This window comes from Pleurodeles waltl, chromosome 4_2, assembly GCF_031143425.1.
Source record: "Pleurodeles waltl isolate 20211129_DDA chromosome 4_2, aPleWal1.hap1.20221129, whole genome shotgun sequence".
NCBI lineage: Eukaryota > Metazoa > Chordata > Amphibia > Caudata > Salamandridae > Pleurodeles > Pleurodeles waltl.
This window is the reverse complement of record NC_090443.1, coordinates 692,331,343-692,475,521: the sequence shown is the minus strand read 5'-3', so window position 1 is coordinate 692,475,521 and position 144,179 is coordinate 692,331,343. Positions and strand designations below refer to the sequence as shown.

The window sequence follows — 144,179 nt, the reverse complement described above, 5'->3', positions numbered from 1 at the left end:
ATGCACAGGTTTGGTAGGTTTCCCTAGGTGCCGGCTGAGCTAGAGGCCAAAATCTACAGGTAGGCACTTCGCAAAAAAACACCTCTGTTTTTTTTCCAAAATTTAGGATGTGTCCACGTTGCGCTTTGGGGTGTTTCCTGTCGCCGGCGCTAGACCCTACCCACGCAAGTAGGTATCATTTTTATCGGGAGACTTGGGGGAACGCTGGGGTGGAAGGAACATTTGTAGCTCCTCTCAGATTCCAGAACTTTCTGCCACAGAAATGTGAGGGACATGTGTTTTTTTAGCCAAATTTTGAGGTTTGCAAAGGATTCTGGGTAACAGAACCTGGTCCGAGCCCCGCAAGTCACCCCTCCTTGGATTCCCCTAGGTCTCTAGTTTTCAGAAATGCACAGGTTTGGTAGGTTTCCCTAGGTACCGGCTGAGCTAGAGGCCAAAATCTACGGGTAGGCACTTCGCAAAAAACAACCTCTGTTTTTTTCCAAAATTTGGGATGTGTCCACGTTGCGCTTTGGGGTGTTTCCTGTCGCCGGCGCTAGGCCTACCCACGCAAGTGAGGTATCATTTTTATCGGGAGACTTGGGGGAACGCTGGGTGGAAGGAAATTCGTAGCTCCTCTCAGATTCCAGAACTTTCTGCCACAGAAATGTGAGGAACATGTGTTTTTTTAGCCACATTTTGAGGTTTGCAAAGGATTCTGGGTAACAGAACCTGGTCCGAGCCCCGCAAGTCACCCCTCCTTGGATTTCCCTAGGTCTCTAGTTTTCAGAAATGCACAGGTTTGGTAGGTTTGCCTAGGTGCCGGCTGAGCTAGAGGCCAAAATCTACAGGTAGGCACTTCGCAAAAAACACCTCTGTTTTTTTCCAAAATTTAGGATGTGTCCACGTTGCGCTTTGGGGTGTTTACTGTCACCGGCGCTAGGCCTACCCACGCAAGTGAGGTATCATTTTTATCGGGAGACTTGGGGGAACGCTGGGTGGAAGGAAATTTGTAGCTCCTCTCAGATTCCAGAACTTTCTGCCACAGAAATGTGAGGAACATGTGTTTTTTTAGCCAAATTTTGAGGTTTGCAAAGGATTCTGGGTAACAGAACCTGGTCCGAGCCCCACAAGTCACCCCTCCTTGGATTCCCCTAGGTCTCTAGTTTTCAGAAATGCACAGGTTTGGTAGGTTTCCCTAGGTGCCGGCTGAGCTAGAGGCCAAAATCTACAGGTAGGCACTTCGCAAAAAACACCTCTATTTTCTCCCAAAATTTAGGATGTGTCCACGTTGCGCTTTGGGGTGTTTCCTGTCGCCGGCGCTAGGCCTACCCACGCAAGTGAGGTATCATTTTTATCGGGAGACCTGGGGGAACGCTGGGTGGAAGGAAATTTGTAGCTCCTCTCAGATTCCAGAACTTTCTGCCACAGAAATGTGTGGAACATGTGTTTTTTTAGCCAAATTTTGAGGTTTGCAAAGGATTCTGGGTAACAGAACCTGGTCCGAGCCCCGCAAGTCACCCCTCCTTGGATTCCCCTAGGTCTCTAATTTTCAGAAATGCACAGGTTTGGTAGGTTTGCCTAGGTGCCGGCTGAGCTAGAGGCCAAAATCTACAGGTAGGCACTTCGCAAAAAACACCTCTGTTTTTTTCCAAAATTTAGGATGTGTCCACGTTGCGCTTTGGGGTGTTTCCTGTTGCAAGCGCTAGGCCTACCCACGCAAGTGAGGTATCATTTTTATCGGGAGACTTGGGGGAACGCTGGGTGGAAGGAAATTTGTAGCTCCTCTCAGATTCCAGAACTTTCTGCCACAGAAATATGAGGAACATGTGTTTTTTTAGCCACATTTTGAGGTTTGCAAAGGATTCTGGGTAACAGAACCTGGTCCGAGCCCCGCAAGTCACCCCTCCTTGGATTCCCCTAGGTCTCTAGTTTTCAGAAATGCACAGGTTTGGTAGGTTTCCCTAGGTGCCGGCTGAGCTAGAGGCCAAAGTCTACAGGTAGGCACTTTGCAAAAAACACCTTTGTTTTTTTCCAAAATTTAGGATGTGTCCACGTTGCGCTTTGGGGTGTTTCCTGTCGCCGGCGCTAGGCCTACCCACGCAAGTGAGGTATCATTTTTATCTGGAGACTTGGGGGAATGCTGGGTGGAAGGAAATTTGTAGCTCCTCCCAGATTCCAGAACTTTCTGCCACAGAAATGTGAGGAACATGTGTTTTTTTAGCCAAATTTTGAGGTTTGCAAAGGATTATGGGTAACAGAACCTGGTCCGAGCCCCGCATGTCACCCCTCCTTGGATTCCCCTAGGTCTCTAGTTTTCAGAAATGCACAGGTTTGGTAGGTTTCCCTAGGTGCCGGCTGAGCTAGAGGCCAAAATCTACAGGTAGGCACTTCGCAAAAAACACCTCTGTTTTTTTCCAAAATTTAGGATGTGTCCACGTTGCGCTTTGGGGTGTTTCCTGTCGCCGGCGCTAGACCTACCCACGCAAGTAGGTATCATTTTTATCGGGAGACTTGGGGGAACGCTGGGTGGAAGGAAATTTGTAGCTCCTCTCAGATTCCAGAACTTTCTGCCACAGAAATGTGAGGGACATGTGTTTTTTTAGCCAAATTTTGAGGTTTGCAAAGGATTCTGGGTAACAGAACCTGGTCCGAGCCCCGCAAGTCACCCCTCCTTGGATTTCCCTAGGTCTCTAGTTTTCAGAAATGCACAGGTTTGGTAGGTTTCCCTAGGTACCGGCTGAGCTAGAGGCCAAAATCTACGGGTAGGCACTTCGCAAAAAACACCTCTGTTTTTTTCCAAAATTTTGGATGTGTCCACGTTGCGCTTTGGGGTGTTTCCTGTCGCCGGCGCTAGGCCTACCCACGCAAGTGAGGTATCATTTTTATCGGGAGACTTGGGGGAACGCTGGGTGGAAGGAAATTCGTAGCTCCTCTCAGATTCCAGAACTTTCTGCCACAGAAATGTGAGGAACATGTGTTTTTTTAGCCACATTTTGAGGTTTGCAAAGGATTCTGGGTAACAGAACCTGGTCCGAGCCCCGCAAGTCACCCCTCCTTGGATTCCCCTAGGTCTCTAGTTTTCAGAAATGCACAGGTTTGGTAGGTTTGCCTAGGTGCCGGCTGAGCTAGAGGCCAAAATCTACAGGTAGGCACTTCGCAAAAAACACCTCTGTTTTTTTCCAAAATTTAGGATGTGTCCACGTTGCGCTTTGGGGTGTTTACTGTCACCGGCGCTAGGCCTACCCACGCAAGTGAGGTATCATTTTTATCGGGAGACTTGGGGGAACGCTGGGTGGAAGGAAATTTGTAGCTCCTCTCAGATTCCAGAACTTTCTGCCACAGAAATGTGAGGAACATGTGTTTTTTTAGCCAAATTTTGAGGTTTGCAAAGGATTCTGGGTAACAGAACCTGGTCCGAGCCCCGCAAGTCACCCCTCCTTGGATTCCCCTAGGTCTCTAGTTTTCAGAAATGCACAGGTTTGGTAGGTTTCCCTAGGTGCCGGCTGAGCTAGAGGCCAAAATCTACAGGTAGGCACTTCGCAAAAAACACCTCTGTTTTTTTCCAAAATTTAGGATGTGTCCACGTTGCGCTTTGGGGTGTTTCCTGTCGCCGGCGCTAGACCTACCCACGCAAGTAGGTATCATTTTTATCGGGAGCCTTGGGGGAACGCTGGGTGGAAGGAAATTTGTAGCTCCTCTCAGATTCCAGAACTTTCTGCCACAGAAATGTGAGGGACATGTGTTTTTTTAGCCAAATTTTGAGGTTTGCAAAGGATTCTGGGTAACAGAACCTGGTCCGAGCCCCGCAAGTCACCCCTCCTTGGATTCCCCTAGGTCTCTAGTTTTCAGAAATGCAAAGGTTTGGTAGGTTTCCCTAGGTACCGGCTGAGCTAGAGGCCAAAATCTACGGGTAGGCACTTCGCAAAAAACACCTCTGTTTTTTTCCAAAATTTTGGATGTGTCCACGTTGCGCTTTGGGGTGTTTCCTGTCGCCGGCGCTAGGCCTACCCACGCAAGTGAGGTATCATTTTTATCGGGAGACTTGGGGGAACGCTGGGTGGAAGGAAATTCGTAGCTCCTCTCAGATTCCAGAACTTTCTGCCACAGAAATGTGAGGAACATGTGTTTTTTTAGCCACATTTTGAGGTTTGCAAAGGATTCTGGGTAACAGAACCTGGTCCGAGCCCCGCAAGTCACCCCTCCTTGGATTTCCCTAGGTCTCTAGTTTTCAGAAATGCACAGGTTTGGTAGGTTTGCCTAGGTGCCGGCTGAGCTAGAGGCCAAAATCTACAGGTAGGCACTTCGCAAAAAACACCTCTGTTTTTTTCCAAAATTTAGGATGTGTCCACGTTGCGCTTTGGGGTGTTTACTGTCACCGGCGCTAGGCCTACCCACGCAAGTGAGGTATCATTTTTATCGGGAGACTTGGGGGAACGCTGGGTGGAAGGAAATTTGTAGCTCCTCTCAGATTCCAGAACTTTCTGCCACAGAAATGTGAGGAACATGTGTTTTTTTTAGCCAAATTTTGAGGTTTGCAAAGGATTCTGGGTAACAGAACCTGGTCCGAGCCCCACAAGTCACCCCTCCTTGGATTCCCCTAGGTCTCTAGTTTTCAGAAATGCACAGGTTTGGTAGGTTTCCCTAGGTGCCGGCTGAGCTAGAGGCCAAAATCTACAGGTAGGCACTTCGCAAGAAACACGTCTATTTTCTCCCAAAATTTAGGATGTGTCCACGTTGCGCTTTGGGGTGTTTCCTGTCGCCGGCGCTAGGCCTACCCACGCAAGTGAGGTATCATTTTTATCGGGAGACCTGGGGGAACGCTGGGTGGAAGGAAATTTGTAGCTCCTCTCAGATTCCAGAACTTTCTGCCACAGAAATGTGAGGAACATGTGTTTTTTTAGCCAAATTTTGAGGTTTGCAAAGGATTCTGGGTAACAGAACCTGGTCCGAGCCCCGCAAGTCACCCCTCCTTGGATTCCCCTAGGTCTCTAATTTTCAGAAATGCACAGGTTTGGTAGGTTTGCCTAGGTGCCGGCTGAGCTAGAGGCCAAAATCTACAGGTAGGCACTTCGCAAAAAACACCTCTGTTTTTTTCCAAAATTTAGGATGTGTCCACGTTGCGCTTTGGGGTGTTTCCTGTCGCAAGCGCTAGGCCTACCCACGCAAGTGAGGTATCATTTTTATCGGGAGACTTGGGGGAACGCTGGGTGGAAGGAAATTTGTAGCTCCTCTCAGATTCCAGAACTTTCTGCCACAGAAATATGAGGAACATGTGTTTTTTTAGCCACATTTTGAGGTTTGCAAAGGATTCTGGGTAACAGAACCTGGTCCGAGCCCCGCAAGTCACCCCTCCTTGGATTCCCCTAGGTCTCTAGTTTTCAGAAATGCACAGGTTTGGTAGGTTTCCCTAGGTGCCGGCTGAGCTAGAGGCCAAAGTCTACAGGTAGGCACTTTGCAAAAAACACCTTTGTTTTTTTCCAAAATTTAGGATGTGTCCACGTTGCGCTTTGGGGTGTTTCCTGTCGCCGGCGCTAGGCCTACCCACGCAAGTGAGGTATCATTTTTATCTGGAGACTTGGGGGAATGCTGGGTGGAAGGAAATTTGTAGCTCCTCCCAGATTCCAGAACTTTCTGCCACAGAAATGTGAGGAACATGTGTTTTTTTAGCCAAATTTTGAGGTTTGCAAAGGATTATGGGTAACAGAACCTGGTCCGAGCCCCGCATGTCACCCCTCCTTGGATTCCCCTAGGTCTCTAGTTTTCAGAAATGCACAGGTTTGGTAGGTTTCCCTAGGTGCCGGCTGAGCTAGAGGCCAAAATCTACAGGTAGGCACTTCGCAAAAAACACCTCTGTTTTTTTCCAAAATTTAGGATGTGTCCACGTTGCGCTTTGGGGTGTTTCCTGTCGCCGGCGCTAGACCTACCCACGCAAGTAGGTATCATTTTTATCGGGAGACTTGGGGGAACGCTGGGTGGAAGGAAATTTGTAGCTCCTCTCAGATTCCAGAACTTTCTGCCACAGAAATGTGAGGACATGTGTTTTTTTAGCCAAATTTTGAGGTTTGCAAAGGATTCTGGGTAACAGAACCTGGTCCGAGCCCCGCAAGTCACCCCTCCTTGGATTCCCCTAGGTCTCTAGTTTTCAGAAATGCACAGGTTTGGTAGGTTTCCCTAGGTACCGGCTGAGCTAGAGGCCAAAATCTACGGGTAGGCACTTCGCAAAAAACACCTCTGTTTTTTTCCAAAATTTTGGATGTGTCCACGTTGCGCTTTGGGGTGTTTCCTGTCGCCGGCGCTAGGCCTACCCACGCAAGTGAGGTATCATTTTTATCGGGAGACTTGGGGGAACGCTGGGTGGAAGGAAATTCGTAGCTCCTCTCAGATTCCAGAACTTTCTGCCACAGAAATGTGAGGAACATGTGTTTTTTTAGCCACATTTTGAGGTTTGCAAAGGATTCTGGGTAACAGAACCTGGTCCGAGCCCCGCAAGTCACCCCTCCTTGGATTCCCCTAGGTCTCTAGTTTTCAGAAATGCACAGGTTTGGTAGGTTTGCCTAGGTGCCGGCTGAGCTAGAGGCCAAAATCTACAGGTAGGCACTTCGCAAAAAACACCTCTGTTTTTTTCCAAAATTTAGGATGTGTCCACGTTGCGCTTTGGGGTGTTTACTGTCACCGGCGCTAGGCCTACCCACGCAAGTGAGGTATCATTTTTATCGGGAGACTTGGGGGAACGCTGGGTGGAAGGAAATTTGTAGCTCCTCTCAGATTCCAGAACTTTCTGCCACAGAAATGTGAGGAACATGTGTTTTTTTAGCCAAATTTTGAGGTTTGCAAAGGATTCTGGGTAACAGAACCTGGTCCGAGCCCCGCAAGTCACCCCTCCTTGGATTCCCCTAGGTCTCTGGTTTTCAGAAAAGCACAGGTTTGGTAGGTTTCCCTAGGTGCCGGCTGAGCTAGAGGCCAAAATCTACAGGTAGGCACTTCGCAAAAAACACCTCTATTTTCTCCCAAAATTTAGGATGTGTCCACGTTGCGCTTTGGGGTGTTTCCTGTCGCCGGCGCTAGGCCTACCCACGCAAGTGCGGTATCATATTTATCGGGAGACCTGGGGGAACGCTGGGTGGAAGGAAATTTGTAGCTCCTCTCAGATTCCAGAACTTTCTGCCACAGAAATGTGAGGAACATGTGTTTTTTTAGCCAAATTTTGAGGTTTGCAAAGGATTCTGGGTAACAGAACCTGGTCCGAGCCCCGCAAGTCACCCCTCCTTGGATTCCCCTAGGTCTCTAATTTTCAGAAATGCACAGGTTTGGTAGGTTTGCCTAGGTGCCGGCTGAGCTAGAGGCCAAAATCTACAGGTAGGCACTTCGCAAAAAACACCTCTGTTTTTTTCCAAAATTTAGGATGTGTCCACGTTGCGCTTTGGGGTGTTTCCTGTCGCCGGCGCTAGACCTACCCACGCAAGTAGGTATCATTTTTATCGGGAGACTTGGGGGAACGCTGGGTGGAAGGAAATTTGTAGCTCCTCTCAGATTCCAGAACTTTCTGCCACAGAAATGTGAGGGACATGTGTTTTTTTAGCCAAATTTTGAGGTTTGCAAAGGATTCTGGGTAACAGAACCTGGTCCTAGCCCCGCAAGTCACCCCTCCTTGGATTCCCCTAGGTCTCTAGTTTTCAGAAATGCACAGGTTTGGTAGGTTTCCCTAGGTACCGGCTGAGCAAAAGGCCAAAATCTACGGGTAGGCACTTCGCAAAAAACACCTCTGTTTTTTTCCAAAATTTTGGATGTGTCCACGTTGCGCTTTGGGGTGTTTCCTGTCGCCGGCGCTAGGCCTACCCACGCAAGTGAGGTATCATTTTTATCGGGAGACTTGGGGGAACGCTGGGTGGAAGGAAATTCGTAGCTCCTCTCAGATTCCAGAACTTTCTGCCACAGAAATGTGAGGAACATGTGTTTTTTTAGCCAAATTTTGAGGTTTGCAAAGGATTCTGGGTAACAGAACCTGGTCCGAGCCCCGCAAGTCACCCCTCCTTGGATTCCCCTAGGTCTCTAGTTTTCAGAAATGCACAGGTTTGGTAGGTTTCCCTAGGTGCCGGCTGAGTTAGAGGCCAAAATCTACGGGTAGGCACTTCGCAAAAAACACCTCTGTTTTTTTCCAAAATTTAGGATGTGTCCACGTTGCGCTTTGGGGTGTTTCCTGTCGCCGGCGCTAGGCCTACCCACGCAAGTGAGGTATCATTTTTATCGGGAGACTTGGGGGAACGCTGGGTGGAAGGAAATTTGTAGCTCCTCTCAGATTCCAGAACTTTCTGCCACAGAAATGTGAGGAACATGTGTTTTTTTAGCCAAATTTTGAGGTTTGCAAAGGATTCTGGGTAACAGAACCTGGTCCGAGCCCCGCAAGTCACCCCTCCTTGGATTCCCCTAGGTCTCTAGTTTTCAGAAAAGCACAGGTTTGGTAGGTTTCCCTAGGTGCCGGCTGAGCTAGAGGCCAAAATCTACAGGTAGGCACTTCGCAAAAAACACCTCTGTTTTCTCCCAAAATTTAGGATGTGTCCACGTTGCGCTTTGGGGTGTTTCCTGTCGCCGGCGCTAGGCCTACCCACGCAAGTGAGGTATCATTTTTATCGGGAGACTTGGGGGAACGCTGGGTGGAAGGAAATTTGTAGCTCCTCTCAGATTCCAGAACTTTCTGCCACAGAAATGTGAGGAACATGTGTTTTTTTAGCCAAATTTTGAGGTTTGCAAAGGATTCTGGGTAACAGAACCTGGTCCGAGCCCCGCAAGTCACCCCTCCTTGGATTCCCCTAGGTCTCTAGTTTTCAGAAATACACAGGTTTGGTAGGTTTCCCTAGGTGCCGGCTGAGCTAGATGCCAAAATCTACAGGTAGGCACTTCGCAAAAAACACCTCTGTTTTTTTCCAAAATTTAGGATGTGTCCACGTTGCACTTTGGGGTGTTTCCTGTCGCCGGCGCTAGGCCTACCCACGCAAGTGAGGTATAATTTTTATCGGGAGACTTGGGGGAACGCTGGGTGGAAGGAAATTTGTAGCTCCTCTCAGATTCCAGAACTTTCTGCCACAGAAATGTGAGGAACATGTGTTTTTTTAGCCAAATTTTGAGGTTTGCAAAGGATTCTGGGTAACAGAACCTGGTCTGAGCCCCGCAAGTCACCCCTCCTTGGATTCCCCTAGGTCTCTAGTTTTCAGAAATGCACAGGTTTGGTAGGTTTCCCTAGGTGCCGGCTGAGCTAGAGGCCAAAATCTACAGGTAGGCACTTCGCAAAAAACACCTCTGTTTTCTCCCAAAATTTTGGATGTGTCCACGTTGCGCTTTGGGGCGTTTCCTGTCGCGGGCGCTAGGCCTACCCACACAAGTGAGGTATCATTTTTATCGGGAGACTTGGGGGAACATAGATTAGCAAAACAAGTGCTATTGCCCCTTGTCTTTCTCTACATTTTTTCCTTCCAAATATAGGAGAGTGTGTAAAAAAGACATCTGTTTGAGAAATTCCCTATAATTCACATGCTTGTATGGTCACCCCGGAATTCAGAGATGTGCAAATAACCACTGCTCCTCATCACCTTATCTTGTGCCCTTTTTGGAAATGCAAAGGTTTTCTTGATAGCAATTTTTTACTCTTTATATTTCAGCAAATGAATTGCTGTATACCCGGTATAGAATGAAAACGCACTGCAGGGTGCAGCTCATTTATTGGCTCTGGGTTCCTCGGGTTCTTGATGAACCTACAAGCCCTATATATCGCCGCAACCAGAGGAGTCCAGCAGACGTAACAGTATATTGCTTTCCATAATCTGACATTGCAGGGAAAAGTTACAGAGTAAAACGTAGAGAAAAATTTATGTTTTTTTCACCTCAATTTCAATATTTTTCTTTTTCAGCTGTTATTTTCTGTAGGAAACTCTTGTAGGATCTACACAAATGACCCCTTGCTGAATTCAGAATTTTGTCTACTTTTCAGAAATGGTTAGGTTTCTGGGATCCAGCATTGGTTTCATGCCCATTCCTGTCACTGACTGGAAGGAGGCTGAAAGCACAAAAAATTGCAAAAATGGGGTATGCCCCAGTAAAATGCCAAAATTGTGTTGAAAAATTGGGTTTTCTGATTCAAGTCTGCCTGTTCCTGAAAGCTAAGAAGCTGCTGAGTTTAGCACTGCAAACCCTTTGTTGATGCCATTTTCAGGGGGAAATCCACAAGCCTTCTTCTGCAGCCACTTTTTCCAATTTTTTTGAAAAAAATGAAATTTTCACTGTATTTTGGCCAATTTCTTGGCCTCCTTCAAGGGAACCCACAAAGTCTGGGTACCTCTAGAATCCCTAGGATGTTGGAAAAAAAGGACGCAAATTTGGCTTGGTTAGCTTATGTGGACAAAAAGTTATGAGGGCCTAAGCGCGAACTGCCCCAAATAGGCAAAAAAAGGCCTGGCACAGGAGGGGGAAAAGGCCTGGCAGCGAAGGGGTTAATTTAAAAAATAATATATATATATATATATATATATATATATATATATATATATATATATATATATATATATATATATATATATGTCATATCAAATAGGCAATGCTTTATGTTTACTTTCATTATAACTTACATTTTGGAGCAAATTTATTTTTTTCTGTTTGGTTGCTTTGATTTTTTAGGTCTTCTGGTTTTCTCTGTAATTTTTGGTTTTGTTTTTGTTAGTGCATCTGTAGTTTCAACATAATAATAAATATATTTGATTAATTGATCATTTTAACTAGGAAAATTGTAATTAGTTTGTTTTAAGGTCATTGTTTACTTCAATTTAGTAATTTCCTGTAAGTTTTTGGGCTGCTTGTCTAGCATTTTCCTTCTTGGTTAGATGTAGGCACAAACATTGTGCAAGAAATTGGTTTCTTTTATAGTTGTTTGTCCCTAAAGTGTATTGTTGGTTATTTGTTTTTAGTGTTCTGATTGTTTTATTTGTATTTTTCACATTATGGGCCTCATTACGACCCTGGCGGCCGGCAGTAAGCTGGAGGTAACACCGCCGACAGGCTGGCAGTGTTCCGGCAGGTATTATGACTGTGGCGCATACCCCCGGACCCTCCAACCTATCGCCAGGCTTCTGCCTGGCTGTCATAATCCCCAGGGCAGCGGGGATTATGAGTCCCCAACCACCAGCCTGGTCATGGAAAGGCTGGCGGTAAGGGGGACTTGGGGTGTCCCTGGGGGCCCCTGCACTGCCCATGCACTTGGCATGGGCATTACAGGGGCCCCCAGGCATAGGGCAGTGAAATGCGCGACAAGTGCTACTACACCCGCTGCACATCAGCATTGGCGTCAGCTCTATTACGAGCCGGCAGCACTGTTGAAGTGACTTTTCCGCTGGGCCAGTGGACGGTAACACTGTTACCGTCCGCTGGGCCAGCGGAAAAGTCATAATAGGGAGCCAGGAATACCGCCACCACTGGCTCCTGCAGCCTCGGCTGTCTTTTTAAAAGACCGCTGAGGTTGTAATGATGGCCTATATGATAAATGCTAATTATTGCCTGTTTGCGAATTGCTATTTTTTAATTGGTGTGTTATTTTTCAAAAATATTAATTATATATCCACCTATCTTTATGCATATATATATATATATATATATATATATATATATATATATATATATATATATATATATATATATATATATATATATATATATGGCTATCTATGTAGATTTATTTATTTGTCAATGTTGTGTTATATCAGTATTTTTATGGTGAATAATTAGAAAGAGATTTGAATATTGATTTTGTGTATTTCCTTATTTGCAGACTGAATATTTGTTTTTCAATATTCTTATGCTCAATATGATTATATTCGATATAGTTTCACATGGCACATAAGGGCAATGTAAAGTCCATATGGTGTTCAGCAATGTTGTGGTTCTGATATTTTTATATATTCATAATTTTATTCTCGATATTCAGTAGTACAATTATACTGGACTTCACATTTCTTTTACGCCAGGACTAGCAGAAGGTGCCAGATGTGCAAATGATCCTCCAGGCAGCTATGGAAAACTCAGAAGTTATTAGCATACATCAATAAAGGGCTCTTACAGCCCTCTTCAGTGGCAATATACATGATAGAGAAGTTGTCAATTCTATTTAAATGTAAGGAAAATGTAGAACAATTTGAGGTTTGAACATAACAGATCTATGTACTGTGTTACATTTTGTAAAGAGCTATCACTAATTCTGAAACTGGCAAGTTCAAAGAAGGTGCACTGTCAGTCTGTAACTACTTTTCTTCAAACTATGGAAAATAGTTTGAGATTCACTGTACTATGTGGTTGGTGTCATTGCCACTTGAGAACAGTTCATCTGTAAACTGCATCATGGGCATAGACACATTATACATTTGTATGAAAGGTGGAACAACACTTTTGCTGGTTTGTGTATGACTGCAGCAGGTGGCATCACTCTTTAACTGACTTAAAAAGCTATGTGTGTAAACGCTATGCTCCATGAAAGTTGGTTGGTTTTCAAGCAGCCTACCCAGTTAAACTCAAGAGTGGAGCCGTGCTTAATCTGTATTGATGGTGTGAGTGTTTCCTTTAGGCCCTGTCCAGGTCAAGGCTAATCATCTTGACAGTGATGTCCAGTCAGGCAACTTCAATCAACAAGTTCTCACCCACTCATTGATTTAGATCATTGTGGCTTCTGGGCCTCTCCACCACCTTGCTTAAAGTGGTGTAGAAGGGCTGGGCTTCTCTGGCTGTGATGCTGCTCTAGTAATTTGCCTTGCAATGAAGCATCCTTGCCTTTAGTCTACCACATCCACTCTGTCTGCTTCAACCTGGAGTCACTGATCCCAGAAGCTCTCTAGCTGCCAGGCCTCCGAAGCTCAACTCTTGCAGTTCAGGTAGACATGCTTTAGTTAAAAGTGTTCACAATCTTTACAACAACTCCCCTATAGACATAAGTCCATTGCTTTATGGATGTTATTTGCACTCACTGTTGACATCATTCTTCACTTTCTTCAACACAGTGACAATCAGCAGTTGCTCAGTGGCAGATTAAGCAGATCTACTTTTCCATACTGCCAGTAGTTTACGCATATTGACAGACAGAGGTGAAAACTAGCAGTTCAGGAACTTAAAAAAGAAAGTGTGACCCAATGTTACACTGGTAGTTAAGGAGTTTGCAAAAGAGTGAGTGACCCAATGTTTACACTTAACTTTAGTTTTTTTAATAAAAGAGCAATGACCTTGTAGTTTCACTCAAGATGCATTTCTAATTGCCTGTACTCACAGGTCCCTCTGCGTTGCAAAATGTAAGTCACCCTGAGATTAAAATAAATGAGCACAAAAAGAAGTGTCTAAGGCAGTGCTTTACAAACCTTCTAGAACCACACCAACCTTTTAGTACAAGACATTGTTGTGAGCCAACTGGCTTTGATGGAGATAAGACCGGTGTTTTTGTAAAAGTAAATAAGGCATTGTGTGATAGTGCATTGTCATTTACAGACAGCACATATTCCATTGAAATGGTCAGTGAAGTTGACAGGATAAACTGTATTGCACACAAAAGATAATGTGTGCTTGATTTTTACTTTCCTAACTGCTGAATGTGGACAGTTAATTTACTGGTTTTTACATTTAGTTTCACATAATTCACTTTACTTTTTGTTCTCGAACTGCAAAGTGAGAGATCTTGTAAACACCCGTCCCCATGTTAAAAAATAGCAGCAGAAGACATTTCCTGATATTTGACCTCTGTCTTTGAACCTCAGCAAATGTGACAAGATAAGTTCAGAATTTAAAGGCATCCTTCTCTATTGCTTGAACTTTGCAACCCACCAAAAATCTACTCACGACCCACCAGTGCGTCGTAATTCACAGTCCGGAAAACACTGGACTAAGGCGAGTAGAATCTTGCTTTATTTCCCCAGGCAGCTTGAACATTTTAAAAAGACTTTAAAACCATGGGACAGATGTACAAAGGATTTAGCATTGGCAACTCAGATTTGGAAAAGCAAAAGGTTTGCAAATGCTAAAACCCATTTACTTATATATCAAATGCAGTTAGCAATTTGGAGAAGTTTTTCAAAATTGCTAAATGTGTTTAGTAATGGATCCCAATTTGGTATCTGGATGGGGCATGTTGTAGGCTTCTCTTCCAAATTTCAAATCGGTATCAAATGTACCAATATTTTGCGAGCGAAATCTGCTTGAAAACCATTGATATTTTACTGACCCCAAAGTTGGGGTGGTAGTTGATTCTCAAAAGCAAAAGGGTCTCTTTAAAAGCCCTTACCCAGGGAACGGGAAGGAGATGCGGGGTGGCGATACTTCTTTGTCGCTCACTATAGTTCCGGCTACTCAAAACATGGCACGACCCGGAAGGACACTACGTCCTCGCCAAACTCACGGTAGGATCCTCCACAATTTGCATAGGCTCCATATACGCCCCCACTGGCTCTAAACGCTCCTTCTTTCTTTCTCTCAATTGCCTACTAATGCAGATTGGCGCCTCACAATATATACCAGGAGGGAATTGGAACATTGTTCAAGACGCCATCGTGGACTGCTCAAGCGGTCTTTATACGAGCAACAACGCAGACCGAGCCCTATTACAAGATATCCTTTCAGACCACGGCCTACTAGACTGTTGGCGTCTTTCCCACCCCTCCGATAAGGAATACACCTTTGTTTCCTCCATGGGACTCAATCACGGCTAGACTACATCCTGATCAATCACCGGATGGTGCAATCGATTCGAATTTCAGAATTTCAGAAATTCTTACAGCCGCATTGTCAGATCACTCTCCGGTCTTACTAACCCTCGAACTCGGGATGATTACGCCCGGCCGCAAGCCTTGGCGCCTCTTAAGGCACACGTAGCCACATACCATAAGGACAATAAGGGCTCGGTGTCTTTGCCCCAGCTTCTCAGTGAGGCGGCGAAGGCAACTATTAGAGGGCAGCTAATGAGGGATGCAGCCACTTCCAATGCCCAAAGAAGTGATCAACAGAACACATTAGAAGATAGAATAGCCCACCTACCAGGGAATATACGAGAGCCCCACTCCACCCAACCACCGCCATCTAGAACAGGCCAAAATGGAGCTCAACTCCCTCTATACTTCACAAGCGGAATATGCATTACAAAGGTTGAAGTCCCGACACTATGAGCACCGGGAGAAAGTGGGTTGTCTGTTAGCAGCCCAACTCCGTCAACGAGAAGCCACATTAGCCATATCATCAATACGTACCAAAGATAACACACTTATTACACATCCCCAGGCAATTGCGAATGAATTTGGCCGGTACTACCAAGCCCTATATATCCCGGAAATGGCTGAGGACACTACTCGCATAGACTCCTTTTTACGGAGAGCACATCTACCCTGTCTCTCGGCTGAAGGCAGGGCACTATTAGAGGGCGACATTAGTAAAGTAGAGATACAACAGGCAATAGCTAACCTATCGTATCATAAAGCACCGGGAGAAGATGGGTTTACATCCGAATTCTATAAATGGACGGGAACCAATACTGTGGAAGCCGTATATGAGGCATTCAAAGGGGCTGACCAGAAGGGCTCTTTACAACCTCTTTCTAATAAAGCCTCCATCACAGTTTTACCTAAACCAGGTGAAGATCCACTTCTCAATGGAATCTACCGCCCCATTTCCCTTCTCAACAGGAATATCAAGATATTAGCGGCGATATTGGCCTCACGTCTCAAAAAAGTCTTTCCCTCCCTAATTCACCACACCCAAGTAGGCTTTGTACCGGCCGCTCCTCAAGGAATCACCTCTACACACTTTTTCATGCTATCTGGACAGCACTGGATGCGCGAGAGGAAGCCCTAGCCCTCTCATTGGATGCTGAAAAGGCATTTGAACGAATAGAATGGTGGTACCTCTTTGAAATCCTAAAACATTTCGGATTAGGGGATAGTTTCATCAATAGAGTGCGTCTACTATATGACTACCGACAGCCCAGGTAAACTGCAGAGGATTCCTCTCGGACACCTTCTCGATTCACAGAGGGACACGACAGGGCTGCCCGCTATCCCCCCTACTATTCCTACTAGCCGTAGAACCCTTAGCAGCGGTTATCTGTAGCTCCACTCTTATATCGGGAATCCCGATCCCAGGTGGAAATTCCGTCATCTACCTATTTGGCGGACGACATTCTACTCACCCTCGCGGACTTCTCCAACTCCCTCCCAGCCTTCAGAGAGATCCTAACGGAATTCGAACATCTTTCATGGTATCGGATTAATTGGGATAAAAGCGAAGCTCTACCACTATCCCCTGTCACAGTCAGCACTTCAGTACAAGGATTCCGGGTCAAATGGAATCAATCCCGTCTCTGTTACCTAGGCATTGACATAAACACAGGTTTGGATAAAATAGTGACGGATAAATTAGACCCACTACTCAGTGATGTGAAGCTAGATTTTGAGAAGTGGAACCAGTTGGGTCTCTCTATGTGGGGCAGAGTGCAAGCGGTGCGAATGGTGACCTTACCAAGATTTCTGTATGTCTTGGGCATGCTTCCCCTACAAATACCCCTATCTAACCTCCGGGAGATAGACCGCGGTATCCGCGCTTTCGCCTGGGGGTCCATACGCCCGCAACTACCCAAATCTATATTGTTAGCCCGACGTGAATGTGGAGGTCTAACCCTCCCTTCAGTTGAATACTATGCCTCCGCATTACACCTTTCACAACTGGTTTTCCTACTCCCGAATGCAAGAGATCCACCCCTCTTGGTAGAAGTAGAACAAACACTTACAGGCACCTCATATGGCCTCCAGATGCTCTATGATACAGGTCAGGTGGGCCAACGACCCACCAATCCCATGATTGGAGCCATGAGGAAAGTTTGGCGACAGGCGCACGATCCCTAAATATAGACCCTCATTTACATGACAGAGCCCCATTAAGGGGCAATAAGGGGTTTCAGATTGGGGGGAAGACTATTGTATGGAGGGACTGGCAGCAAAGAGGTATAGTGTGAGTAGATCAGCTCATATCAGGGGATAACTGGAAGACATTCAGATAACTTAAGGTAGAATTTGATCTTCCGGAACATTATTCATAGTGCTATCTTCAACTCCGACATTGTTTGACACAACGGCTAGGGCACTCCCCCCGACGACTCCCGCCCTCCCCAGTACTCCACTATTTGGAAACTTGGGGACAACTGAAGGGGCCGTATCTGGACTACAGGCACTGTTGAACCAGCACCTTTTTTCACTCCCCCTCCTGAATTCCCTTAAGAATTAATGGCAGACACCCTAGAGGATTGGGCTGACTTGATCGAGGCCAGAGACCGAGGAGCACGTGAGGCCCGCTTGAAATTCTGCCTCTTTAAGACCTTACATGATTGGTATTGGACCCCCCCAGAAACTGAGCACAGCAGGATTATTATCCCATGCTTCCTGCTGGAGATGCCCGCACACCCATTGCGATCTAATCTACATTCTAAACGATTGTCTGGCCATACAATCCTTCTGGCGGTCAGTGGGAAACACCCTTAGGGAAGTCCTGCCCCTACCGCTACTCCTCACCCTATCTATCCTGCTGCTGCACAATACTAGGGAGCTATATAATCTCTCCCGACCACAAGGTTGACTACTACACACAGCACTGGCCATGGCGAAATTATGTATCCTTAGACACTGGCTTGCTGCGACCGCTCCCTCCCATGAAGAATGGATTGCGGCAATGTACCTAGCGGCCTCCCATGAATGACTTATCTATGGCCTACAGGATAGAACAGAAGTGTTCCTACAGACCTGGTCACCCTTTCTCTCCGGATCACTGAACTAAGTCCTCCCCAGAGAAATCACAACCAACCTAGTTAGATGAAACATTACCCTTACACCACTGAATCATACACTGTCACTCCCTACCACCCCCATAACTTGCAGTAACATCCCTGAGATGTTGTTACACCTCTGAGTCCTATACCCACATCACTATATAAAGGTTTTTCCCAAGGCCTACCCTCTTCATATCAAAATCAGGACACTACTTCCCTCAACACTATGCTGGACCAAATCACTTTGCCCTCAACCTCTAATCCTTTCCCGGAGGTCATTCAGAGCTACCTTCTTTTCCTTAACACCAGACGCTCTCCTACAACATTCTTTTATATCCACCCTCCCCTCATTTGTTTTGTTCATCAAGGGGAGGATTATTCCCTATTCCGGAAGACAACCATCTACATGATTCCCTCCTGGAGATAAGGGACAGGGTAGTGAAGAGATCATCTGACTGTTATCAGACCAGGGTATATTAGTATAATGAGGTTGCACTGCAGTTATATCACAGAGCGAGTGGGTTCTTCCCTCATAGATCTGTTATAATAATATATGGTTGGAGACCCCGCTTGTATTACTTTACGGCAGTGGTTCCCAAACATTTTCGACCCAAAGCTCCCTTGATCTATTGGCCACTGGCTGCGGCTCCCCATTATGTTACTTTTTGCTGGCGGGTGGGGGATGTAAGTCTGGCCTAGGGAGTACATCCATTTTTCTCCCTGAAAAGAATTGGGATGACGCCAATGAAGGTATTGTAATTCTGTATATAACTGTAAAAAAAAAAAATTTAACAGTTGTTTAATTACATCATGCATAGGGTTTTTTAGTAAGGGGAAAGTTTTGGTTCACTGTAACCCTAGTAAAATGGGCAGGTCTCATTTTTTTGTAGTTATAATTTACTGAGCTGTCTGTATTGAAATATGAGCACCCCTGAGGTGTTAGTAAAGCAGCAATAATGCATAATTTGCTCCACAATTTTTTTCCATTGTCAACAGACATCCTCTGCAGGTATTCAATTCAAAGTCTATATTCCCAATAATTTACATTAATTTACAGTTGCCTAACGTTTTCCAACTATAGTTTGGATATGACTATCCAGTGCCCAGAACAAATTAATTTTTGTTTACACTCTAAAGAATCGCACTTTGTTTAAAACAATAATTAAACACTCTTGTAATGGCAATCTGGGGCCAAGTTTAATGTTTTGTTGCCCCTTATAAGCATATTTACTATTGTGCCATTTTGCTAAAAGCCAAAAAGCAGCATGCTACCTGCAGCTCTGAATAGTAAAACAAAGCTGAGTCACAATGGACAACGTAGGTTAGGAAGAAATTATTTAAACAAATGATGCCTGGGACTGCAACATTGGAAGTGAGTTAACTTCAAACCAAAATACTTGGTCACACAAGCCACACATTCCACACTGGCAGGCAGAAGGAGGGATTGGATGGGGGGAAGCTGTGTACCCTCCAACACGCTGCAAGGCTGTAGACAGTTTCTGAACATTAGTAGTTAACCTGAGGCATTCTATAAAGTACTTTCAGATAAATATACACATAAGGTAACTGTTTAAATAGTGTGAAATGTAGAATCACTTTAGTTGTGTTTAACCACCTGAGGGCGCTCAAGGACAAAATTAAAAAAGAGCTGCTACAACTGCGTAGTTTTATTTTGTCCGAACTGGCCCAAGGGCAATAAATAGCTCAGTGGTTCCCAAACTGTGTGCGGCGCCCCTGGCTAGTTTTGATGGCGCACCAGGGAGCCGCGGCACACAGATTGGGAACCACTACTTTACGGTAACCATCTCTCTACTATTAAACCAATACTGATGATAACAATTGAAAGCCAGGAATGTAAATATCTGCTCATGTTGTTTAGTAACTTAACATATGTGTATGTAATAGATCACAGAATTTATGTGTCAAATAAGCCAAGAGGAGCTAAGATCAAGATTACGATTGGTATAAAGTTTTCTTTGTATACTGTGTAAAGTTGTGAAAACAATAAAAAAGAGCAACACACAAAAAAAAAACCTTACCCTTAGTGAGTGTACAAAAAAAGTTTATTAAAGAAGTGGCAGTGGTCCATAGTACTACTGTCTCCTCTTAAACAAACGAAAAAGAAGAAAGAAGCTTTCCTTTTTAAACACAGTTCCAAGTAGTTTAAGAAAAACCGTATGCCTTAAAAAAAATGTTGCGTTATAAAGTAGCAATCACAGACTTGGTGGTCTGCTGTCGCAGCAGGCCACCATCCCTTCCTTTTATGGCCATTAATCCCATTGGTGTTCCCATTAATGTTCATGAGGTAGAACGAATTGCAACCTGCTACAGTTCAATATTTCGTGAAACAACCTATTAGCATCTAGGTCAGTTTGCAAGTTCGTAAAGTACTGAATTGGTTGCAAAAATACTGCACATTCTTAGTGTGGAGCTGATGCACAACATGTCTGTGATTCTTTTTTTCCATCTACAGCGCATGTATTAACTCAAAACAAATCTCCAATTTAATGCATATGCTACAGCCAAATCACAAAGAGGCAATTACAACCCTTGCTTTCAATCTTGGTTGTCTGGAGCCCATGAATTTACTCTCAGATTTTCAGAGCTCAGGCATGCACCGAAGATGAGAAAAAGAAGCACATTGATCTCTCCTGCTTTGGAGCAGTGCAGAGAACAAGATCATGAGATGGCACCAAAAGTGTGCCAGAATAATGAGATGCTACTGTGCAGAAGCAAGAACGTCAGCAAAGAAAGCAGAAATATTTACTACTACAGTGTGTGCAGCAATTTAACAACCACCCCACAGCACATGTGTTTCTTGTGATGGGTATCCTCACCTGTTTCTTATTAGGGTTGTCAGTATGTCTTTTTTATTAAGATACATCTTGAACCTGTATCAAAACAATGACTGAGCCTTCCTCACAGTTTGAGTGCTTGGGCAGCAGAGATAAGAATTTGACAGGAATTCTTAAGGTAATCAGTGCATCCTATGGCAGACAGAGCGAAGTTGCTGTGTTCCTGAATGCTGCGGAGAACCCACTGTATGCTCCCTAATTCTAAATAAAGGCATGGCATCAGGCACAAAGTCAATATATCTGGCATCATTAAAAAGCTAAAATGTGCTAACATAATAAGGCGTAAAGTCTCACTTGTGCATATCTGTGTTTTCATGCATTAGAAGACTGAGTAGTTTTGCAACTTACCACACTCATACATGGCAATGCATTAGTCGTCAGTCACATCTAGACCCTTCCAGTTTGACTGTCGACGCACCCACCTAGTGGCATGTAGGATGGTTGAGATATGTGCCACCATCAGACTAAAATTGTCAACAACAAACAATCTGATATACACAGCAGCTCACTGGTTCCCATGTCAAGTATTTCTTTTCTAATAATACAAATACTCTTTATGAATATTTTAAAAGAACATGTTTAATTCAAAATTGGTGGGGTTATTTCTACATTTTTATCTCCTTTGATTAGCTTATTTACTCTCTCAGAAGGATCGAATTACTAATAGATTGCTAGAAATTGGGGTTCTAGTTGGCAGAGGTATGCACCCTGTCCAAGTAGGGACTACAATCCTATTTAGGGTAAGTCACAGCACAACCTAAATCATCCTGTGTTCACCCTGCAGTAGCTTGGCACAGAGCAGGCAAGCTTAATTCAAAAGGAAATGTGTAAAGTATTTGGGAAATAAGTCATACAGTAACACAGTGAAAACACAATAAAAAGTACTCCTCACCAGTTTAGGAAAATAGATAATATTTATCTGAATACAACACGACCAAAACAACCAAAATCCAATATGCACAAGTCAAGATATCACTTTTTAGAGGCTTAAATGAGTCTTAATCCATAGGAATCAATGGAGGCATCTCTTTAGCACAAAGTACCTGGAATGGGTCAAACATAAAGACGTTGCGGGCCACAAAGGAGGTGAGGTGCAAAAAGTAAAGCAGTGCATCGATTTTTCTGTCCCAGCAGAGATGATGCATTGATTCTTTCCTCGCAGGCAAGGTGATGCTTCGAATTTTGGGCACGTAGCCTTGGTTCCTTAATCCGGTTCAGGGTTTGATGACAAATTGACTCCCAGGAACGATGCGTGGAAAATCAAAATATGCTGTGATGATGAAACAGGTGCTGCATCGATTCTGCAGGTTCTGCATCCATTTTTCAGATGTGAAACAGGCTCTGCATTGATTCTGCAGGTATTGTGTCGATTTTTCCAGTGCACTGGATTTTCTCGCTTAGGTGAAGCCATTGATGGCTCTGATACTTCTAGTTAGGAGGCCAGCTGACAAGCCCTTAGAGATCCGTTGGAGGGAAGGCAAAGTCCTTCCACCAGAGTCAGGCAGCAGGGCAACAAGCAGGAGGGAACTCCTTCCAGAAAAGCAATCCAGATGAGTCTTTTGGGCAGCTCTGCAGTCCTTCAGAGTCCAGTTGTAGGTGCTGAAGTGTCTGATTTTAGGAGGTCACAGACCAAGTACACATACCCAAATGCGCCTTTAAAGTGAAGGAGGCTTCAAAGAGCGGTTTAAAGTGCACCATTTCCCCTTTCAACCCAATTCTCTTTGCCAGGGAATCAGGTTCTTTGTGTGGGCTCAAGCCACTAGCCTTTGAAGTGTAAGTGAGAGCCCATCCACCCTTCCTGCCCAGGAAGACCATCAGTATGCAGATGAATGTAGATGCAGATTATTGTACTGTTTATATGGCTGTCTGGGTGGAATGCATAAGGGGAGCTGTCAACCAGCACAGACCAGGCATATATTGGAGACAGGATGTAAGGCACAGAGAGCAGTAAGTGCAGATAAATGCCTACTTCCTAAAAGTGGCATTTCTAAAAAAGTAAAGTTAAATCCAACTTTACCGCTAAGCAGGATTTCTCACTATCATCCCAACCATATGAAATATGACAATGCCACTACTTTCAGAGCAGGAATTACCACTGAAAAGTATATAGGAGAATTCCTAATGCTGATCTGTAAGAGGAGCAGGCTTCACGATAGTGAAAAACGACATTGGGTGTTTTTCGCTACCAGGACATGTAAAACTTAGAAGTACATGTCAAACTTAGAAGTACATGTCCTGCCTTTTACTTATATAATACCCCGACCTATGGGCTACCTTGGGCATACCTTAGGGGTGACTTGTATGTAATATAATGAAAGGGTAGTTTAAGGCTTGGCAATTATTTTTAAATGCCAAGTTGAAGTGGCAGGTAAACTGCACACACAGGCCGTGCAATGTCAGACCTGAGACATGGTTAAGGGGCTATTTATTTGGGTGGCACAATTAGGGAAGCAGGCCCACTATTAGCATCTCATTTATAATTCCTTCACAGTCACATACAATGCAACTTATAGGTAAATTAAATATGCCAATTGAGTAAGAGTCAATGTTACCATGTTGAGTGGAGAGAGCACAATCACTTTAGCACTGGTCAGCAGTGGTAAAGTGTGCAAAGTCCTAAAACCAGCAAAAACAAGATCAGAAAAATGGAGGGAGGCAGTCAAAAAGTTGGGGGAAGACAACCCTAAACCTGTCATGTCTAATATGTTCCCCCCCAGCTGAAAGTGGGGAGAGCCACCCAACCTCTCGGGAGCTCTCTTCACCAAGGCGGAAGAATCTGGACAGACCATCAGCATTGGCGTGGTCAGTCCCCAGGCGATTCTCCACCATAACGTCCATTCCCTGTAGGGAAATGGACCACGTCAAGAGTTTAAGACTTTCATCCCTCATTTGTATGAGGCCTGTGGTCTGTCTAAACCCAGAACGGAGTCCCAAAGAGGTAAGGTCCCAGTTTTTTCAGTGCTCAGAACACAGCAAATGCTTCTCTTTCATTGGCATTCCATCTCTGTTCCTGTGGAAGGAACCCCCTGCTAGTGAAGGTTACCGATTGGTCCAGGCCCTCCTCATTCAGCTGTGCTAAGACTGCCCCTATGCCATGCTCTGAAGCGTCTACCTGCATGATTAATTTCTTGCAGTAATCAGGGACCCTGAGCACAGGCGCTGTGCACATGGCTTCTTTGAGGGAATCAAAGGCTTTCTGACAAGCCTCTGTCCACATCACACACCTGGGCTGCTTTGGAGAAGTCAGCTCAGTTAAGAGGGCAACAATGGTGTCATATCCCTTAACAAATCTTCTATTGCAGCCAGTGAGGCCTAGGAAGGCTCTCACTTTAGTTTGGGGTTTAGGTGGTTGCCAGGCCATGATGGTTTCAACCTTAGTCTGGAGGGGCTGCTCCTTACCACCACCTACCATGTGTCCCAGATACACCCCAAACCCCTGCCCAGTCTGGCATGTGCTGGCCTTGATCATCAGACCTGCCTATTGTAGGGCCTGAAGCACCTCTTGGAGGTGATACAGGTGTTCCTCCCAGCTGGCACTGTAGATTGCAATGTTGTCTAGGTAGGCAACAAGGAAAGCTTCCTTGCCAGTCAGGACCCAACCCCTGGAAGGTAGCAGGGGCATTCTTCAAGCCAAAGGGCATCACCCGGAATTGGCAATGGGCCTCAGGAGTTAAGAATGCTGACCGCTATTTTGCTCCCTCAACAAAGGCAATCTGCCAGTACCCTGATGTTAAATCAAAGGTACTGAGGAATTTGGCAGCACCTAACCTGACAATGAGCTCCTCAGCTATGGGGATGGGGCATGCGTCAGTCTTGGTGATGGAACTGGAATTAAGGCCCCTGTAGTCCACACAGAACTGAAGTTCTGGTTTGGCACCTGGTGTGGTGGCCTTTGGTACCAATACCAAAGGGCTGGACCAGGGACTGCTTCAGTGCTCAATCACTCTTAAGGCTAGCATTTTGATGACTTCCTTCTAGATGCTGGCTCTCACCCTGTTTGATAACCTGTAAATTGTGTTCTTTACTGGAGGACTGTCTCCCTTGTCAATATCATGGACTCACAGATGTGTGAGTCCAGGGGAGAGTGAGAACAGTGAGGCTAACTGTGCCGCTCTGGGGGTCAGGGTGGCAGAGAGGTTGACACCCTCCACTCACCCATTGTGTTCCTGTGCAGAAAGGAGGTCAGGGAGAGGTTCACTCTCCTCCACCACTCCCTTATTTGTCACAAGGAGCACGCTCACTTTGGACTTCTCAAAGTGAGGCTTGAGTCCATTGACATGGAACACACTTATGGGGGTTCCTAAGAGTCTGGAGGCCTACTAAGTAAGTGGCCTTCCTCTTACATTCCTTGATTTTGGTTGGGTCTGTCTAGCAGTCCTTGAGAGCTATGGGCTTTATTGGCTCAATGACCTAAACTTTTTGGCCAGGATGAAACTCTAATAGAGTGGTCTTCTGGTTATACCAGTATTTCATTACCTCCTGGCTGACCTCAAGGTTTTCTAGGCCTATTACAGAACAAGTGCATCTGGTTGTGAAGGGCCAATATGTAGCTGACCACATCCTGGGGGGGGGTTCCTGGGAGCTTTCTCCCACCCCTCCTTGACAAAGCTCAGAGGTCCTCTGACACTGTGGCTATAGAGCAGTGTGAAGGGACTGAACCCTGCTCCTTTCTATGGCATCTCCATGTAGGCAAAGAGAAGGCATGACAAGTGGACGTCCGACTTACACCTCATGACCTCAGGTAGGCCAGCAGTCATGATCTTAAAGGTCTTGTTGAACCTCTCAACTAGACAATTGGTTTGGGGGTGATAGGGTGTGGTGCACTTATAAGTTATACCACACGCATCCCACATGGACTTCATGTACACAGACATGAAATGAGTGCCTTGGTCAGACACTATCTCTTTGAGGAACCCCACATGGGTAAAGATCCCCATCAGAGTTCTGGTCACCAGAGGTGCAGTCACCATCCTCAGAGGGATTGCCTCTCGGTAGCATATGGCATAGTCGACTAGAATGAACCTGTTGGCTTGGGCTGTCTTGGGGTCCAATGGACCATTGACATTGATACTCACCCTTTTAAAGAGGGTGCCAATGACGGGAAGCGGGATCGGGAGAGCTTTCAGCTTTTTCCCTGACTTCCCACCAATGGCGGCTGGTGACATTTGAAAGTGGTGGGGCGTAATAGTCTGGGTATGAGTTTTATGTAGCGAGCAAGCTCAGTGGACAAACGTGGGGTCCAGGGTGGGTTCTCCACCCAAGAAAAAATAGAAAAAAGATTGACAATTGGTCCATTTGAAAGGAAATAAATTTAGTGAGAAAGCAAGGTTTATAAAGCAGTGGGAATGTATAGTCTTGAAATATTAAACACATATCTTACTGCATTAATATGTTCAACCTTTACTTTAATGTGCGAATTGTACACTGCAACAACTTCAGGCCCTTTAAAGTGTGTGTTTACCCACAATCTTGCACTCCATGTGGCATCAACTTTGGAAGAATATGTTCTAACCAGGCATCAGGAAGCACACACAACTGCTGGCTGCAACCAGTCATACAGAAATATGTGCAGACAGGTCTTTAAGTGGGATGAAAAAAGTGGGGTCTCTCTAAAAGGAGAAAAGGAAAAATTACATGTTATTGCATCCAGAAATATCACACAACAATTGACATCACGTAAAACCTGTCAGTACAGTTGGCTTTGTCAATGGTTGTTAGCTGTGGAAGATAAATGAGTAACAACATTGAATAGTTATAAATAGTTAACATTGAAAATGTTTCAATTCTGAAATTGTGAGACTATGAATTAAATATTGTTGAGGCCTGCGGAAGGAGTAGAGCCTTCAGTTATTTGTTCTTTAATGTTAGATATATTTGCCCTATTTCTCTTCACATCTCATCCATCTGCACATTTTCAACCTCCTCTCTCCTCTTCAGCACCCTCTTTTCACTCTCCCCTGAATGCACTCCCTGCATCTCCCTCATTTTACCACCCCAAACATACATTGCACTCATTCACATATAAGCACTTTATTTCCTTTTGCTTTTGCCTTCTAAATATTATGACCTCTGTGCATCCTCTTCACACACATTTACACTAAGGGCCAGATGTATCAAGGTTTTTTGCATTCGCAAACGGTGCGAATGCCCGTTTGCGAATGCAAAAAGCCAGTTCAGAATGTAAGAAAGACATTCTGAATGCAATTTTAAAGAATCGCTAAAATAGCGATTCCTTAAAATTGCGACCCTGTTTAGAGAGTCGCAAATTGCGACTCTCTGAATAAGAAATCGCAAATTTAGGTTTCCTTATTTGCGATTTCTTAGCACATGTATGAAGCCATTCCTAAATGCGATTTGGGCATTTAGGAATCACTATTTACCACTAGGTTGAACCTGGTGGTAACCATGTGCAAAATTTAAAAATGCATTTTTAAAATGTACATGTAAAGCACACATGCCCTTTTGGCATGTGTGCACCTTACATGTCCCCAAAAATAATTTTGGGGTGCAGCAGAGGGGGCCTATAGCCCCCAGCACCCTGGGGTTTTGCATTTCCCAAATTGCGATTTCTGGTTAAGAAATCGCAATTTTGGGAATGCAAAAAATTCACAGATATGGGCCAACAGGACCATAGGTGCGAATGGGGCCGTCATCTCAATTTGCGATTCGGTAATAGCATTTGTGATTTTTAAGAAATCACTATTACCGATTCACAAATTTAGAATGGTCTATATTTTGGAAATAAATTTGCAGCAGTGAAAAATAAAGGTCTAGAGAGTTGGAAACATTGGTTACCAAATGAAAATAATCCATTAGGTATTAACAACATCACATGCACAGTAGAAATTTAACAAAAAAGAAATCCCGATTTTCGAGCAACAAACAGGTGATATTGTACCATATTTAATCTTCATGTAATAACTAGGTGAAATTTAGTATTGTAGCCCTTACTGTCTCTCATCTTAGAGGGCACAGGAAATGTACTGGTAACTGTGCTTGATTTATATGTTACAGGTTAGGAACGCTCCTTTCTGAAGTTGTTCTTTTGACTAAGTACAACTGTGCGTACCTGAATGTCTAAATTTTTAAAAGATGTCCCTTTGTGTTTTTACTTTTGCTGGATTGTGGACAGTGTCATCCGCTATAGGGGAAATAGAGTGGATATTGCGTGTGGTCCTTCCAAATATGTTTTACTTGTGGCAGGAGAGATAAGGTGTGTTTTTAGGCACTGATGACAAGGGAAACATATTCCAGATGCTGATATAGAGCCACATACATCACGAATGCCAATACATTGAGAGTGATTCTTATTTTAAAAGCTGTATTTGAAACAATTAACTTTTCTTTCAGGAAAAAATCAAGTTGTGTGTCTGGGCAGACATCCTTTCAGATTGCTAGCAAATGATGGTCTTTTGTTGATCAGGGAATTTACTGATGGCACCTAGGAAAATAAACTTGGTATTTTTAGTTACAATTTCTAGTTAGTTTCTAACTCTACATCAAAGTTGTAAGTTAAGGGATATACTGCCCATGGCATGTAAGGATATTTACCTATGTTGAAAACCCAATATTATGAATAATATTTAAATTTTGTAATCTTTCCAGACTATTAATTCACTCTAAGACCTCATTTGCTTCAGGATTGGTTTTATGCTTTTGTGGCAAAGGAGCTCCCTGTATTTAATATGTTAAAGAATATCTGAAATTTGGGCTGAAGCCAGATTTTATCAGATGGTTTGTGAATGCTGCCATGTGCATGCATATTGGGGAAACATAGTGAACATTGTTAAAGAAGTTACAGAGCTGGAAATGTTGTTGACACCTCAGCAACAATGTTTGTTGGGAGTGTTTTATGCAGCTAAACCCAAAAGTCATGATAGAGTTATTTGTTTGGCATTAGTAATTGCAGGGCATAATATAGCAATGAGTTGGAAAGCCAAGAAGTCCCCTGAGGTTCACAGATGGATGCACAGTGTTTAGAAGTAGTCGAAAAGAGTACTAGCTACATTAATAACATTACCAGAAGACATGATAAAGGCGCCTTTGACTTCTGAGAGATCATATTATAGGCCTTTGAGGGTAAATCTTATACACAACTTCAGTGAAATTTTTACCTATACGTAATATATGGTTAGATACTATAAGAACTACAATAATTTTTCTTTTCAGGGTGCCAGGAATGCTCACTATATCTAACACAACCACTGTACTATTATTAAAATGCCAGGGAGGGTGGTGGGAGGGAATTTGTTATTACAAGAACGTGTGTTCATGTTCTTCAATCACATAGGCTGTCACTCTGTATCAAGTGGCATGGCAACGTGTGTGGCACTTTATGTATCAGTGTTACTATTCCGTTTTACAAATATTCACATTTGACAATACAAGAATCTTGTTGCACTTTACTGATTCAGCCAATAAAGAAAACAAAAAAAAGAGTATCTGAAATGTGTAAGATTCTACATTAGCATGTGTGATAAATGTTAACTTGTATGTTTAAATATTTGGACGATTCCTGTTTGTGCACTCATGCTAAACTACTTCTTTAGTTTTATGAAAACCCTTGGCTCTTTATCCACTCCAAAGCGCCCTGGCTGATGAACCAGGAAAATAAAAGGGAAGTAATGATGTGGAACGTGAACTACAACAGAAAACAATCATCGAAAACAGCTTGAACATGTAGCAAAAGAACAGAGTTACTGAAATACTGAAAAACTGAAATATATGGTCTGAATGAGATAGAACAAATAAGAACAGGTGAAGAAATGGGAACTAATAGAGAAAGGGAGGCCTGTTGTGTTATCATATCATCCTACTTTCTCTCCTTCGTAAGTACACTTACCCAGAATGTTGAGAAATTTATCTAGCTTTTGCCATCTCATTTATTACAGCAGGACCATTAATGTTACCACTGACAGTTCAATATTAACACTCTACTTTTTTTATTCCTATTGTCTATGTTCAACAAGGGCTAGACATTTTGCAAAGACACCCTCTATGGACAAGTGGAGACAGGTAGCAATTGAGCCAGTACTCTTGCATGTTCCACAATAAACTGAAACATGAACATCCCTATTGTGTGACACTGGCTACATAGGATCTTGCTTCTTCTGAGTATAGCATTTGTCAGATTGTTCCTATTGTACGTTAGCAAAGGTTACTACTAGGGCTGTCATCATTTTTCCCAACTGTAGAGTAGTCAGAGAGTCACAACTTTGGGAAGTTGCAAAGTTTGTCAACTTCAGGGTTGGCCAATGTTTCCTCTACAACATGTTGCAGTAGGAGAATTTACTTGATAAAACCTTTCTAAAAGAGAATGTGCTTGTGAGAACATTATTTTTTGGGAACATTTATCACCAAATGTAACTTTCATGGGGCTTTTGTATGTAAAATCCATCTTATTTTAAGATATTTTCCATCTACGATTTTTTAAACTTCAACCTTGTGAAGTTTGCGATGTTTAAAATTAAAAATACAAATTCACAAAGTGAGCTAACTGATACCAGTAATATATGTAGGCTTTGTGACATATCATAACTTGGTCAACAAAGTCATAACCCCCAGTGCCCCTAAGTGCTCCAACTTCTAAAAATTCAAATATGTCAGTGTTGGTAAATATACATTAATTGATTGATTTATTTTGGTGTATGGTAAATACCCTTTGAGATAGAAAATATCTGAAATAAACCAGGACATTCTGTTCATCTAATACAAGTAGAGTGTTTAAAGATGTTCCCAATTTCACTGGACCATCCAGAACTATGTATGAATTTTAAATAATTTCTCATATTTATCCTAATGAATCTTTAGGGTATAGGGCCCATTTTGTTTTACTTTTGTAGTACATACCATGTTGAGTTTGGTAAGGAATAAGGGTCTGATTGATTAAAGAATTGGTGAACCTGAGTAAAATTTCCATGCCCAAAAACGGAGATCTCCAAAACATTCCAATCCTAATCTGAATGGACAATGAAAACATGATGAACGCCCACAAAGGCCCTTTCCACATGTTTATAAACTTACACATACATAAAGTTTTAATATTCTAGATAGTCTGCATGCGACATTGTCCCTGAAGCCCCCACGTTTAAGGGACTTAGAGAAAGGGATTTTGACACATGAAACTATTTTTTCAGATGGAAACAGGGAAATCCAAAGCTTGTTCATTTTTTTACTAAGGCCCTCATTTCGACTTTGGTGGTCTTTTACGAAGACCACAGTGAGTGAGTGCCAAAAGACCGCCAGTGTCACTGGTCCGAAGACCGCCGTATCACGTGTCACCAATGGATTTCCTCCCATAAACTGGGGGAAATCTGACACCGTCGGTCTGAGGGTGAGAGGCAGTTCCAGCACCAGCACCACCACGCCGGAAGTACTCAGCCCGCCATATTATGAGCACTAATATGGCACAGCAGTCCTTGCACGGTGGTGGGGCATTGGCGATGGAACCGCCGACATCCACCCCCTCCCGGCCAACCACCTCAATGTGGGCTGCTGTGCGACCTAGTCAGGTAGGTGGACCAATTGGAAAGGGTGTGTGTGTGGTAGGTGTATGTGTTTGTGTGTTTCGGAACGGGTGTGCATGCATGTGTGTGTGACTGTATGCATGCGTGGTGCTGTATGTGTGAATGTATGCGGAGGGGGGTATGTGTGTAAATGTATGCAGAGGAGGTGTGTGTGTGAATGTATGCAGAGGGGGGCGTTTGTGAATGTATGCGGAGGAGGGTGTGTGTGAATGATTGCAGAGGGGTGTGTTTGTGTGTAAAGTGTAAATGTATATGCATGCAAGCGAGTGGGGGTGCATGTCTGTTTGTGTGCAAGCGAGTGGGGGCCAATGTTCACAAAGTGTACTTATTAATAGTCTAATGCTATGAAATATTGAGCATATGTTTGACTAATATAGTAACATGTCATATAAAAAGTTATGCATTATGTATTAGATTTAGTAGTTGTAGGCCTTAACTTAGTGAAGGTCTTAGCCTAGTTGCCAGGCCTCATGTCAAGCTGTATTTCTTAACGTTTAATAAATGGCTGTCCTAGAGAGTTGAACTGTGATTTTCCAATGTATTGTGTAAATGTGCTCGTAGCTGAGAAAGTGTTTTAATGAGAACTGACTGCTAGAAGATGCTGTTCTTGCTAGATGTAACATTATGGGCCTGATTACAACTTTGGAGGACGGTGTTAAACCGTCCCAAAAGTGGCGGATATACCACCTACCGTATTACGAGTCCATTATATCCTATGGAACTCGTAATACGGTAGGTGGTATATCCGTCACTTTTGGGACGGTTTAACACCGTCCTCCAAAGTTGTAATCAGGCCCTATGTGTGTAGTGTGTATAAGACTGACTTTCTCAGGAGGAGAACAGTGGAGACACTGACTGGAGTAGAAGCTGCAACAATATTGTTACCTCATGAGCCGGAGGAAGAGGACATTGCTGGGATAACAAATCAGCAACATGTGAACGGAGTAATGGTAGAATTCATAGATTTGGAGTTTTAGTTTTATTGAACAAAAGGTGAACATGCCATCCCTTGACCAATAGGGATTTCGGAAGTAATTTTAGTGAATTTAATTTAACAAGACTGCACTGAGGGAAGACAGCTCATTGCCCATTTTCATGCTGGCCAAAAGGTCAATGTTTTCTTGTCTGTCTTAACAAGAGGCATGCTTAACTTTATTGCTTAAAGACTTTGCATTTTCTGAACTTTGATGCTGAATCCTGATGCCTTGCTGATCGACTGATGTCCTGTTGACGAAGACTATCTTGTCTTCCTGATCCAATTAAGGAGAGGTATTAATTGTACCTATGTGTCAGTTATGCATATTTACTTTTTCTTTCCAGGTACCCACCACACTGGTTTGCGAGAGCCATGGTTAGATGTTTTTCCAAATTCGTGTTACTAAATTATTTAGCATGAAACCTAACATGCTGATGCTAATCTGGTATTAGTTAGGAATCCTCACTAATTAAAATCTGCTAATAAGGATTGATATTTGATAAGTTTCTTTGCTGAATCTACTTGTATGTAATCTCGTAGTGAAATTGTTCTTGTTAATAATTTGCACTGTAACCTTAGAATGTGTAATAGTTCAAGCTTTGATTAGATTGTATTTCTCTGTCGCTTTGGACAACCAGTGTTGTTTATGTATGTGTATCGTTTGATTTTGAATACATTTACATGACGTTAGCATTGTTAATACAGGGAAATAAATCTTCTAACTTTTACTAAAAGATATGGTTATTCATGACTGAGAGGTCATGGTGCGTGACAATTGCTGACTATTGATTATTAATGTTATTGATTATTGTTCATTGTTGATATTGTGTACTGGTTATTGATTATTGATCTTCATGTACTGGAATTATGGTGGGATCATCTTAATTGAGAGTCAAAAGGTTCATTGATCTATTCGCGACCCCTTGTAAGTTTACTTATTAAGGTCAGATGTGCTAACAGGGGTGTGTGTCTGCAAGTGTGTGGCGGGGTGGGGGTGTGTGTCTCCAAGTGTGTGGACATGTGGGGATGCGTGTGCCAGCAACAGGAATGAGGATTTCTGTTGGTGGGTGTGTTACTGCCAGGGTTTTTATGGCGGGGTGACCACTGCGAAAAGCCTGGCGGTTTGCTGCCTCGCAATACAGCTAGCGGTTTTAGCCATGCCGCTGGCCATGAGGAGCTCACTGCCAGCCAAGCCAGTCCAACCGCACCGGTGAGAGTGGTTATCTTGTGGCGGTGGTCTTTACAGTCGGGACAGAGGCGGTAAGACAGGCACCACGAGTGTGGCGGTCTTAAGACTGCCACACTCGTAATGAGGGCCTAGGTCTGTAAATACCTATACTGCTCTGAACTAGGGACTCCCATATGCATTGACATCTATGTGAATCATGTATATATTTCCTGGAATTTGATGAATAGAGAACACTTATCAATGTTTGAAATACATATGATAAGTTTACACATCTGGGATTTCAAAGACATTTTCTGTGAATTGAGATCTACATTTGTGGCCCCCCATTTCTAAAGAAGAACTAAAACCTTCAATATCAAGTCTTGGAAAGCCAGAAACTGACTACTAGCCAGCTGTTCAGTGTCAAATAATTTTGTGGCAGCTAAGTGGGTTTACAATGCTGCTGTCCAGTATACTGAAAACCTAAAACCCACAGAAACGTCTAACATAATTATGTGGGGAAATAATATAATATTTGAGGACACCAAATACAATCTGGCTTTACACATGGTTGCATTAATTGTAATAAGGGTATAGAATGTCTCAACTATGCAGTGAATACTTTACAAACACATTGTTTTCTAAATGCATCAGCAGTAAAATGAAAGTATGTCTGGTATTTGACAGTCTGACAGCAATTTTCACAAAGAAAAAAAAGCTTTGACATGTTATCTTGATTTTATGTTATTCTGCTGATCATCCCTTAGGTGCAGTATCACATGCTGCACAACTAGCTCTAGCGCCAATACAATTTAATTAAATTGCTACTGTTTTTTCCAGAGAAGATCAAATTTATTTTTCACACAATAATATCTTGCTAACTGAAATGAAACAATAAGTCCTGGACTTGTTTTTGAACAAATGGATTGTTTATTTGCAAATGTTATATTTAACATTTAACAGGAATTTAACATTGTATAGCTGGATTGCTAAATCACATGTTGAGGTCAATTCTGAATAATTTAAAATTGCACACTGTTGTGGAAATCGTATCCTCTGGTTGGTTGTTCTGTGCAGCTCTTAATAATTGTTCACATCAGCATTCTTTTGTGTCAATCAAATCTTTGCCTTTTACCCACCATGAGCAGATGTCAGAGTAGAATCTAGATAGAAAGAGTGATATTATCAACATGGAACAGCAAGGTTAATGCTGAAGCATGTACAGTGTTTACCACTATCTGCAGTATCAATATCTGCACAACATATTATTACACATGCATAAAGTGTATGCTGTTTTTTGAGTTGCAAGATCCAAAGTTATCAGTAGAATATGCTAAGACAATACCAATGGCATAATTGTGCATCTAAATATTTGGTAAGGTACTAACACATCCTCTACCACAGGGTGCAACATTTACTGTAATGTGATTGCACAACTCGGAACTGTGAAATACTTGATAGTTTTGCAAGTTTCCCCTATTCCAAACAGTTAAACAATAATTTGACAAAGTCTTAATCCTGATTTTGATGCAGATTCCTATTTTACGTAACTTCTTTTTGATAATAGTTTCAAGCTAGGCAAACAGTACTTTTTAGTGAAATAAGGTTAGGTTGTCTACCCTGTATTTTCCAATAGTGCATTTCTTTCAAGAATATAAAGCCAAGTAGACCAAAACCCATTTACATTTTCACCTACTCAATTGAAGAGTAGGTGAACCACAGGTAGAAAAATAGGTAAACATTCAAGTCCATTGGAATTACCTAGATGAAGCCATTTCCTTAATCCATCATAACAACTTATCAGCTATACATAGGTGAACTTCTCCTGACTCGTATATAGGTGCTCATTTCAGTCAAACAAACATTAATCTCTCTGCCATGGGGAACATGCCACCTCCCTATGGTCACCTAGGCATAAGTACCTAAGTAATATAAAGTCATTTGGAGGAGACTTAGGGCAAAACATCGGAGACAAAGCCCAAAGAAGCAGAAAACTCCCTGGAGTTGCTCGTTTATCTGTGTTGTGGCACCATCAGCTCTTCGCTTTATTGTGTTTGATCTATTTGGAATGGGTGATCAACTCATACATGGGTACAATGAATTACAAGCAAAGTGATGTACAGGTCATAGTCACATACATTACCATTCCAGATTTTTTGAAAAAAGACATTTTTTGGAACTACTTTTTGTACAATGTTTGGCGACACTGGCAAAGATCAGATAAAGTCATTTTAATGGTGGAGTGTGTCAGTGTTTTTATGTATGTGTTCATATTCATGTGTGTGGTAGTGTGTATGTGTTTGTTGTGTGTGGGGGGTAGCCCTTCTCTTCCTGGATTCAGAACTTTCTCCACACTGAAAGTCTTCCTTTACATCATTAGAAATATGCAAACATTTAAGGTGTTACATTGTGAAAATATTGAACGCCGACCAATAAAACAACTACATCCGCATTGTGGCAGTCTAATTACTCTTTAGAATTGAAGATGATATGTGCTTACATATTTAAAGTTATTATATTAGGTAATAACATAGAGTTTAATAGTATAGTCAATTTGGGAAAAAGTACTTGAGAGAGTAGATGTGTGTTATTGCATTGATTGACTCTCCACTACTCTATGGGGTAGAGTTGATATCTTGACAATGTTGATCATGCTATGATGATGATGCTGGAGTTGTTGCAATCTTTAAATGAATTAATTTTGTAAGCTTACCATGTCTTAACCTTCTATCACTGGCGAACAGTACATGACTCTTCAGTAATCCAAGACTGGACAAAATTCTCCTCATCTTTAGCAACTGATCCATCTGGCATCTGATATTCCTGCTCCCGCTCATCATCATGATGACCACAAACTCCACAGGTCTTGCCATTCATCCACAAAGCTGGTTTAACCTTTATGAGAAAGTAGTAAGAGAGACTTCTGATGTACATGGTGTAATATTGTCAGTACAGCCAACCATGCATTGAGTTAAATGACTAGAATACCTGGCATGTGACTCTGTCGTAATAAAGCTTCTCAATGCCGAAGTCAGGTGCAATCAGGATGAGGCCATCAGCCTCCTTTTCAATCTTCAAATGGGGTTCTGGAATCAAAAGAAGTGTACTGTGTTTGAATTCGAAAAGAACAGGACACTATATAATGTCCCGTAAAGCATAAGTTGCATAGGTCAAACAGTATTAGACTTAGAAGCGAGAAAAGCTAGAGATATCTCTATTAAGCAATTGGAAAATAGAGGGAATCCTGCTTTGTAACTTTCTCTTATCATGTACTATACTGCACATATATATTTGTTTTGAAATGTTTATTTAGAATTCAACGAGCTGCCTAATAATCCTGCTTACTATTCACGAGGGGTCTTTCTATTGATATGCAAGTACTATGCAGTCTTTACAGAAGGTGGTCAAAATAATTACAAAACAAATTGTGATGACTTAAACCTCAAGTTAGGCCTGTCTCAATAATAAAGGGAAAATGTTTTTTGTGTTTGCATGTCAGAATATCCAGTACACAAATTTATTATATTTATGGTCACAATTTATTTGAATGTCCATATTTGAAAGTTGACTTTCTGGTACCATACGTACATGAATTCACTCATGGTGTAGTTCCTGAATTGCAACCCAGCAAACCTAACAAATTTATTTGAAACACACTTCCCATGCCATCAAGATAGAAAGCCCTGTCTAATAAATCCTCAATTAAATTCAAATATAGATCTGTGCTATAGATTCACCAGGATCATCCATAAAAAATAATTGTTCAAAACTTTAAAAATGCCATCATTTTAAGTGACAAAACAATTATAGACTATTGAATGCTTCTAGGAAGACTGAAAAGAATACAATCAGGTGTGTAACCAATTACTTATTTTTTCATCAAGAAAGCATGGTTACTCTGGAAAGCTTGGTTCTTGTGTGCAGTTTTGATTTTCGAAAGCAAACATGCAGGGGCTGTAAAAAATTGACAAGTTAGAGAATGGAGTAGGGTGATACAGAGGAGTGCTCTGCAAAATGGACTTAATGTTTTGCAATTAGCTTCCCATCCTAGACATGTATGAAAAGCTACTACTACTACAAACAAGTTTAAGTGCCTTTCTGGCACAGGAAAGGGAATGGAATACTCCAATATTTCATAGAAGCATAACAGGCCAGACTAGATGTGTCTCCAAATGCTCCCCTCCAAAAATGCTAAAGCGGAAAATACACATTTGCTCATGGCTACTCAAGCATATTTCATTTTCTGGATGGTGAAAACCCAGATGAATACATTTTTGGAAGTAGGGGTACTCTTGGAATTGTATGACTGTCATGAATTTCCAAGACTAATTTCCAAGATTTGCTTTGCAATTCTAAAAAATCTGATATATGCTTTAAAGCTGGACATTGTGAGTCGGAATCTACATAATCTACTCATTGTATTTTAGATGTTGTACAGAGCACTACATTTTGCCCACTCTAGACTGATTTCAGGTTTTATAGAAATCAGGTGAGAAAGAAGGGGAAGAAAGCAGAATTTAGAAAATGATTGGGAGGACAGAAGAAAGGGTCACAAGAGGGTTTGAATGCACTGACTCATAAGAAAAGGACAATGACAAACTGCACAACTCTTATAGAACATTAAATGAACATTATGCTCTGATGTTGTTATTGATGTTATAAAAGTGTGCAACATATATAAACAGTTAGCATCATCTGCTAATAGAAGCAAGTGATGATTTTCTTGATGCAAATGATTATTTGATTATTGGTCTGTCCAATAAAACTCTGTCACCTACCAGAATGTGATTCATATGGCAGGCTGTTCACCTCACTGCCATTTATTGTCAGCTTCAGGGAGTCAGCAGAAGGGTACATGTCAATATCGCTAAAGAAAATAAAGAACATATCATAAGTATGCTTTTTAATATTTTTCCTAGCTACAAAGAAATCATACATCATATTATGACAAGTGTACAGCCCAGTACGTACAACCCTCACTTCTGATTGCATGATGGGCTCTGTACTTTGTAATTAATGGACACATGGGGCTTTATGTAAAATCATAGGGATTTTCTGTAAAACTATATGTGTGGTCACCTATGCATTCACTGTTGTCACCAATGCATTCAATTTGGAGAAAATCTGTATTTGCCTGATTTGTACCTCAGGAAACTCAAAGAATCTATAAAGGCCTGTTGCAAATTCCCAAGAAAGAAGTAAGAACTTGTGTGATAGATATTGGGTTTCTGGTTGGCAGGCGAAAGTACCCTGCTGAAGCAGGATCAACAATACTAGTCAGGGTAAGTCACAAACACACCCTAAATTAACCTGTACTCAAACCCTGGTTGGTTGGCACGGAGCAGTCAGGTTCAAATTAAGAGGCAACGTATACATTATTTGTTCAGCAATGTAAACAATAAAACAGTACACACACCAAAGATAAAGAAACTACACATGGTTGGAAAAAAGATCTTAATTTAATGAACAAAGCAAGACCAAAAGGACTAAAGTCCAATAAGTAAACCCAGAGTTATGAATTTTTAAAGGATAAACTGAAATGTAGTACTTAAAACCATGAAGCACCAACCGGGGCTATCTGGTTGCACTAGAATGGTTCTATTCCAAAAGTTTAGGCCAACCGCAATAGAGCACGGGTCGCATCAGGTTCTAGCCTTCGCCTGCTGCAAAGTATCTTGTTTGGGTTGACATTAACGGAGATGTGAGGAGCAGGGGAGGTTGTGTCATTACCGATCCTTAGAATGGAGGCGATGCATCAGCTCTGAGCCATGCAAAGTTGGAGATGCGTCAGAAATGGAGACGGTGTGTCATGTCATTGGTGATGTGATGCACTTAATCCTTGCAGCAGAGGCAATGTATGGATGGAGATGCACAGGTTTTGAGCGGTGCAACAGCATTGATGGGTGGATTCTTGTTGCAGCAGCACTTTATACCCACTTCCAAGGACTGGATTGGGTCCACTTGGCAGGGCAAGACTCACAGATGGCAGAGTCCAGGTGTTGTAGCAGGTGAGATTAAAGTCTTTTGCATCCCTGAGTCTTCAGAAAAAAATAAGACCAGACCTCGGAGTCACTCTGAGTGTAGGAATCGAATGATGTGGGTCCAGTCCTTCTCACCCAGGCAAGGTGGGCAGCAGGCAGCAAGCCAACACAGCAAGAATGCAGTTCTTCCAGAGCAGCAGTCCAGCAGAGTGGCAACACTTCAGAAGCATAGCAGTCCTTCTACCTGGTAGAGTATCCACAGATCGAGAAGTGTACTGAGTTAGTAGGGTCAGAGGGCCAGTTCTTAAACCCAGTGTTGCCTTTGAAGTGGGGGAGACTTCAAAGAAGAGATCTGAAGGGCACGGAGGTCCTCCCTTCCTGCTCTGTCTCCAGGCTCACTCCTGAGGTTAAGCAGACCTTTGTGTGGGGACAGGACACAGCCTATTCAGGAGTAAGTGAGAGGGTGCATGCTGCTTCTCCCTCGCAGCCTGCTCAGGACAGCCCATCAGCATGTGGATTGTCAATAAGTCACACTTAAGTTTCTTATGTGTGTGGCTGTCTGGAGGGAATGCATAAAGACCAGCTGTCGCCCACCCTAGACATGTATTGAAGACAAGCTGCAGGCACACAGGGCTAACAGCAGGAAAATCCCAACTGTCTAAAATTGGCATTTTCAAAATTGCAATGATGAATCCAACTTTACCATTAAAGAGGATTTATCTTTATAAATTCATAGGTACTTAACATGACAAGTCTATCCTCTCACAATCAGGAATTACAGCTAATTAATTGTAAAAAGGAATCCACAAAGTTATCCTATGAGAGAGTAGGCCTCACAGTACTGAAAAATGAATTTGAGAGTTTTTCACTACTAGGACATATAAAACTTAAAAGTACACACTCTGCCTTTTGATTACATAACACCCTGCCCTATGGGCAACCTAGGCTCTACTTGGGGTTGACATATGTAATAAAAGGGATGTTTAAGGCTTGGCAAGGGGTTTTAAAAGCCATGCTGGTATGGTCATAGGTGTGTAACACTGCCTTCAGGCTGTAATGGCAGACTTGGGGAATGTTTTAAAGTCCTACTTAAGTGGGTGGCACACGCAGTGCTGCAGGCCCACTAGTACCATTTAATTTACAGGCCCTGGGCACTTGTAGTGTACTTTTGCTAGGGATGTTCAATTAAATTAAATGTGCCAATTAGGTATATACCAGTCAAACCATGTTTTAGGGAGAGAGCACGTTAGACCTGTTTGGCAGTGGTAGTCCTAAGGCCAACAAAAAAGAATTCAGCAAAAGGTAGAGGGAAAAAGGCAAAACGTTTTGGGATGACCCTGCAGAGAGGGCCATTCCCAACACTGTGCCAGACTGATGCAGGATCTAAGAGAGCAGCATAATATTTTGCACCACAAGGTAGACTTTATCCACCACCCACACAACATTCCTGTTCTCTGGTAAAGTAGTAGACAGCATGGGCAGGATTGCAGAGACTGGATCCGCATTAAGAACCAACTTGCATCACATACTTATTGCCTGCATGCTTATTTTCAAGTCACTGCTGGTAATTTGATATGTTTTTCTGGGGATAAGATGTGTTTTGGCCAATATAAAATGCAGTGTTCTATTAGTTGTAACAAGCATTTATTTACTGCAGTCTTCTAGTTACATGTGTTCACTCCCTCGGTCCATGAATATGTTGTTACACTGTTAGTGCTCATCAAAGGCCCAAATTCAGAGTTGGATAGGTGTGATTCACAAGATAATATACTGGATGAATGTGTCCTCACTGTGATTTCCTAGCTGCACAACAATCTTCCTTAACTTTAATTATCAAAATAGTCTCTCAGTCCACAGCTCCTACTACAAGAGTATGAAGTTCAGGAGGCATAGTACATAGTTCATATCTCACAGATGACACTGCTGACAAAACTGCCAATTATCCTTAAATAACAGTAAATCTAGTTAAGGGGACAGGTGATCCTTGGAGTCCACTCTGATGCAAACTCGTTTGGTGGAGACTGACAAAACCATCCAGGTAAACTGTAATGTAGTCCTTTGCTAACCACTGACCAAAGTCGGATGTTCAATAAAACAAATGTTATTGGACATCTATATTGTTCAGAATAACTGCTGTAATCTGCAAAATGTTAACCACTTCTTTCAATAGAGACATGCTCATCACCTGATGAGTAGACCTGGGCACAGTGACCTGCAATTTAAGGTGGGGGTTGGTATCACCACTGAGGTGCTGGCACAATACAGGACACAACTGTCCACAAATCTTGAGTATTTTATTAGAACATTGTAATGTTGGGAGCTCCATAGAAGACAATGGGGTGCTCTGGGCTTCTAATGGCTGGTAGAAGCCCGTAGCTCCAACATTCCAAAGTTGTCATTCGCAGCTGTTGCTGTGAACAAAGGCCTCACAGAGCTCAAGGGGATTTAACCCCCTCAAGCTCTGTGAGGCCTTTGTTTTAGTAATTAAAACATTTTGCCCTTTAGGGATGGAATGTTCTAATAGCCTTGGAGCCTGCCATAGCAGGCTATACCGACCATTAAATGCCCCCTCCCTTGCTGTGGTGGGTTGTAAGGCTATAGTGATTCTGATATTGTTAGTTTTAGTTATTGGTTCCAATTCAGAATGATGTTGCTAGGTAGGCATGGCTCTACATTTACAATTTGCCATGACAGTCCTATGCTCTTCTGAAAGTTTAAATTTTGACATTCTCTTCTATAATACCTGCTATGAAAGAAAGGGACTTGTGTTCAGAAAGATATTTGGATTAACATGAGCTTGCGGTAAATAGACATATCTGAACAACTAAAAACAAGTTGTGAGATTATATTTCTGTGAGTACTGCATGCATTTGCTGCATGGTAAACTGCCAGAATTGTGTGCATGAAAATTTGCCCTTCAAACATATGGTGGGCAAAACATCAACTACAACATTATTGTGAAGATGAGTATATAAGTATTGGTTTGCTATTCTTGACCCACAAATACGTATCTTAATGGATCAAGGATGAGGAATTAGGATATTTTGGTTCTCAGTAGTTAGGACACAACATTTTTGTTGGGGGCTTTCTGTCACATTCTGACACACATCCTCACGGAAAACATTTATGTCAATACACAGTTTCTAAAAGGGACACCTTGTAATTAAGTAGAGACATTGATTTCAATGCTACATGAATACCATCAACTTAGTCCACAGAGGCCATCATTTGTTTCAAGAAGACATTGATGTTCGAAAAAGCTCAAACACAGTGCTCTATGTAATGTTTCATATAGAACATAACTTGTTGGCAACCATGGAGTCAACCACCTCTATAGTCTGTATAATCAAAATTATTATTAGTTGATAATGGAATGGAATAAAACGCACAATTAAAAAGTTTCTGCTGATTTGGGGAGGTGAACATCTAAAGCTACGACCACATATACACACGTTTGAATGTTCAGCTTGTAATACTAGAAATACTCACTAGCTGCCAAGTTTGATATTAATGGCCTTCAAGTCTGGAGACTCTTCCACTTTCTTTATCATTACCAGAAAGTTCAGCTCGGGAGTACAGTCTTGGACCAGGACATGGTAGCAGCTTCTGGGCATCGAGTAGTTAAAAGCAACACCATTGAAAGTCGTAATTCTATTTTTGGAAACCGTGCAGCGACCTAAGAAATAATAAATATTAAATACAATCTCAAAGAATTTTATATGGGCACTGTGCAGTGAGAAAAACAGAAACCCTAAAAATAGGACACAGTCTAACGATAATGCAAGTAGTATTGGACTCATTTTTTGAAACCTGATTTCACTGCATATTTGACCCCTTCTTCTCCAAGACTTAGCTCCTCAGCAGCTGCCTGTTTTGCTGACGACGAAGTGGAGGAATTGTTAGGATGGAAATGACAGAAAATAAACTATGCTATGTTCCTCCAATGTCTTCATGATACTTGAGGCCAGAGGTATCAAATAAGGTGCAAGGATACCAAGGTGGGAAAAGCAACAACTGTGGAAGTTGCTACACCTGACATCCATGTTCAAACACTTTGCTTCTTTGAAATCATGTATGTACTGCAGACTTATAGCTCATGCATATGGATGTGAATCACAATATTGCTATTTGAGTGCAAAGTCATATACATACACATATTTAGATAGATAGATAGATAGATAGATAGATAGATAGATAGATAGATAGATAGATAGATAGATAGATAGATAGATAGATAGATAGATAAATAGATGTACTCTTAGGCGTTTACCTCTTATGTTGTCCAGGAGGTAGCCTGGGGCTTCAGTAAAAATATTCCAGCTTGGGGCCTGAATGGCTGAGACCTGGGTTGGATGACCAGCAGGGATCTCAAGTGGGAGCTGAATGGATCTGTAATAAAGTGTGAGCTGCAAAGGAATCAGAAGAAGTCATCAAATATTGATGGGCCCGTTCTTTATATAGCTAGAAAAGTATTACTGTTAGTAACTGTAACATTTACCGTTGGAACCTGCACAACAGCATCAATGGTTCTTGGAGAGCTTAGTGACAGGATAAACGTTGCTTGCTTAGAGGGATTTTTCTTCAACTTTTCAGAGAATCCAGCCATGAGTGCAGCTCCTGGGACAAACTGTGCAGCCCTGTATAATTGATAAAACAATCGTTTTGATATATATTTACTCCTGTAGTGGAACCCTGGAATTAGGTGTTAAAGTTTACATAATGTTTTTCTACATTGTATAAGAATTTTAAATGGCTGACGATACTCTTTAACAGGTGCCTCAGCCTAATTGAATACATTTGTAGGAGTCATTTATGTATGGTTGAAATTTTACAGTATATATATTTCAGCCTATTTTCACCTGCAATCTTTCCTTCAATCCTTTAAGGGTATGCTCTGTCCCTTTAGAGCCATTGACAATCACTTCATCCACATTTCAGCATTGGTCACTGCCTCAGTTCCACAACTGACTTGTTAGATAGTTCCTAAGGATTGCCTGTCCCCCTTATGAGTGTGTAAGAAATATGGGCCTCATTTAGAGTCTAGAAAATGGCTTGCCAGACCACCAGGTCAACAGAGACTATGGCCTCCACTCTCATGGCAGAGTATAAACTAAAAGATGTAGAGATTCCTGCCAGCCAGGCATAGATTCCTGTGCCTTCAATAAATCTCCTGCAGTGAAGGCTCCATCAAAGCCACTGAGTCATTGATAAGTGGGCACCATGTTTGATGTGCCTGTTAAGTAAAGTATTTTGTTTTGCAAAAACAAGCTCCCAAGTGGAAGTTTGCTCTTAAGAACAAAATAAGGTCTCGGAAATGCAGTGCAATTTTTATCTCAGTGTGTGGACCTCTGTGCGATTTCTCTGTCCAGGCCCATCATGGTCTCGCATATCAGTCCTGCGTGGTGGTCCCAGTTGGAATTATGAGTGATGCCCGCACCACCCTAAATAGGTTGGTGGCGACACCACTATGGTCTAGGGATCTTATGGTAAACTGAGTATCACTTAAGGGCTTCAACCCAAACAGTAGGCTGGTACTCTGAACAATCCTTAGTGTGTTTTACTGTTTTATTTCTTTGTGCCTATTCCCCATTAGAGGAAACACCCAATCCAGCCTTTAGGTCTGTTAATGAAAAATAAGTATTATTTCTTAAATTCATGCACCCCACATGAGACAAATACATATTGGTTGTATGTGTGAACATAATTTTTATGATTAGGTGTGTATTGTGATTAACTTAAACTAGACTAAGATGTTGCAGTGATTATAGCCTTGAAGGATATTAGTGCATGTTGAAACAACTGAATGCATGTGTTTTTGGGTTAAACACAGTTAACAGTGGAGTGTTTTGTCACTGTATGACGTACATGACTTGCTGTGCCAAGTTAATTTAATAATGACATTAGTCGGGTTTTTTGAAAAGTGTGTAAAGAGACCTGTTTTCCTACCAGTTTCTTGCGATGTTCACACATAAGGCAAGTCGTTAAAGATGCCCAAGAGAAAAGGCTCTGAATAAACCTGAAGATAACCTCCAGGTAAAGCAAAAATGTTAATGTTAGTGGGAACTAACTTAATGAACAAAATCACTAGGCTCTTTGAGTAATCGGTCGAATTTTGTGGCTGAATATGACATAAACTTCATTGGTATTGAACATTGCAGTAACAGATTAGTATTTGGAATTTGTCAGTTTTATTTTAACTATTCATAAAACCTAACATTCTGTTTAACACTATTCACACTTCAAGTTGAACTGAGAGATACTACATTGCTACTCCTATTTAAACCTGATGGCTACGTCAGATTATATAACTTCTTGCGTTTTCGATTAATGTTCAATCAGTAAATTGCCATATATAATGAATAAAGATTACCATGTTCCAGCAGATTTCAGTTTCGATGGGATTTTTGGCCACTGCACTTTCAGCCTCAAGCCTGGTTGGCTGCCGAAGTGACCCGTTTGAGCCTTCGCAGCAATTTTGTAATCCTGGCAATTCTGACCCCATTTCAGAGAAGCCTACATCATAATGTAAGAAATGTCATACACTAAAGCCAACGTAATAAATACATAGGATATGTTGCTCGTCCCTAGCTTCTGTTTCCCTCTGGCTAAATGTGGTTGCCTCACCTGAGCTTCATGAGAGTTGAGTACAATAGCATTTGCACACGCACGCCATCTGCTGGAGCCGGTGATTTCCACTGCATAGGCCTGGATCTGGGGCTTGGAGCTGTGGTAGTCGGCATACACGATCACCTGGTATCCTTGTTTCTTGTTGTCATTTCTCATGGCTTGAGCAGTAACTGCCAGCACTGGGGGCTTGTTGTCGCCCATGAATGCAGGCTAGACGCATGTGACAAAAGTGGAAAACTATTGTTAAATTGAGGAGCATCAAACCTACATCCTTTGTTTTGGTCAGGCTTGGTGGACAGGTATGTTCCAAAATGGATCTTTGTTCGGACTACACCTTTGCTATATTTATCATGGAGCACTCTGCTCAGAGGAGTAAGCCTACCTCATAATAAGAAACAAGAGCCAAGTGCAGACATTTTTGATTTCCAAAGATGGGACCTACTCAATGAGATTGGTTAGCTTGTGTATACTCTGTAATGCACATGCAACTGGTTGCTCTCATTATACAGCAAAGTCCTGAGAATCCCTGATGCCTGGGCTTCCACAGTCCATCATTGGAAACATATTCTCTCCTTTCTAAACAACTATTGAACAGTCATTACAAACGTCACCACCTTCTCTGAGAATCTGGATAGACCCCTCTTCTAGACCTCCAGCTCAAAAGATTACAAGTTTCCTCGGCCTAGAGACTTTAAAGAAGTATGAAGTATGATGGAAATGTTATTAGTCAACAATTCATAAATTGTAGTATGTTGTAGAGAACACTAATGTTTCATCCAGTTTATCAAAGAGAGCAACAATATTTTCCTTGTTTTTCCTTCAATGAAATACATCTTCGCCTGTTTACCACTGAAACAAATGCGCCTTCTCCAGTTTATTTTGGAGAGCATAAAGAATTCTGAGTTGCAGTGAAAAGTATTACTTTCGCTAATTCTTCCTAGAGAACACACAGATCTTCGAGATCGGTGCAGCAAAAACTGACTCTTACTTGAGATTGCTGAAGAAAACAGCAATGCATTGTCTGGATGCCTTACAGGGAAACTAGAAAGTGAAAAGTGCAATTCTTGAATTTATCACAGCCACTTTTATTACTCGGGCTTCAATAGTTTTCTCCCTAATGTGCTACACCAGACAGAGACCAACCAAAGTGTGATGGGTAAACCAGACATCAGTTCCCAGATCACAGAGTCATTGGATTTGAGCAACAACTCACTGATAAATCACGCAACCTGTAACTTGTCTTGGGTGTTTGTGTCCCCAGCTGTATGGGATCTGTCTTGGTCGCTCAGAATGGCTTGTAGTTAGTGGAGCAGAACCACGTTTGAATAACAGACGGCAGGCCTGTGTCTAGACTGGCATAGTTGGCAAAGACAACTAGAATGCGGCTAGAGACATCACCAGTGTTTTAAATTAATGCAAGCACTCCACCCGTGATTTTCGGGTTGTCTGCAAATCTCGTACACAGCACAAATATATAATCTGAAATATTAACAAAACACTACTGCATCATCTGGATTAAGAACAAAATAGTAAAACATCATCTAGAACACAGATTACATACAGGACACTAGCATATTGTCAGAACTACATCCAAAACACCAATCATTGGTCTGGATAGACTGAATTACAAGCATGTGGCTAATCCTTTTTGTCTTTATGGTTTGCAAAAACCAAATACATCTTGATGATATGTACAGAACGCTAACCATGCAAAGTCAAGGTTAGACAAAGATCACCAGTCATGAATTGCCATGTGTGAAATGAGCAATTACAATGCGTTTTCTTTATTCCGTATGGGCATTAAGGACTTTACTGGTTTATTACTAAGAAAGATAAATGATGTAACCTCTTATTTGCTGTAGGTAGCACTAATACCTAGTTCACTTTTCTAATTTATTTTTGCACGGTTTTCTGTAGCGTGGGCTGCTGGAAGATGGAGCGCAATATAAGAGAGACATATATAACGTACAAGTATAAATGTCCCATTGTTGACTAAAGGCGGGAGCAAGACCATTAACAATCAGGCATACAGTACTGACAAGTATCCAGCAGTAATTTCCTTTCAGAAACACAAGATTGTGCATTTTGTAAATCACTTATAATCTGAAACAGGTAACATGCCCTTGTTAAATGGAGGCTGGCCTCTTCGAGATTCATAAAAATGTAAAGCAAACAGCAAGGAAAATAATACGTAAGATGTGTCATGCAACAGATGCTAATCATAAGTTCATGTGATATTTTGCAAGGCAAAATGGAGGTAACATAAAATTAAATATACCATGCTGACACTAGACACTGTTAACTCCTCATCAGATCAGTTTTCATGTAACACAAGGCAGTTTGACCATGGCAGGAAACAATTTATCTTCTTGAAAGAACGTTCTTGTCAGAAACGTTTTTAGTTTATCTTTGAAAAGGTTGTGAGTAGTTACTTTTCAGGGGCAGAGTGGTCGACATTTCCATAATTTCAGGGTTTCATCACAGAAAACATGCTTCAAAGTCAAGTGTTTGAGTTTTAGGTATTTTTTCTATTTTCTTTTAGGATATTAATACGGACCGAAGAAATGTACAGCTAAAAAATTCATGGTGTTACAAGATATCATAAAGAGATTAAAATAGTGGTACAATATTCATTAATGTCAAGAATACTTCAGTGCATTCGTTATAAGGATATTTATCACTACAGTGTGTTTAAAAAATAGATCAAAGGTTCCCAAACAATTTCGAAATGCTGTTGTGTGGGATTATGGCAACCTCCATCCGACATATATCAATCAATTGATTCCACCTTTCCCTCACTGTGGTGGATTTTTATGAAGCCATAATTTTTTTATTTTTTCAATTTTGTGAGGATTGTAATTAAACGCAATTCCAACAAACCTTTGCTGGACTAATTCAGAAGAGTCGAGTACCATCAATTTGGGAGCAGGCAGAATTATTTGGTACAAAAATAGTCTGCCAATTTCTTGCAAAACCTCATGCCAATAACTTTCAATTAGATGGCATTTAATAAAGATGTATAGAGTATCAGCACTAGATGGAAACAGCAAGAGCATTTGAAATCAGATCAGCAAACCCAAGAGAACCTCTTTGGAATATAGAATATATCCTGTTTAAATTTGCATTGATGTATTTTGATTCAGGAGATATTTACGAATTTATGACTTTAAGCATTGGTTTGTTGTATCTCCATACTTTGAACTGGTTTGGATAATCTTCTCAACCAGCGATGAGCCAAATGCATCATGTCATTAGGCTGCTTCTCCTGGAGGGGCCGACAGACTCTTCCAATGATTCTCCTATGTTCTGAAAAAGCTAGGTTTTAAGTATATGGGATTGGCTCTAGACTGATAAGGGGGTAGGGTTACCTATGAGATATCACTAAGTCTGAAGATACTCAAAAATCAACTGCAAGGAACACAGCACATTGTAGCTAATGTATCAAAGGAGTGAAGTGTTTGTCCTGCATTTAATTTTCCCAGAGTTTGTAATTGCGAGCAAGCCCAGAGTGGGACAAATATGTCATTGAAAAAGCTAGGAAAATATGGATTATACCATAAAGATATATAATTATAAATTTTGGGAGCAGTAATTTCTTCATTATGGTAGTCCAATTGATGTTATATAGATAGAGTTTGAGGGTTTGAAAAAAATGGGAACTGGAAATAAAATGTTGTTTTGATCTATGAATGGCTATATAGTAGTTGACAGACCAATGAACTGAGATAACTTGCTGAAAAACATGCCCAGTTCTAGAAATCCCAGCCACACTTGCATAGGGTTGTTGTATTTGAGTAATTACTCGCCTTTTTTTTTTTTTAATTGCCAAATAAACTAAGACCATATCCTTTCAATTTTTTTAATACATTTTTTAGGACGGCAAGGGGTAAGTGCAGGGAAAGCAATAAACATTTTGGGAAAATTATAATTTTCATAACATTGCAAAGGCCTTGGATCCCTAATGAAAGTAATGTTCATATCAAATATCATTAGTAAATGGAGTTTTATATAAAAGATCTGAATCTTATTCATGTTGAGCAAATAGCCATCCATCGTGCCAAATCGTTTTGCTGCTAGTTCTGTTGCTGGTATTGATACAGTTGGATCAGAGGTGGAAATGGCCACGTTATCTGCTCAAAGAGATGTTACATGTTGTATCACTGAGGTAAACCAGGGATATAGAGAATGACTGTTGTATCCTTTTATTATAAGGTTCCTGATTCGGGTACCTCTATAATTGCAAGTTTTTTAATAGCTTTTGCAGTACGATCTTTATATAAAGTTTGCATTCTTTTCAGAAATGTTCTTCTGAAACCCATTTGAAGCAGAAGACACAATTAAGACAGTATCCAAGAGGATCACCCTAGCAGGTATACCCTGTACAGATGCAATACTGAAAACTGATACTGCCAAGTTTCTATGCAAGATGGTATTATGTTATGGTACAAACCTTTGGTGCATGGGATCGACCCACCTGGCAATCAAGGGAGGAATCTGATTGGCTATAACTTTTGTGTATATTTGTGAATGACTATAAGTTAATAAAATGGGGCAAAATGATCCACAGCTCAATGGATCTTTATTGTTTTTCAGAATACTGCTATATAGGCATTTGTAGGCTGTCCTCTATTGAACTGATTCACTGAAAAAAGTAATAAAAATGATATGAAGCTTTTATAGAACTCAATCGGCATGCAATCCAGACCTGCTGCGGTTCCTAAAGGTAAGTCTTTATTTGCCAGTCGCATTTCATTTTTGAAGACAGGAGTCACTAATATTTCACATTGCAGTTGCTGTTAGTTGAACTCCCGATTAATTTATGTATTTAGACATTTCTTCCTTAGTGGTCAGCTGTTCCTTTTAATGTAGCTACTCATAGTGATCTTGGAATATAGAAATTATCTTAGTCTTATCCTGAGTAATGTTTCCATGGGCTTTTCGTATGCTGTCAATAGGATTCTTACTCTGCTTTTCTTTAAGTTTCAGAGAAACTATTTGGCCATATTGTCGTTATTTTCAAAATCTTTACACCTTCTACTCCTCGTGCCAGAAATCCCTCCTCTGTTAATATATCTGAATTTAATATTATAGGTTTTGTTCTATATTTTTTTAATTATATAGCAGCTCCATGTAATTAAAAATACCCCTTTACCCTCTGTTTACAGGCAAAGGGTACCCCTAACTTGCGTTCAATTTCTAAGAGTAACACATGTCCCCCTGATTTAGTCATTCCCTTCAATTGATATGTTTTGATTGTCCTACGGATGCATGGTGTCTTTCCAGCATGCATTGACCTTGGTTGCCATGGTGCTGCAATAACACCCCCGACATGGCCACGCCCACATGCATGTGACGCATACTAAGAGCGCCAGACTAGGAAGCAACTCAAGTGCACACAAGGCTTTGTCGCAGCCCACTGAATATTTAGTTGAGAGTGATTTGGGGCTGAGTTAAGCTACTGAGGTCCAGAGGCTTTGATGTAGGTACTGATACAGGTGATTACCCTTGAAAATGTAAGTGCAGGCTGGGGCGCAGAGTATCTGTATTTTGTTCCCTGGCCTTTCTCAGAAGGAAGGACCACTAATTGTGCATGTGACTCTTATCAGTGTGTGACTATAGGGCTCGCCCCCTTGGAGCATCCATGGTGTAAGGAGTCGCTGACTAAGAAGTATGTGATTATAGTATGTTTTCATATTCCTTTCACACTGTGTTGTGTGCTTTATCACTTTTTAAATGTTGTGAACCATATGGTCATAAGCGATGCATGCCACATGTGTCACCATGCTGTTACTCCACGCTGCACAATTATTCACTAGGCGCTGCATAACGGTTACAGTGCAGATACTTCCTTGCACCCTTGATTGATTTGCATACCTCAGATTTTGCTTTGCAGTGCATGCTGATTCACTATGTGCTGCATAAATATCACATTGCAGGTGTCTTTCTCTGCAGACCCACAAACAGCAATATTCTGTTACTTTTTTACACATTGGCTAGGTGGTTTCATTTTACTTGGAACTTTATGCCTGGCGAAAGCGTACCCTTGCCCTCATGAACGTGTTGTCTGCCACAGTATAAAATGATGTCTTTCTCACTCTTTATATTTCACACAGAAACTCGAATGGAGTAACACCCAGACAAAATTGTAAATTATTCACTGTGTGATTATCGCATGCCTTTGCAAGCCCAAGATTTTCAGTCCTGATGAAAGCAATAATGACCCCTGAACAGCTTTCACATTATGACTGCAACATGACGATCCATATTAAGGATGTAAAAGTTCATTGATTGCTCGCTACACATTCATCACTGTTTTTAACCCTTGCCCAAGGTTGCCAAGATTAAAACACACCATACTGGTGGGTAACCATAAGTCAATTTTAAATTCACTTCTTCTCTCATCTGGGACAAACAACTAATAAAAGCCCTGCTCCGCTGTAATCAGCAATTGAAGCACACCCCTGGCACGCTAGCTGTTACAGGTGGGACTCCAATAACAAAGCATGCCACTAACTGGTGGGTGAGGGGTCTTTTTTAAAAACAAAAAACAGTTTGTTCACAATTTCAGTGTGTGGGACATCTTGTAGGAGGCTGGCCTGGCTTATAGTGGGTACCTTGTGGTACTTACACCTTGTGCCAGGTCCAGTTATCCCTTATTAGTAGATTAGAGGTTTTTTAGCAGCTTAGGCTGATAGAGGTAGCTATAGCAGAGCAGCTTAGGCTGAACTAGGAGACATGCAAACCTCCTACTATACCACGTATATCACTTAGCACTATATCATAAGAAAACACAATACTCAGAGCTCCTAAAAATAAAGGTACTTTATTTTAGTGACAATATGCAAAAGTATCTCAGAGGATATACTCCCTTAGGAGGTAAGTAATATACACAAAATATACACACAAGCCAAAATCAGGTAAGTAAACATTTAGAAAAGTAGTGCAAACACTGTAGAACACAATAGAATGCAATAGGAGACAATAGGCCTAGGGGCAAGACAAACCATATACTCCAAAAGTGGAATGCGAACCACGAATTGACTCCAAGCCTAGTGTAGTGTGTAGAAGGTCGCTGGGAGTGTAAGAAAACACTAAGGGTGTCCAAGATACCCCACCCCAAGACCCTGAAAAGTAGTAGTAAAGTTACCCTTCTACCCCAGAAAGACAGTAAAGTCGAGATAGGGGATTCTGGCAAGGACAACAACTGACTGCAAAGCACTGAAGATGGATTCCTGGACCTTGAGGACCTGCAAAGGAAGGGGACCATGTCCAAGAGTCACCCAAGTGTGCAGGTGGGGCAGGAGCCCATTAAACCCCGGATGAAGGTGCAAAAAGGGCTGCCTCAGGGTGGAAGAAGCTGGAGATTCTGCAACAACGGAAGATGCCAGGAACTTCTCCTTTGGTCAGAAAATGTCCCACGGCGTGCTGGAGGATGCAGAGTTGTTTCCACGCAGAAAGACCGCAAACAAGCCCTTCTAGCTGCAAGAGTCGCTGTTGAAGGTTTTGGGTGCTGCCAGGGCCCAGGAAGAACCAGGAGGTCCCCTCTTGGAAGAGGAGACAGAGGGGGCACTCAGCAACACGGAGAGCCCATGCAAAAGCAGGCAGCACCCGCAGAAGCACCTGAACAGGCATTCAGAAGATCTGAGCATGACAGTCAATTCAGCACAACAAAAGAGGGTCCCATGAAGAAGGAGTCCAACTCAGAGAGTTGGGCAATGCAGGACAGAGTACTGGGGACCCAGGCTAGGCTGTGCATGAAGGAAGTATTGCAAAAGTGAACAGAAGCCCGAGCAGCTGCAGTTCACGCAGTACACAGGATTACTGTCTGACGTGGGGAGGCAAGGACTTACCTCCACCAAATTTTTTACAGAAGGGCCACTGGACTGTTGGGGACACGTGGATCCAGCTCCTGTGTTCCAGGGACCATGCTCGTCAACATGAGAGGGGACCCAGAGGACCAGTGATGCAGAAGTTTGGTGCCTGTGTTGGCAGGTGGAGATTCCGTGGACCCACGGGAGATTTCTTTTTGGCTTCCAGTGCAAGGTGAAGGCAGACAGCCCTCAGAGCATGCACCACCAGGAAACAGCTGAGAAAGCTGTCAGGATGAGGCACTACAATGTTGCTGATAGTCTTCTTGCTACTTTGTTGCAGTTTTGAAGGCGTCCTAGAGCAGTCAGCGGTGGATCTTTGGCACAAGTCGAAGAGGGAAGTGCAGAGGAACTCTTGCATTCGTTATCTGGTGAGACACCCACAGGAGAGACCCTAAGTAGCCCTCAGAGGAGGATTGGCTACAGAGAAAGGTAAGCACCTATCAGGAGGTGCTGGCACTGGCCGCTCAGAGCTGTCCATTGTGCCCTCACACCTCTGCATCCAAGATGGCAGAGGTCTGGGACACAATGGAGGAACTCTGGACACCTCCCCTGGGAGGTGCTGGTCAGGGGAGTGGTCACTCCCCTTTCCTTTGTCCAGTTTCGCGCCAGAGCAAGGCTGGGGTGATCCCTGAACCGTTGTTGACTGGCTTATGCAAGGATGGCACCATCTGTGCCCTTCAAAGCATTTCCAGAGGCCAGGAGAGGCTACTCCTCCCAGGCCCTTCACACCTATTTCCAAAAGGAGAGGGTGTAACACACTCTCTCAGAGGAAATCCTTTGTTCTGCCTTCCTGTGACTGGGCTGTCCAGGCCACAGGGGGGCAGAAATCTGTCTGAGGGTTGGCAGCAGCGGTAGATGCAGAGAAAACCCCAGAGAGTTAGTTTGGCAGTACCCGGGCTCTATGCTGGAGCCCCGGGGATGCATGGAATTGTCTCCCCAATACCACAATTGTATTGGGGTGACAATTCCATTATCCTACACATGTTACATGGCCATGTTCGGAGTTACCATTGTGATGCTACATATGTGTAGTGCACATGTGTAATGGTGTCCCCACACTCACAAAGTCCAGGGAATTTGCCCTGAACAATGTGGGGGCACCTTGGCTAGTGCCAGGGTGCCCACGCACTAAGTAACTTTGCACCTAACCTTCACTAAGTGAGGGTTAGACATATAGGTGACTTATAAGTTACTTAAGTGCAGTGTAAAATGGCTGTGAAATAACATGGACATTATTTCACTCAGGCTGCGGTGGCAGTCCTGTGTAAGAATTGTCTGAGCTCCTTATGGGTGGCAAAAGAAAAGCTGCAGCCCATAGGGATCTCCTGGAACCCCAATACCCTGGGTACCTAGGTACCATATACTAGGGAATTATAATGGTGTTCCAGTGTGCCAATCAGAATTGGTAAAATTAGTCATTAGCCTGCAGTGACAATTTTAAAAGCAGAGAGAGCATAAACACAGAGGTTCTGATTAGCAGAGCCTCAGTGATACAGTTAGGCACCACACAGGGAACACCTACAGGGAATACTTTATGAGCACCTAGGTCCTGGCTAGCAGGATCCCAGTGACACAGGCAAAAACAAACATACATACAGTAAAAATAGGGGTAGCATGCCAGGCAAGATGGTACTTTCCTACAAATCTCATAAGAAATAATGCAACACTTGGTAGCGTGCTTTCTATGGCTATAGACAGGGATTCTGCAAAGTGAGCTCTCTCTCTTACTTCTTACTCTCTTTACTGTTACCCCTTATGATCATCTTGCTACATTAGTAGTGAAAATGCATATTTGATTTTAAGTTCCAAAAGCAAAGTTTTGAACTCACAGGTTCTTAACGATTGATTCCACTTTTGTTATAGCACATGGAAGGGTAGAACCCTTTACCACTGCCTTCATGGAGTCCCAGACCGTATTTAGAGCTGCTGCCTGAATGTTATTATTCCGCTATTCTTGTAAGAATTGTTTTAGACATCTAATCTATATGACTTGCATCGTTTATGAGACTTCTATCGAATGTCCAATGGGTACAGTTAATTGGTAAGGGAAGCAGAGACCCTCTCATGCATTGTGATCTGAATCAATGCATGGATAAAGATCAATAGTAATAGAGAGGAGCACGTTTTTGGATACAAAAAAATGTTGATGCGGGAACATGGTCCAAGGGGAGCATATTAATATGTAAAGACAGGCTAGTTTGGTCTTATTGTAAAACAGACATCGGCTAGGCCAAAGAAATCCATAATGTAAATAAGTGCGGCCCTTGGATGTCGCATAGGGGACATGCTTTGGAGTTGTTTAGGATCTAGTGTAGCAATAATTTTGAAATTCATGTCCCCAAAATAAATTATTTCTCATTCCGAAAGCAGGAGCATCTCGATTGGAGAGATAAATTATGTATAATGCTCTTCGCAATTGATTAATTTTATTGCGAACAACCAGCCAGTGGCCTGAAAGTTCGGATTTACGCTTTAGCATCTCCGAAGTATGAGATTTAACTAAGTGGCTCCACTGGTTGTCCCTTCTTGATTAGTACAGGCAGGTCGTTGTCAAATTGAAACAGTCTGGACCAGCATTTCCTGCAGGTCATGACCCACTGGTGGGTCATGAGCTGAAATTTGAAGGGTCATGGAAATCCAAGCAATAAATAAACATTATTTTAAATTCTATATTAATCTTGTCACATTTTCTTTGCTTCAAATAAGGGTCAGGCTATAACTTCTGACAAGTGCTGCTTATTTACATTTAAAATGAATTTTGTGACAATCTTGCTAGGGGACAGGAAGTGTGAAAGGAAATGATGTTGGATGTCAATTTTTGCAACATACAACAAAATGTAACCACCTGTAAATAAAATTTACATATTCAACAGTAAGAAATGCAAATGTGAAGCACATTGTTTTGTAATTCTGAAAAGTGATGGAAACAAAGAGTTCTAATTTCAACCCCATACATGGGTGCAAACTAACATGGCTTCCTGCTCAGGGCTCTTCTTATCACAGGATGAATAAAAATTCTATCTTCACCTCAAGAGTGTTGGTCTAAATTAATTTGTTAGACTACGGAATCAAAAACTTAAACACCCCAAGATGCCCAAAATAGGGAGATAATGTAGTTACTGATCTATTTTCATGTAGCACCTACCCGTTGAGATCTTCTAGCACTGGATGCACTACTGCTACTGCTGCTGCTTGAAGAGCTGGAGCTTGAATGGGAAGATTCTCTGTGCCCTGAGGTTGTCTTCTTTGGACGCTGTGTTATTGCAAAGTAGTTTATGAAAATGCACATTTCCAATAGAGACTACATAAATTATACTTATGGAAATAACTTTAAAAAAAAAAAACTTTAAAATAATTTTGCTTTTGCAGGCCTGAGTGCTACTTAGAATCACAGGACTAACAAAACCCTCTAAAATGAGCTTGATGGCAATGTATTTCTGTGTCTTTGTGAAACATTATTTTACTCATCTTTCTGTCCTCCTGCTAAAGAGTTCCCAGCTAGAGGTATCTCAGTGCTAGATGTGTTGGAAGTTCTTCCTAGCAGATACAAGCAGCAGGCAAAGCATGTACATTCCTACTGCATAAACCGAACTAAGCAAAAAACATCAACTGACATGCCTTCCAGATCTAAACACGCTTACATGTCTATCTACAGAGCTATCCCAGCAATTCCCAAACTATATCCAAACAGTTTCAGCTGTAAAGGTGATTTTAATTTTAATATATGTATCAGAAACTAATGTGTCCTGTTTTTGTAACTTGTGCCACATAGTGCTAAACTTAGAGAAATGACACTGCCAGGGCCACTGAAATTATGCAGCAGGGGTGACAAATATGCAGCACAGCTGATTAAACTGAGAGGCAAAAAAGGCAAACTATGCTGCATAAGTGAGCACATTTTGTGACACTATTACCACATTATTATGCCACTGTGGCACATTTTAACACTAACTGGCCAAAGATTTCCCCTGATAGTTACCAGTTTGACACCCAAATATAGCAATAAGCAACTGAAAGTTGACAAATCAACCTTTGTGAAGGGCCTTTCCCTGCATGTGTCACTGTGTTTAGTAACCTTTGATCAATTGAGCTAGAAACTATTTTTGGATGAAATCTGCAGATTATTCAGCAAATAATGGAGTATGTAGCAATTGCAGCAAATTCATAATTATATGGAAAACGCTGCAGCTTCAAAATCCCATAATTCCAGGGGCCTGTGGCAAAGTTTCAGACATCAAAATTGGAAAACCTCACATTCTGTTTTTTGGTGACATGGCCAATATGACATTACAATTAGAGAAGTATCATTGTCCATAACTCCTGATTCGAGAAAGCCAACACAAAGTATTTGATGACAAATATTAACTCCAAATTAGTTAGAATGACACTTACAGAGGTTCTGTATGCTGGGGTGAAACGTAGGTCATACCTTTCAGGGTTTGTCTGCAGGAGAAAAAATGCAATCAGACATTTGTCAAGGGTGCAATGGACCACTGTTCATATATCTAAATATGCTTTTGATGCTGTACGAACAAGTGATTGTCAAACCTAATGCGTCATATTCAATACCAGCTCCATCATTGACAAGATTGTCAATACCAACATCCTTCCCTACATTTGCAGCCAAGATCAGAAACTCTAGCATAACATAAACAATATTCAGGAGAAGAGTCTCCAAAATGCCAATGAGGAACTGTGAGAAGAAAAAGAGTTTGGAACAACCAAATAAAAAAATGCTGGTCAGCTCACTGTTCCAGTTCTGGAAGGAGGCGAAGAATCATCTCTTCAAGAAGCTCCCCATCACTTCAGTACCCCCCACTGCCACTTCATCTGAGGTGCCCCATCGCCATTGATTCCCCTTCTCTCGAATGCGCCTTTGATGCAACTATTAGCTTCCTATCCCCATTTACTTTGTCTCCCAGCACTATCCTCTCCTTAACCCAAAAAGTTGTATTTCTGCTCACTTACAAGTATTGTAATTTGTCTTGTGTACAGCTCTTTGTTGCTTTGTTGCAAGGTTCACATATGTATATACTTGATTGTACTATATAGCATACTATGTAGCATAGAATGCTTGCAGCACAAAGAACAAGACAGCTGGAGAGTCAACTGCATCTAGTTTAAAAAGTCTATTCATGTAAAATCACAATGCCGATCAAATCTAAACTGACAGTGAATAAGGACATGATTAAAGTGTCCATGCACACCCAAAGTGCACATTTTGCATCTGCTAGTTATTCTTCATGAAGTGTTCAGTAATGAGTTTGCACTCAAATTCAATTTGCCCCACCTGGATTAGAGAATTGCTACTAATTTGCACATAATTTCACTCAGTTTGAGGTGCTGGAAATTTGCGGCCTCCAGTTGCAACACGTTTTTTACCTGCCGCAAATCAAGGGTCCAAATTTAAGCATCGTCAGCAATTTGTGCTCAATTTCTAAACCAAATGGAACTTTTGTGCGTGAAACAGAAGGACGAGCCAAAATGTAATCAGCTCTTAAATGTGCATTACTGACTTTGGCTAAGTGTTCGTCAGCAGCTTTTAGCTGCTGGACCTGAAAATTACACTGAGGTGCCTAAATCAATCAACTAGGCAAATTCTCAAGCTGTCAAGTTGCAAAAATGCCAGACTCAGAAGCACTGTGCATGTGCGTGTGCTATTCCTTCCATTAGTAGTAAATATGCTATATTTGAGGCCGAGCACTAAAAATTACAAACACCGTTGCAACTTTTCATTATGTTTGTGCTGCCAAATGAGCCAGATGTCACTTCCGATCAGCCTTAACAAAAAAACAAAACATTTTAGTTCAGGAGATAATCCCAAATTTAATAGAGAAAGGGGTCAAATGGGTTTATAACTCAAGCTGACAGGATTAAGGAACTTGAAAAAGGTAAGACCTTGGTCCAGGACAGGAATGGATGCTGATTGTGGATCAAGGAGATTCGGAGATTATGGAGAATAGGTAATGCATAGATATGAAAGGTGGCAAGTTCACAGAGTTGAGATATTGAGGATTAGTCTGTAATGGACTAGTGATGGATGCAAACTCCTTTGGGGGCGGGTTGTGGGATAGGATGCAAAGGCGTCTAGCAGTGAGGAAATTATGCTGAATATGATGGTTAATGTTCAGAGATGTTTAATTGCATTACGCAATTCAACTTTGCATCACTTAGGGACAAAGGGCCAGATGTAGCAAAGGGTTTTTCCCATTCTGTGTCAATGGGAAAATGTGTTCGTACATATGGCCCAAAGTTCTTAGACGTCATCAATTTTCAGGAAAATTACACATGTGGCATAAGGCCATGATAAACTGCACTGTTACAGATGTATCAGCACATACAATACGAATCCATAAAGAGATGAATGAGACTTGATTGAAAAGAACACCTTGTGTAAACAAAGGCATTATATGAAATCAATAGAATCTACTAGAAATAGTGATGCATGAATGTGAAAAGTATGTTCCATGATTGCCTTAGTGCAGTTCATACAAAACATTCTATACAGAATAGGAACTGATGTCTCAGGGAAGAGAAAGCTAATGTTATTTAATCTGGTTATTACTCACATATATTTACTAACTTTGCATGAGCCCTAAGCTAGAATGAGATTCTAATTCTCGTGAACAAAGCCAGAGTCTCTTTCTTTCAACTGGCCAGCAAGACTGGACCTGCCTCCAAACACCTCTTTGAAAGTCATGATCCTGCTCATTCCCTTTAATGCTAGCCCCCTTTAAGTCCCCTAGTCAATGTAACCCTAAAGTTTCTTAACTCGTAACTTTTCCCTACTCTTTAAGTGTTGAGTCACGGTGACTGAAATCACTACTGTAGCACACGTGGACTCCTTTACTTAATTTACACCAACCTACCCTGGAATTGAATTCATATACCACAAAGTCAAGAAAGCCAGCCACCGTGCGTATCTCAAAGGCATGACCACATGCTGCCCATCTTAAAACTTCTCTAATGGCTCTGGTTCACTTCTGTACCATGCAGTTTCAATGGTGGGTTATACTGGGTGAAACAACACCAGATCTCGACCCAGTTTTGTGTGTCCAGTCTATACTTTGGAATCTTCACTTATGTAAAGTCCCTCAGTATAACCACATTTGGCTGAAACTCTGAGTTAGTCAAATGACCACATCTGAAAATGAACACCTTTACTTGCTAAAAATGATTAAGCCTTCACCTCACCGACACATTCTCACCATACAACTGAGACTGGAAGACCAAACACAGGTGATCTTCTGTACCAACACAAGCACATTAATTTCTAATTAAGTACATATATAAAGGCACATGTATTTTTAATTTCACTATATTAACTCATCCTTAAAAAGAGATTAGTCTTATAAAAGATCTTAGGAGTGTTGGGTGTTAAACATGGTCCCACAGTCATGAATACCCACCCATAAATGAATTTGTTCATAAATGTTGTAATTTGTTCTGATGATAGTTTTAAATACATGTGTGGAGCCCATTAGTGCACACATCTTAGTGAGATACGGATTAACTAGTATGGTATTGGCAATACATAGATAAAATCACACAAATATGTCACTTTGAAGTAGGACACACAGACGACTCTGGGACACTCGAAGAAGAGGGGAGAACAAGGTATAGGCAATACTGATGAAAGCTTGCAGGAGGAGTTATAGATGTTCACATGCCAACCATTAGTAAAGTCAGATTTTCAAATAATTCAGTGGGAGATTTCTCACTGAATATATTACATTAGTGGTCAGGTAGAAAAAATGCAGTTCTACTACTGATCATTGTTTGGGAAGCAAGGGTTAAGATGCACCTTCATGCACATCCCATGGAGCTGTCCAATAATAGAGAGGGCATAGGAGGAGGGTGTGTCTGGAAAATGAAGCAACATTGAGACTTCCTGTAGAACTGTAAGCACCCACTGTACTTCTGGGTATGGGGTAATAAGTAGTGTTACTTGGGGAAAAAGGTTTTTATCAGATAAGGTGTTTTTATAGCAAACAAAGCCATTGCACAAAAATGGAGTGGTCACCAAACCTCTAAAGATTGATGACTGGAGCCATAGCATGACTGGTAAATGATGGTTGAGAGTACACTGTATCCTCTAAGAGGCTGCTGGAGGATATTTGCCAAGATTTGCAGGGGTGCGTTTGGAATATAATAGGCTAGAGGGCGAGCTATGGATATAGCATAATGATGGACATAAATATCAGAGTCTCAAAATCCCAAATGTTGTATGTCTATGAATCAAAATTAATTAACTGTATGAAGAATGGTGATGTAGCATTATCATTGTGCACTGCTCTAGCCAAATAGAGAAACTAGATTTATTCTCAATACACTCTTGTTTGAGCATATGAGTGGGACAGCAGTTCCGGGTCAATTCCCCTTCATGTTTTGTATGCTCATAACACATTTCAAGGAAATGAGATCAGCTTGGCTGCCTACAGCTCAGTAGACTCATCTTTGAAGATTACTACTTTAATAGACCTTGTCAAAATTACATAGTTCATAGCAAATAGAATCAGTACTTTACCTGTTTCCTTGAGGACTCGTTGCTACTGCTGCTGTTGCTACTGCTTGCACTGCTAATGCTCCATTGATTCCTACGATTATGCTGCTGTTGTTGTTGGCTTCTATCGTGAGAAGTTTGATGGTGCCTGGTACTTTTTCTTCTGCTGCTGCTGCTACTACTACTACTGCTGCTGCTGCTACTGCTGCTGCTGCTACTACTCCTGTTTTGCCTTATTTTGTCTGTGCTCGTACTGTTACTGATGCTGCTGCTACTGCTACTGCTGCTGCCTTTGTTTTTTCTACTGTTTCTACTGTCTTGTTGCTGGTTACTGCTTGAGGGACTACTAGATGATGAAGATGATGGTGAGGAAGAGGATGAAGAAGAAGAACTAGATGAACTTTGCTGCTTTCCGACCTTTGCAACCTCAGCGACATTTGGAGCATGCTCCTTAGAATGATTCCCTTTTCTCTGATTGTTCTTCAGATTTTTAAGCAAGCTCTCATTTCTAACCTACAAACAGAACATGAATATAAATGTTGTTACTGTATGAATTAGGATCAGTGTTTGCTTGTTCAACAACACTCTCTTGCACAATTATATAATACAAAAAGATGTTTGGTGCGACCAAAGCAAGTTTTGACAATGCACCATAAATTGCCTTTTCAAATGATGTTCTCATGATTTTTAAAGTATTATAACAGATATGCACACAGTAAGTAAAGTCAAACGCACGATACAAATATTTGTAAAATAAACGTTTCTCAAAACAGTTATAGTGAACTTCATTTTATAAGAAATGCAATTATCATGATTAAAAACAATTTATTTAGTGAGGTGGTAATGTATGACAACCAGTTACCTTGTATTCTTCATCAATTCCCAGAATTTTCTTCAGCTTCATTTGAACCACAGACTCTTCAAGTTCTTCACCTTCGTTTTCCTCTACAGTTACCATGGTGATTATTTTTGATGCTGCTTTTGGTCCTGCCTGGACCTCTAGCATCAGCTTCTCAATAGCTGCATCTGTATGAGCTGAAACCAACCAGAGGAATTACATTATTTCATGCAACTTTTTCCAGTATCTTCAGATACCATTTGTTCAGCATTGTGTACCTGAAAACTAAAAATAGGTTACACAAACGTGTTTATTTTAAGTCATAAGTGTACCTGGTTTTATGACAATCTTCGCTTCATTCTCCCCAATTAATTTGTACAGAGCTGAATTTCTGAGAAAAGCAGCATTCTGTGATTTGTACTCCAGGCAGACTTGGAAGCCAAAGGTTTTGGCTTTTGCACAGGTCTGATATGCATCAGGACTTCTGGCAGCAGAGCGATGATCTCTATCTTCTGCAGAGTAGGCATACCTCTTGGACAAAAGTTCTGATGAAACTTCCTGATTTAAACACAGAAAAACAGATTATTGTTAGATGAATTATGAGTGTGTTTGACCCTGTGGAGCAAACTGTGATTAGCTTACTAGTTTTGTATACCTTGTGGTAATGTAGATAATTATGGTTAAATAGTTTACTTCTCTGTTTGTACGTCTGTTTGTGTGCCTATCTGTATATCCACCTAGCAAGTGGTCATTGAATCTGTCTGTCTGTCTTTCGTGCTTGTCTATCTGTTGTTGTCTGTCTTGTACAGCTAGTTAAATAGCACTCCTTTGGAAATAGGTGCTATTTTGTGAACATGAATTTGAAAGTAATGCAATATCACTTTTGCCATATGGTGATCCATTCTCATCTTAATCTTTGACTTGGATTTTTTTAAAATTCCAATTCATTCATGGAATTAGGTGAAGTTTAGCATTTTAGCCGTATATTTATAAATAGTTTTCACATCTGTTGGACTTTTTTGCTTATGCAGGGTCATCCCCAATCTTTTTGCCTCCTGCCTCCTATTTTTTCTGACCTGTTGCTGTTGGCTTTTGAACTCTGAGCACTTTACCACTGCTAACCAGTGCTAAAGTGCATATGCTCTCTGTCTAAATTGTATGTAATTGGCTTAACCATGATTGGCATATTTGATTTACTAGTAAGTCCCTAATAAGGTGCACTAGAGGTGTCAGGGCCTGTGAATCAAATGCTACCAGTGGACCTGCAGCACTGGTTGTGCCACCCACATAAGTAGCTCTGTAATCATGTATCAGACCTGCCATTGCTGTGTCTGTGTGTGCAGTTTTAACTGTAAATACAACTTGGCAAGTGTACCCACTTGCCAGGCCTAAACCTTCCTTTTTCTTACATGTCAGACACCCCTAAGGTAGGCCCTAGGTAGCCCCAAGGGCAGGGTGCAGTGTATGGTTAAGGTAGGACATATAGGGGGTCATTCTGACCCTGGCGGTCCATGACCGCCATGGCGGAAGTCGGCGGAAGCACCGCCAACAGGAGCGGTCTTTCGGCGGGAACCGCTTGGCGGGCGGCGACCGCCGACCACCGCGGTCAGAATGACCGCCATAGTAATGTGTTTTATATGTCCTGACAGTGAAATATTGCTAAATTAGTTTTTCACTGTTGCAAGGCCCTTCCTTCCCATAGGTTTACATGGGGGCTACCTTTAAATCAGATTAAAGTGTAGATTCCCTTTGGGAGCTGATGGATGTGTGGAGTTTGTGGTCTCTGAGATCACAATTAAAAAATACATCTTTTAGTAAAGTTGATTTTAAGATTGTGTGTTTGAAAATGCCACTTTTAGAAAGTGAGTATTTTCTTGCTTATACCATTTCTGTGACTCTGCCTGTTTGTGGATTCCCTGTCTGGGTCAGTTTGACAGTTGGGCTGGTTGCACCTCACACTAGACAGTGACACAAAAGGAGCTGGGGTGGAGTCTGCATTTCCTGATGAACCATCTGTGCTAGGAGGGAGGGGAGGAGTGGTCACTTACACCTGAAAGGGCTGTGCCTGTCCTCACACAATGCAGTCTCCGACCCCCTGGTGAGTGTCTGGGGCTTGGCCTTGGCAAGGCAGGATTTCACATTCAAAAGAGACTTTACTTTGAAGTAGGCCTACTTCAAAGGAGAAATTGGGTATAAGAAGGGCACCCCAAAACCACAGACTTTAGATCACTTCTGGACATCAAGAGGAACCTCTGCCTTAAGAAGAGCTGAGGAGCTGAGGAGAAGTGCTGCCCTGCCTGTGACTGTGCTTTGTAGAGCTATCCTGCAGTTGCTGCTTCTGCCAGAGTAAGAGGGCAAAAACTGGACTTTGTGTGCCTTCTGTCTTGTGAATAAATCTCCAAGGGCTTGATTTAGAGCTTGCCTCCAGTTGTTTGAAGTCTCAGGGACAGCAAAGACTTCTCTCTGCCAGCACCTGGTGTCTCTGGAGAGACACCTGCTCTGACAAGTGATGCCCTATACAGTTCCTGGGCCCTTGAAAGGAAAGCTGGGGGAAATCCAAGGAAATCGACTTCGGACGACTTCGGACCGGCGCTGCTGCTGAATCCGGTGATGTCACCTGCAACCTACTCCGTGATCTTTGCTGTAACGCGACGACCTTCGCAGGTCTGATGCTGCTGCAGCCCCGCTGAAGTCCACGACTCCGTGGAAGTTGCCGCACCACGTCGTGACTGACACCACTCGAAGTGTGCGGATTCAACGTTTCGCACAGACGCCGCAATCCCCGACTTCGCGCCTCAACTTGTTTTTACTCATAAGCAAAGGTACTGTACTTGGGGGTCTACGCGACTCCGTGTCTGTCGCCGCTGGTGTCGGCTAGTTGGGAACAACTCCGTCACAACGCCGTGTTAACACCTCATCGAAGCATTTTGTGTTTCTAAGTGCTATTTTTTAGTTTAATCTTTAAAAATTCATAACTTGACTTGTGTATGTTGGATTTTTGTCGTTTTGGTCTTGTTTCATTTAGATAAATATTTCCTATTTTTCTAAACTGGTGTTGTGACATTTTGTAGTTACTGTGTCTGTTGGTACAAATACTTTACACCTAGCACTCTGAAGTTAAGCCTACTGACATGCCAAGCTACCAAGGGGGTAAGCAGGGGTTAGCTGAGGCTGATTCTCTTTTACACTGACTAGAGTGAGGGTCCTTGCTTGAACAAGACCCCATTTCTAACAACATCTAATCACAAATTATTCATTAAAAACTGAGCCACATTTTAAACATTAGTTATGTGTGTCTTACTCTTCTGTTTTGCCCTTATTTGATATGTAAGTATTTGATTTACAATGAGCATTACGTTTGGAACCTTGTTCTTTCATTGTTCATTTACAGAAAACAAAAGTTGAGCTATAAATAGAATTAGAAGTTATTTATCACAGGGTATTTTCCTATTTAATTCCTTTTCAAATAGGATCAGTACAGTTTGAAGTAATAAAGCCACATTACCATCATACTGGCAGCTTCTGCTGATGACTTTCCTGTTGTCTCAAAATGTTTCTTGAGAATGTTTGGCACAGCTCCTTGTGTCAATAATGGAATTCTCTGGGCTGTATCCAGGTCTTCTACATTTCTTGTAACAGCAAACACCTGAGCTCTGGGGACACAAGGATGAAATATTTTGGATTTGTCAGATGGACTAGGGCAGTTTAAGAACTTTCAGAAGTGAGTTTAACATTCTACATTCTCGTTTACGTTACTTTTCTAACACACATCTGATACATCTCCTCAGAGTGTTCGGTTGCATTTCTTGCTTCAGATTCCATCACAAAACTGATCTGATTAATTGTTATCAACAATTGCTCTTCCAGACACTGAACTCGTAGCTTATGTACTCTTGAAGTAGTTGGTCATCCATTAAGGGTTTCTGAAGCCTTCACTGTTTATGCTTGTATCATCTCAAAGTTGCCATCGCACTGTGGCTTAAAATATGTACAGCAACACAGGTATTACCCCAGGAGGCGTGGTACTAGTACATAGTTGTCATATTATCAGCAGATAGAAACTTTCTGTCCTACATATTCCCTACAGAAATATTGTCTCATTGAAGTTAATAATAGAAATCTACACCAAACTAGACAATATTTGTGTAATTGATATTTAGGACATAATATTTATGTCAGACTACATATTTTCACCTACCCCCCCCAAAGATATGCTCTGTGCTGTGTTTGTGAAACCGAAGAAATCTGCTTCAATTCAAAGATTTAACAGTCAAAGGTTAAACTTATGTAAATGGATGCAATGGACCTGAGGAGGATTTTTGGAGATGCGGGATAATGTGAAGATCTATTTACCATAATTTAAAGAAGCAGGCAGGTCAAAAATCACGACTCAATTAAACAGCGGACTGAATTATGCCTTATTTCAATGTGTCCATCTGAGTTCCCGTATTTAACTTCATCTGGGCCTTGCCTTGTATAAGCTGTCTGTGATCTAATGATGGGGTGTACATATATTTGGTCTCCTTTCACAGCTTTTACATCTGTTTCCTGGATTATTAATATTGTCCTTATGATCTTTCAACACACTCGCTGTAACGGGCATTGCCACAAACCCTATTATAGATACTGGTTAGTTTATGCATTATATAAGTAGTGGTTCTGTATTTATTGTTTTATTTTGATAAGCACACGTAGCATATTTGTTCTACGAACACCTGTTCAATTAAACACTGAACTACTTTAAGATGGAGTCGAGTTTAATATGTAAGCTCCAGACAGGACTACCACAAATGGGTTGAAGACAGGGCTCATTGTCCAGGGCCTATGCTAGGCAGTGCCCTGAAAAGCAGATGAAAATATATATATGACTAATGGTGACGATCTCAAGGTCTTGTAATTTTAGTCTGAGATGCTTCTCAGGAGTGGAGAGAACGGCCATATACTTCTTAGCAGTGACTCCGCATTTTCAGACAAGGGCACACACACACACACTTTTCAAGTTTCTTAAAATTGTTTTTGACCATGATTAAGATCAACAACTTAAAACAACATACATTTACAGAAAGCAATACAATTTCCTATTAATTGATCTAAATTAGCTAAATTGTATTTGAAGTGTAATGGCTTTAAAAAAGGCAATTCTGGGGCTATAACAGTGACGAAGAGGAGGAGATTACTAGCATGGCTGGTTTCATTCATTTACCTGTTTGAAACCAATATTTCATGCTAATGCCCTCAAAGAATAAAATTATAGGTGAGTGTGGTGATTATTTTCTCAGGTATCTTCAAAATGAATGGAAGGACCCAGACTGTTCAGATGAGTACATTAGTAGATTTTTTTAACTGTCTCCCTGACGGGCGGGGCTTAATTGTTGCGGGCGATTTCAATATGCAATTGAACTGCAGAGATGGCAATCAGCAAGAAGGATCTCAGCTTACAGACTCATGGGATAGATCAGGGCCGGTGCAAGCCACATCCAAGAAAGAAGGAGGAGCTTTAGAACTACTAGAAGACATAATAAAAATAAAGGGATTAAGAATAGTAAATGGGAATACCAGATCAGATAACCCGGCGTCACCTACATATAGGAGAGGCTTATATTCTAGCCACCTGGATTACGTTTTAGTAGATTACGCCCTCTGGAAATCCCTAATTTACATGATAGTTCTCCCTCGTATTGACAGTGATCACCTAGCTTTAAGCACCTCCTTCTCTACTATCTTATTCAGCTCTAAGATACTGACAACGTGGAGTCTAAATAGTGCCCTCACTAGGACCAATGATTGTAAAAATGTGAAATGGGATTGAGTTGAAGGTGATGTAAATTTCCAGCTATTGATCTATAGAATAGTTGCAACAACACTTTCCCCTTTGAAACATACAAATACCAAATTGGTAGATTTGGTCCATATCCATAGTACCCTGGTCACCCGATTAAAACCACACTTCCAGACGGTAAGGAGGCGGACAGAGACTGGGATTAAAACATCAAGGTGGTTCTCCAACTCCTGCCGTCAAGCTAAAATACAGCTACTGGGAGCACTCAAGGAAGGGAATTGTCGAGAGATAAGGAAGAACAGGACTGTATATAAAGATGTACTTAAAAATGCAAAAAAAGAGTGGGCGACTAGGCATTGGAATAGGATGGTTGAGGCGCTCCAGGAGAAGGATTTCAATGTATTCTGGAAACTAGTGGCAGACAAGAGCAGCCCCCAAGGAATGGAAAACTTCCCTGTAATCCAGCCAGAAACCTGGATGACGCATTTTTCAAATGTATACAGAAAACCACATATCAGTAGTACTATTACACCTCTTCTAAAACCTAACGACCTTTTTGTCAATACTTTAACGTGGGGGAGTACAATACCACCCAAATTTGATCTGGACCTTTTTTCACTAAAAGAAACAACAGAGGCTCTCCAATCAATACGTAAAGGGAAGGCCCCTGGTCTTGATCGTATTCCAGGGGATTTATATCTCTCCCGACCGATAACGTGGTCATTGTATCTAAATGCGCTTAGTAATGAGATACTGAGGGGGGGAGGACTTCCTACTACGTGGCAAGGAGCAATTATAGTCCCTATTTACAAGAAAGGGCCAAGGGAACAACCCATCAACTATAGGCCCATCAGTCTTATTGATGTTAGCCAAAAGATATTCACTAAGCAAGTACTGAATAGATTACAGACATGGATAGAGGATTTCCAAATTCTCTCCGATTCTCAGGCAGGCTTCAGAAGATGGCTGAGCACAATAGACCAGGCATTTAGGTTTAACCTTCTTTGCTGGAAATACCTGTCACTTAATAAAAGCCATTTGTATGTAGCTTTTATCGATTTAAAAGCTGCCTTTGATATGGTACCTCGGGATACATTATGGAAAGTTATGGAGAGTTATCAACCTAATAGTGAACTACTAAGACTGATTAGATATCTACACAAAGGGACTTATGCTCACGTGTGCTGGTCAGATAGCGGCGATCTAACGGAAGCTATACCTGTCGATAGAGGGGTTAGGCAGGGGTGCATTTTGGCACCAACACTGTTTAACCTTTACATTAACGGTGCTGCGGACCAACTGCTACATTGTAATCATGATGCCCCAAGGTTAGCTGGAACCCCAGTCCCTATTTTAATGTTCGCCGATGACACTTTACTAATTTCAAGAACACCAATGGGCTTACAAAATGAATTGGACACCTTTTATAATTGTTGTTCTAATAGAGGACTTGAAATTAACCCAACAAAATCTAAGTTTATGGCTTTCAACCCGCATAAACTATTTAGGGGGAAAATGACGATAGCAGGCCAACCAGTGGAGAGAGTCAGCCAATTTGATTATTTGGGGATTAGGTTAAGTGACGACCAACGTTGGTCGGCACAGATCAGGAAGAGTCTGACAGCATTCAGGCAAAGGTCAACAGTGATAGCAAGGAAAATAGCCAATACTTGTGAAGGGGAGATAACACCTGCCATCACCGTTTACAAAGCAGTGGCAGTAGCAGCCTCAATTTATGGTGCTGAGCTTTGGGGACATACGAATTCTAGGTGTCTGACCACAGTAGAAAACCGTTTTATACGAAACTTTCTGAAGCTGCCGATGAGCACCCCTCTCACCCCGCTCAGATTTGACTTAGCCCTAAACGAAATACACAATGAAATTGCACTAAGACCACTAATGTATTGGATTCGTCTTTGGACCTCAGAGTATCGGTCCACTCTCCATATAGCATTAGATGAATTCCTCGTAAGTGACAGCGTACTAAAGATCCCTTGGTTCAGACATATCAGAGATACGTGTAAATTCATTAAAATGGAGGAGGTGTGGAGTGCTCCTCATAATTTGACCAAGGAAATAAAGGAGCGTTTAAAAAGGTGCTATTGGGAGAACATTTTGGCCCAAATTTGGTTAAAAAATCATGGCAGTCTGACTCTACAGTTCTTAGACCATAAATGCAGCCCCAAATTTGAGGCCTATATGGATAATGTAAATCCTCCCTATACTAAAACACTATTCATCAAGTTTAGACTAGGGACTCTCCCGCTCAAGACATTTACAGCACAATGGAGATCGGAGGACTGCAATTCAATATACTGCCATTATTGTCAAAAGACAAAAGAGTCACTCGCGCACTTTATGTTTTTCTGCCCTAGATATCTGGTACCTAGGAAAAAGTGGATTGCTCCATTATGTAGGGCAGTTGGGATAAGGGAATGGAATACAGCATTACGACTTCTAACAACTGACACAAATGATAAAATATTTTTTTCTGTTGCGGGATACTTGCGAAGTGCATGGGCCATAAGAACAAGAGAATTATTATAAACATGTATTTTTAACACATTGGTTTTAGATTATATGCATTTTATATACTAGGTCTTAACTGGATGAAGCTAAAGCCTCAATGGCCTCGATCTTCAGATTTAAAGAATAATGATGATTTGCTTGTTTTTTATAAATTTGTGACCCCATTATTCTTCTAGGGTTCTTAAAGCAAATTATGGAATTTTCACCCTTTATACCAGACAACTGAGATAAATGATAAAATTGGTTCCTCAGCGGTAAGGTACCTATAGAATATAGGGGAGATATGAACTAGAGAATTTTTATAATCACGCGTTTTTAATAATTTGGTTTTAGATTATATTTATTTAGTTTGATAAGTTTTAAATTGATTGGAGCCAAATTATAATGACCTAATATTTTTATACCTTTTAGGACATCGCAAACTTTTTTAAAATAATGTCATCCTTATATCCTTATAATTGTTAACTGATATGTCCCCTAATCATGTTATGTTTTGCATTGTCTACTTTTATGGCTTGTAGCCGAAATAAAGTTATAAAGAATGGAAGATGTCATGAAGTTAGACAAACAGTTGGGGCATTCAGTACCAATATTTGTTTTGGTGTATTTCAGTACTTTTGGCTTGTTGAGAAAGGATGCCCGGAATCCTGATGATTTACTAGATGGACAAGGAGAAACATTGATTTCAACATTCTGTGTAAGGAAGTGTTAGAAATGGGGTTTCTGGTTGGCTAGGGTATGCACCTCAGCCAGGCAGAACTTACCCACTCTAGTCAGGGCAAGGGAGTTGCACGTCCAAGATAACCCCTGCTCACCCCCTTGGTAGCTTGGCACGAGCAGTCAGGCTTAACCCAGAGGCAATGTGTAAAGCGTTTGCACAACACACACAACACACGTGACGCAATATCCCCACCACCAAGGAAACACAGCACCAGATTATATGAAAATATATTGTATCGTACACAAGGCAATTATCAGACCAAACATCACATATCAGTATTATCCTGCTACCTTAGCAGTTGTCAGAACGCTACACATTCGTTAATCTGAAACCTAGCAGTAGTAACACATAACACACAGGTTACTCAGTATTCTGCAACATAAGCAGTAGTCAGGAAAACACGTTATTACATCACAGCACTTGTCGTAAGAATATCATAAAATGCCCATAGTAGGAACATTAGAAAACATATGGCAAATTAGAAAAACATATTAGCAAGCATGTCCATAAAAGGAACATTTGCATACACATATGAAAAACATCAAACGCAGGTAGGTAATATATGAATCAAACAAAAGTCTGTAAAAAGAACTTTGGATTGCAACTATATTGGTCCTTTAAACAGTACCTGGTTGGATGAAGGCACCTCCAGTACCTAGAAGGCGAACAATGGGGCCCCGGCGCTCCTATGCGCAAAATGGGGGCCTCCCTTATACTCTGGGGTCAGAGGAGGGCGACATGCACCTCCTCTCTTTTATAGACAGGCCCCTCCGGGGACCGTGATTACTGGGGGCCCCCCAGGGCCTCAACCGGCCCTCACGAGGGGGGCCAAAGCCAGCAAAAACAACTTTGGGCAGGAGGGGGGCACCACGCACCCCCTCTGGTTTAATGACAGGCCCCTCCCGGGATCTCTGGGGGCCACCCCGGGCCTCCACTGGCCCTTCCACCAACCTGGTTGGGCACACTAATGCCCGTTTTCCCTAACAGCAGAAAAGGAGCGTCCTGCTCCTAACACAGAGGCCAGGGGGAAGGGGGCACTACCCGCGCCTTCCCCTGGTCCTGCCGTGAAGCCACAAGAAGATCAGACCCCTCCTGGGGCCCGAGCAGACACTCTCCTGCACCCGATGCGGTGAGCAAGTGTTGTTCCAGCTTCCCGGCCCGCTGCAGTGATCTTATTTAAAGGGGCATAATGCAGCAAGGAGCCTACGAGCTCCCAAGGCTCCATAAGCGCGCTGCAATAAGCGCTATGGAAGCCACAACCACGGAGAAGCACCCCACGTGAAGAAATGGATGCAGGGGTCAGGGACCATAGCACCATGCCCCTGGGGAGCAGAATCTTAAGACAAGGTCCTCAGGTGGAGGGCCCAGCTACAGGCCAGCACAAGGGAAAGGCAGCAAGTGGCAAGTCCTTCACAGTGACCAGGCAGGTCACAGGTCAGCACAGCAGCAGCAGTCCATGGCTGTTCCTGGTGAGTCCTTTCAGCCTTTGGTGACCAGTTCCAAGATGATTCCAATAGTCTCCGAATTGTGGGGAAAATTCCCCTGTACTTATAGTCAGTTCTTACAGTGTTTTACAATGGTAGGGAGAGGAGGTTCCAGCCAGTTACAACTGGTTCTGGGAGTGCCCCCTCTCTCCTTTCAGCACAGGCTCCAAACATCAGTTGGGGGTTAACATCCCTATTGTGTGAGGCCAGGGCACAGTCTTTACAAATGCAGGTGTGCCCCACCTCTCCCTTCTCTCAGCCCAGGAGGACTATTCAGTATGCAGATGCACCTCTGTGACACCTCAACCATCCCTGTGTACAGGCTGTCTGAAAAGTATGCACAAAGCCCCAACTGTCACTGTGCCCAGACGTGGACTGGAGTCAAGCTGCAAAACACCAGTGTCATAAGCACAGATAAATGCGCACTTTCTAGAAGTGGCATTTCTGTGATAGTAATAAAAAATACACCCACACCAGTAAGCAGAATTTATTATCACCATCACAACCATACCAAACACGCCTACGCTACCCCTCATAAATCAGACAATACTCCTTACACATAAGGCAGGGCATTTCTAATACAATCCTATGAGAAGGCAGCACTCACAGCAGTGAGACACCAGTTAGGCTGTTTGTCACTACCAGGACAGGACACGCAACTTGGCACATGTCCTGCCTTTCTACATACATGGCACCCTGCCCATAGGGCTAGCTAGGGCGTACCTTAGGGGTGACTTACATGTAGTAAAAGGGGAATTCTGGGCCTGGCAAGTAGGTTTAGATGCCAGGTCCCTGTGGCAGAAAACTGCGCACACAGGCCCTGCGCTAGCAGGCCTGAGACAGGTTTGAAAGTCTACTTCAGTGGGTGGCGCAAGCAGCGTTGCAGGCCCACTAGTAGTATTTAATTTACAGGCCCTGGGTATAGAGATACCACTGTACAAGGGACTTATAGGTAAATTAAATATGCCAATTAGGTATAAGCCAATCATACCAACTTTAGCTGGGAGAGCACCTGCACTTTAGCACTGGTCAGCAGTGATAAAGTGCTCAGAGTCCTAGAGCCAACAGTGAGAGGTCCGAAAAACCAGGAGGAAGGAGGCAAAAAGACTGGGGATGACCCTGCGTAAGGCAAAAAGTCCAACAGCAAGCATTGCCAATGAAGAAAGTTAGCTTTATATCAGCTGCGGTTTCTGATAAAATGAGACATGTTGAAAAAGGGGCAGGATCCGGACCAACATATCAAAAGAGATAATATTGTTTGAGGAATAAATGAGTGTAGACTGTTCAACAGTACTCAAATGCCATCCTCTCTGGGAGATGTTTAAGTTGTGCCTGACCTTCCTATCTTGCCAGCGATAGTACAATATTTATGATAATAAATTACCTTCTTATAACATATCGCAATATCAAAGAAGACATTAAAATCTTTGTTTATGGAATGCAGTCATGTTAATTTGTCATTCAAAATGATTACAATAGAATGTTTAATTAAAAGAAAACAGCACTAGTGTTTTTGCAGAAAAATCAGTTAACAGTAAATACATATTTTAAATACCAAACAAACGGAATACCTGATTACTAAGAGTTCATTTTCCTGTTGGCTTGGTGTTGTCTCAATCTTCATGTTTTTGGCTTTCATGTCAATCTTGGCTGTGAACTTCATTGGAGCATTTGCATGAACCTTGGCGTGAAACTCAATTCCAGCCTGGATGAGGTGGGTGTTGATACCCATAGTTGCCACTGTGTGCTTGGAGACACTGAAAGAGAAATCGTAAGTGCTCACAATCCATAAAGACCTTCTGAACCAGCAAACAGGGGCCGTTTCTGGTGTTTATGCCTACAACAACAAATACTCATCTCCACCTATTAACGTAGAGTTTCTTTTTTGTTGACTCAATATGTGTGAGAGTAGGGTAGTCAGAGAAGGCCAGTACAGTGAGGTAATAGTACAAATTCATGTAAATCGTGATCTAAGATCATGGCATCTGACACAGTAGATAGAGAAAGACAAAGGTCACATCGTTATGCAAAATTAACATGCTGGCTACAAACTCTTGGATTATTGGTCTAGGTAATGATAGAACAGCAAAATTGTACTTCCAAAGTACTTCAAGTTAGAGTCATATGGGGAAGGAGAAACAGATGCTAGAGGCCTGCTCTAGAACATGACAGATGGGTTACTCCATCAGAAATGTGAAAGATATCCTGACCACCGTATGCAACTGGATTATATCTAGGCACATGTGATAAAGAGGCAGAACACATGTCATGTCTATGACAGAGTAACTCATTCACCCAACACTAAATTAGGCCCCACATGCCTTTTCAAGAGCACTCCAACAAAGTGCTATAATAAGGCTTAATTGCCACTCAGTGCAATAGTTTGGGAAAAAGAACCTCTGTTCTCAACAATTCCTCAAAAAACAAAAGGTGTGATGGTTGTATCAGTTATGTGCATCAGTTTGCTGATATAAAATGCTTGTAAGTGACATGCAATGCCTCATATACACTTCACAAATTAGCTTGACACTGTTAGACAGTAATACCAATGCACTTACTCTTCCAAAACTGTATTTTGATTATGGTGAGGCTGTTCAAGTTTGCGAGGATTTTCCTGATTGGTCAACATTTGCCCAAAAAGATAAATGCCTGGTGGCATCTTATAAACATTTCATGTATTTGGATGCCTGCTCCATGCTTTCCAGGAGCAATATCTGAGGTACTGGTTCTTCATCCTTATATTGGCAGGCAAGGCAATAAATATTATGGGTTGTTGGATTGAGAGGCTGCTTGTCACCATCTTCTGTCTTTAGCATCTATAGATATTTAGCCGGCAATTTCAAATGATCACAATGTTCCAGGAGACAAAGTCATGTATTTCAGTCTTTTACCTCTTATAACATTATGTATACATATAGGCCATTCCATTCATAGTGATCCTCCAATTAGAGGTATTGGCTCAACCTCCTTACTTGCAGGACATCGTCATATTTGTGAAGAGCCAGGCCAAATCTAAAATCTGCAGGTTAACACTGTTACATGGAAGTGGAAGTAAATGTGCTCTACATCGCCAGAGTGTTGTCATATCACAGTTAATTTTGTTTTATCCAGGTAACTCAGGCTGGATTCAAAGTTCAAAGTTGTATTCATTTAATAAGTTGCTTGTTTGCCAGAGCAGGAGGAAGCATGTAATGCTCCTCTCTTTCAAGCAGCATCCTACCCATCACCTGCCCACCTCCTGACTCTACCCCAGTCCCAACCCAGCCTCGTAGCACTCATAGCACTCATTCCCACCTGCTAAGAGCAGATAGAATATGTGTGTGTTAAATCCCATGGAATTCTGAAAAGTAAATCTGAGTACTCAAAGTTATTCACCATTCCATGTGATATAATTCTTAATAGGCAGTTCGGTGCACAGATACCAGCCAGGATCATTAATTTCCACCATTTTGTGTCTCAGCATCTAAATATGCCGTAATCGTACTTGGGGCCTTAATATTATATCTGACTAAGGGCCTGATGTAGAACTTGGTGGACGGATTACTCCATCACAATGGTGACTGTTATCCCATCCTCATAAATCTAAATCCCATTCTATCATATAGGATTTAGATTTGGGGCAGACGTGTTCTCCATTACCGTTGTTACGGAGTAACCCATCTGCCGATTTCTAAATCTGGCCCTAAGTCACTAGAATTAGGGTGTTTTTTTTCAAATGGAGGCACAGAACTTTCAGAAATAGCCTCCCTGTATATTAATAGTGATCATTTTTCACACTCAGATGTCTGCTAGTCTTTATTGGATAAATTATTATATATTTATTTTACCTTGGAGCTACATCAGCATGAATCTGGATATTAGACTCAAGAAGCTGAGCAAGGCTGAAATCCGAGGACGGAGAGGGAGACACCTTCACATCAGCTGTAAAAGAAAGATTAGTATTGAAACAGAGATCAAAAACATTCAAAAGAGGCAGACATCTTTGTGCAGCACTAGCTCAATAATTGAGTGTGTTTCTGATCATCTTCCCATGCTATAAATATTTATCAATAAATATTAGAAACATACTGTTAACAGCAGCATTCGCCACAGCAGCAGAATATATGCTCAATTCCATGGGCAGACCAACACAGGTGGGAACAATCTGTCGGACCTCAGCTGCCAATACTGGTTGGGCATATTGCACAGCAACACCATTAAAAAGTTTGTTGATCCCAGTCTTCACCATACTGTGCCTTGCTGCTGGTTCATTGAGAGCCTTGGGTGAGACAAATAAACCAGAGAATCATTGAATGAGAAGTACTTTTGCTGTGGAAAGCAATGAGAATACAAAATAGAGCGGTGGTTACCTTAATGGCAGTCTGAATAAACTCCCTGTCAATGTCAAGGAAAGCCATCTCTTGACCAAACAGCTTGATGTAAGCTGAGATTAATGGGGCATCTGCAGGCAGCTCCTTAAAGCCCCGCAGCTGTGGAAAGAGAGAACACAAGTTGTAGGAATTATAAAATAGCTTCCTAAAATCACAATGCTTTCTATATCTAAGTTCACTAATCATTAGAATTCATTAGAATTTCATGTAAAGCTGTTGAACACAGTTAGCAGTCGGGGTGGCAGCAAATAAACCTTTACTCAGGGCATAGGCAGAATAGACCTGTGTCTAGCACAGACTCCTGCTGGCCTCTCACTTTAACTTACATCCTGGTCAGTAGAAGAGGCACACAGAATCAGTGTGCACCTGGGCTTCCGTCAACCTGTTGAAATCTAGGAAGTGACACTCTCAGCTACTACTCCCAGGATTTTTGCTTACTTTGCAGGGATGGGGAAGGCATGACATTGCCCGAGAGAATGCTATAGGTTCTCAGACCAGCCATTCAACATATTTTCATTTAGATGATCTCCCCTTTGGGATGCTGAGTACCCAGATTCCCCCTACATTGGAGAGGCTTTTAAACCTACTTGTTGCAGTCCCTCACATGACCTAGTGCAAGTGTCCTATATGTAGTGTAAGCTTTTGCTGTGGAATCTGTCACTTCAATATTCACACATTAGCTAACTGGGTTCCAAGAGTACCTGTGTTTGAACTATCTCCCCTCTATTGCCAGAGAACTCTTCCTCCTCTTTAAGTAATGAGATACCAAGGGTACTGTTAGAAATGGGGTTTTTGGTTGGCAGTCAGGTTACCCCCTGTCCAAGCAAAAGCCCTCACTCTAGTCAGGGTAAGTCACACACAATCCAAGATTACCTGTGCCCACCCTCTGGTAGCTTGGCACAAGCAGTCAGGCTTAACTTAGAAGGCAATGTGTAAAGTATTTGTGCAATAAATCATACAATACCACCACAAAAATACACCACACAGTGTTTAGAAAAATATATAATATTTATCAGGATAATTGTAGGTCAAAAAGAATAAAGTTGCAATGCGAAATTGTAGAGATATCACTGAAAAGTGATATAAAGTGTCTTAAGACTTTAAAAGGTAAACAAAGTCTTTTTCAAGCACAAGTACCTGGTTTAGAGTGGAAAATCTCCTCAGAGGGCCACAAAAGAAGAGAGGCGTGGAAAAAGGGTGTGTGCGTCGATTTCTCCCCAGCACACACGGACTTGCGTCGTTATTTTTCACGCGGGGAGTCAGGCGTCGTTTTCCGGCGCGCGGACAGTCTCTTTCTGTGGATCGCGGGGATTACCAGATGTCCCGGGTCTGTGCGGGGATTTTCCTGCTTGTTTTCCGGCTGCGCGTCGTTCTGCGGGGCTGCGCGTCGAAATTACGATCTCACGGCAGGCGTCGCGTCGATTTCTCCTCTAGAGGTCGGGCGGCGTTGTCCTTGTGAAGCTGTGCGTCGGATTTCCGGTCGTCCCGAAGGCGTCGCGTCGATCAGCGTCGGTGTGCGGCATTTTTCTCGCCGCGGAACAAGCTGTGTGTCGAAATTTTCGGCGCACGGAGCGTCCAAGTGAAAAAGAGAAGTCTTTTTGGTCCTGAGACTTCAGGGAACAGGAGGCAAGCTCTATCCAAGCCCTTGGAGAGCACTTTCACAGCCAGACAAGAGTTCAGCAAGGCAGCAGGCCAACAGCAAGGCAGCAGTCCTTTGTAGAAAGCAGACAGGTGAGTCCTTTGAGCAGCCAGGCAGTTCTTCTTGGCAGGATGTAGTTTCTGGTTCAGGTTTCTTCTCCAGCAAGTGTCTGATGAGGTAGGGCAGAGGCCCTGTTTTATACCCAAATGTGCCTTTGAAGTGGGGGAGACTTCAAAGAGTGGCTAAGAAGTGCACCAGGTCCCCTTTCAGTTCAATCCTGTCTGCCAGGGTCCCAGTAGGGGGTGTGGCAGTGCTTTTTGTGAGAGCAGGCCCTCCACCCTCCCAGCCCAGGAAGACCCATTCAGAATGCAGATGTATGCAAGTGAGGCTGAGTACCCTGTGTTTGGGGTGTGTCTGAGTGAATGCACAAGGAGCTGTCAACCAAGCCCAGCCAGACGTGGATTGTAAGGCACAGAAAGATTTAAGTGCAAAGAAATGCTCACTTTCTAAAAGTGGCATTTCTAGAATAGTAATATTAAATCCGACTTCACCAGTCAGCAGGATTTTGTATTACCATTCTGGCCATACTAAATATGACCTTCCTGCTCCTTTCAGAACAGCAGCTGCCACTTCAACAGTGTATGAGGGCAGCCCCAATGTTAGCCTATGAAGGGAGCAGGCCTCACAGTAGTGTAAAAACGATTTTAGGAGTTTTACACTACCAGGACATATAACTACCCAGGTACATGTCCTGCCTTTTACCTACACAGCACCCTGCTCTAGGGGTTACCTAGGGCACACATTAAGGGTGACTTATATGTAGAAAAAGGGGAGTTCTAGGCTTGACAAGTACTTTTAAATGCCAAGTCGAGGTGGCAGTGAAACTGCACACACAGGCCTTGCAATGGCAGGCCTGAGACAAGGAAAAGGGGCTACTTAAGTGGGTGGCACAACCAGTGCTGCAGGCCCACTAGTAGCATTTAATTTACCAGCCCTATGCACATGAAGTGCACCTTACTAGGGACTTATAAGTAAATTAATAGTCCAATCAGGTATAATTCAAGGTTACCATGTTTTAAGGGAGAGAGCATATGCACTTTAGCACTGGTTAGCAGTGGTAAAGTGCGCAGAGTCTAAAAACCAGAAAAAACAGTGTCCAAAAAGTGGAGGGAGGCAGGCAAAAAGTTAGGGGTGACTACCCTAAGGCTGTCAGGTCTAACAGGTACCATTTATAGTCTGGCAGAACAATAGTCCTGTTGTAATTTTATAGTACTCCTGTTGGGGTGACCTTTGCGTTTCCGACTGCAGAACCTCAGCTGGTTCTGGCATGGGAGACTCCTGATCCAGTCAGCAATCTTCAGCTGGGACACTTTGTCTGTGCCTCTGTTGGCCCCATATATAGAGTGGTCATTTGAATATATATTTGTCCTCCATGGGATTGCCACCGGTAGGGAAACAGTAGCCCCCGTGGTCAGAGCATAAACATCTTCCATATTGAGGCCATTGTTGTGCTATGGGCTCACTTTGGGGGCTTGTTTTATGAAACGAAAAGTAATGATGAATAGCGTTACATGGTCTTTGATGGATGTGCCCTGGTATTTATGGAATTCATGCCATTACATGTATTGTGTAAATAATAAATTCAACAGATATAAAGGAATGCCTTACCATTTTTTTAATCTGCTGGATTTTCTTGCGCATTGGATATTCTGCAAATGGAATATTCTGTTTCTTGAGAGTTTGTTCCAGACCTTCTGCTCGGACAGCAATCTAGTAACATATTTAAATATAGGTATATGTATGACAGGAGTGATATATCAGTCAGAATCATATTGATCACTGTTTTTGCAAACCATATATTATAATAAGCATTCCCTTACAGCGTTATGCACAGATGAATAAGTGTTTTCTTGCAAGTTGACCATTGATTTGCAAGGTGTCCGTGCATCTACTAACACACTCTTTACTATATATGCCTTTGCTTTGGTTAAAAAGACAATTCACCCATTCTATATTTATTGGTCTAAAAGTCTGATCTTTAACCAGGACAATTGTTACCTCTAGAACATCAGCATCTGCACCAGTGAAGTACCCTCGGGTTTTGGCAAGCAGGAACACAGGGAACATTGTGCTGGCGCTGTTCATGATCCAGATATCTGCAGTAGCTCCAGCCATTAGTGCATCTATAGTAATAGGATAGATATGTTTTTTTGTTTTTTTTAAGTAGCATAACGGTTACTCTTCCCAATGCTTTATTGTGGTACTCCCGTATGGTCATGACAAGTCAAGACACCTATCAAGATTCTCAGTTTTCAAGACACTTACAATGGATAATTCCATGTCACAACATCAGAGTACTTTGCATTGTGCTTGACATGTACAAAGGATTCAGACAAAATGTTCTCAGAACATATATATGCACATAAAGTCCATATTGTCTGATATGTTCCACCTAAGGATGCTGTTCATCCATGCCAATGTATGAAGAATGTGTAATTGACGAAGTGAGGCACACATCACGTTTAAAAAAATAGAGAAAGTCTATATATTAATCAGTGAAGGTTAAATAAGGCACCTTCCATGAAGAACCACAAGTGGAAACAATCGCTCACAACACTGCTCATCTTAATAGACACATTCTTAGTGGTGTCTCAATCTGATCCAATGGCAGTCAAGGTTTACCACCTTAGGACTGTGTGTAAGTAGGTAAATCTCCATTAATGACCTATTGCCACTGCTTAGGTATTTCCTAACCATCAAATATCAATGTGCCTTTTCTGTGTCACGAACAAATAGGCGATGTACACCCTTGACATCAAGTAGTCCGTAAATACTGCTTTTACTTCATCAGCCCAAATGCTTGGTATGCTCCTGGTTTCAACAAGAAACTGTCTACAGTTTGTACATGTGGAATCTAGGTACTGATCAGAAACCATTCGTTTTATTGTTTCCCTGTGTTTGTGTTAGAACTACCTTTGGGGGTGAAGCCAATCAGGACAGTTGGTTAAGGTTTGAAGGCTTCTATAATTGCAGAATGTTTTCTGTCGGTAAAATTGTCATTGACCTTTGACAGTCTGCAGAATGAATTGTGATTTAAATGCGTTTTTCTCATACACATGTGATTCCTCTGTTATGGTTATAGTTCTGTAGAACTTCACATGTGTGTTTGTACTGAGCATTTGTATTGAGCTACATGAAAGCTTGTAAGCTTTGAGAAGGGTTCAGAAAGATTATTAATGCAAGTAGAAAAGGGCTCAAGTGCCTTCTATTCATTTCCTGTACTTACTCTGGGAGGACCCCATGTGTAAAGCTTTGCTGTAACGATAGCTCATTCTGTCTAGCACGGGGTTCAACATCTTTACAGCAACACTGCTAGCAGCAGCCCTGAAGGAAATGATTGAGGTGTTTTTACAGTTGATCTGGCAGGTATGATCACATTTGATTGAGTCTCTGTTCATTTTATACCTTGTGCTTTGACACTTACACTTGATGGAGCGATGGGACTCGGTTTCTGGACAAGGCCTTCATCTGTGAATAGACGAAACTCGCGAGATGCAGGTTCTTTTTGCTTTCCTTTGATGCGATGTTGGCGATGGTTGTTACTAAAGCGAGACCAGGTTTAGTTTCCAACAGAACCATGGAGGACATCATCCGGACTTCGGTACGAACCTGGCGGTCCATGAACATCTGGAGCAGAATTTCCTGAACCTACAGAGAGAAACATAAAATATTTGTTGTAAAAATCAACCCTGAAAACCAAATCAGCAATATCCCGTGATGAACGTTTACCTTTGTACATAACACATAATTTGCAGTGAGAAATAGCTTGATGGGCAGAAGACGCTGTGGTGTGTCTAGTTAGTGAAGAAATGCCTGCCTTCAGTGCAGCAATAACAACTGAAGTACCAGGCACTATGAACTTTCGACTAATACTCGACAGAAGTGGACAACAGACTCAATGTACTTCAGAAGAAGTGCCAAATTGTGATTTAAAGTTTTGTTTCCAAAGTGTGCAAGCGATGAGACGTCAAGGAGTATCATAAGTAGGCACACTCTATCCAAGATGTCTCCTCCAACAGCACATTTACCATTCTCAAGGAGTGAACCAGTAGATGAGTTAATTTCTGTTACCATAAAACACAGCTTGTACTCTCTAGTTTCATATTTTGGTCTGTAAAACACATCTGTGAGTAGAGCAGGCCTTTGTGGAAAAAAAGTCATAAAACACAGCTTGTTCTCTCTAGTTTCATATTTTGGTCTCTAAAACACTTTTGTGAGTAAAACAGGCTTTCGTGGGAAAAGGTCAGAAACTCAGTGTGCCAAAGGGCCAGGTTACTGGCAACATCAATTTCACAAACAGAAGAATAACCTTTGCACGGAGATATCGCCACACTTCTACACATTTCTACATATTAATGAGTATCACGTACTATAAGACAGTGTCCTGGGTGTCTTATAAGAAAATTAAGTGTGAGGTCAACACTAAGACATCTGTTACACTACGAATAGTCACAAACTTAACTATTGCCTTTTTCACATAAACCAGCACAGTTCTTGTTTTCTTAAAGAGACCTAGGGCCAGATGTAGCAAACTTCCAAATTGCGACTTGCAATTTATGAGTCCCAGCGACTCGCAAATTGCAACTCACAATTTGGAATGAAGAAAGGTGTCTGAGACACCTTCTGCGAGTCGCTATGGGGTCGCAAAGACCAACCTCGTTAATATTAATGAGGTGGGTCGCAATTTGCGACCCCAGAGCGATTCAGGGCACTCACGGGGCTTTTTAAATAAAGCAGTGTTTTTTTTTCAAAGTGTAGCCCGTTTTCCTTAAAGGAAAACGAGCTGCACTTTGAAAAAAAAACGAAACCTTTAGTTTCGGTATTTTTCAGGGCATGTAGTGGTCCCTTGGACTAATGCCTGCTCTGAAAAATTATTTTTTGTTACAGACACAAAGGGGAAGGGGTCCCATGGGGACCCCTTCCCGTTCGCGCCTGGGTTACCATCCACTTCAAGTGGATGGTAACTGCGCTTTCATTTGTGACCGCGATTAGCATTGCGAGTCGCAAATAGGAAGGGAACACCCCTTCCTATTTGCGAGTCGGAAATGCATTTTGCGAGTCGGTTCCGACTCGCAAAATGCATTTCTACATAGCAATGAGGCTTTAGCGACTCGCAAACTGCGCTTTTCTCTGTTTGCGACACGCTAAACCCTTGCTACATCTGGCCCCTAATCCCTCCGTGGAGGAAAGAGTAAAAGCGTTCAATAAAGAAGTCAAGGCATGTTATTTAGAATTTAGTTACCTATTTTGTGTCGCTATACTGGGTAAAAGTCTATTAAAACGTTGGCAGAGATAAGATACACAATTGTATCATATCATATCCCCAGCAAACTATACATAGGGGGGCACCTGATTCTGACAAGAGGCTTCTGGATCCTTGGGTTTTGTTTGTGCTATTTTATATTGTAAACATAACTGAACAAAAAAATGACTTGCTTCTTAGAAAGGCTTTACCAGAAATCCGGACAGAAAGCATGGCTGTATTTGTAATCACCCACCCAGTAAACCATGTCAGTATACTAAAATACAGCACTGAGGAGTTCAACTCATATTGGGTTTTACAGATGTGATCCAGTTTCGTTTTCTTGTGTATCTTTAAAAATGCCTAATGCAAAATTACTTTCAAAGTGCGATAAAAATTACCATCTATTTCAGTAGACTCCTTATACTCATACTGTATGATGTGCCTATAGAATACCACTATGTTGGAACTACAGAAACTCTCTATAGAAACCTAAGTTTAATGTTATTCATGGGGGCTGCCCTTGCAAACCTGGGTTTGCATTAACGCCGTACATTCCTATACTACTGGTATTTAAATCTGAACTCTAGAATAAAATGTCATCCTCTCAGGGACAAGCTGGAGAAGGAAAATAGGAAAACAGTGTTTAAATAGCTGGGCAAATAATCAATTTGCATACAGTAGATCAATAAATATTTGTCTGGCTAATTAGCAGTAGGTTGTGGGGAATCTGAGATATCTTCAGGCCACTTCGTAAGTGGGATATATACTGACACCAGATGCGATATTGGAAAATTGACCAAAACTTGGACAGATGAAAATCAGGCATGTAGACACATGATGGCACACTTATTCACATGCACTGTGGATTGTGCTTTTATTTCCAGGCCAAAACATTTGGAAATATATCTATTAGAGGCAGTGTCACCTATGTGGGAAATGTAGCCAGGCTCTGACGGCTAAATAGTCCTTAGAGGACCCAATAAGCAATAAATCAGTGCACAAAGCTATAAATAATAATAATTTTGTTAATCATATTATGTGTAAAGTTAGAAATCCTGAGCACAACTTGCTAAAGTGCTTGTATGTAGTCAAGCCAATAATGTGAAATGGATATTCAATTAACTATTGTGCTGATGGTGAACAATACAATTATTCTTTGGAATCTGGTGTGCATCTTGATATGATGGTTCCTTTGGTGAATCTCACTCCTTCTTTCTAACCTTTCTCTGATCCTCCTTTGCGATGTTCCTCAAAGCCATCACTGCATCGGTCTGGATCCTGACAGGGAGCTGGTAAGCACTGGAGGAGAATCCTGGGAGGAACTTCTGGATGCACTTGATACTGGCTGGCTGTCCTGCATTCCCCAGAGCCTTGAGAGCTAGCGCCATGTCCTCTTCATGGGCACTGTTAGCTGCCTCAGCTGCCAAGTCATGGAGGGGCTGCAAAAGAAGCACATCTAATGCATCACATGTTGCCTCTCTTTCACTCTCATGCTCTCTCACTCATTCTTTAGTTTACCTTCTCTTCACAGAGTAGTCACATGTAGAGTGATAGAAGAATATCTATCAATAGCATAGTTTTTTCCACCCAGAACTGATGTCTCAGACAGTGAAAGTAAAGCTTGAGATATCCATGAAGTCTATTGGCAGGGAGGTGTGGAAAACTCATTCCACTGACACGTATTCATCCACCATTGTACATCGCATATGCTCCCCCATGAAAACCACCCAACACATTTCATGAATGAGCAGTGCAGAGAAAGTGGAATCATGAGAAAAATCACACAAAATTCACCATCCCACAGCTTCTATGTTCCACCACACTCAGCCAAGCTCTGTGTTTTTTCCTCAACCCAACAACAATAACTGATTTTCTGATTATTATTTTGGGCGAAGGCCTTTAAAAGCAGTAAACAGGAGTAACTATTATCTAATTTAATAATGCTGAAGTTGCCAACCTCTAAAGAATAGAAAGCTGATTAGGCCTTTTTAGGATTTGTCTTAAGATCTCCAGATAGCTCACAGAAGTCAGAGGTAAGCATTTAACTGGCTGAACCACCCTGCTTTTTCCTTTAAATAATGTGACAAATGAAATTACCCAGCATTCTGACACCCCCTCCAAAGACCTCTGTGTTTTACTTCCTTCCTCTTCCCGTCATCCAACTTAGAGGTAGTTTGTGTTTCTGGGGTTTTCACTGCAGTGAATAACTGGGTTTCAAATCTCCACGAAAGCCACAAACAATATCTACATCTTCATGCAGTGAACTTATTGTTGATATTGCTCTACTTAAAGTACAATTATCCTTACAATGTTTGATTTTTAGCCCTAATTAGGAGGAGAAAGTAATCTGTCCCACAGACACTCATGTTCTGCAAGCGTGATGGTCTACTGGACATGCTCATTGCACGCACAATAATTTTTTCCACCGGATGCATGTGAGTACTAGTGTGTGGAAATGCAATTTGCCTCTGTTTTAGTACTGATGCTTATTAAGCAATGAAAACATAACATGCTTATTCCTGTTTTTTTGTGGACACTTTCTACTGGTACCTACCTGCTGGTACAAATGGCCACAAAATGGACACAGATGCTGTTGTTTTCATGTTAAAGCACATACTTAAGCGCAGTTTCAATAAGGCACGCTGATTGTGTTAACAAAATAAGTGTGTTCCATGGAAAATCATTTTCTCTGTCAGTTCTGAAAAGTTACTCACGGATAGCGCTTCCTCAGGACAGGAAGAGTGTGCACCGCAGTACTTGTTCACCATGGACCCGTAGGCCAGGATCGCTGCCTTGTAGACGGCAGGGGATTTCGGATGTTCTGCCACTTTCACTAAATCCTGCAGATTTTTAAACAGCAGTCAAATCACTGACATATAGATCATGTGTATTTTATACACCACACATGGTATGGACATTTTCACTACATTTTTGCAATTATGGAGAATATGGTTTCAAATAAAACATGGCAAACATATTACAAAAATACATCATCTGGTTACATCATATGGGTTTGCGCTCTACAGAACTTCCATTTAAGAAATGACTTTACAAGAGTGGACTCGGTTTACATGATATTTTGGGCTACTTGTTGAGCGTCATACACTGATGCCACATAGGATAAGCAACTAAGGATGTATTGGTGAGCCCAACATGTTATGGGTGCGTAATAGCGCGTAAGGGTGATTCTTAAAAGTCCTTGATGGCATGGAGGTATTCCGCAAGCAGTTATTATACGGTTAATATCAGAATATCACTTGCTAATAATAGTATCAAATACATGAAATGCAAATGCCTCAAAAAAGCTTCAGAGTACGCAATTAAGAAAATAAATCTATGTGTGAAATTTAGAATATGCATCCTAAGTGTGGCATTTTCAGAAATGGCATCAAACAACAAAGTGATTAGTGGAATGCTAGAATTATTCTCAACCACTGTAGATTGCTTGGGCTGCATTCTAGTCCATCGTTTCCCACCCACTATGCCGATCTAGCAGAGGCCAGTGACATGAAAATCCATCATGATCCTGCTCCAATGGTAACAGTGTACTTTTCACTGCCATACTGGTCCCTAATGACTCAAGCATCCACAGACCAGTAGAAGTGGCATAGTGGTGTAAAAATGATTTGGGTTCCTTGTATACTCATTCAGAGGGGACCTGGCCTGAAGTTCAAGCTGGACTGTTCCTACTGGAGCAGGACCATTGCAGACTTGCATAAGGCTGGTTTCTGAAGTGGCATACTAGAAAACATGATAGTCTTGGGTGCAAGTCAAGTGTTTATTAGTGGCTGTGGCTTTTTACAAGCATTTCACCCATCGCTTTTGTGTTTTACTTCATACATTTGAGTTAAGTGCTACAGGAATGTCCAGTCTTGGCCCCATGCTCATTGTGTCCCTGGACTGAAGTTGTACCTCACTGACAAGACACAAACGTGACCATCAACTTGGTGTTTTTTTTATTTTTACAAATTGGACACTAAAATAGTATATCCTAAGCTGGGATGATGGAATAACACAATTAAATGATATTTTAACACTGTACAATCAATGACCCCACAGTTTATACTGCTGGAATCCCCTGTACCAATCTGCAAATCTTAACTCGATCAGGAAAACAAACGTGTCCGGGTCTCTTCACAGATAATAAAAGCCTAAGCAGTCCAGTTGGGAATAGAAGTGTTATGAACCAGCGATGGATGTGTAAGTGGGATCTAAATTATCCTTGGAACAGAAAATATATATTTAGCTATTGGTGACTCAAGACGTGACTTTAAAATGAACTGTGGTGGAGTGCCCCTCGGGAATTACGTGTCCTGACAATTGTTCCTGTTGTTTTGCTGTAAATGAGATCCAAGACAATGGGGGTCATTCCGACCCCGGCGGGTGGCGGGCGCCGCCCGCTGGGCGGAAACCGCCAAAAGACCGCACTGCGGTCAAATGACTGCGGGGGTCATTCCAACTTTCCCGATCTCCAAAAGATCGCCCGCCGGCCCAGCGGGAAAGCCCCTGCAAAGAGGAAGCCGGCTCCGAATGGAGCCGGCGAATTTGCAGGGGTGCGACGTGTGCAGTGGCACCCGTCGCGATTTTCAGTGTCTGCAAAGCAGACACTGAAAATCTTTGTGGGGTCCTGTTAGGGGGCCCCTGCACTGCCCATGCCAGTGGCATGGGCAGTGCAGGGGCCCCCAGGGGCCCCACGACACCCGTTCCCGCCAGCCTGGTTCTGGCGGTGAAAACCGCCAGAAACAGGCTGGCGGGAAGTGGGTCGGAATCCCCATGGTGGCGCTGCAAGCAGCGCCGCCATGGAGGAATCCCTGGGCCAGGTGTAAACCGGCGGGAAACCGCCGGTTCCCCTTTTCTGACCGTGGCTTTACCGCCGCGGTCAGAATGGCCCAAGAAGCACCGCCAGCCTGTTGGCGGTGCTTCCGCGGTCCCCGGCCCTGGCGGTCATGGACCGCCAGGGTCGGAATGACCCCCAATGTATTGATCACAATGCCGTTTCTGTAACACCCATTTGATGGTATTGCAAATATGGAATAATGGCTGACACGGGCCCCAGCTGGGGGAGGTTTTAAGTGGGGACATTTGGGTGATTTATTATCATGCATTCTAAGACATAAAACATTGTCCTCCACTCATGATTGTTAAAAAAATATGCTGACGAACACGAAGGAATAGAATGGGAATATTTGAATAGACTTACTTGAGCCACTTGTAAGGTCTGGTGATCTGCTTTTGCAAACTGGACAGCTAGAGTAACAGTCTGTGCTGCCTCCCAAGGGTTCAGCTCCTGGTTGTGGATCTTCTGCTTGATAACCTTCAGTGCATCAATGGTTCCCACTGCTGGGATAGCATTCAGCAACCACCGCCTGCAGGTAACATACAAACCCCAGGAGTTACACAGACACATTTCCAGTGTTACAAGCCATAGGTGTGAGATCATGACAACACATCACCTGTACTGAGGTCTGTCTGCAAACTGCTTCCATATGGCCTGAATATTTTCATAGTTTGCCGCACGAAGAATCTGGGCGAGCTGTAGGAATTTGGCAGGAGCATCGGCATGTACCTGTTGTTGGTTATTCTGCACTAAATGCTGTAGCGTTTCTGCAACCTGTCCCCAAAAGGGAAATAGATGGATTTTTTTCCAAAAAGCTCATAGAAAGGATCATGAAACATACTGTGTCATATATTTGAAAACGCAAGAGGAAAGGAGGGGAATCACAAATTGGAAGATATGAAATTGCTAAAGACAGTTTTTTCTGCCTCTGCTCTCACACTACACCTGTAAGGCCATAGGTGCCTGTTTTATTAGTTGCAGGATAATTTCTGTTTTTCTAGAATTTTCTAGAGATGGATGCACTAGAGGTGCAGCGTGCATCAGAAGGACAAACAACATTTGTCATATAAAACACAGAGACAAGAACAGAAGATGGAAAATCTTCAGCACCATAACTGAATAATCTTTAGGTTCTTTTGAAATTGTCCCAGGAAAGTCTTCTGATTTCTGAAGAAAGTGATTAATTTCAAGGAGAATCAATTGTTCTACTTTCTTTCACCACAATATCATCATGGTGTGTGAACTTCCTCGGGAGAATATGCACGAGATTTAAAACCTTTTCTTTAAATTTGAGGAATTACATCACCATCCAATTCTTAATCAGACCCTGGTGTACAAACCTTTTCTCTCTGTCTAAAAAATGATTCTATAACTTACCCACCTCTCCCCTAGTAGTAATTTCAATCAGTGGGCTTTAAGTAGCTATAATTACAATGTTGAATTTATGGTGATAAAGGCCCTCATTACAACATTGGCGGTATTGACGTCTAAAGACACGGCGACGGCCGCCAACATGCTGCCGCCGTGGCTACCAGCCACCTATGTGTATCATGACTGCCGACGGTATTCGCCAGAATGCTGGCTGAACACTGCAAACGGTCATGGTGGTGGACGGCGGTAAGGCGGCGCTGCTGACAGCAGCACCGCCGCACCAGCAAAACACTGCTGACCGTATCATGAGCAATGATACGTCCTAACGGTGTTTTGTTGGCAGACCCTGCTGCTGACAGCAGCGCTGCAGACCGTCTCCAGCCAGAGGACCCCCTGCAAGCAGATAAGTCGGGTTCTCTGACCAGAGAGGGGGGTGAGGGGTGTTGTGTGTATGTGGGGTGTGTGTATGTTTTGGTATGTGGGTGTGAGTCGCATAGGATGCATGCATGAATGAGTGATTCGTGAGTGTTGTGTGTTGTGAATGCATGTGTGTGACAAAGTATGTTGGTTTGTGTTGCGGTGTGTGGGTATGTATGTGTGCATGCGTTGGTGGTGGTGGGTATGCGTGTGTGCATGTGTGTTCATCTGTGCATATCTGGGTGTGATTTTGTGGGGGGGGAGAGTGGGAGAGGGAGGGTGGTGGAGGACTGTGGGGAGGGGGGGGAGACCCGTATCAGTGCCAGGGAAGCGATTCCCTGGCACTGATAGTGCTTACCGCCATGATGTATCTCAATTGAGTCAGTCTGGTGTCATCCAAGTTTTCTCCTCGTCCAAGCATTTGTTAAAGGTCTTAAACCATTGTGGCTTGACCTCTACCTGTACAGGAGCAGAAGCCATGTTCATGAGTACAAACTGCCACCTCTGGATTCGATAATTGGTAAAGGCATTGTAGGTAAGCCCTGTATAGGGCCTGCAGGTCCTAGAAGGTATGAGAGCTGGTTTTATGGTTTAATGTAATTTTTTAAGCGCTACAAGGGATTACATACTTGCTTTTTTATTTGAGACCTTCTAAGAATTCTAAAGGACCATCTGGTGAATACTGCCTCAATATATTTTAAAGCCCAAGCAGACATCATCAAACGAAGAATATTCTAGAATACTTATTGTTGATAATTGATAATGATGCACACCTGGGTAAAAATAAATGTTCTTTTGTCAGGCATGGGAAGCCTCTGTCGTTTAAACCAGATTCTAAATCTGATAATTTATTGCTTTGATGTAGCAAAAGTTGATAACGAAGCCCATAATCCACTTGTTAGAAATGGGGTCTCTAGTTGGCAGAGGCATACATCCTTGTCCAAGTAGGGACCACAATCCTAGTCAGGGTAAGTCACACACAATTCAAATTATCCTGTGCCCACCCACTGGTAGCTTGGCACTTAACTTAGAAGGCAATGTGTAAAGTATTTTTGCAATAAATCATGCAATAACACAGTGAAGACACCACAAAAATACACCACACGTTAGCTAAGTAAATTAAGGTTAAAACGATCAAGATTTGATAAGCAAAAGTTGAAATATCACTTTTGCAATGAAAAGAAGAGTCTTAAGTTCTTAAAAATCAGCAATTGTCTATTTTGTGCACAAAGTACCTAGTTTGCATCAAAATTACATGCATGAAGACCGCAGAGGAGGAGATGCATGGAAAAAAGAAGGTGTGCATCAGATTTCCTGACGCAGCACAGATGATGCGTAGATTCCTCCCACACTGCAAGGGCTTTGTGTTGATTTCTGGTGTGCAGTCTTGGATCGTCACTGCAATGCAGGGTCTTTTGACACCCAGAGACAATGCCTTGAAATGCTGGGCGTGCTGAGTGAAGTCACAGGTACTGCGTTGATCCAATGTGGAAATGCGTCAGAGTTTCTGTTGCACAGCAGGTGCCGTGTCAACTCCTCATGCAGGAAGGTGGCTCAGTGATGCGTCGATCTGGTATGGATGTGCATAAAAATTCCGGTCACAACCCAGGCACTGCGTCGATCTCCACTTGGGGAGCCGGGCTGAGTCTTTCCGGTTCGGCGATGCAGCAATTTTCTCACCGCAGGACAGGCTGTGGGTCGATTCCAGCAGGCTGTGCGTCAAATTTCATTGCATAAGGAGTTTCCTTGAAGAGGAGAAGTCTTTTTGGCCCTGGGACTTCAGGAACAGGAGGCAAGCTTAATCCAAGCCTTTGGAGAGCACTTCCCAGCAGAGTCAGAGGCCAGCAAGGCAGCAGGGTAACAGCAAGGCAGCAGTCCTTCACAGCAAAGCAGTCCAGGTGAGTCCTTTGGGCAGCCAGCCAGCTCCCCTTGATAGGTTGTGGGATCCAGTTCAGAGTGTCTGTCCCAGGATGTGTCTGAGTTGGCAGGGTCAGGGACCCAGATTATATACCCAAAAATGGCTTTGAAGTGGGGGGGTCCACAAAGAGTGGTTTTGAAGTGCACAAGGCCACTTTTCAGTACAGGTCTGTCTGCCAGGGTCCCAGTAGGTAGTTTGGCAGTCCATTGTGTGAGGGCAGGTCACTAGCCTTTGAAATGTAAGTGTAAGCCCCTCAACCCTTTTAGCCCAGGAAGACCCCATTCAGTATGTAGATGAGTGCAGGTGTGACTGAGTATCCTGTGTTTGTGGTCCTATGGGTGAAATGCACAAGGGAGCTGTCAACCAGCCCAACCCAGACGTGGATTGGAGGCAGGCTGTAAGGCACAGATGGATTTTAAGTGCAGAGAAATGTCCACTTTCTAAAAGTGGCATTTCTAAAATAGTAATATAACATCCAACCTCACCAATCATCATGATTATCTAATACCATTCTGGCCATACTAAACACAACCTGTTTACTCCTTTCTGATCAGAATCTACCATTCAAACAGTATATGAGGGTAGCCCTAATGCTAGCCTATGAAAGAAGCAGGCCTTGCATCACTGGAAAATTAAGTTAGGAATTTTCCCCTATCAGGACATATAAAACTCACAGGTATATGTCCTGCCTTTTACCTACACAGCACCCTGCCCTATGGGTTACCTAGGGCCAACCTTAGGGGTGACTTATATGTAGAAAAAGGGTGAGTTTAAGGCTTGGCGAATAATGTTAAATGCCAAGTCATAGTGGCAGTGTAACTGTACACACAGGCCTTGCAATGGCAGACCTGAGACATGGTTAAGCGGCTACTTATGTGGGTGGCACAATCAGTGCTGCAGGCCCACTAGTAGCATTTAATTTACAGGCCCTGGGCACATGTAGTGCACTTTATTGGGGACTTACAAGTAGATTAAATATGCCAATTGGCTATCAGCCCATTTTACCATGTTTAAGGGAGAGAGCACATGCACTTCAGCACTGATTAGCAGTGGTGAAGTCCGCCGAGTCCTAAAGCCAGCACAAATGAGGTCAGAAAAAGAGAAGGAGGAAGGCAAAAAGTTTGGAGGTGACCCTGCAGAGAGGTCCTTTCCAACACCACTGTTGCCACATTCTAAAGGATTTTCAGGTCAGGCTGACAGAGCTCTCTGAAAACCTGCCAGCACATCGCTGCTTGTCTGTTTTGACTGTAAGCAGAAAGAACAACTATAGGGTTGGAAAGGAAGGCAGGGAAATGGGTGGGGTGTAGTTAAGGATGGCAGGTAAAGTATTTTTTTCACATTTGCGTCATGAAGAAGAGGTTATCCTCTGCCCCTTGGATAGCAGTGAGAAGCAGGGGCAGATGCTTTTGGGGACCATTCATTACATTATAGATATAGATGGGTAAATATGAGTCACTGGGTGTTTTTCACAGAATCTCTCAGTGAGAAACATCCCTATAACTCACACTTACCCATCTATAATTCTATGTGCTGTGTAGGGCTTCCATTGGAATGAATATCAGATTCTAAATATGGTTGTTCACAGGTATGAAGGAGCAACATTGCGAAACAAAGGTTGCTGCTTTCAGTTGGTGCATCATAAAAGAATTCCAGACTCTTCTGACAGGGTTCTCTCTGAGCCTGTTACTGCAGCACTGGTTCTAGCACAGCCTTGGAAGGGTAGGGAGTGCGAGGACACAGAGGCCCTCATTCTGACCTTGGCGGTCTTTTCGCAAGACCGCCGAGTTACCGCCGCGGTAAAGACCGCCGACCGCGGCGGTATGCCGCTGCGCGTATTCCGACCGCTGGGAGCGTTCCGCCGGAATACCGCCAGCAGCCACACTGGCGGTCGGCGGGAAAGTGGAGACTGGTCAACCTCCACCGCCACGCCAGCAGAACACCGCCCCCAGAATTACGACCCACATTTCTGTGTGGCGGTCTTCTGTTGGCGGTCTTCTGTTGGCGGTCACGTCCCTATGGCTCCCGTCGCCTCCCGGAGGACCAACGCACAAGGTAAGTTGATCGTCCGTGAGGGGAGGGGGTGGGGGGGTGTTGTGTGATGTGTGCGTGCATGGGGGTGTGCGTGTGAGTGTGTAGAGGGGGTGTGTGAGTACGTGCATGCGGGCGGGGAGTGCTGCTGTGCCTATGGGCAATGTGTGTAGTTCGGCGGGTGCGCATGTCGGCATGTATGTGTGCGGGTATGTGTCCCCGTTGTGTATGTGTGTGTGTAGGGGGTGTGTATATGTGCATGTTGGGGGTGTGTGCATGTCGGGGTGCGTGTATGTGCATGTCGGGGTGGGGGTGGGGAGGGGGTTCGTACCACCTCTGGGGGGTTGCAGGGGGGTGGAGGGTGTGGGGGGAGGACTCGGGGGGGCAGTGGGGGGTGGGGGAGACCCCTATCAGTGCCAGGGAAGGAATTCCCTGGCCCCGATAGTGCCTACCGCCATGGTTCGCATGGCGGTTCCCGAACGCCAGAAACCGCGGCGGTAAGCAGGGTCATGATACCGTTGGCGGTCTTGGGTCGACCGCCGGACCGGAGTGCGCAGACTCCAGCCCGTCGGTCATGACCGCCGTGGCTGTCGGAGTGGGGAAGTGGCGGTCGGTCGCGGCGGTGACCGCCGCGGTCAGAATGCCATTTTTAATACCGCTGGTCTGTTCGCGGTCCGACCGCCGCCTCTCCGCCGACCGCCAAGGTCAGAATGAGGGCCAGAAGAGTGTGTTGAACATTGGTGGCAGGTGGCCAGGTATTCCTCTTTCACATATGGATATTTGGGACAGTGAGCAGTAGTGATGTTACGTACAACTCCTCAATCACTCCTCTTCCTCTGTGAAAACAGGGGCACAACATTTTCAAGGCCACAGATAACATACCATGCATATAGAACATACAATTATAGATGGGTATATAATGTGAACAACAGCAATATTTTTCACCTCTGGGTTCTGAGTGACATCATCAGAACTTGGCCTTTACTTTAGTTGTTTGCTTAATTAACTCAGAACCCCTCAGTTAGAAACATCCCAGTTATTCCATGTCACCAAAATATAATTCTATAAATAGATGGCCCTGTAAAAGGTTAGTATCAAATGTGATGAAACCTAATCTCTTTGGTAAATAGGCACATATCAGGGATTTCACACCATGCAGTAATTTCCACTGCACATGTGTAGGAAGATGGACTGAAAGATCCAGGAAGACAGCTCATTGAAATAAGATCTCACTGCTGAACATATCTTGTGATCAGTGTGTGAAAGGTTTCAGTTCTGGTGTGTCTGACACCGCCCTTCATCCTTGCAAAGCTGAGGAAATGAGTGTTATTGACAATTATTTACAGCACTGTGAAATAAAAAACAGATTGTTGTAAATAATGAATGTGTCCTTTAGTTACATTGTTTAGTACAATCTACAGTCCTGTGTTGAAATGCAAAGTAAGTGTGTGTGTGACAATCTGAATTTCACATGCACATTGATATATTGAGATTTACATACTTGTGTTTCAGGACTCCTCGTCTTTAATAACTGAATTGGCATCTGAAAAATTTCAGAAGCAAACTGGTACTGAAGACCACCGCGATTCTGTAGCTCAGTCTGAGGAGCATTCACTTGATTGCTTTTAGTTTCCACAAAAGTGAGCACTTGCCTGAAAGAAAGGTGAACAGAACATGTTAGCTCCCCAGTTGTCTTGTCAAACACCATAGCTTGCATAAGGACGGGTAAGCATTGGTCCTAAAGTGCCATCTGCTTGGAGTGTGCCGATCCCGACTTTGTCTTCGTACGTGTGTGGTCATCTGCATATAGACTAAAAATAACGGGTTTTTGAACTGTGGGATGAGGGCAGATGTTCAGTTCCTCCTGCTTCCTAACTGACCTTTCTGGAATAGCAGATGCCCATTGTCTTCCTCACTGAGAAGCTTAATTTCCTCTGACCCTACTTAAACGTTGCTTCAGCCCTGATCCCCTCACAGTTATCAAAATAAACAAATACAGATTCAATGCCAGAGCTGTAGCATAAGACTCAAACTTGGTTGTGTTTAACTTCATCTCATTACAATAGTTTGGTGAGCTGGGGATCTGGATTCGCTTTTCGTCACCACCTTTCAGTTTCTAGATACAGCTACTGGTTGTGAAAGATGTCTTGGGCAGGAACCCTCTCAGTCTTCCCTCCTTCATTTTAACCTACTTTGAAGGAGAACATACTGCAACATAGAGAGGTGCTGAAAATCAATTTAGAGACCACACCACACTAAACTGTTATGGTTGTTTACTAACGCAACTCTGTCAATGATATTCAGCAGAAAGTTGGAAGACAACAGTTTACAAGCAAACATCTAGTCAGTCTTCTGCTACAGCATATTTGTCAATCTGCTAATGTCTTTTTGTAGATGCTACCATGGACACAGATTCATCAGGGTAGTGGAAGGGACATTCCGCATTCCCTTGACCACCATTGTCATCACAAGGCCAGAATGTTTCTCAAGCTAGCCCCTCAGCAGACTCATGTTTGCTGCCAAGTGCCTAAGGGTAAGTCAGATAGTGGAAACTCCCAAAGGTAAATAGGGTTTGCAGAGCCTTATTTTTCTTTCTGTTGCTGATAACCCCTGCATAATCCCAGAGGCCCAGAGAGGAAGGAGAGTGCCAGGGTACCAAAAGGCAAGCAAGAGGTGCAAACTGCTAGCCTTGGCTACTTCAAACTCATGTTTATGGAAAATAGCTCAATAAAGAAAAAAGATCACCATTGGGGGTGAACTTCCTTGGGGTAATAGCCTCAAACTTTAGAAAATCATCTTTAAATTTGAGGAATTACATCACCAACCAATTCTTAGTCGGACCCTGGTGAACAAAGCTTTTCTCACTGTCTAAAATGTGTAGCATCTATAAGCTCCCCACCTCTCCCCTGGTAGTACTTTCAATGTGTGGGCATTGAGGAGCTATGGAAACAACGTCTAATTTATAGGGACAAAGTATCTAGAAGTATCTTTTTGTGCACAACTGTGTTCAAATTCAAATTTGTGGGGGAATCTTGACATACACTCTATTAGAAATGGGGTTCTTGGTTGGCAGTCAGGTTACCCTCTGTCCAAGCAAGAACCCTCACTCTAGTCAGGGTAAGTCACACGCAATCCAAAATTATCCTGTGCCCACCCTCTGGTAGCTTGGCACGAACAGTCAGGCTTAACTTAGAAGGCAATGTGTAAAGTATTTGTGCAATAAATCATACAATAACACAATATAGCACCACAAAAATACACCACACAGTGTTTAGAAAAATATATAATATTTATCAGAATAATTGTAGGTCAAAACGAATAAAGATGCAATGTGAAATTGTAGAGATATCACTGAAAAGTGATATAAAGTGTCTTAATTCTTTAAAAAGCAAACAAAGTCTCCTTCAAGCACAAAGTACCTGGTTTAAAGTGGAAAATCTCCACAAAGGGCTGCAGAAGAAGAGATACGTGGAAAAATGGTGTGTACGTCGATTTCTCCTCTGCACATACGGACTTGGTCGTTATTTTTCACGCGGGGAAGTCGTGCGTCATTTTCAGGCACGCGGACAGTCTCTTTCTGTGGGTCACGGGATTACCAGATGTCCCGGGGTCTGTGCGTGGATTCTTCAGTTTCTTTTCCAGCTACGCGTCGTTCCGGGAGGCTGTGTGTGGAATTCTCGCTCTCATGGCAGGCGTCGCGTCGATTTCCCCTCTGGAAGTCAGGCGGCGTTGTCCTTGCGAGGCCGTGCGTCAAAGTTCCGGTCCCCCCGAGGTGTCGCGTGGATCAGCGTCAGTGTGCAGCGATTTTCTCGCCACGGAGCAAGCTGTGTGTCGAAATGTTCGGCGCACAAAGAGTCCAAATGAAAAAGAGAGGTCTTTTTGGTCCTGAGACTTCAGGGAACAGGAGGCAAGCTCTATCCAAGCCCTTGGAGAGCACTTTTACAGCAAGACAAGAGTTCAGCAAAGCAGCAGGGCAACAGCAAGGCAGCAGTCCTTTGTAGAAAGCAGTCAGGTGAGTCCTTTAGGCAGCCAGGCAGTTCTTCTTGGCAGGATGCAGGTTCTGGTTCAGATTTCTTCTCCAGCAAGTGTCTGATGAGGTAGGGCAGAGGCCCCGTTTTATACCCAAATGTGCCTTTGAAGTGGGGGAGACTTCAAAGAATGGCTAAGAAGTGCACCAGGTCCCCTTTCAGTTCAATCCTGTCTGCCAGGGTCCCAGTAGGGGGTGTGGCAGTCCTTTGTGTGAGAGCAGGCCCTCCACCCTCCCAGCGCAGGAAGATCCATTCAAAATGCGGATGTATGCAAGTGTGGCTGAGTACCCTGTGTTTGGGGTGTGTCTGAGTGAATGCACAAGGAGCTGTCAGCCAAGCCCAGCCAGACGTGAATTGTAAGGCACAGAAGGATTTAAGTGCCTTGCAATGGCAGGCCTGAGACAAGGTAAAGGAGCTACTTAAGTGGGTGGCACAACCAGTGCTGCAGGCCACTAGTAGCATTTAATCTACAGGCCCTAGGCACATATAGTGCACATTACTAGGGACTTATAAATAAATTAAATAGTCCAATCAGGTATGATCCAAGGTTACCATGTTTGAAGGGAGAGAGCATATGCACTTTAGCACTGGTTAGCAGTGGTAAAGTGCGCAGAGTCTAAAAGCCAGCAAAAACAGTGTCCAAAAAGTGGAGGGAGGCAGGCAAAAAGTTAAGCCTGACCACCCTAAGGCTGTCAGGTCTAACATGTGTCCCCCCCAGCTGAAAGTGGGGAGAGATGCTCGACCTCCTGGGAGCTCTCATCGCTAAGGCGGAAGTATCTGGAGAGACCATCAGCATTGGTGTGGTCAACCCCTGGGCGATGCTCCACCGTAAAGTCCATCCCCTGTAGGGAAATGGACCACCTCAAGAGTTTGGGATTCTCACCCCTAATCTGCATGAGCCATCTGAGGGGCCTATGGTCTGTTTGAACCTGGAAGTGAGTCTCAAACAGGTAGGGTCTTAGCTTCTTCAGTGCCCAGACCACAGCAAATGCTTCTCTCTCAATAGCACTCCACCTTTGTTCCCGTGGTAATAGTCTTCTGCTAATAAAGACCACTGGTTGGTCTGAGGCCTCCTCATTTAGCTGTGCTAGAACAGCCCCTATGCCGTGCTCTGAAGCTTCTGTCTGCACAATAAATTCCTGGAAGTAGTCAGGGGCCTTGAGCACGGGGGCCGTGCACATGGCTTCCTTTAGAGAATCAAAGGCTTTCTGACAAGCCTCTGTCCAATTCACCAACCTAGGTTGTTTCTTGGAAATTAGTTCTGTCAAGGGGGACACAATGGTGCCATAGCCCTTGACGAATCTGCGGTAGTTTCCAGTGAGGCCCAAAAAGGCTTTCACCTCAGTCTGTGTTCTAGGTTGTTGCCAGGCCTTGATAGTTTCAATCTTGGCCTGGAGTGGCTGCACCTTGCCACCACCTACCAGGTGTCCCAAGTACACCACGGAACCCTGCCCAATCTGGCACTTACAGCCTTGATAGTCAGGCATGCCTGTTGCAGAGCCTGAAGCACCTCCTTGAGGTGGAGCAGGTGTGCCTCCCAGCTGGAACTGTAGACAGCTATGTCGTCCAGGTAAGCTGCACAGAAGGCATCTTTACCAGCTAGGACCCCGTAAACCAACCGTTTGAAGGTAGCGGGGGCATTTTTCAGTCCAAATGGCATCACCCGGAATTGGTAATGGCCATCAGGGGTGGAAAATGCTGATCTTTCTTTAGCCCCCTCAGTCAGGCCGATCTGCCAGTACCCTGAAGTAAGATCGAACGTACTCAGGAACTTGGCAGCTCTGAGTCTGTCAACGAGCTCATCAGCTCGGGGGATGGGGTGAGCATCAGTCCGGGTGACTGAGTTGAGAACCCGGTAGTCCACACAGAACCGGAGTTCTGGCTTCGCACCTGGGGCAGTAACCTTAGGAACCAATACCACCAGGCTGGCCCAGGGACTACTGGATTTCTCAATAACCCCTGAAGTCAACATCTTGGAGACCTCCTCCTTGATGCTGGCCTTCACCTTATCCGATAACCTGTAAATTTTGGTCTTCACAGGGGGACTGTCACCTGTGTCAATGTCATGAACACAGAGGTGGGTCAGTCCAGGAGTAAGGGAGAACAGGGGGGAGAACTGCTCTAACAGCTCATAGCAGTCTCCTCTCCAGGTTAGAGTCAGGGAGTCAGAGAGAATGACACCCCCCACTGACCCATCCCATTCTTTGACAGAGAGGAGGTCAGGGAGAGGTTCACTCTCCTCTTCCATGCCCTCATCGGTGACCAGGGGCATACTGACCTCAGAGCTCTCAAAGTGAGGTTTGAGCTGGTTGTGATGGAGGACCCTTAGGGGGTGCCTAGGGGTATTGAGGTCCACTAGGTAAGTGGCCTCCCCTTTACGCTCCTTGATCTTAAAGGGGCCAGTCCAGCGGTACAGGCTCCATCACCCAAACTTTGTCTCCAGGTGAGAACTCAACCAGAGTGGTCTTCCGGTCATACCACTCCTCCATCACCTCTTGACTGGCCTCGAGGTTACTCTGGGCCTGCTTCTAGAATCGTTGGGTTTGGTTGCAGAGGGCCAGCATGTAGCTGACCACATCCTGGGGAAGTGACTTTGGAGCTTTCTCCAAGCCCTCCTTCACAATGCTTAGGGGTCCCCTGACAGGGTGACCATAGAGAAGCTCAAAGGGACTGAACCCCACCCCTTTCTGGGGCACCTCTCTGTAAGCAAACAACAGGCAGGGTAGGAGGACATCCCACTTACGCCTCATGGCCTCAGTCAGGCTACTAATCATGCTTTTCAGGGTCTTGTTGAATCTCTCAACAAGCCCATTGGATCGAGGATGGTAAGGGGTGGTAAACCGGTAGGTCACCCCACACTCATCCCACTTGGACTTCATGTATGCAGACATGAAGTTTGTGCCCCTGTCAGACACAACCTCCTTAGGGAATCCCACACAGGTAAATATTCCCAACAGAGCTCTGATTACCACCGGTGCAGTCACTGTTCTCAGAGGGATTGCCACTGGATAGCGGGTGGCAAGGTCCACCAAAACCTGGATAAACCTGTTGCCCAAGGCAGTTTTGGGGTCCAAGGGGCCAACAATGTCGATGCCCACCCTTTCAAAGGGGGTGCCAATGACGGGGAGCGGGAGCATGGGAGCCTTACGCCATTTCCCTGTCTTCCCACTAGCCTGGCAGGTGGGGTAAGCTCTGCAGAAGTTATCTGAGACTGTCCTCATTCTGGGCCTATGGAAGTGGGTGTCAAGTCTGTTAAAGGTCTAGTCTTGGCCCAGGTGTCCTGCCAGGGGTATGTTGTGAGCCAGATCCAGTAGGAAGTTCGGGTAACACTGGGGGACCACCAGCACACGGGCTGCCCCAGGACCTGGAACCTTAAGCTCACTGTAAAGGAGATCATTCTCCCAGTAAATATGGTGAGTGCCAGAGGCGTCACCTGCTGCTTGGGCTGTGGCTTGTTGCCTCAGACCCTCAATGGTGGGGCATTCCTTCTGCACCTTGCTGAATTCTGCTCTGGTTGGCCCCCCTCTACTTGCCAGCCAGCAAGTTCAGGTAGGTTACCCAGGTCAGCTATGTCCTGCCCAGTGGGCTCAGGGTCCTCCTCCTCCTCAGGGGCCTCGTCCACCAACGTGGGAACACTTGAGGCGGGTTTCCCTCGCCTTTTGCCCTTCCTCTTTGCAGCTGTCTGGGCCATTTTTCCAGGCTCCAGATGCCCTTGACTCCCTTCCCGGGCAGCCATGGACCGTGTGGTCATGCAGACCCACTCAGGTAACCCTAACATCTCCAGGAGAGATCTGAGCTCTACTTCTTTCCAAGCAGTATTCTCAGGATCATTGCCTAACAGACAATCTACAGGCATGGCAGGACTCACAGCTACTTTCAGAGTACCAGAGACTCCCCCCCCCACTCAAAGGGAACCAGAGCCACCGGTAGGCGACTCTCACGATTGTCAGCGACTATGACCTGGTGGAATGTATTAGGGACTATCTGCTCTGTTGACACCAGCTGACTCTTGATAGTAGTCATGCTGGCTCCTGTGTCACGCAGAGCCTCTACCTTTTGCCCATCAATGGTGAACCATTGCCTGTACTTGGAAGTATTTTGGGGCATGTGGGCTTTGGGCACCATTTCTCTTTCTCCCAGGGACACTAGGGAAATCTCTACCTGCTCCCCAAAGCTATCTGGGTCCATCTCCCCCCGAGCGCTACACTAGTCAACCCAGGGGTCTGTCCAGTAGTGGACGGTGCCCTCTTGGAGCACTGGGGGTCGCCTTTATAGTGACCATACTGGTAGCACTCTAAGCATTTGGGGTTGGATCGCCCTGATTTATCATAAGTCCCTGGCTTTTTCCCAAATATGGAAAAGGAATGGTTGCCACCCCCTCCCTGGGAATTCTTTTGGGGGCCTTTGGAGAGTTCTTTATCTGTAAGTTTATCTCCCCCCTCTTTCTTCTGTTGGGAACCCTGACCACCTTTGTGGGTGTCCCCCCCAGGTACCTCTTTGGACACTCTGGTGCTAACCCAGAGGTCTGCCTCCTCAGCAAGCTTCCTGGGATCAGTCAGCTTAATATCTACGAAGTGCTGGTGCAACTCTGGAAAAGTAGTATTGAGCATATGCCCTCTCAGAATCAAGTCATAACCCTTTAAAATTATCTACTTTGTTGCCCCGCACACATCCATTCAGTGCCTTACTGGAAAAGTCAAATAAATCAACCCATGATTGTGTGGCTTGTTTTGTGCTGTCCCTGAACCTCTGACGGTATCCCTCAGGGGTCAGCCCAAACTTGGCAAGTAAAGTGGCTTTCTGAAATGGGTATGTGTTTTGATCAGGTTGATCCAATGTGAGAAGTGTGTCCCTCCCCAATGGCGGCAGATAACGCCACATAGCTACCCCCCATTGCCCTTCAGGAACTTCATGAGCCCTTAGTGCAACTTCATAAGCAGCTAACCATTCATCTATGTCATCTCCCACCACAAAACTGGGCACCACATTTTTGGGTATACGAACATTCTTTTCTCCAGCAGGTCCTGTCTGTATTCTGCCACCATTATTGCTGGGTTTAGACTGTCTTGCCTTGATCTCCAGCTCCTTGAGACTCAGTTCATGAGCCAACAATAGTTTCATTTCAGCCAAAGCTCTTTCAGCTTCCACCTGTTTGGCTGCTCTTTCAGCCTCAGCTTGTTTGGCTGCTCTTTCAGCTTCAGCTTGTTTGGCTTCTCTCTCTGCCCTCTTTTCTTCCTGTTGGGCCTCAATTTTCAGTTTTGCAATTTGCAATTGGAACTCCCTTTCTTCCCTCCTTTCCTCTGCGGTCAGGCTTTGCACAGAGACACTGCTCCCTGGTCTGGAAGGGGGCATAATTGCAGTGGTAACATTACCCACTGATGGCAATAAAGCCTCTGAGAGGCCATTTTCTGGCTCCTCTTCCTCCTCATCCTCCTCTAAATGGGCTTCTGCCCAGGCCTTCAGTGCCACTTGAAAGTCATCCTTTTTGGAGGCCCCTTGGGTGGGTACTCTCAACACCCTGCAGAACCCTCTTAGCTGTTTGACAGTATGTCTCCAACAGGGCTAGGTCCAAATCTCCTACTTGAGACCCAACCAGAGACATGTTGAGTGAGGATTTAGTTTTTGAAAATTGGCAGGAAAACGAATTTGCAAAAAGAGATGAAAATCAAGTTGACCTCCAACTGTCGGTAGGTAGTGAAATACTTAGCTACTGTATGTCACTGCACAAATACAAATCCTATCCTCACGGCTGATCACCAATGTTAGAAATGGGGTTTTTGGTTGGCAGTCAGGTTACCCTCTGTCCAAGCAAGAACCCTCACTCTAGTCAGGGTAAGTCACACACAATCCAAAATTATCCTGTGCCCACCCTCTGGTAGCTTGGCACGAGCAGTCAGGCTTAACTTAGAAGGCAATGTGTAAAGTATTTGTGCATTAAATCATACAATAACACAATATAGCACCACAAACATACACCACACAGTGTTTAGAAAAATATATAATATTTATCAGGATAATTGTAGGTCAAAACGAGTAAAGATGCAATGTGAAATTGTAGAGATATCACTGAAAAGTGATATAAAGTGTCTTAAGTCTTTTAAAAAGCAAACAATCTCTTTCAAGCACAAAGTACCTGGTTGAAAGTGGAAAATCTCCGCAAAGCGCCGCAGAAGAAGAGATACGTGGAAAAATGGTGTGTATGCCAATTTCTCCTCTGCACACACGGACTTGCGTCGTTATTTGTCACGCGGGGAAGTCGTGCGTCATTTTCCGGTGGGCGGACAGTCTCTTTCTGTGGGTCGCGGGATTACCAGATGTCCTGGGGTCTGTGCATGGATTCTTCAGCTTGTATTCCGGCTGCACATCGTTCCCGGAGGCTGTGCGTGAATTCTCGGTCTCACGGCAGGCATTGCGTCGATTTCCCCTCTGGAAGTCGGGCGGCGTTGTCCTTGCGAGGCCGTGCGTCGAAGTTCCGGTCGCTCCAGAGGTGTCGCGTTGATCAGCGTCGGTGTGCAGTGATTTTCTCGCCACGGAGCAAGCTGTGTGTCTAAATTTTTGCGCACGAAGAGTCCAAATGAAAAAGAGAAGTCTTTTTGGTCCTGAGACTTCAGGGAACAGGAGGCAAGCTCTATCCAAGCCCTTGGAGAGCACTTTTACAGCCAGACAAGAGTTCAGCAAGGCAGCAGGGCAACAGCAAGGCAGCAGCCCTTTGTAGAAAGCAGTCAGGTGAGTCCTTTAGGCAGCCAGGCAGTTCTTCTTGGCAGGATGCAGGTTCTGGTTCAGGTTTCTTCTCCAGCAAGTGTCTGATGAGGTAGGGCAGAGGTCCTGTTATATACCCAAATGTGCCTTTGAAGTGGGGGAGACTTCAAAGAATGGCTAAGAAGTGCACCAGGTCCTCTTTCAGTTCAATCCTGTCTGCCAGGGTCCCAGAAGGGGGTCTGGCAGTCCTTTGTGTGAGAGCAGGCCCTCCACCCTCCGAGCCCAGGAAGACTCATTCAAAATGCAGAAGTATGCAAGTGAGGCTGAGTACCCTGTGTTTGGGGTGTTTCTGAGTGAATGCACAAGGAGCTGTCAACCAAGCCCAGCCAGACGTGGATTGTAAGGCACAGAAAGATTTAAGTGCAAAGAAATGCTCACTTTCTAAAAGTGGCATTTCTAGAATAGTAATATTAAATCCAACTTCAGCAGTCAGCAGGATTTGATATTACCATTCTGGCCATACTAAATATGACCTTCCTACTCCTTTCAGATCAGCAGCTACCACTTCAATACTGTATGAGGGCAGCCTCAATGTTAGCCTATGAAGGGAGCAGGCCTCACAGTAGTGCAAAAACGAATTTAGGAGTTTTACACTACCAGGACATGTAAACTACACAGGTACATGTCCTGCCTTTCACCCACACAGCACCCTGCTCTAGGGGTTACCTAGGGCACACATTAGAGGTGACTTATATGTGGAGAAAGGGGAGGTTTAGGCTTGGCAAGTACTTTTAAATGGCCAAGTCGAGGTGACAGTGAAACTGCACACACAGGCCTTGCAATGGCAGGCCTGAGACAAGGTAAAGGAGCTACTTAAGTGGGTGGCACAACCAGTGCTGCAGGCTACTAGTAGTTAATCTACAGGCCCTAGGCACATATAGTGCACATTACTAGGGACTTATAAATAAATTAAATAGTCCAATCAGGTATGATCCAAGGTTACCATGTTTGAAGGGAGAGAGCATATGCACTTTAGCACTGGTTAGCAGTGGTAAAGTGCGCAGAGTCTAAAAGCCAGCAAAAACAGTGTCCAAAAAATGGAGGGAGGCAGGCAAAAAGTTAGGGGTGACCACTTTAAGGCTGTCAGGTCTAACACACTCCAAAGTTATCTTCTAAGGGGCAAGCTTTTGAATGTCTTGGAGTAAAGTCATCTCACATAACTAAAAACAAAGGGTTCTCCTCTAAGCATTTACTTTTAATTGCATTTGAAATGTTGGCTCTGTGAAATTATTCGACACCAAAGTAATTATTAATTCTATAAATCAAAAACGTGTCCCTGTGGCACTCAAACCTCTGACGCAGATGTTGTCAAATGCCTTTTCAACCTCTTCTGTATTCTGGATACGTTGTGTCATTTTACAGCTTCCCTCAAGAAAGAATTAGCTTTTAGATTACATTTAGTTCTCAGACATATTCTAACATGACTCAGACACAGCACCCTTTGTCTTTCAAGGCTCGACCTCCAATAGCACAAAGAACCATGCAATGCAGGAAAGTCTCTGCCTTTCCTCTAGCAATAACTGGGTGACAAGTGACAAGTGGACTTAATACCCCATTAAGAGATGTAATGCTCTTCTGGCAAATGTGGAAAAGTAAAACTGTTGAAAACATGATTGTATTTTAAACCAGTTTAATATTCCCTCAAGACTCATACATTTCATTTTCCAAATACAAAACACCCAACATGATAGCTGTATTTTTCACAATTGCCTTTTGTTATTTATTGCACAAATGTTGATCATGATTATTTCATGTCAGTGAACTTTTAGATTCATATATTTTTGTAGGACAGCTCTAATTTAAAAATACTTTGGGTGGTTCACTAGGTTACTTTGGACCATAACTATAAAAAAAATCTCAAGGTTATCCTTTGCTCACTGCTGTTTGCCAACATATGTGTGGCTTCATGAAGTTGTAAGGGTGGGTGTTATGTGCTTATGATGTACAGGATGGTTATTGAGTGAACAGATATGTTTAGCTGTTTCTAGAAGGACACCAAGTTTTTATGAGCTCAGGTTGAAAGTGGCACAGTATTCCACAGCTTGCCTGCTGAAAGTAAGATAGCCAAACCCCATTATTACCTTATTATACATTAGAATACATAAGATGTTTTTAGCGGTGATGATCTGGATGATACACTACGATATAACGAGTCTAACTAAGTGATAGTATTTAAGAACCAAGCCAATTCATTGATCTGGTATGACCTTTGGCAAGCAGCAAACAAAGTTGAAATGAAATACTCCTTGTCAGTCCTAAAAGCTATCACCACATCATGGATATGTCTTAGCAGTAGAGAAGATATGAAAGCATTTGTAAACACAAACCATTTCCAATTCAGAAGGCAATGAAGACGGAGGTGTCAGTTGTGCTTTCATTGGCAGGTAGATATATTTTTGTTTTTATGGCAACAAAACCGGTGCCATGAGATGCACATTGAGAGTAGCTGACTCTCATAATGGAAGGATCTAAACTATCAATGATGAATTGAATATGTTGTGTTTATTATGAAAGAATTTAAACCTTTATGTAAATAGGTAAATGACCTTGCTGGTCTAGCTGTGAATCACCTTAATATGAGGGCTATTTTAAGCATATTAAATAGCTGCTTCACTGAAAAATAATCTATTTAATTTAGGTTTAAATAGCTAAATTTGCTGATATGATCCTTTCAGGACAGGATATCTAATTTCATGATGGTCCTGCACAAAACAGCCACAGATAGACTAGGGACTAAATGAAAGTCACCCACCTGGCTTCCATTACAGCTGCACCATAGAGTTCGTAGAATGGGGAGAACTGATACACCTGTTGTGCAGTCACTTCAGTGATTAGAGCACCATCATCTCTGGGCTTCATCTTGTAAGTAAATGTAGCTGCCCTCCTTAGATTCTTTACCATCTACGGAAGTATAGAAGCACATAAAATGATCACAGAGAGCGACGATGTTAAAAGGCACGTTTGAGTCAACAAATGTGACATGGATGTACCTTCTGCCAAGAATTGCTTTTTTCCACGTAAGCCATGCCAATGTTCTTCTCCACTTTATCCTGGCAGTTGTTCAAGTCTCTGGATTTCACAACAATTATTCTATCTGTTCTCTTGTCTTCTTGGATCACATACCTTGTGTGGCACACACCAGTGACACCAGACTGTAAAAATTAGCAAAGACAATTAAAACTGCTGGGCTGAATTCTGGATATTGGTTTCCTCATAGGAACATATTAAGAAATAGTTAGTTTTGCCAGTTATCAAAAGTGTCTGCTGTACATAGCCCATCACCTAATGCAACCAATTGATCTGCAGGCCATGAGATAGCAATAGGTGGTCACCTGATTTTCTACAAGTAGGATGTTCTATGAAACATCTCTGTAAGTCATTTTACTGATCCTTAAGGGAGAACACCACGCCACTTTCAGATGTGTGAGTGATGCAAACAAGTGTCATTACTTCACACCAATGTCTGCATCGGTTAACTTTGGATGTAAGGTTCTATTGAGAAAATGAACTGTCTTGTTTCTAGTAAAATAGGGTTAACAACTCCATTATGGCTGTTGCTTACATTTCGGAGCATGCTCTGCCACTGTGATACAAGCTGGAACTTATACATTAAGACAGTCTTAGCAGATGCTCCCTTATCACTCTGGAGATATATTGTGAGGGTTCATTATCTACACTAAAAAAATATTTTCTAGACTGTTGATTGACATCATCACATCATGAATGAACCTAGCTGGAAACAATGAGAAAGACATCCAGTGCGTTGTTGACTAGGTTCCCATCAAACTTCAAATTATGTCATGGAAACAATGGGAGGTGTACATCCTGGACATTATGGGTGAAGATGTACATTTACCAATCTACTATGTATAGTTCTGGAAATAAACACGAATTACTGAAACTAACCATTCTTACATGTCCCTTTGCAGCTCAAACTGGGCCCCAACTTTCAGACCCCACTCTACTCAACTCATAGCATTTGTAAATCCATGAGGCAGCCTAGGTGAAACTTTAAGTTGCCTTTATCATATTTTACAAGCAAGTTTATAATTTTGGGCATGCCACTTAGATACAAATTTTTAAAAATATGTTCACATGACATTACTAATGCATCTCAATGTTTGCTTACAGCTTTTTTTGAAAATAATGGAAACTAACCTCTTGCAAGTCATAGACGTTTTGTGTTTTCTTGATGGTGACCTGCAGCATGTTCACGATTCCTCTATAAATGTTAAGTATAGTTTCAGAAACACTGTCTGGAGCATAAATCGTTCCGACGCGTCCATTGCTGTACTCAAACTTTACAGGTCTGGCCAGCTGAGCAGCAATACTTTGGGTCAGCTTTGAGGAGCGAGTGAATGGATCCTTGGGCCAGATGCCGATGTACTCTTTGATTTCAGGAGATGTGATCTGTAAAATAAAAGTTATTTTTAGAATCTTTAAAAGGTGTTATTATGTATCTTGAAGACAGTACCATTAGAAACTGTAAGGTGCTGTCTGCATCCTGTAGAAGATAGATGCTTCTGATTTACACACAATGCTCGCACCTGTGTGTTACACTGTACACTTTTGTCTGTAGTACTGGTCACACGGTGTATAAATAAAGTATTCCTAAATACAAATATGTATATCATTAACTTTATAAGAATTATTTTAGACCAACGTAAGTGCTTAAGGATTATGATTCTAAAATCATACTAATTTGTAAACCATGCGCTTCAGTGTATCCTAATTTAAATATTTCTAATGTAAATATCTAAAAAGCAAAGCTGTTTTGTGCTGCCTAGCATTTAACCAAGTTTAGCTGCGTCAGCCACCTCAACCCTGTTCTATGTACATAAAAAATGTACATTCCTGCTATTTATTCCCACCCCATTCTGGCTGCCTTTCCCCACCCCAACCCAATTGAAAAACAAAATGTCTGTCATCCTCTTAACTTTTCACTCAACACTCAGCATTAACCAACACTCCACTTCCAAATACTGAAACAAATACGGTGCCCTGTCATACATCCTCATCACCCTCTCTTCATTGCCCCTCCCAACGTCACCCAAATCTAACACATTCACTGCCTGGTGATCTTCAACCCTCCGTGCTTTCCCCACATCACCTAAAGCTGTGCTTTACTGTAGGCCCACTGCCAGTTGTGGGTCTCTCATGGCCACATCGGCATGTACTGGAGTTATCTGCCTTCGATCTCTGCAGAACTGTGGCTGACTATGAATATGTTGGCTGTGGAGCAGCAGAGTACGAGTTTCTCCACCTCCCTCAGGTTTGTGGAGACCTGACAGAGGTGGGATAAGGCTAGTGAGGCAGAATCATGTGTCATTCTGCAATTTGTCAAAATGGGGAGCACCCTGTCTTCCATTCCAGCATTTGTGACCCCAAGGCATTATGGTAAATGCAGTCATTAGCACGAATTTGAATAGAGCTTTGAAAGTTTTTCAACATTTTTGAAATATTATTCAAATTCATTCTAATGACTGCATTTATCATGATGCTTTGGGGCTATTCAAGCTAAAATGTAAGACAGGGTGCTCCATTTTTGGATTGTGTATTTAACGGCTTCCGTGAGCCTTTGAGCTGACGAGCTCTGGTGAAGCACCTGTGCGCCTACTGAGTGGTACAAAAACCTGAGAATATGTTTAGGCCGCATTTCAAGCAACCCCATCTGCCACACTTTGCTCTCCGCTGATGACGGCCGAAAGCCAGAAACAGGTGTCTGGAGATACGGCACTCACCGCACCAACTTATGGTGAAAAACTTTCTACAACGTTACAGCACTTGCTGCACCCATTTATGGTGAAAGACTTTTTGAAATATTATTCAAATTCATTCTAATGACTGCATTTATCATGATGCTTTGGGGCTATTCGAGCTGAAATGTAAGACAGGGTGCTCCCTTTTTGGATCATTCTGCAATTTCAAGGAATCTCTGGTGACCTGGGTGAGGGTGAGGAGCACCAGGGAAATGAGAACTATCACTGGTGACATTGGAGCCGAGGAAAATCAACTGACTTATGTAATATCAGAGTAGTGACTTGGAGGATGTAGAATCTGGAATGTAACATTCCTGCTGTAAAAATCATTCATCTAAAATAATCTCTTCTCATTAAAAAACACATTAATTACTCAAAGTTTCTGATTTTTTAATATCTTGTTCTCTATAAACACGTATCAATGTTTGCTCTGCTCTAGACAACCCAGAAGAGGAATCATTGCCAGGTGTGCCCAAATAGATGTTTTTTAAGTTAATATTTATACTTGTATTTGGCTGTGGAGCAAGTAGGGTTTTTTATCTTTATGAAAGGTACTGTTGGAACATCAGTCATAATAAAAAAATAATACTTTTGAATGGTAAGGTGGCTAGGTCTACCAAACTAGTTTCACTTTTATAGAAAATGCTATGATGGTAGGAGAACCTCCTCCCATTGCTTACCTTGTGCCATCTCCTAACTGCGCGCTCCGCACTGTGTTCATTATTACCTTGAGGAGATACGCCTTCTGTGCAAATCCACTGATCTCCACCTTACAGTTCAGTTTCATTCCAGATCTGGCCAGGCCAACCTCCGGTAACCCAGTCAGGATAATGGCCTCGTACTGGAAGACGTAGGTCTTGCTTTCACTGAAGACGGGTTCTGGAAGAAAACATAGAGCTGAACGCTGAGACAAACATTTCACCTGGTAGTGACCCAAGATAATAAGATGCATTGATGCAATTACAGGTAAACACACCACTCATAAACAAAAAGACACATACCATAGTTGTACTGCTCGCTGCCTGTAGGAGGAAACCAAAGAGGAAAGGTGAGAAACAGTTTAGAACCAAATACATAGGTTAACTGTATATTGAGGGTCGCTACATTAAATAAATGAAGCTTCTCTTCATTGTCCAACTGTTCTCTTTCTCACAAGCTCTGGAAGACACATTTAGCTTGAGCAATTCTATACAACAACTATATATATATATATATATATATAAGTTTCTATCCATCACCACATCTTTCCATTGAAAAGACCAGGACTGCGAGCTTACCCACAAGAGCAACCAGAAGGGCTAGGATGACTCCCCACATGGTGGCGGTGAATAGAGCAGAGCGCTTGTGCTCTTGCTTTTATAGGAGAACAATACGGGAATGTGGGTACTTGCCAGCTTATTTTGGCTGATGGGTCAGGTTTTTATCAAGCAGGGCAAACATTAGTTTTCACCCACAGTGACATCAATGTTTTACCTTAAATAGAGATGCAAAAAGGCCTGACATAGCTATTTTTTTTAAAATAATGGATACAATAAAATAATGCACATTTTCTTTTGTAAAGATGTATGAAAAGTCATTGCTTGTCACACAATGATGAAAAAAATGCGTGTTTGGCCATGCGGATGAGATTTACCTGAGGATTTTGGCAGGCCGTCCTGTATACCTATGAAAGGTTGCGAAAACCTTGTTGTGGTCATTCTGAGTCGTCCAGACAGATTTTATCTAAATGATAGTGAATCCAAAGGATTGTGCAAACTGCATGATGACACCAGAGTAGACACTGTTCTCCATTAATTTATTTTGTGTTTGCAGTGACGTATTTTAACACATTTCTTGGTTTATATATGAAATAAATAAATGTGTGGATTATTGCTGCGTGCTCCTGAATCTGGTGTTTAGTGCAGCTGTCGCCCTTAATTCATCCTCTCTTTTTACACAATACAACACAGACATTGAGGTCACTGCTGTGAGGCATAATGATATATATAAAACAAAAACCTTATACCTTTGTATATATCTGCACCCAAGCCCTAGACTCTAGTAGTAACATTGCTACTCCAGTGTGACAGACTATAGTAACACTAATAATGTAATGTGGGAAAAGCAGCTGTCTGAGCACATCACCAAGCGTCACCTAAACACGTAACATTCAGTTTCTATATAATAAATACATATATCCAGGTCAGCATATGTATTTAATACTCTACTTGAATTCAATATAAGAGGGCAGTAATTCATCTGCATGTTGGCACACATTTCGCACATCAAAGTTGCTTTAAACTGTCTTTACCAAGTCGCAAGCTGCATTTTATTATATCTTTTCAAAGTACATATTCTAACTTTATTCTACGTTCGTGCGACAGGAAATTCTTTTCCACTTAAAAGTTAGTTACCAAGCATTTTTGGGAGAGTGGTGTGAGGATGATTGTATGGACATGTATGATATATATAACGACAGGTAAACTATTCCCTTGCAGTACTGTGCAAGCCAAATCACCTTACGGTGGAACTCTTGCGTTACCTTCATTCCTCTATAGGGTCACATAATTTCTCTGTGACTTGAAGTAGACTTAAAGCTTGATAGAAAATCACTCCCATAAATCACTCTTATTTAGAAGCATGGCACACTCTGCAATGTCATAAACGCCCTAGTAATATTGATACAGTATATATCAGAAGGCGGATGAAAATACTAGTGTCTTTTAGCAATTTGTTCCTTTGGAAGTAGTTTGTCCCAAAGACACCCCATGCAATTGTCATCAAGTAGCAGCAAATGCTACACTGCTAAGCCTTTAGCTACAACATAAATAACAGGGGGAATATTACAGAAAAGTGAGGTATCTAGTGATCAATGGAGCACTCAACAGTGAGTGAAGCCTAGAAATACCTTTTGTGTAGTGTAGGGTGATCTTGCTCTTTGAAGAGATGTCTTCATTGTATGTGCAAGTGTGATGCTGATGTGGATGCCGTTCCAGACCCCGCGACCATACATGGAAGAAGATAGATGTTTTGGTCATTTCTTTCCTGTATTTTGTGCCCCCTATGCATATATGTCCAGTTTATTGGTGAGACATTCTTTGCCAAGAAAAATAGTTTCTGAGCCAGGTAAGCAGGGGCACTGTATCTGATAGGATAGTAGGTAAAATCGGTGGCTTGGATCGAAGCCATTGAATTTTCTTCAGCATTTGAGGGAAGTGGTCTAACTTCTTCAAGCACTTGATGAGATGAGTAGTAGTGTGTAGCCTGCATCAAGGTGGGACAGCGATAAGGTTTGAACTGTTAATCAGTTTCAGGTAGGAACGGTTGAAGGATGTTAGAAAACAATGCCAGGGGTAGCAGAAGTGACATTTCATACCCTTTGACCACCGATGGCATCATAGGAAGTTATGCCATGTGACCTTTGATCCTGATGGTGGTAAATGTTATTGAATTTAATAAAAACATATGTGATTCATGAATAATTGTAACCAAAAAATAAAACAGAAAATAAGTCTAGGTTATTGTTGTCAGATAGAATAATAATAATAATAATAATAATAATAATAATAATAATAATAACAATAATAAAAATAATAATAATAACCTTTGCTTACTAGAGAATAAGGCTGACATTTTAAAACCAATTTTGGTCAGTATTTGGAAACAAAACTATAGAACCTAAAGTAATTTGGCATGACAGGTGTTAATCACTTTCTGCTTACTGCAGCTGACCTTATGGGTACACTGAAAAGGAGTGCAGAGATTAATTGTATTGAAAGTACATTTATTTATGAAAGCAAACAAGAAACAGAGAAAAAAGTGTCCCATTACTTCAAGGAAACATTGAAAAAAAGGAGACGTGAGGATTTTCTATACTGGATATGATAGTCATAGTTGACTTTTGAGATGGGTTAGAATGGTACACAGAGTTAATATTTTGTTAATGCTGCGGACTGTGTCTGTTAGACCTGACAGCCTTAGGGTGGTCACCCCTAACTTTTTGCCTGCCTACCTCTATTTTTTAGATACTGTTTTTGCTGGTTTTAAGACTCTGCGCACTTTACCACTGCTAACCAGTGCTAAAGTGCATATGCTCTCTCCCTTTAAACATGGTAACATTGGATCATACCCAATTGGACTATTTAATTAACTTATAAGTCCCTAGTAGAGTGCACTATGTGTGCCCACAACCTGTAGATTAAATGCTACTAGTGGGCCTACAGCACTGATTGTGCCACCCACTTAAGTAACCCCTTAACCTTTTCTCAGGCCTGCCATTGAAAGGCCTGTGTGTGCAGTTTCACTGCCAATTCGACTTGGTATTTAACAGTAGTTGCCAAGTCTAAAACTCCCCTTTTTCTACATATAAGACACCCCTAAGGAATGCAAAGGTAACCCATAGGGCAGGCTGTTGTGTGGGCAAAAGACAGGACATGAACCTGTGTAGTTTACGTGTCCTGGTAGTGTAAAACTCCTACATTCCTTTTTACTCTGCTGTGAGGCCTGCTCCCCTCATAGGCTAATATTGAGGCTGCCCTCATACATTGTTTGAGTGGCAGCTGCTGATCCGGAAGAAGTAGGAAGGTCACATTTAGTATAGCCAGAATGGTGATACAAAATCCTGATGACTGGTGAAGTTGTATTTAATATTACTATTTTAGAAATGCCACTTTTATAAAGAGAGCATTTCTCTGCACTTAAAACTTTCTGTGCCTTACAATCCACGCCTGGCTGGGTTTAGTTGACAACTCCCTTGTGCATTCACTGAGACACACCCCAAACACAGGATACCCAGCCTCACTTGCATACATCTGCATTTCAAATGGGTCATCCTGGGCTAGGAGGGTGGAGGGTCTGTCACTGAAAGGGGGCCTTGTGCGCTTCTAAGACACACTTTGAAGTCTCCCCCACTTTAAAGGCACATTTGAGTATTTAAACAGGGCCTCTGCCCCTACCAACTCAGACACTTCCTGGAGAAGATACATGAACCAGAACCTACATCCTGCCAAGAAGAACTGCCTGGCTGTCCAAAGGACTCACCTGTCTGCTCTCTGTGAAGGACTGCTGCCTTGCTGTTGCCCTGCTGCCTTGCTGCTCTCTGGCTGAGGTGAAGAAGTGCTCTCCAAGGGCTTGGATAGAGCTTGCCTCCTGTTCCCTGAAGTCTCAGGACCAAAAAGACTTCATCTCTACAAGAAGGACACCTTGTGTGGATAGATTCAATGCACAGCCTGCCAGAAATGACGCACAGCCTGCACCGGGGTGAAAATTTCACTGCATACCGAACCAAAACGATGCAGCCCGACTTTGCAATGAGAAGATCGACGTAGCGCCAGCCTAGCGACCTGAACAACACATGGCCCTCTGAATCTACGCACAGCCAAGCCAGAATGACGCAGCCCAACTTCCAGGGAGGAATCGACGCAGAGCCTGCCACGCAGTAGAAAATTCAACGCAATGCCCACCCAATCAACGCAGCTCCTGTGACTTCATCCTGCCAGCGTAGGAAATCCACTCATCATCCCCGGGGTGTCTAAAAATCGACACACCGCCATCCCTGCGTGAAAACTAAATGACGCATCGGCGTGTGCGGCCCGAGAAACCAACACACACCCCCTCTTGTTTCCATGCATCTCTTCGTCTGCGGTTCTTTGCAGAGTTTTGCACGCAAAGCATGTACTTTGTGCTTGAAAGAGACTCTGTTTGCTTTTAAAAGACTTAAAACACTTCATATAATTTTTGCAGTGATACCTCAACATATACTTATTGCATTTTAATAGTTTTGACCTGCAATTATCCAGATAAATATTATATATTCTTCTAGACACTGTGTGGTGTATTTTTGTAGAGCTACACGGTGTTATTGTATAATTGATTGCACAAATACTTTACACATTGCCTTCTAAGTTAAGCCTGACTGCTGAGTGCCAAACTACCAGAGTGTGGGCACAGGATAATTTGGATTGTGTGTGACTTACCCTGACTAGAGTGAGGGTCCTTGCTTAGACAGGGGATAACCTGACTGCCATCCAAAGACCCCATTTCTAACATTAATGATCAATGGTGAGGAAAGATTCCTATTTGTGCAGTGACATACAGTGGTTAAGTATTCACTACCTACCCACAGTTAAAAGGTCAACTTGATTTTTTTACCTTTTTCTGTAATTTTGTTTTTTCGTAACAATTTTCTAACTAATATCCTCACTCAACATGTCTCAGTCTGGGTCTCAAGCTGGAGATTTTGACCTAGCCCTGTTGGAGACAAATACTGTCAAACAGCTGAAAGGGTTTTGCAGGGGTATGGGCTTACCCAACCAAGGTGCCTTCAGAAAGGAAGAATTTCAAATGATGCTGAGGGTCTGGGCAGAAGCCCATTCCAAGGAGAATGCTGAGGAGGAGGGTCCTGAGGATGGCCCCTCAGAGGATTTTTTGTCATCAGTGGATGATGTTACCCCTGCAATTGTGCCCCCTGCCAAACCAGGGATCAGTGTCTCTGATCAGGGCCTGACTGCCGAGGAAAGGAGAGAGGAGCGGGAATTTCAATTGCAAATGGCAAGCTTGACAAATGAAGCTCAACAGGAGGAAAGGAGGGCAGAGAGAGAAGCCAAACAGGATGAAGCTGAGAGAGCAGCCAAGCAGATTGAAGCTGAGAGAGCTGAGGCTCCAGCTGAGAGAGCCTTGGCTGAGAAGCAACTTTTGTTCGCTCAAGAACTGAGGTGGTCATTCCGACTCTGGCGGGCGGCGGTTGCCGCCCTCCAGGCGGGAACCACCATTTTGCCGCTACGCGGTCAGAAGACCGCTGCTGGCATTCCAACCTTCCCGCCGGGCCGGTGGGCGCTAACCATGTTAGGGCCCGCCGGCCCAGCGGGAAGGAGGCCTGCAACACAGAAGCCGGCTCCGAATGGAGCCGGCGGTGTTGCGGGCGTGCGACAGGTGCAGTTGCACCCGTCGCGCTTTTCACTGTCTGCTAGGCAGACAGTGAAAAGCTGGCTAGGGCCCTGTTAGGGGGCCCCAGGACACCCGTTCCCGCCAGCCTCTTCCTGGCGGTGAAAACCGCCAGAAACAGGCTGGCGGGAAGGGGGTCAGAATCCCCAGGGCAATGCTGCTTGCAGCGCTGCCCTGGCGGATTCGCCCAGCCGGGGGAAAAACGTTGGGAAACTGCCGGATCCGGTTTTCTGACCGCGGCTTGACCGCCGCGGTCAGAATGGGCTAGGAAGCACCGCCAGCCTGTTGGCGGTGCTTCCGTCATTCGTGGCCCTGGCGGTCTTGGACCGCCAGGGTCAGAATGACCCCCTGAGTCTCAAGGAGCTGGAGATCAAGGCAAGACAGTTGGAGTCCAGCAGTGATGGTGGCAGCATACATGCAGGACCTGTTTGGGAGAAAAAGGTTCGTATACCCGTATACCCAAGAATGTGTTGCCCAGTTTTGTGGTGGGAGATGACATTGACAAGTGGTTGGCTGCCTATGAAGTTGCACTAAGGGCCCATGGTACCACCAAGGAGTAATGGGAGGCAGCCATGTGGTTTTATGTACCAGCAGTGGGGAGGGACAAACTTCTTACACTAGCTCCACGTGATCAGAAGGTCTATGCACCCATGAAAGCCGCTTTACCCGCCAAGTTTTGGCTGACCCTTGAGAAATACCATCAGAGGTTTAGGGACAGCACCAAACTTTCCACACAAACTTGGGTAGATTGTTTTGATTTCTCCAATAAGGCACTGAATGAATGGGTGCGGGGCAGCAAAGTAAATCATTACGAAGGGTTATATGACTTGATTCTGAGAGAGCATATGCTCAGTATTTGTTTTACAGATTTGTGTCAGCACTTAGTAGACAGTAAGCTGACTGATCCGAGGAAGCCTGCTGAGGAGGCGAACCTCTGCGTTAGCACTAGAGTGTCCAAGAAGGCATCTGGGGGGGGGACCCACGAAGGTGGCCAGAGTTCCCAACAGAAGAAAGAGGGGGGAGATAAACTTAAAGATAAGGAACTCTCAAAAGGCCCCCAAAACAATTCCCTAGGGGGTGTGGTAACCATTCCCCTTCTAGATTTGGGAAGAAACCAGGGTTCTTTGACAGAAAGTTAGAGAAGTACATCCCCAAATGCTTAGAGTGCTACCAGCATGGACACTCTAAGGGTGACTCCCAGTGCTCCAAGAGAGCACAGTCCACCACAGGACAGACACCTGGGTTGGCTAGTGTAGCGCTCGGGGGGGAGATAGTCCCAGTTAGCTTTGGGGGGCAGACTGAGGTTTCCCTAGTATCCCTGGGTGATAGAGAGATGGTGCCTAAAGCCCACATTCCTGCAAATACTTCAACGTATAGGAAGTGGGTGAACATTAATGGTCAAAGGGTGGAGGCTCTGCGTGACACAGGAGCCAGTATGACTACTGTCAAGAGTCAGCTGGTGTCAGCAGAGGAGATAGTCCCTAATACATTCCACCAGGTCATAGTTGCTGACAATCATGAGAGTCACCTACTGGTGCCTCTGGTTCCCTTTGAGTTGGGGGGGGGATCTCTGGTACTCTGAAAGTAGCTGTGAGTCCTGCCATGCATGTAGATTGTTGTTAGGCAATGATCTTGAGCATAGTGCCTGGAAGGAGGTAGAACTCATATCCCACCTGGAGATGTTTGGTTTGCCTGAGTGAGTCTGCATGACCACAAGGTCCATGGATGCCCAGGAAGGGAGTCAAGGGCATCTGGACCCTGAAACAATTGCCCAGACAGCTGCAAAGAGAAATGGCAAGAGGCACGTGAAACCCGCCTCAGATGTTCCGATGGTTGTGGACGGGGCTCCTGAGGAGGAGGAGGCCCCTGAGCCAACTGGAGAGGACCTAGCTGACCTGGGCAACTTGCCTGAACTTGCTGGCTGGCAAGTAGAGGGTGGGCCAACCAGGGCAGAATTCTGCAAGGCGCAAAAGGAATGCCCCACCCTTGAGGGTCTGAGGCGACTGGCCACAGCCCAAGCAGCTGGTTAAGCCTCTGGCGATCACCATATCTACTGGGAGAATGATCTCCTTTACAGTGAACCTATGGTTCAGGCCATTGGGGCAGCACATGTGCTGGTGGTCCCCCAGTGTTACCGGGTCATCCTACTGGGCCTGGCTCACGAAATCCCCCTGGCAGGACATTTGGGCCAAGACAAGACATTTGCCAGGCTTGTAACCCACTTCCATTGGCCTAGAATGTGGGTAGCCTCAGATAATTACTGCAGGGCCGGCCCCACCTGCCACGCTAGTGGGAAGACAGGGAAAAGGCTTAAGGCCCCCCTGATCCCACTCCCTGTCGTTGGCACCCCCTTTGAAAGGGTGGGCATCGATGTCATTGGTCCCTTGGACCCCAAAACTGCCTTGGGCAACAGGTTTATCCTGGTTTTGGTGGACCATGCCAACCGCTCTCCAGACGCAATCCCTCTGAGAACAGTGACTGCACCGGCGGTGACCAGAGCCCTGATAGGAATATTTACACCTGTGGTATTCCCTAAGGAAGTTGTGTCTGACAGAGGCACAAACTTCATGTTTGCGTACATAAAGTCCATGTGGGATGAGTGTGGGGTGACCTACCGGTTTCCCACCCCTTATCATCCTCAATCCAATGGGCTAGTTGAGAGATTCAATAAGACCCTTAAGAGCATGATCACTGGCCTATCTGAGGTCATGAGGTGTAAGTGGGACGTCTTCTTGCCATGCCTGCTGTTTGCTCATAGAGAGGTGCCCCAGAAAGGGGTGGGGTTCAGCCCCTTTGAGCTTCTCAATGGTCACCCTATCAGGGGACCGCTAAGCATAGTCAAGGAGGGCTGGGAGAAAGCTCCCAAGACACCTCCCCAGGATGTGGTCAGCTACATGCTGGCCAACCGCAACCAAACCCAAAGCTTTTAGAAGCAGGCCAAGAGAAACCTTGAGGCCAGTCAAGAGGTGATGACTCCTTGTGTGGCGAAATTCGAAGCACAGCCTGCCAGAAACGATGCACAACCTGCACGGCAGTGAAAATTTCACTGCACGCTAGCGTAGGGACTGGAAATTTGACGCACGGCCCACCGAATCGACCCACAGCCGAGCCGGAACTACGCAGCCTGACTTCCAGAGAGGAATCGACGCAGCGCCTGCCATGCAGTAGAAAATGTGATACAATGCCCACCGAATCAACGCAGCTCCTGTGACTTTGTCCTACCAGCGCAGGAAATCCACGCATTGCCTCCGGGGCGTCTGAAAACCCTGCAACCCGAAGAGAATCCACGACCGAGCACTGGAAATCGACACACAGCCACCTCTGCCTGAAAAACGAAACAACGCATCGCTGTGTGCGGCCCGAGAAATAGACACACACCCCCATTTGTTTCGACACATCTCCTCCTCTGCGGTTCTTTGTGGAGATTTTGCACCCGAACCAGGTACTTTGTGCTTGAAAGAGACTTTGTTTGCTTTTAAAAGACTTAAGAAACTTTATATAATTTTTTCAGTGATACCTCAACATATACTTATTGCATTTTAATAGTTTTGACCTGCATTTATCCAGATAAATATTATACATTTTTCTAGACACTGTGTGGTGTATTTTGTGGTGCTATATGGTGTTATTGTGTGATTGATTGGACAAATACTTTACACATTGCCTTCTAAGTTAAGCCTGACTGCTCAGTGCCAAGCTACCAGAGGGTGGGCACAGGATAATTTGGATTGTGTGTGACTTACCCTGACTAGAGTGAGGGCCCTTGCTTGGACAGGGGGTAGCTTGACTGCCAACCAAAGACCCCATGTTTACAGTGTCTTTTAGAATTCAAGTATTACTACAACTTGAACCTGAACTATTTTTCGAAATCGCTTGCAGTGGAAGACTATTTTGAAGGGCCACAGAAGGTAATAGGCTATATTTGTGCTACTCAGTATGTTAAAAAGTGCTCTGAATATATTGCAATTAGAAGATACCACTTTCACTGACTTGTACTCTATTGTTTATTGACATATCAAAACATAAAATCTCATAATCGAACAAGAATCTTAATAAGAAAAAACAAGATTGAAATGGTTCCAACATAAAATACATCTAAAGAATATTATACATGTTCATTTAGTAGCTTCTCTGGTTTAAGATCCAAACAAATTAAAATCTACAATGATAAAAGAAAAAGCCAGGGGACGCAACCCTATAAAGTCAATATACATATAAATATTCAGCATTTCGTATATATGCTATAATTATTATGATCTAAAACTTCTATTTAATCAGGAACTGAATAAAAACCATTCCTATTCAGGGCTAGACTAATAACCATGTGCAAAACATTATGAGTACGATGGTTCTTAAAATTATGATCCACCTCTGACATATACTTTAAAATTCCACACTTTAAAGCTAGTCTGAATGCCTTATGCAAAATATGCAATATGAGCTCTTCTTCTGTGCCACACCCACCAGGTATTATAAGGGTTCTAACCCATTGTGGCAAAGGAGTTCTTATTTGGGCTATCCCATCCAAGTACTTTAAAAGTGCTGTGGCGGATGGACCAAGCAGCCGACCTTACTTTGAAACAGCACTAACTACCACTGTGGATGTATCGCTTTTACAAATTCTATATGCATTAGCATGGTCAAGTAAAGAAAATGTATTCCTTGGAATCTGGTATTTAGGACAAAAAAAGGAAATGTTCAATTGATTCCACAACTAACTGGCACAGTTTATATTTCTTATCATCAGGGCTGTTTGTCGACCATCGAGCAGTAAAAGCATTGACTGGTAGTGTGCCGTATCTGAACTGAAAAAATAGGGAACGGACATGGGCAGGTATGGTCGGGTCAAAAAAATGTTCAGCCAACGGCTCCTGTTTGGCAAATAAAAATTATAACGTCAAGCGACGTAACCTACTGCTCTGAGAGATCTGATCATTTACCCTCCTCCAGTAACTTTGTTAAATAAGCGTGGCCTTGTCAGCCTTGATCAATTCAGGGTCCCCTCAAAACTGGGGAAAACCTAAATCGCTCTACGTCAATTTAATTTCCCGCAGGCATTTGACCATATCCAGGCAACTCAAGCTCCCAAGCAAATCTCTAATTCGCTCCCTAAAAGGCTCCAGTTCCTCTGTCTTCCAGAGTTGGATCGAATATAAAAGTGGTTTCAGGTTTACATTTTCAGAAATCCTATTTAACCCAAGATCTAGTCTTAAAGGTACTAACGGGGTACCCTTCCCTAGCCTTATTTTCGTTAGCTTGTAGTATACTCAACTGGCTATCAAAACCCCACAGTTCTGCCCCATATAGGGCAGCTCCCCTAACCTGGGCCTTGAATATTTCCACTATGGGGTTCAACGGTGGACTTACATCTGTTTTAGCTTTTCGGCACAGGGCCCCTCCTCTATGACATATTAGTGTGCACGTTTGTTAATGTGTGCGTCCCATTTGCCAGAGTCCATCAGTCTGATCCCCAGATAATCAATTTCATTAACCCTTTCCAGTATAAAAGAATTCATTGTTATGCTCGCTCTCAAATTTTCCTTCCCCTGAGAACAAATCATAAATTGTCTTTTTCCAACATTTACCTCAAGGTCAAAACCTTTGCAAAACAGATACATTTGGTTGACTAGGTTTTGGAGTCCCATGGGTGACTTTGCCAAGATAATGGTGTCATCTGCAAAGAACAGTCCCAGGATTTTCAGACCAGCCAGCCTTTGTGAATCATTTACACAGTAGTGTAGATACTTAATACAGTTGTTTATGTATAAGAGAAAGAGAGTGGGGACAAGGACACAGCCCTGCCACACCCCTTCTCATTAGTTACTGGATCTGTCATTTCACCATCCCTGCCACTTGTAATTCTGGCAAAGATCCCTTTGTGGAGTCGAACTATTAGGTACGAGAGTCCACTTGGAACTACCATTTAACTCATTGTATTACAGAGCTTATATCTGGTTGCAATGGCGCACAGGGATTAATTAATGGTTTCCCATTTAACATTCTGTCTGTTGTTTGTCATAGTGATATGCTGGTCAAGTCCCCTGGAGACTGGGGCTCCAATTACCAGTAGCAAATGCCTCGTAACAAGTATCAGTGGGACGTGGTCACTTTACTCATGCTCCGGTACTGCCATGTCTACCATATGTCCCCAAAGGCTTATATCTAATAGGAGGTAATCAATGTGACTCCTGCAAGTGCCTTGTCTAAATGTAGGAGAGGGTTTTGCATCAGAGCGGGAACAACCATTACATGCTCGGAGACCGTGGGCAAGTGCGATGTTTACAATTTGGAGTGCAGCTCTAGTCAATCTATGTCCATTGCTCTTCAGTTGTTGCAAAATACCCCAGAAACTATCCTCTTCCTGATAGATCTCTTGTGCCAAGGAATAAGGCTCAAATATAGTGTTCGAATCCCCAGCAATCAAAATGGAATGGATGTTATTTCTGCTAACTAGCAGATTGTGCAGGGCGCTTAAAGCTTCTGATTCACAGCTACATCCAGCGCTCCTGATATACATATTTACTAATAGTAGCGAATGCTTTTAGTGGGTAGACATAACTAGGCTCTGTAAATCAGGGCACCTCATCTCCAATTTGTTCACTTGACGTTTAAGGTGGCTGCTGCTCCAGATTAATAGGCCCCCTGAAGGTCTGCAGAGGACACCCTGTTCGCTGGGACAGAATAGATCTTCTACCCTGGTCTGTACTTAGGTTCTATGGACCACATTTCCTGGAACACACAGATCATGTGTTCATCAATAAAACTCCACCATTCTGGGATAGACATTTTAGCTTCAAGTCCTGCTATGTTCCAACTAATAATATTAGCTAGCTTCTCCGCCTCTACTTGTAATTGGTTTTGCATTAATGCCGGCTCAGGGAAACTTTCACTGACTTATGAAATTCATAGTTTATTTATTTCTCTACATTGTCACTTTTTGTCAAATAATGTTGAATGTGTATCAACTTGGCTGTTGTTAAGTTTGCCAGAAAAAAACTGCTTTTCTGTAATAGGAAATCTTCCCCATCCTTGTTAAGGAAAGTACCATCTTGCCTGGAATGTTACCCCCATGTTTACATGTGTGCAGGTTTGTTTTTGCCTGTCTCACTGGGATCCTGCTAGTCAGGACCCCAGTGCTCATAGTTTGTGGCTTGAATGTGTTTATCTGTGTAGTGACTAACTGTGTCACTGAGGCTCTGCTAACTCAAACCTCAGTGCTTATGCTCTCTCTGCCTTTAAAATTGTCACTATAGGCTAGTGACAATTTTCACTAATTCTAATTGGCACACTGGAACACCCTTATAATTCCCTAGTATATGGTACCTAGGTACCCAGGGTTTGGAGGTTCCAGGTGATCCCTATGGGCTGCAGCTTTTCTTTTGCCACCCACAGGGAGCTCAGACAAATCTTACACAGGACTGCCACTGCAGCCTGAGTGAAATAATGCACATGTTATTTCACAGCCATTTTCACCGCACTTAAGTAACTTATAAGTCACCTGTATGTCTAGCCTTCACTTGCTGAAAGTTAGGTGCAAAGTTAATAAGTGTGAGGGCACCCTTGCACTAGCAAAGGTTCCCCCACATAGTTCAGGGCCATTTTCCCTGGACTTTGTGAGTGCAGGGACACCATTACACGCGTGCACTACATATAGGTCAATACCTCTATGTAGCTTCACAAGGGTAACTCCGGATATGGCCATGTAACATGTCTAAGATCATGGAATTGTCCCCCATGCCAAATCTGGTATTGGGGCACCAATCTCATGCATCCCCGGGGCTCCACTATGGACCCCGGGTACTGCCAAACCAGCTCTCTGGGGTTTTATCTGCAGCTACCGCTGCTGCCAACCCACAGACAGGGTTCTACCCTCCTGGGGTCTGGGCAGCCCAGTCCCAGGAACGCAGAACAAAGAATTTCTTCTGAGAGAGGGTGTTACACCCTCTCCCTTTGGAAATAGGTGTTAAGAGCTGGGAGGAGTAGCCTCACCCAGCCTCTGGAAATGCTTTGAAGGGCACAGATGGTACCCTCCTTGCATAAGCCAGTCTACACCGGTTCAGGGAAACCCCCCAGTCCCTGCTCTGGCGTGAATCTGGACAAAGGAAAGAGGAGTGACCACTCCCTTGTCCATCACCACCCCAGGGCTGGTGCCCAGAGCTCCTCCAGTGTGTCTCAGACCTCTGCCATCTTGAATCCAGAGGTGTGAGGGCACTCTGGAGGCCTCTGAATGGCCAGTGCCAGCAGGTGACATCAGAGACCCCTCCTGATAGGTGCTTACCTGATTAGGTGGCCAATCCTCCTCTGAGGGCTATTTCAGGGTCTCTCCAGTGAGCTTTTCCTCAGATAACAACTTGCAAGAATTCACCAGAGTTCCTCTGCACCTCTCTGACTTCTGCCAAGGATCGACCCCTGACTGCTTCAGGACGCCTGCAAAACTGCAACAAAGTAGCAAGAAGACCACCAGTGACATTGTAGCACCTAATTCTGACGGCTTTCTCAGCTGTTTCCTGGTGGTGCATGCTTTGGGGGCTGCCTGCCTTCATTCTGCACTAGACGCCATGAAGAAATCTCCCGTGGGTCGATGGAATCTTCCCCCTGCTCCAGCAGGCACCAAACTTCAGCATCACCAGTACTCTGGGACCCCTCTCATCCTGACGAGCGTGGCCCCTGGAACACAGTTGGTGGACCCAAGTGACCCAGACTGTCCAGTGGTCCAACTGTCCAAATTTGGAGGATGTAAGTCCTTGCCTCCCCTCTCCAGACAGTAATCCTGGATACCACGTGAACTGCAGCTGCTAGGGCTTCTGTGCCCTTTTGCAAGGAATTCTTTGTGCATAGCCAAGCCCAAGTCCCTAGCACTCCGTCCTGCATTGCTCAACTCTCTGAGTTGACCTCCGGCTTTGTGGGACCCTCTTTTGTAGTGTTGAGATGACCGCTGTGTTCAGTCTTCTTGAACCCATGTTCAAGGATGTTTGCGGGTGCTGCTTACTTGTGGGTGGGCTCTCTGTGTTGCTGAGGGCCCCCTCTGTCTCCTCTCTCAAGTGGCGACATCCTGGTCCTTCCTGGGCCCGGGCAGCACCCTTTTTCTTCAACCACAACCTTTGCAGCTAGCAAGGCTTGTTTGTGGTCTTTTGCCCAAAAAACCTCCAGCACTCTGTGGGACATCTTCTGCACAAAGGAGAAGTTCCTAGCACCTTTCATTGTTGCAGAATCTTTATCTTCTTCCACCCGGAGGCAGCCATTATGCACCTTCATCCGGGGTTTAGGGGGCTCCTGCCCCCCCCTGGACACTTTCCAGACTCTTGGAATTTGTCCCCTTCCTTTGCAGGTCCTCAGGTCCAGGAATCCATCTTCACTGCTTTGCAGTCTGTTGTGGTCATTGCAAAATCCTCTATCACGAGTTTAGTGTGTTTCTGGGAAAGTAGTAGCACTTTACTCCTACTTTTCAGGGTCTTGGGGTGGGGTATCTTGGACACCCCTAGTGTTTTCTTACACTCCCAGTGACCCTCTACACACTACACTAGCCTAGGCATCCGTTCGTGGTTCGCATTCCACTTTCTTAGTATATGGTTTGTGTTGCCCCTACGCCTATTGCATCCTATTGTATTCCACAGTGTCTGCACTACTTTCTGACTGTTTTACTTACCTGATTTTGGTTTGTGTGTATATTTTGTGTATTTTACTTACCTCCTAAGGGAGTATATCCTCCGAGATATTTTTGGCACATTGTCACTAAATTAAAGTACCTTTATTTTTAGTATCCCTGAGTATTGTGTTTCTTGTGATATAGTATCTATATGATATAAGGCTCTCATTCCAACCCTGGCGGTCTATGACCGCCAGGGTGGAGGGACACGGAAGCACCACCAACAGGCTGGTGGTGCTTCAGTGCCCATTCTGACCGCAGCGGTAAAGCCGCGGTCAGAAAAGGGGATCCGGCGGTTTCCCGCCGGATTACCCCTGGCTGGGCTGAATCTCCATGGCGGCGCTGCTTGCAGCGCCGCCATGGAGATTCCGACCCCCTTCCCGCCATCCTGTTTCTGGCGGTTTTTACCGCCAGGAACAGGAAGGCGGGAACGGGTGTCGTGGGGCCCCTGGGGGCCCCTGCACTGCCATGCCACTGGCATGGGCAGTGCAGGGGCCCCCTAACAGGGCCCCAGAAAGATTTTCACTGTCTGCTTAGCAGACAGTGAAAATCGCGACGGGTGCAACTGCACCCGTCGCACCCCTGCAACACCGCCGCGCTCCCTTGGCAGGCGCCCGCCGGCCCAGCGGGAAAGTCAGAATGGCCTCCGCTGTCTTCTGACCACAGAGCGGCCATTTGGCGGTTCCCGCCAGGCGGGCGGCATCCGCCGCCCGCCCGGGTCAGAATGACACCCATAAGTGGTATAATAGGAGCTTTGCATATCTCCTAGTTCAGCCTAAACTGCTCTGCCATAGCTACCTCTATCAGCCTAAGCTGCTAGAACACTACTAATCTACTAATGAGGGCTAACTGGACCTGGCACAAGGTGTAAGTACCATCAGGTACCCACTATAATCCAGGCCAGCCTCCTACACCTACAGGCACACAATGCAGGGCAGCAAGTAGAGTTGCTGTGCTGCGTTGTGTTGCGTTGCTTGAACAGCAAAGAGCAGAACAGTGCCATGTATACTAAGATGTGATGGTGCGGTTCTGTGTTTCTCATTCCCTGCAGAGCTGCACTTTCTGACATACAGGGGAAAATACATTGTGCAAGGGTGGCTGCATTGTTGCTGGAAGGAGTCAGTTTCAGTACATAACCTATGCATTAAGGTTCTTCCCTTTTCAGATGTTTGTTATACAGTGCAGAACACATGCAAAATAGGAAGAACAAGGATAAATGAAAACATTTATTCTCGCTACACCTGCCTTAAGGAGGTGCAGCATTTTGTCACAAACCCCTGTCTTCAATTCTATGTAAGTAGGAATTTGCGTTTCCTAACACATTGGTGGTTAATGAGAACCCCGATGCACCACTCACAGAATGTCCCCTTAATGCAAAGTATGATAAGGCAGCACATTGCTCAGCTTTGTGTTACTTTAGGTTACAATCTAAAGCAAATTCTGATTTGTAAATCTTGCTCACAACACTTTGCATCTGTTTTGTGTTACAAACATAATACAAACCTGAGGCAAAGTGTTTGCAAATCTTGGCCGAACTCTTTGCTAAAGAGATTCAGTAGAAAAAAATATTGTCAATTAGCCATGTTTGTACACAGTGCAAAAGTGGCATCTTTGATATAATCCTCACAGCAATGGTGCCAACTGACCCCATGTTAAAGGATGTACCTTTATCTGGTCCTGTATTTTTATTTTTCAGAAAAAAATGGAATACTGAAACTTGTACACCTAAACCCTTGAAGATAAAAGCAAAGATACAAAACTCATCATGCAAGATGACCATTGCCAAAATGTCATGACTAGTTTAAGATAATATTGGTGAAGCGAGCTCAATTGACAAATTTCTGCTTCACCCCGATCCATGTGTTATATCATTTTATGAGTGACTGTACATATCCATTGTGTGTCCACGAGTGTGTGTGCTTGCCATGGCCCTGATGATTATTAAAAACATATTGCTGTCTTATGAGGAGAATCATGTGTGCTTTTTTCAAACATCAATTTTATGACATGAGTGTCTTATCACTGGAGCAAGACAGATTCTGTGCGGATAAAGTCATTTTAAGAACAGGGGTCACACACTTTAAAATTAAATTGCACTGCTTAAAGTATGCAAATAACATTGCATCAACGCACTGCTTAAAAAAAGTAAGGAAAACAAGAAAGGCATAATGTTAGAGCCCTGTGTGTGAAAAGCGTTTGAATTGCAATTGCTGCCTCAGTAAATATAGCCACATTGCTGAACTCGAAATGCTAAGGATGAGATGCTATTTCCCCTGAAATTATTGTTATTTATTACACCAACTTCCTTGCTTTGATGTATGTATTTAGTGTTTTTCCCATACAACAGCTGGATGAAAAGGGCTGGGAGTTTTCAGTCCTTTTCTCAATCATCCACAGCCTTTATTTTTCCGTTAATTATTAAAGACCAACTGTAGGGATGAAAATTGTGAAATTGCTAGGTTGCTAGGTAAGTAAACAAGGGTCATAGTTACCTATTTACTTTCTGTCCCTGAAGCTTTCCTGCAGGGTCAGTGCCAGAGATTGCAAGGGAGCAACCACGGGCCACACATCACAAGGCAGAGGTAGCAACTGCTACCCCTGGAGACCCCTACATCCACATCCATGGAAAGGTTCAACTTTCTTCAGAAGAGGGAGCTTGCACCGCGCTGTCTTTGTTTTCTGCATCAGTCATTTAATGTGGACCTCATTTATGGAGTGCAGCTCTTATGATGCCTGTCCACTGTACACTCTGCCACGCCAATTTTTGTTTCTTGTTTACTTTCAGGTATGTTGCAAATCTGGCTGTTCGATTGCATATCAGAGCTAATCTTTGGAGCAGAATCTGTAATAACTGTATGCTTCGTTTCTCTCATCTTTCCCTCTCTTTTCTGTTTTTCCTCTGATGTTTTTAGGCCCTCTTGTTGAATCTGTATCGCAGTTCCCAACATTGTGGTATTAAAGGAGGGGAGCGATAATTTGCAAATACGAATCACCAAAGAAGTCCCCTGAGGATAGGAGTGCTCAAGGTCCAAAAAAAGGGATGAAGTTTTGTTGGCTTTTTATGGCCTTTCTGCCCAATACTGTGGCTACTACACCAAGGCCTTATTCCAGATGTATGGTTTGGCAGACAGGGTAAATTCAACCGAATAATCTATCCACCAAACTCTCAGTCTGCCCATCCCCTTTAGAGATAGGCGGACCCAATGCTTTCTATTGATGTTGGTTCTGTTGTTGGAAAGTTTCCTTCTACGGTCTGATGGAGTAGGGGCTGTCGTAGGAAGGGCATTAGACCATTCATCCTATTTGGAGTGGGGCAGTGAAATGCCCTTTCTTTCCTGCTCATCACCACCAGGTAAATCCTGGCTGTGAGGGCAGATGGTAATGATAATAATCCTTAGCCCCTGGAAGAAAACGTACTGGGTGTGAGAACCATTAGTAGTTAGTTTTTCAGAAATAAACTACCACTTTGGAACAAAATAATTTTAATAGTTTAGGTGACAGCTATCAAAAGTGATGGCAGCCATCCACCAAACCTTTAGTACCTTGAGGGAAACGTTTGTGATGGCTGTGCCTGTCCTCTCAAGGTACAGTGATGACTACTGGGCTGGTGGTCATCTCTAAACTGCACTGTATTTTACCACTTGCACAATGCAGTACAGCAAATTAGGTTTCTGCACTGAGTTGCTTAAACAATGAGTAAATCTTTGTCTTTTAGGCTCAGCATTCATTCCTTTGAGTATACTCAGACTGCCTGGAGCACAATTTAAATGTTTCTGTGTACAGTAGCAATAATATGTGTAAAAAGACAAACATTCCAATCTTGTAATATGGACCACAAGGCCCTAATTCATTAGTGTTACAAATACAGCTTGTTCCTTTGTGGTATGAATAAAGATAGTACTAACGTGCTGCTGTACACAAAACAGCTCTTGCCATGAGGAGTACGAAATATATATTAGGGTCCTTTTAATAATGAAACCATCAGCATTGCAAATACAGCCAAGTGATTATATTATAAATGTCATAGACAGACATGGTGTGTGGAAACAGCTGACATGTATTTCATCACTTTTACTTTTTCAAGCCTTTTATAAATCGATAAGACAAAAAAAGGTGAATGATGGCAACGGGAAGTAAAATGTGGAATTAAATGCACATAGGCTTGTTAAGGAATTCCAGACATTTGAAAATTGACAGTCGTATTGCTTGTAACAGAAAGTCATATGATAACCTGACAGTGAATATGGGATAATTTTGCAAAGTGTATGTTGTGTCTGCAAGGTCCATAAACACCATTGTGTTGTGCATGTGTTGTCCATAGAGGCGGTTTGGGTTATGTTGGACTTTTTCCATTTTGCAGGGTCATCTCCAATCTTTTTGCCTCCTTCCTCCTATTTTTTTCTGACCTGTTGTTGTTGGCCTTAGGAATCTGGGCACTTTACCACTGCTAACCAGTGCTAAGGTGCATGTGCCCTCTGTGTAAATTGTATTGTTGATTGGCTTTCCATTATTGGCATATTTTATTTACTAGTAAGCCCCTAATAAAGTGCACTACAGTTACCTAGGGCCCGTAAATTAAATGCTACAAGTGGGCCTGGAGCACTGGTTGTGCCACCCACATCAGCAGCCCTGTAAACATGCCCAGTCCTCCACTGCAGTATCTGTGTATGCAGTTTTTAACTGTCAATTCGACTTGGCAAGTGTACCCACTTGCTAGGCCTAAACCTTCCCTTTTTCTACATGTAAGGCACCCCTAAGGTAGGCCCTAGATAGCCCCATGGGCCGGGTGCAGTGTATGTGAAAGGTGGGACATGTACTTACATGTTTTACATGTCCTGACAGTGAAATACTGCCAAATTTGATTTTCAATGTTGCAAAGGCCATCTCTCTCATAGGTTAATATGGGGGCTGCCTTTAAAAGTTATTAAAGTGTGGATTCCCTTTTGGGAGCAGATAGAAATATGGAGTTTAGGGTCTCTGAGCTCACAATTTAAAAACACATCTTTTAGGAAAGTTTGTTTTTAGATTGTGTGTTTGAAAATGCCACTTTTAGAAAGTAGGCATTTTCTTGCTTAAATCATTTTGTCACTCTGCCTGGTGAGGATTCTCTGTCTGGGTCAGTTTGATAGTTGGGTTGTTTTGCACCTCTCTCTAGACAGTGACACAAAGAGGTCTGGGGTGTAGCCCGCATATCCTGATGAGCCATCTGAGCTGGAGGGGAGGGGAGGAATGATCACTCACAACTGAATGGGCTGAGCCTGCCCTCACACAAAGCAGTCTCCAACCTCCTGGTGTGTGGCTGGGGCCTGGCCTGGACAAGTAAGGATCTTACAAATACTTGAGACTTTACTTTGAAGTTTGCCAACTTCAAAGGCAGAAGGGGTATAAGAAGAGCATCCCAAACTTTAGATTACTTCACGGATTCAAGAGGAACCTCTGCCTGGAGAAGAGCTGGAGAGCTGAGGAGAAGTGCTGCCCTGGCCTGTGACTGTGCTGAGCTATCCTGCAGTGGCTGCTTCTGCCTGTGCAAGGGGACGGAGCCTGGACTTTGTTGCATTCCTGCTTGGGAAGTGACTCCAAGGGCTTGGAGTAGAGATTGCCTCCTGTTTTGAAGCCTCAGGGAGAGAAAATGCTTCACCAACCAAGCCTGAGTCTACTTGCTGTGGACTCTACCTTGCCAGTGGGTGCCATTCCAGTTCTTGGACCCCTGGACCTGAATTCCTGGAGAAAAACCAGTCTAGCGACGCCGGACGACACCATGCGACTTCGTAAAGGACCCTGCTGCCCAGAACCACAATGCCGCCTACTCCGAGGCCGTTGTCCTCATAGAAGTCCAATGACCCTGCAGTCCTCACGTCGCTGCAACCTCTGATCCTGCTCGAGTTCCCTGACACCGGAGTGTTGGACCTCACTGGGACCCATTGAGGTCACCCTGAAGCACTGTAACCCCACCGGACATCACATCTGCTGGGACCAAGGGACCGTCTTTGCATCCGACGCCTCCTCACCTCCACCCCCTTGTAGAAAGGACCCAACGCTGCTGCACGATGCCGCAGTCCTTCTGCCCTGTGGCACCGGAACCAATGCTCCATCGGACTCAGCAAAGCCGCTCCCCCCGACTACGTGCACCAGCCTGTTTTCTACTTGTTCTGAAGGTACTGCACCTGGTGATCGACCGACTCTGTGAACGGCACCATTGGCATCATCTTGTAGGAAACGACTCAGTTACGATGCTGCATTTTACCAACTTGCAGTGTTTTTAGCTCATATCACTGTATTGTTCCTTTTAAGTGCTAAATTTGTATTTTTAACTGTACATTGTGGATTTGTATCATATTTTGATCTTGTTTATTCATATAAAATATTTACTATTTTTCTAAACCTGTGTTGTGTCATTTTGTAGTGGTTCACTATATTACTGTGTGTGCTAGTACAAATACTTAACACATTGTCTCTGAGTTAAGCCTGCTTGCTCATGCCAAACTACCAAGGGGGTGAGCAGGAGTTAACTGGGTGTGTTTCTCCTTTACCCTGACTTGCTTGTACAGGGGGTAACCTGACTGCCAACAAAACACCCCATTTCTAACAGGTTACCAATCAACCTTTGTGGAACCAGGCACTGCCCTATACTGTCAGGCTGACACACCATTCTACTAAAAGCTTTGAAAAAGTCACTCTAAAATCTTTTCATAGCAATTGAACATGAGATTTTTAACTGACCTTCCCATCCAAGATTCACACATTTTAAAGACTGGAGTTTGATCGGATGTCAGAGCATTTGTCAGGTTTGGCCGTAGGTGTTGGTAAGATGTGCAGACTCTAGGGTGCCATGCAAAATGGGGCACCTCACAGTGCTACCCACACTGCATTGGGAAGAACTCTTTTTGCTCCTTTGACATTAATGGAGAGAAGCAGTCTATTAGTTCTCCCTGTACTTTGTCTCTTTACTCACTGGCCCTCCAATCAATTATGCTCTAAAAGGAAGGTCTGTTATAAACAGGTGGGATATTCTGACAAGACTTCTTAGACAATTACCTCCAATTAATATTGTGATGCTTTGACTTATGTGCATACACTCAGATTTCAGGCAATAAAGGCTTTGCCAGGTCAACTCTTCATGACTCTTTATTGTACTATCTCCATCAAAACAAAACAAATCACTAGTCAGGTCACCATTGAATAAAAGATGTTTTCTGTTAGACACAATTCTATCTTTTGCAAAGGCGTTAAACTCAAAAACTGTTTCCAGCGGGAATTTCAATTGCAAATGGCAAGCTTGACAAATGAAGCTCAACAGGAGGAAAGGAGGGCAGAGAGAGAAGCCAAACAGGATGAAGCTGAGAGAGCAGCCAAGCAGATTGAAGCTGAGAGAGCTGAGGCTCCAGCTGAGAGAGCCTTGGCTGAGAAGCAACTTTTGTTCGCTCAAGAACTGAGGTGGTCATTCCGACTCTGGCGGGCGGCGGTTGCCGCCCTCCAGGCGGGAACCACCATTTTGCCGCTACGCGGTCAGAAGACCGCTGCTGGCATTCCAACCTTCCCGCCGGGCCGGTGGGCGCTAACCATGTTAGGGCCCGCCGGCCCAGCGGGAAGGAGGCCTGCAACACAGAAGCCGGCTCCGAATGGAGCCGGCGGTGTTGCGGGCGTGCGACAGGTGCAGTTGCACCCGTCGCGCTTTTCACTGTCTGCTAGGCAGACAGTGAAAAGCTGGCTAGGGCCCTGTTAGGGGGCCCCAGGACACCCGTTCCCGCCAGCCTCTTCCTGGCGGTGAAAACCGCCAGAAACAGGCTGGCGGGAAGGGGGTCAGAATCCCCAGGGCAATGCTGCTTGCAGCGCTGCCCTGGCGGATTCGCCCAGCCGGGGGAAAAACGTTGGGAAACTGCCGGATCCGGTTTTCTGACCGCGGCTTGACCGCCGCGGTCAGAATGGGCTAGGAAGCACCGCCAGCCTGTTGGCGGTGCTTCCGTCATTCGTGGCCCTGGCGGTCTTGGACCGCCAGGGTCAGAATGACCCCCTGAGTCTCAAGGAGCTGGAGATCAAGGCAAGACAGTTGGAGTCCAGCAGTGATGGTGGCAGCATACATGCAGGACCTGTTTGGGAGAAAAAGGTTCGTATACCCGTATACCCAAGAATGTGTTGCCCAGTTTTGTGGTGGGAGATGACATTGACAAGTGGTTGGCTGCCTATGAAGTTGCACTAAGGGCCCATGGTACCACCAAGGAGTAATGGGAGGCAGCCATGTGGTTTTATGTACCAGCAGTGGGGAGGGACAAACTTCTTACACTAGCTCCACGTGATCAGAAGGTCTATGCACCCATGAAAGCCGCTTTACCCGCCAAGTTTTGGCTGACCCTTGAGAAATACCATCAGAGGTTTAGGGACAGCACCAAACTTTCCACACAAACTTGGGTAGATTGTTTTGATTTCTCCAATAAGGCACTGAATGAATGGGTGCGGGGCAGCAAAGTAAATCATTACGAAGGGTTATATGACTTGATTCTGAGAGAGCATATGCTCAGTATTTGTTTTACAGATTTGTGTCAGCACTTAGTAGACAGTAAGCTGACTGATCCGAGGAAGCCTGCTGAGGAGGCGAACCTCTGCGTTAGCACTAGAGTGTCCAAGAAGGCATCTGGGGGGGGGACCCACGAAGGTGGCCAGAGTTCCCAACAGAAGAAAGAGGGGGGAGATAAACTTAAAGATAAGGAACTCTCAAAAGGCCCCCAAAACAATTCCCTAGGGGGTGTGGTAACCATTCCCCTTCTAGATTTGGGAAGAAACCAGGGTTCTTTGACAGAAAGTTAGAGAAGTACATCCCCAAATGCTTAGAGTGCTACCAGCATGGACACTCTAAGGGTGACTCCCAGTGCTCCAAGAGAGCACAGTCCACCACAGGACAGACACCTGGGTTGGCTAGTGTAGCGCTCGGGGGGGAGATAGTCCCAGTTAGCTTTGGGGGGCAGACTGAGGTTTCCCTAGTATCCCTGGGTGATAGAGAGATGGTGCCTAAAGCCCACATTCCTGCAAATACTTCAACGTATAGGAAGTGGGTGAACATTAATGGTCAAAGGGTGGAGGCTCTGCGTGACACAGGAGCCAGTATGACTACTGTCAAGAGTCAGCTGGTGTCAGCAGAGGAGATAGTCCCTAATACATTCCACCAGGTCATAGTTGCTGACAATCATGAGAGTCACCTACTGGTGCCTCTGGTTCCCTTTGAGTTGGGGGGGGGATCTCTGGTACTCTGAAAGTAGCTGTGAGTCCTGCCATGCATGTAGATTGTTGTTAGGCAATGATCTTGAGCATAGTGCCTGGAAGGAGGTAGAACTCATATCCCACCTGGAGATGTTTGGTTTGCCTGAGTGAGTCTGCATGACCACAAGGTCCATGGATGCCCAGGAAGGGAGTCAAGGGCATCTGGACCCTGAAACAATTGCCCAGACAGCTGCAAAGAGAAATGGCAAGAGGCACGTGAAACCCGCCTCAGATGTTCCGATGGTTGTGGACGGGGCTCCTGAGGAGGAGGAGGCCCCTGAGCCAACTGGAGAGGACCTAGCTGACCTGGGCAACTTGCCTGAACTTGCTGGCTGGCAAGTAGAGGGTGGGCCAACCAGGGCAGAATTCTGCAAGGCGCAAAAGGAATGCCCCACCCTTGAGGGTCTGAGGCGACTGGCCACAGCCCAAGCAGCTGGTTAAGCCTCTGGCGATCACCATATCTACTGGGAGAATGATCTCCTTTACAGTGAACCTATGGTTCAGGCCATTGGGGCAGCACATGTGCTGGTGGTCCCCCAGTGTTACCGGGTCATCCTACTGGGCCTGGCTCACGAAATCCCCCTGGCAGGACATTTGGGCCAAGACAAGACATTTGCCAGGCTTGTAACCCACTTCCATTGGCCTAGAATGTGGGTAGCCTCAGATAATTACTGCAGGGCCGGCCCCACCTGCCACGCTAGTGGGAAGACAGGGAAAAGGCTTAAGGCCCCCCTGATCCCACTCCCTGTCGTTGGCACCCCCTTTGAAAGGGTGGGCATCGATGTCATTGGTCCCTTGGACCCCAAAACTGCCTTGGGCAACAGGTTTATCCTGGTTTTGGTGGACCATGCCAACCGCTCTCCAGACGCAATCCCTCTGAGAACAGTGACTGCACCGGCGGTGACCAGAGCCCTGATAGGAATATTTACACCTGTGGTATTCCCTAAGGAAGTTGTGTCTGACAGAGGCACAAACTTCATGTTTGCGTACATAAAGTCCATGTGGGATGAGTGTGGGGTGACCTACCGGTTTCCCACCCCTTATCATCCTCAATCCAATGGGCTAGTTGAGAGATTCAATAAGACCCTTAAGAGCATGATCACTGGCCTATCTGAGGTCATGAGGTGTAAGTGGGACGTCTTCTTGCCATGCCTGCTGTTTGCTCATAGAGAGGTGCCCCAGAAAGGGGTGGGGTTCAGCCCCTTTGAGCTTCTCAATGGTCACCCTATCAGGGGACCGCTAAGCATAGTCAAGGAGGGCTGGGAGAAAGCTCCCAAGACACCTCCCCAGGATGTGGTCAGCTACATGCTGGCCAACCGCAACCAAACCCAAAGCTTTTAGAAGCAGGCCAAGAGAAACCTTGAGGCCAGTCAAGAGGTGATGACTCCTTGTGTGGCGAAATTCGAAGCACAGCCTGCCAGAAACGATGCACAACCTGCACGGCAGTGAAAATTTCACTGCACGCTAGCGTAGGGACTGGAAATTTGACGCACGGCCCACCGAATCGACCCACAGCCGAGCCGGAACTACGCAGCCTGACTTCCAGAGAGGAATCGACGCAGCGCCTGCCATGCAGTAGAAAATGTGATACAATGCCCACCGAATCAACGCAGCTCCTGTGACTTTGTCCTACCAGCGCAGGAAATCCACGCATTGCCTCCGGGGCGTCTGAAAACCCTGCAACCCGAAGAGAATCCACGACCGAGCACTGGAAATCGACACACAGCCACCTCTGCCTGAAAAACGAAACAACGCATCGCTGTGTGCGGCCCGAGAAATAGACACACACCCCCATTTGTTTCGACACATCTCCTCCTCTGCGGTTCTTTGTGGAGATTTTGCACCCGAACCAGGTACTTTGTGCTTGAAAGAGACTTTGTTTGCTTTTAAAAGACTTAAGAAACTTTATATAATTTTTTCAGTGATACCTCAACATATACTTATTGCATTTTAATAGTTTTGACCTGCATTTATCCAGATAAATATTATACATTTTTCTAGACACTGTGTGGTGTATTTTGTGGTGCTATATGGTGTTATTGTGTGATTGATTGGACAAATACTTTACACATTGCCTTCTAAGTTAAGCCTGACTGCTCAGTGCCAAGCTACCAGAGGGTGGGCACAGGATAATTTGGATTGTGTGTGACTTACCCTGACTAGAGTGAGGGCCCTTGCTTGGACAGGGGGTAGCTTGACTGCCAACCAAAGACCCCATGTTTACAGTGTCTTTTAGAATTCAAGTATTACTACAACTTGAACCTGAACTATTTTTCGAAATCGCTTGCAGTGGAAGACTATTTTGAAGGGCCACAGAAGGTAATAGGCTATATTTGTGCTACTCAGTATGTTAAAAAGTGCTCTGAATATATTGCAATTAGAAGATACCACTTTCACTGACTTGTACTCTATTGTTTATTGACATATCAAAACATAAAATCTCATAATCGAACAAGAATCTTAATAAGAAAAAACAAGATTGAAATGGTTCCAACATAAAATACATCTAAAGAATATTATACATGTTCATTTAGTAGCTTCTCTGGTTTAAGATCCAAACAAATTAAAATCTACAATGATAAAAGAAAAAGCCAGGGGACGCAACCCTATAAAGTCAATATACATATAAATATTCAGCATTTCGTATATATGCTATAATTATTATGATCTAAAACTTCTATTTAATCAGGAACTGAATAAAAACCATTCCTATTCAGGGCTAGACTAATAACCATGTGCAAAACATTATGAGTACGATGGTTCTTAAAATTATGATCCACCTCTGACATATACTTTAAAATTCCACACTTTAAAGCTAGTCTGAATGCCTTATGCAAAATATGCAATATGAGCTCTTCTTCTGTGCCACACCCACCAGGTATTATAAGGGTTCTAACCCATTGTGGCAAAGGAGTTCTTATTTGGGCTATCCCATCCAAGTACTTTAAAAGTGCTGTGGCGGATGGACCAAGCAGCCGACCTTACTTTGAAACAGCACTAACTACCACTGTGGATGTATCGCTTTTACAAATTCTATATGCATTAGCATGGTCAAGTAAAGAAAATGTATTCCTTGGAATCTGGTATTTAGGACAAAAAAAGGAAATGTTCAATTGATTCCACAACTAACTGGCACAGTTTATATTTCTTATCATCAGGGCTGTTTGTCGACCATCGAGCAGTAAAAGCATTGACTGGTAGTGTGCCGTATCTGAACTGAAAAAATAGGGAACGGACATGGGCAGGTATGGTCGGGTCAAAAAAATGTTCAGCCAACGGCTCCTGTTTGGCAAATAAAAATTATAACGTCAAGCGACGTAACCTACTGCTCTGAGAGATCTGATCATTTACCCTCCTCCAGTAACTTTGTTAAATAAGCGTGGCCTTGTCAGCCTTGATCAATTCAGGGTCCCCTCAAAACTGGGGAAAACCTAAATCGCTCTACGTCAATTTAATTTCCCGCAGGCATTTGACCATATCCAGGCAACTCAAGCTCCCAAGCAAATCTCTAATTCGCTCCCTAAAAGGCTCCAGTTCCTCTGTCTTCCAGAGTTGGATCGAATATAAAAGTGGTTTCAGGTTTACATTTTCAGAAATCCTATTTAACCCAAGATCTAGTCTTAAAGGTACTAACGGGGTACCCTTCCCTAGCCTTATTTTCGTTAGCTTGTAGTATACTCAACTGGCTATCAAAACCCCACAGTTCTGCCCCATATAGGGCAGCTCCCCTAACCTGGGCCTTGAATATTTCCACTATGGGGTTCAACGGTGGACTTACATCTGTTTTAGCTTTTCGGCACAGGGCCCCTCCTCTATGACATATTAGTGTGCACGTTTGTTAATGTGTGCGTCCCATTTGCCAGAGTCCATCAGTCTGATCCCCAGATAATCAATTTCATTAACCCTTTCCAGTATAAAAGAATTCATTGTTATGCTCGCTCTCAAATTTTCCTTCCCCTGAGAACAAATCATAAATTGTCTTTTTCCAACATTTACCTCAAGGTCAAAACCTTTGCAAAACAGATACATTTGGTTGACTAGGTTTTGGAGTCCCATGGGTGACTTTGCCAAGATAATGGTGTCATCTGCAAAGAACAGTCCCAGGATTTTCAGACCAGCCAGCCTTTGTGAATCATTTACACAGTAGTGTAGATACTTAATACAGTTGTTTATGTATAAGAGAAAGAGAGTGGGGACAAGGACACAGCCCTGCCACACCCCTTCTCATTAGTTACTGGATCTGTCATTTCACCATCCCTGCCACTTGTAATTCTGGCAAAGATCCCTTTGTGGAGTCGAACTATTAGGTACGAGAGTCCACTTGGAACTACCATTTAACTCATTGTATTACAGAGCTTATATCTGGTTGCAATGGCGCACAGGGATTAATTAATGGTTTCCCATTTAACATTCTGTCTGTTGTTTGTCATAGTGATATGCTGGTCAAGTCCCCTGGAGACTGGGGCTCCAATTACCAGTAGCAAATGCCTCGTAACAAGTATCAGTGGGACGTGGTCACTTTACTCATGCTCCGGTACTGCCATGTCTACCATATGTCCCCAAAGGCTTATATCTAATAGGAGGTAATCAATGTGACTCCTGCAAGTGCCTTGTCTAAATGTAGGAGAGGGTTTTGCATCAGAGCGGGAACAACCATTACATGCTCGGAGACCGTGGGCAAGTGCGATGTTTACAATTTGGAGTGCAGCTCTAGTCAATCTATGTCCATTGCTCTTCAGTTGTTGCAAAATACCCCAGAAACTATCCTCTTCCTGATAGATCTCTTGTGCCAAGGAATAAGGCTCAAATATAGTGTTCGAATCCCCAGCAATCAAAATGGAATGGATGTTATTTCTGCTAACTAGCAGATTGTGCAGGGCGCTTAAAGCTTCTGATTCACAGCTACATCCAGCGCTCCTGATATACATATTTACTAATAGTAGCGAATGCTTTTAGTGGGTAGACATAACTAGGCTCTGTAAATCAGGGCACCTCATCTCCAATTTGTTCACTTGACGTTTAAGGTGGCTGCTGCTCCAGATTAATAGGCCCCCTGAAGGTCTGCAGAGGACACCCTGTTCGCTGGGACAGAATAGATCTTCTACCCTGGTCTGTACTTAGGTTCTATGGACCACATTTCCTGGAACACACAGATCATGTGTTCATCAATAAAACTCCACCATTCTGGGATAGACATTTTAGCTTCAAGTCCTGCTATGTTCCAACTAATAATATTAGCTAGCTTCTCCGCCTCTACTTGTAATTGGTTTTGCATTAATGCCGGCTCAGGGAAACTTTCACTGACTTATGAAATTCATAGTTTATTTATTTCTCTACATTGTCACTTTTTGTCAAATAATGTTGAATGTGTATCAACTTGGCTGTTGTTAAGTTTGCCAGAAAAAAACTGCTTTTCTGTAATAGGAAATCTTCCCCATCCTTGTTAAGGAAAGTACCATCTTGCCTGGAATGTTACCCCCATGTTTACATGTGTGCAGGTTTGTTTTTGCCTGTCTCACTGGGATCCTGCTAGTCAGGACCCCAGTGCTCATAGTTTGTGGCTTGAATGTGTTTATCTGTGTAGTGACTAACTGTGTCACTGAGGCTCTGCTAACTCAAACCTCAGTGCTTATGCTCTCTCTGCCTTTAAAATTGTCACTATAGGCTAGTGACAATTTTCACTAATTCTAATTGGCACACTGGAACACCCTTATAATTCCCTAGTATATGGTACCTAGGTACCCAGGGTTTGGAGGTTCCAGGTGATCCCTATGGGCTGCAGCTTTTCTTTTGCCACCCACAGGGAGCTCAGACAAATCTTACACAGGACTGCCACTGCAGCCTGAGTGAAATAATGCACATGTTATTTCACAGCCATTTTCACCGCACTTAAGTAACTTATAAGTCACCTGTATGTCTAGCCTTCACTTGCTGAAAGTTAGGTGCAAAGTTAATAAGTGTGAGGGCACCCTTGCACTAGCAAAGGTTCCCCCACATAGTTCAGGGCCATTTTCCCTGGACTTTGTGAGTGCAGGGACACCATTACACGCGTGCACTACATATAGGTCAATACCTCTATGTAGCTTCACAAGGGTAACTCCGGATATGGCCATGTAACATGTCTAAGATCATGGAATTGTCCCCCATGCCAAATCTGGTATTGGGGCACCAATCTCATGCATCCCCGGGGCTCCACTATGGACCCCGGGTACTGCCAAACCAGCTCTCTGGGGTTTTATCTGCAGCTACCGCTGCTGCCAACCCACAGACA

At 43.5% G+C, this 144,179-nt stretch overlaps 1 protein-coding gene across 2 annotated transcripts; it reads right to left on the bottom strand.

The window, feature by feature from the left end:
- Positions 1-34,240: 34,240 nt before the first annotated feature.
- LOC138293201 (vitellogenin-A2-like) lies at positions 34,241-113,406 on the bottom strand. 2 transcript variants are annotated; one of them, XM_069232288.1, is made up of 34 exons: positions 113,367-113,406; positions 113,091-113,111; positions 112,817-112,968; positions 110,489-110,740; positions 109,321-109,482; positions 109,083-109,231; positions 97,045-97,195; positions 90,426-90,583; positions 90,173-90,338; positions 87,687-87,812; positions 86,193-86,411; positions 83,152-83,375; positions 82,954-83,051; positions 81,726-81,850; positions 81,336-81,437; positions 78,008-78,127; positions 77,727-77,916; positions 77,486-77,579; positions 75,230-75,415; positions 66,651-66,798; positions 63,478-63,703; positions 63,170-63,342; positions 62,332-62,820; positions 58,197-58,247; positions 56,950-57,057; positions 45,931-46,143; positions 45,677-45,819; positions 43,805-43,943; positions 43,577-43,712; positions 42,796-42,982; positions 38,104-38,192; positions 36,314-36,411; positions 36,039-36,220; positions 34,241-34,488 (listed from the first exon to the last, which is right to left on the bottom strand). In XM_069232288.1, the coding sequence occupies exons 1-33, from the start codon at positions 113,404-113,406 to the stop codon at positions 36,056-36,058; spliced, it is 5,100 nt and encodes a 1,699-aa protein (XP_069088389.1). In that variant the 3' UTR covers positions 34,241-34,488; positions 36,039-36,055. The 2 variants fall into 2 exon arrangements, with proteins under 2 accessions (XP_069088389.1, XP_069088390.1); XM_069232289.1 differs by lacking the exon at positions 62,332-62,820.
- Positions 113,407-144,179: the final 30,773 nt, after the last annotated feature.

Bases quoted from the DNA above. Each gene is read 5' to 3' on its own strand.
- LOC138293201 (XM_069232288.1), bottom strand. From the start codon at position 113,406: ATGTGGGGAGTCATCCTAGCCCTTCTGGTTGCTCTTGTGG. The intron at 78,128-81,335 runs GTAAGGCATTCC...CTCTTTCCACAG, and splicing joins TCCAGCAGATTAAAAAAATG to CTGCGGGGCTTTAAGGAGCT. The intron at 43,713-43,804 runs GTAAATGTTACA...ATTCCTTTGCAG, and splicing joins CTGTTGTGCAGGTTCCAACG to CTCACACTTTATTACAGATC.